Source organism: Sebastes fasciatus, chromosome 19, assembly GCF_043250625.1.
Source record: "Sebastes fasciatus isolate fSebFas1 chromosome 19, fSebFas1.pri, whole genome shotgun sequence".
Classification (NCBI taxonomy): domain Eukaryota; kingdom Metazoa; phylum Chordata; class Actinopteri; order Perciformes; family Sebastidae; genus Sebastes; species Sebastes fasciatus.
Window position 1 is genome coordinate 5787996 of NC_133813.1, and position 121111 is coordinate 5909106.

Sequence of the window (121111 nt, forward strand, 5' to 3'; positions counted from 1 at the left end):
TGAATTTTGAGCAGATTATTTCCAGTGAATATTGCATCAGAGATGATTTTTCATGATATTTTTAGTAACTTTTAATACAAATCTCAGTCTGTATTATGTAGACCTATTTAAAAAAAATTAACAATCAAATACTTAATGGACAAATTCAGTGTTTTCTTCTCCCCGACGCTTGGCCATTGTTCTATCAGCTCTTCGGTTGTTGTAACTGCGTACTTTTCTAATTTTTAAGTTTATATCATAAGTAATAAACCAAGCTTTAAAAATAACATTAATTTAGTTTTTCTTCACATAAATGAATGAAATACTGAGATATATGCCAACTGTATATATTTATTTTTAAAGTTGTGTTCACCCCTTAAGATCAACAATGCCTCGTGACCCCCTGTGAAGCTTTGTAGTGGGGGTCGAGACCCCCAGGTTGGCAATCCGTGAACTAAAACAGGATAATGCTACTTACACATCGATGCCTCAGTATTAACAATCTAAAAAAATCCATCTAATCATGTATTATATAGCACTCTCAGGGGCCATTATTCGTACGTTTTGCTGATTTTCTACCTTCGATTGTTGTGCTTTTACTTGCTCTGAATACTAGCTGAAGGATTTCTAAAAGCGTGCATCTTATGTCAAAATGATATAGGTCAACACTGACGTGCTATCATACTAGTTCCCTCTGTTGTCTGTTTGAAAAGGGCAGCTGACGAGGAATGGAAGAAGACAGCAGCGCTCACTTACATCCGCCACCTCTCCTGTGAATTCCCTTCCTTAATTAGAAGGCTGAAGTTAATTGATTGTTTTGGCTTCCCATTCACGTCAGGAGAGAATAATGTTTACTGTTTAACAGACTTCACTCCAGCTACGCTACTTAAAAGTGAAGTGAGTTCACCCCCATCATCCCTCCTAAACCGCCGAGCCCTCCCCCTTCTCCCTCTTCCCTCACCCAACCTCAAACCACACCCGAGTGAAAATCCATATAACAGCAGAAATTGCAGGGCAAATGCCTTTGAGCCACGCTGATTAAAAGACCCAACAACCCCGTTTCAAAGAGAACGTAAACAATGTTATGAGCACACCGCCTGCAGTGACTCACCCCAGACTGTTATTACATCTACCTTATGAAGCCGCGCGGCGTTTCATCTTCCTGCGGTTTTCAGCAATGAGATAAGCCTGAGATCGCTGAGGTAAGCTAAGTGGCCTTAAAAGCATCCCTAAGCGGTTAATAAGTATGTGCTAATGACCCCCAAACACATCTTATCAACATGAAAGCCTGATAAAGCTGCAGGATATCCAAACGGTGAAGTGCTGTTTTGATTCACAGGCTCGTAAATCGCCAGCTGTCAGAAAGAAATGAGAGTAGGTTTTTCAGGATGGTTGCAACATGCAGGTATTGAGCCATGCAGCTGTTTAACAAAACACACGGGTCCTCTTATCTCCGGCACTTTGTCTGAAGTGAACCTTAGCACAAAGATTGGAAAGAAGAGGAAACAGCTGGCCTGGATCTGTCCAACGGTTAAAAGATGAAGAAAAAAAAAAACACCTACTAGCACGTCTGTAATTAATATGAAAACTTAAACTTTATCAGATTCGTCATATACATACAGGTACATTGACCTCTGCATTTAACCCATCCTGAGCAATGTAGGAGCAGTGAGCTGCTGTAAAGAGCCCAGGGAGCAACTTGGGGTTCGGTGTCTCGCTCAAGGACACTTCGACATGCAGATAGTAGCAAACGTAGGTAGAACGTAGTCGTAGGAACCGCCAACCTTGCGTTTTTTGTACGGATCAAACAAACGAGATATAACGTGGTAGTTAGCGAGAAGGGTTGTGTCAAGAAGGTAGCCTAACCCACGAGTTGGGAAAGTCTTGCGACATAGGTAAGGTTAGGCATTGACCTTGAATAGTTAAGGTTGGGATAGGTCGTCGGGCAGTGAGTCTTGCGAGAGTTTTTGCAAGTGTTTGCCAGATTTCACAATTTGCGGGTTACCCTCTAGACACAAAACCTCAGTTATACTTTCAGCAAGAACGGTAGCACGGACATAAGCTGACGCGGAATCGTGACAAGGAAACATTTGGATCTTTTATATGTGCAGGTTTTCCTCGCGGCAAACCGCCATCCTCAAACTTCTCCATTTTCTCTGCCCTTCTGCATAGTTAGAAAATGTTGGATGTGCACGGACAGGCGAAAACCTGCAGCACGGAACCACCACGAAGGGCCATGTCTGATGGGGCGGTGTCACTTTGGCTGTGCGGCCACTCGTGACCCTCGCGGATGTGGCAATGCTAAGCTAAGCTAACCAGCTGCTGTCTGCAGAGAAAGTGGTATCAATCTTCTCATCTAACTCTAAGCAAGGAAGCGAATAAGCATATCTCCCAAAAAGTCAAACTATTCCTTTAAGTTTAAGTTTGTTGCCTTTAAAAGTGTGTGGAGATCTTCCCAAAGCAGTGGAGAGGAACATGGTGAAGGTCAGTCACGTATTTGTTGCTCCCCAGTGTTCCATTAATTACAGCGCTTTTCTAAATGTCCTCATCTGATGGAAAATCACTTCAGGTGATGTTCAAGCAGTAAATTAGCTTGTGGCTGCAAAGCAACCCAATCAGCGGGGTATCTTTCCTGGGTTAGCCACACATTTCAAGGGATGGGGGTCAGCGGGAGATTATCCGGGGGAGAAGGCTAAAGTAATGACACAAGTGAGAGACAAAAGGCGCAGGCAAAGAATGAAAAAGAAAAGAAGAGAGGAGCCATTGTGCGTTGGAGCAGACCTCCTTAGACTTAATTACCTCTCATCCATTTTCATTCAGCCTTCTCACGATAACGCAGGGGGGGGAAGGGCGCATGCGGTGGAGGATAAACAGGACTAATGAAGTCATGGAGTAAAAAAAACAAACATTTAAAAACATTAAGAGATACAGAAATTTGAGCTTCTGGAAACAAACAGTGAGTCCCAGCTTCTTAACATCACTGCAGCCAGACATCTCTCTGTACGGCACTGCAGGTGAAAGGAAGCTCTGATAAAGGAAGCTTTTTGAGTGATCTGAGCCTCGCGTGGCTCTTTCTTTAGCAGTCCAGCTAGCTGCTGTTTGTTATCTCCTGAGTCTGCCTTGTGGTCCAAGATAAGCAGGCTGTCGGGCTTTTGAAAGGACAGTAAACTTTAAAGTAGATATTTCAAAGCAGGTAACACATTGAGAAGGAAACAGAGATAGATGGAGGTATAGCATCAGAACCTCACAGGACATTTCACATGAAATGGAAAGTTAAAGTTTTGAAAATCTTTGCTTCACAGTCCATTTCAGGACATCTGACAGCGACACACTGGCCCCTGACACGGTCTCCTCGCCTGAGGCGGGTTGGTCCTCAGCTGCCCGTCTGAATGCTGATGTAACTCAGAGGTCAGAGCGAGCACGGCCCAGTGGAGGGCTCTCTCATTTCGAAAACATCCCTGACATGATCACAGTGTCTGTGCGTGTGTGTGTCTGGAATGGTTTAAACCAGCTCCACCCTGCTTGGTATGAATATTTTCTTTGTGGGCGGGCGAAAGCTCAGAAGCTCAGCAGGCTTCTTCAGCTTTGTATCAACCTACCTGCACCTCCACCCAGCTGATGAAATCCTCCGAAATCTCCGGGATATGGTCTGTTTTTTCCGGATCTGTGTGATCTTATTTACTTGCAATCAAATAGAGTGCTACAGGAATGAGTCCTAAAAGCCAGAAATGAGTTAGCATTTTAGCACTTCCGGTTCTCTTCTTTAGTCCGATGCCTGAAATAAGATCTGTGGTTAACACAGGCGGAAGAGATTTAAACGTTTTGTTCTACAATATAAAATTTGTCAATAAATATCCCACATGTGAATTCCGAAAAATTTGTGTCTTAAAAAATGCGGTTGCTAACAAGTGGCTGAATGAGACTGCAAAACTTCCTCACGCCGAGTCGTCCGTCGTTACAGCCTCGTTGTTTGCACTCACGTTCATGTAAAGGTGGTGTAGTTCGTTTATAACCTAACGTTAGCTTTTTACTTCTGGTGATTGCATTTACGCTTCAAAAATAATAAAAGTGTTTTTTGTGAAGATTATGTTGCTGAACAAAAGGTGCAACTATCTTAGTCTATAAAATGTCAGAAAATGGTGAAAAATGTTTTCCCAAAGCCCAAGATGACGTCCTCAAATGTTTTGTTTTGGCCTCAACTCAAAGGTATTCAGTTTACTGTCACAGAGGAGTAAAGAAACCAGAAAATATTCACATTTAAGAAGCTGGAATCAGATCATTTAGACTTTCAATTCTTAAAAAATTACTTAAAACGATTAATCGGTTATGAAAATAGTTGGTGATTAATTTAATAGTTGACAACTAATTGATTAATTGTTGCAGCTCTACAATCTAATGACAAAATATTCCAATAATATGTAATATTTTCGTACCTATACCTAATAATAACTTCCATTTAGAAACAGTATGGTGCTATTCTATATTTTTCTTATATTTTACATTTTTCAATATTATTGCCACTGTTAATGTAAAAAAAAATGAGGTTTTGAGATTAAAGTCAGAATATTTTGATAAAAAAAAAAAAAAGTCGTAATGTTTTTAAAGATTTGCATCCTCAGTAGGAACCAATGAGCTCCGTGCTGAGCTCCACAGGCAGAAAAGGGAAGTCATTAAGGCCCTGTCTACACATATAAAGATATTTTAAAAACTGATATTTTCCTCTACGTTTTGGTCATTCCTCCACCATAAACAGAGTTTGGGTCACAAAAAAGGATATTTTAAAAACGTCTTCTAAGGGGCAGATTTCTAAAAAGTCTGGTTAATTTGTATCGGTGAAGATGTGTAAGACGGCATTTGGGAGACGATGGCGTTCTCTCTTCATTTTGGGCATGCCCATTGTTGCTTTGTGTAATGAGCATGCAGCAGAAACAATAACAAAGATCGCGGACTAATTACTACTTTACATTACCTTAACTTGTTATCTCACTTGTGGTGACACGTAAATATTACGGCGAGTGTGGGAGGAGATATTTTGTAAAATGAAGGTCGTGTGTACAGATTTTTTGTTTGTTTTTTTAACGGAGGGGAAAATATCTGTTTCTAAATATTGAGGATTTGTTTTTTTCTTTATTTGTTTACAGAGAAAGAAGAGAAAAACATGACACCAAACTTAATCATAATGTCCAGGAATGTACTAGTTCTCTCTGCCTTAATGTTATATTTAGTAGTTCATCTTAGTATACATAGTGAATAATGCTTGTACTACTTTTTTTCTACATCTTTTCTAGGTATTTTATTACTTCTAAATCTAGTAGACATGATAAATGACCATCCTGATGCTGACGGTGAAGTGTAGGGACATCTGCAGCTAATTTTTAATTTATCATCTCTGTCTGCATGTGTACATGTGTGTGTGTGTGTGTGTGTGTGTGTGTAAGCGAGTGTGTGTGCGGCTAATGCCGGTGTTGCCAGGCGACGGCGACATGTAGATACATTGTTTTTTCATCACACTCAGCCACACATACAGACTGCCCACACAAAATACTAGACTCTAGTCTGTTCAGCCAAGCTCTGCATAAGCTAACAGCACCCAAAGGATTCACAGTGTTGAAGGGTTGAGCCATCAGTGGTATGTTCTGTGGAGGAGGAGGAGGAGGTGGAGGACGGGGGGGCGGAGATACTTCCTGGCGGACAGGAAATTCAACTTCCTGTCTTGATTAATGGGGGGACTGTTGGATCACACGCAGGGCACAGAGGGGCCTCCCGCACACAGAGCTCCCACATTTCACCTTGAATGTCAACCCTTTTTTTTCTGTGCTGGTTCTCAGCCGGAGAGAAAAAATCATCTCATCTTAAAATAATGTAGATTTTGGTAACTCTTCATTTTACAGGTCTGCAAATTTCCTGGTAATTAGGTGATAATTAGCAAGAAACCTATTTGAAATTTATTTGGAATTACTGCCAAATTAACCCAATATTTACCTCAAAATGTATTGAAAATGTACTTTATTATAAACACTATTTAATAATTATATGCTAAAATAGCATATAATGGTTAAAATAGGGCCCTTAGGCTTGAGAGGCTCTTCATCAGAGGTGGAAAACTAATAGAAGACACTTCTGATCAGGCACAAATCTCACCATTGTGTGACTTATTGTCTACACAAATGTAACTTGGTAGCTGATGTAATGATTTGGGGAGTTTTCTTAAGAAATTTCAAGTAAGTTATTTGCTAATTATTATCTATTTATCAGCAGACATGGAAATAAAACATATCAATTAACTTTGTATTTTTTTCCTGAAAATGTATTAAATAAATTACCAGCTATAGGGAAATAGCGGAATATTATTAAACGTCCCATATTGTAAAAAATTAGATTTTCAGGTCTTTTACATTACAAAGCAGGATTAAGTGCTACATAAATACTATTTAACTATCAAAATGCTCAATAAACGGAAAAATACACACAGCCCGTATTCCGAAATTGTGCGTTTGAAACAAGCCGTTAGGATTTCTGTCCATTTGTGATGTCACAAATATAAAATTTTAGACCATTACACGGTTTTAAACGTAAAACATTCTAAATGTGTCCCAGTTTATTTCCTGTTGCAGTGTATGTGAATAACATCAACTGACAGGAAGTAAACATGGACCCAAACTGTTGCCTAGCAACGCAATTCCATTGGAATTCCATTGGAATTCCGTTGAAATGCAGTAAAACGGAGCGTTTCAGACAGAGGGTAAATGCAGGTATATTCAGGCAGACAGAATGAGGAAAATAAAGATCTTTTTGAACATTGCAGCATGTAAACATGTTCTAGTAGAAACACAAAATACAAGTATTAACCTGAAAATGAGCATGATATGGGACCTTTAAATAATGTTTATAATAAATTTTGAGGTAAATATTGGGGTAATTTGGCAGTAAATCCAAATGAATTTCAAATAGGTTACTTGCTAATTACCACCTAATTACCATGAAATTTGTGGACCTGTAAAATTAAGTGTTATCTAGATTTGTAATAACTCTTAACAACATGTCAGCAAACGTTGTGCTTGTTTACTTCTCAAGCTGCCCCTTCCCCTAGTGCGTATATGGGTGTATTTTGTTAGTGAATGCATGAGGGTCTGGATCTGGTAAAACTGGTGTTTCTCAACCTCGAGTCACCGGTCAGCAGTCTTGTCAGGGCCGAAGAATGTAAACAGTGAACAGACTCCTCAGAGCAGCAGGAATGCAGCGAGTGGCTCTGCAGTCACTCACTAATGGGATGTTAGACTTGTTACAAACCAGGGAACGTGAAGCGCGGGAGGGCGAGCTGGCAAACCACTTTGCGATGCATTTCACTGATGAGAAGTGTGAGAGAGAGAGAGAGAGAGAGAGAGAGAGAGAGAGAGAGAGGAAGTGAGAGGGGAGGCAGGTCAGGGTGGGAGGAGAATAGAGAGAAGTGCTTTTTAAGATTTCATGTTCTCCTCCAGCCCCCACAGTTTGCAGATAAAGGTTGCCGTTGCCAAGGTGACTTGACAGAGAAAGGGAAAGTATCTGGCTGCGTTTCGCCTGTTCTTGTGCAGGAAGCTTAAAAGCCAGAGGCATAGATAAGATGATTTCAGTCCCTCCTCCACAGAACAAAAGCCGTGTACGCATGATATACTGCCTTAAATACCTCAGGACACTTGTATTCACTCCAAAGCTGCCTAAATATGCGAAACATGCAGTAATGAGAAAGCACCCTGTGCTGTGCTGAAGCTGCTTTTCCCTCCCAAAGACAACTCAAATCCACACTGAAGACAACAAATGCTTTACAGTCAAGAGGAAAAAACTCTTATGTTTATTAGCCATGAATTTCACATTGTGAAAAAAATCACATGTACAAAATAATGCCATAAAAAATCGAAATTAAACTCTTACATGACAAAGAAAAAAAAAGATGCACATTGACAGTTTTCTGTCTAATTTACATCATTATGCGAAGCAGGATACTGTGCTCCAATCTGAGCCAGCTGGATTTCCAGATGAAACAGAGGATAAGCGGAGGGCAAGAGTAGAAATGGGAAATGCCACTCTGCAATTAGGTGCAAATTGGAGGGGCATTCATTACTCGCTGTTGCCGGGGAAACTTTGCGTTCAATGGGAAAGAAAATGCTTGTGTCTGATTGGTGGGGCCAGAGGCTCTGTGTCCAGTGGTTGGAGGAGGTCAACATCATGGAGCCCTGAGGGTCTCCACAGAAGTCCAGAAATAGCCAATAAAAGGAACTTTTTTTGTGGCTTCAGGAGCTGAGCAGGAATTTAGAGCTGTTTACCAATTGATCCCCGTGTATTTGATTTATTTCATGAATCCACAAGGAAGGACATTTGAAAAAATATATACATATTCCACCAAAACATTACCTCTTACATTGAAATTCAATGATTTCATTAATATTCAATCGTAAAACGTCAATGTTCAGGTCACTTAGACAGACATACAGACAACGCAGTCTCACAGCAGTTTGTGAAATAGTCACGAAATATTATCTATTTAATTTGTGTATATAGACACAAATTTCCCTTTTTTGTGACGTATTTTTCGTTTGTTTACCTACAAATGTCCAGCAACGACGCACATGTCAATTTCCCCTCCAGACTTTTCAAAATAAAGCTACTTAGTTAGGTTTAGAAATAGAATCAATTGGCTAGGATTAGGCAACAAAAGACTTAGTTAGCTTTAGGAAAAGATCGCAGTTAGGGTTAAAATAACTCCGGAAGTGCTGTAACTCAAGTACGGAAGTTACATTACTTTGTCCGGTGTTTTTTGTCCCACCCATCCACCCCGACCTCCTCCCTACGTGGCATTTGCCGCTCTCTATACTTTCTGGTTCACAATTACGTGGATTACATACAAATTGTTTTCCTGCTGACCATCACGAAAACAAAAGTGAAATTTGTGTCTATGTACATGAATCAATACCTTAAATTTCGTGACTACTTCATGAACTGCTGTGCGACTGGGCTGGACAAAAACACTGATTAGACTTACCAAGTATTTCATATGCAAGTGTTTAAGACATTCTCTCTTTTTGGTCTTTAGGAACTTGCAATGTTTTTTTTCTTCCTTTTTTTATATGTGCATCATTGACACTGTGGTGAAAAGCACTGCGGTGTCTGCCCTTATCAATGCACAGCTTACAGGATTCAACTCTTTCCCAACCTAACGGTGAAGAAGACTGTGGGTTAACACCCTGGAGAGCCAAGTTAGCACATGTGACAGTCCTCCAGCTGTCCCAAGGACAGCTGCAAGGACTGTCGCATTCTTAACCATGTCAGGGTTATTAGGTACTGGGCCGCATACTGCACTGTTCCAGCATCTGTTTTATGGTTCTTGTTTTGTTGGTGCAGTTTGGGCCCCCGACGGGACGATTTAAGACAGCTTCGGACCCAGGTTAGAGCTTATGAAATGATCTTTCAACCACATTCAGTCTTCTTATTTAGGCAGCGACCCTGTGGTCTAAACTGCGTCACACCATCAGTAATCCGAGCCGTTCTTCCTCTCCCCACCCGTACTCTGTGAGAGGTTCACCTCTGTCTCTTTTTAAGTTTAAAGTTCCTCCTGGGAAAGACTGAATTGTGCAAAATGCAGCCCAACTGAGATCAAATAAAACACAACACCTGGCCATGCATGACACAACCCGAAACATACATTCACATCAGAATGCAGGCAGAGAGGAAATAAATAGGATTAAACATATTAACATAACAGAGTTAGCATTGTCATATAAATTAAGACTACATTTGCAGCAAAAAAGAAACTGATTCATTCTCAGTTTAGATTAAGGTGACGAGATTTCTGCGACCACAGAGAGGAGTTCATGCCAGTTTTACTGAATCACTATGAGTGGACATGCTCTTAGAAAGGGTTCAGCTATGACTCAGCAAAGCGAGCAACTGCTTTTATCAGAATAACAGAAGCACAGCCGGTCTTTTACAGCGTTAAGTGTACAGCTGAATGTGACAGTGTTTCCTTCTGAAACACTGAATACCGCCCCTGTGTACAGTGGGTTAGTTAACCGGGCGTTAATGCGTAGCTGCGAAAAAGCAAACATGTAAGGTCGTGACCCCGAGGCACGTCGACCTCCACGCCTACACCACCACCACGCACAGATCCCCCTCCATCCTCCTCAACCTCAGCTGGTGTTGGTCGTCAACACCTCGTGGCTCGCAGTGACAGCAAACTGCCAAAGCCTTCGTAAGAGGAACACTTGAGGGTTTGTTTCTGTGTCAGAGCACGTCTTTGAAAGAAGAAGAAAAAAGGGGTAAAACAAAAGAGCTTATTAGAGGAGAGACGGTGATTTGCTCCTTCATTGTGCCTTGTTATAAATCAGCTATATTCAAACTGTTCTTTAGCACACCAATCATTGCATCCTCCCTCCCTCAATCTTAATAGAACATCCATCATGCTATACATTGCAGCCTCGATGAAAAGAGTATTTTTTTTTCTTATTTTTTTTTATCATAGAGAAAAACATCAATACAGATCCTCACAAGCCTGTCATGACTAAATGAGGGGAAAAATATGCAGGTTGTGTGATATGTTTGCAGTCCTCATATGGCAGCGTGAAAGCCTGATATGCCAGATGTACACAAGGTTGGAGTTTGTGCGTCGTATAACAAGCAGCAGTTTGTTTGGTATGTTTGTACTGGACGGTACGCCTCAGCTTCCTTTCTCGGAAATGAGAGACGACATCATTCCAGTAAAGAGTCCGGCGTCTGTCCAGCTTCTGCGTCTTTTTGCGACATCAAGATGAATGCGGGTGTCTGTACATCACTGCTCGGCGTCTCTTTCAGAGGAAGATGATGTGTGCTTCTTCACAGTTGGAGTCCAGTAGATGATGCGAAACAGGGAAATCTGAGGTGAGAGGAGAAAAGAATAACTCGTTAAATGGAGAAAATAAGACGCCCGAAAGCGAACAACGCTCAACAGGTTTAAAGGTGACTTTAATTATTCAAAGTACAAAGGAAAGTCTAAAAACAGAAAAGAATATAAATCTGAGGCTGAAAGTTCCTGGATCACCTCACAACCTTCTCGAAATTTTAGTTCCCGCTTTCTTAATTTAAATTAAAGAAGTATTGCTAATGCAGCCGCTCTGTATCCAGCTTTTCATCGCCAAAATTTAGCGTAAGTTTGGAGCGTTATTTAACCTCATTCATGACAAGCTAGTATGGCATGGTTGGTTCCAATGGATGCCTTAAGTTTTGTAGTTTCATATGATGCCAGTATCTTCACTCTGGCTTTCAAACTGAGCTAAGTTGCGTTAATGCGTTCCACTGAACTTTGACTTGCCCTACTAATTAGGGCTGTGTATTGGTAAGAATCTGGCGATGCGATACACATCATGATACAGGCGTTACGACTCAATATATTGGGATACTGTAAGCAAGGCAATATATTGCAATTTTTAAAATGGAATTTTCGGAAAACTGTCATAGCATAAAGAACACACCACCATGTGCATAAAATCTGCATATCAACATCAGATACAGTATCGCTAAACATAATATCATGATACTCAATATTTTCGATATTTTCTGACGCCGCTAAGACGAATGGATTTGGTGAATCCACCTCCTCTATTTCCTCAGTACAGCCCTTCGTCAAGCTTCTTATATCACCCTCAGCCTACTACTCTTTTCACATCTGAGTGTGTTTTACTCTCAGAATCTCTCTGACCTTTCCTTTTTTAAAAGCCTTTACTGAATATGTACTTATCTGTACGGCACAGATGGTTACAGGCTTGGCAGCCCTCTGTGTGTCTAATGTGAATGTAATATCAGCAGCTATCTCTGTTTGGACGTGGGTCTTTCACTTGCTGTCGCTGCCAGAGGACGTACATGTGATGAGTGAATAAGTAGACCTTGAAGAGCACGTTCTACCCAGTAGCAATCTGGGTAGGAGAGGAATGTCTCCATTGGATTCCAGTTTGTTTCAAGTTAGCATCAAGGAAGAGTTAAGACATTTAGGGCTAATTCGCTTTCTTGCAGGTTAGATGAGAAGATTGATGCCACTCTCATGTCCGTATACTAAATACAAAGCTGCAGAGACTACGCTAAGCTAGTAAGCTGTTGGCTGTAGCTTCATATTTAGCATACAGACCAATGTATGCTCATGCAACAGTTTGTATGATATCTTACGAAAAGTTATTCCTAATTTTTTGTGCATTTTCCTTTGAATGTCCAGCAACGCATGACACATGTGTCTATTTCCACTTGTTACATGTGTACAGACTTGTCAAAAAAAACTTCCGTCTTTACAGGAAACAACTTGGTTAGGTTTAGGCGACAAAACTCCTTAGTTAGGTTTAGGATAAGATCGACTTGGTTAGGTTTAGGCAACAAAACTACTTAGTTAGGTTTATGAAAAGATCGACTTGGTTAGGTTTAGGCAACATAACTACTTAGTTAGGTTTAGGAAAAGGTTGACTTGGTCAAGTTTAGGCAACAAAACTACTTAGTTAAGTTTAGGAAAAGGTCGACTTGGTTAGGTTTATGAAAAGATCGACTTGATTAGGTTTAGACAACATAACTACTTAGTTAGGTTTAGGAAAAGGTTGACTTGGTCAAGTTTAGGCAACAAAACTACTTAGGTTTAGGAAAATATCGACTTGGTCAGGTATAGGCAACAAAACCACTTAGTTAGGTTTAGGAAAAGCTTGTGATTTGGGTTAAAGTAACACTGGAAGTGGTGTAACTTAAGTATGGAAGTTCCGTGACAAATAATCTATGTTGGCTTCTGGTCCTCTGGACGGAAGTCTGGTATTTTTTGACGCACCCATCCACCCTGACTGAATTGGAGACCAGATGAAGCTAATCAGGTTACTTCAGACCATTTGTTTTGATGCTACATTTAGTCATATATTCTGCAATTTTGGTTATTATAAAATAGGCATATACTGTTGTTTAAAAATTACATTTTCCTGGCCTTAAAGCTGCGTCTATGTTCAGTTCATTATACCATTCTAGCGAACAATAAATGCCTTTATTTGGTTTCTGTTACTTTTTTGTGTGTAAGTACCTTCTAAATATCTAAAATCAACAACAGTCATCCTGAAAAATACTGCACTATTTGATTTTGTCAGTACCTACTAAGCGCTTGCCAACGAGAAAAAAGATATAAAAAATCTAAAAGTTGGAGTTGCTCCCCTGGGAAAAACTGAGAACGAACTTCTTCTTTCTGTCACAGCTACAAGCTCCTTCTGTGAGGTCTAACATACTTCCTTCTCCTTTCATTCCTAAACAGTCAGCCTTCTTTTCCATTCTTCCACATTTCGTCTTTCAGTGAGTTGACTGTCAGTTGCCATGACAGGCAGGGCGCACCAAAAACAAATTCTGTATTAAATTAGCAGCAGGATTATATATCCTTCGCTGAGCACTGTGTTGCCTTGGCTTAGAGATAGTTCAGACCTTCAGTCTAGTCTCTCCTTTTCAGAGATGAGTCACTGAAAAGAAAGGGAATAATAAGTCTTAACAAATATTTCACCCCGTGGAGAGGAGGAACATCACAGCATCGCAGCAGTGAAGCTGCTTCCTGGCATTATCGAATGGGAAACTGTGCTGGACAGCTGGGGAGTCACTCTTACTTCTCTCCTTGGCTTTCTCAGGAGCCGAGGGCCCCCAGCCATTTCAATAAACACAGCAAAATGAAAAGGGACTGCCTGCATGGGTGTGTTGGGTGTAGTGATCGTGTGATGTGATGTGATCGTGAGCCCGCGGCATGCAGAAAGATCAGCTTTGCCTGCTGACTACCCATGCTCCACATGCGTCTGCCTTGTTTATCATCAGAGCAGGGTTGTAATGAGACATAGATGGAGGCAGGAGAGACGACGGGAAATTTTCAGAGCGGGACCACCACCATCAAGGATGATCTGTGTCTGAGGGTGGGGGAGAGCTTGTGTAGCTCTACAACTCTCCCTCCTCACTTCCCCCGCCGCCACTTCTCTCAGTCACCTCCACTTGCGATTCATGATGAATGGTTTCCGACACCGCGTGAGTCGCCGGATTGCCTTCCCTCTCGCCCAGCGTAAAGACCATAACCTCGTCAAAGGAAGGCGACTGAGAGTGGATTAGCCTCGCCGGGGCGTTGCAGCCTGCTGGTGTGTGGCTTGTCTAATTGGCAGACCCCCTTTTTCCTCTTAGAGGGATTTCCCCCACAGGAGCAATAAAAGTATCCTATTCTCTTTCAATTACCCTCTCTGTCCTTCGGCCCATCCCCACAGCCACATAACTCACTTAACTAACGCACACAAGCCCCTATCAATCCCCCCACCCTCCCTCCTCTAGTGCTGCTTCCTCTCTTCTTCTGAGATGACTCCGCTTATCCTGTCAGTATTTCTGAAAATCTCAAAGCTTGAAAGACCCAATAAATGCATATCAGAACCTGATCAATACTGGGTATCACAGATAACGATCATTTTCATAATCTGCAGATTATTTTATCGATTGATCGATTAACCGTTTGCTCTATAAAATGTCAGAAATCAGTGAAAAATGTTTCTCAAGGTCCAAGGTGATGTCTTTAAATGTCTTGTTTTGTCCACAACCAAGAGATATTCACTTTAATATTATGTAAAACAGAGAAAAGCAGGTAATCTCCATATTTTAGAGGCTAAAAACAGCATCTTCTGATATTTTTATATGAAGAAATACTTGAACGAAAAATAAATTACTTTAACGATTAATCGATTATTGAAATAGTTGGCGGTTATTTTTCTGTCGATCGACTAAACGATTTTCCGACTACTCGTTGCAGCTGTAATTGTCAGTATCAGCATATATGTTGACAGATTTGCAAATATAAATTGCAGTACATCGCTGTGTTATAGGTTGCATAATTCCATATTTTTAACCTCTTTGTGTATCTTTGCCAGATTTGAAGGATCACTGCCAAAATGTTTGTGAAGTGTGAAAATGGAATATCAGCCAATATATCGTTAAAGTTTTTATCTGCCTCTAAAATCCCACATTGATTGGGCTGTAATTCATTTACAGACAAATAAATACATGAGTGAATACATTAAACATGCAGCTGAATATCAACGTTTCACAGATGGTTAAAAGACAAGGAGAAGATGCAGCTGTCAAACTCCACTGATTTAGTGTTTCCCTCCCATAAAACTGAAAAAAAAATCTACATCGATGCAGCAGAAATAGAGATTTTATCCCATTCTTCTTCCTTGTCAAATTCTGGCACCTACATTCCCCATAATGCAACTCGACTGCCAACAGTTCGGTTGGACATTTGGGTGTTATGTAGCCTTGAGCTGCTGACCTCATGCAGAGATATGGAGCAGGCTATAGAAATTTAATTAGCTCACTTCTTTCTAACTCCACACCCCCAGTTTTTTTTTCATTTTCAAACTTGTAGTCTTCAGACCCATCTTTATGCAACTTGTTTCACATAATGCAGTAGTACTCCCCAAGTCCTGTAAACAGACAAAGAGAAAGGTCAAACTTACCTCATGGAAAGGGTGTAGGTAGAGGGTTTGGGGCTCAAGCAGGCAGATGTTTCCAGGTGCTGACGAAAGCAGTGGGAATGAGCGAGTATGGCACAGTAGTGATGCTGTTCCAGGAGTCCAACGTGGGGTCATAGCAGTCCAAAGTTTTACACCGCTGTGTGCCAAAGTACCCCCCCACCACGTACAGTTTGTTCCCCGATGCCACGGCCTGGCAGCTCATCCGCTTGGCCGTCACATCGCCCACTTTAGTCCACTGGTAGCTCTCACTGCTGAACTTATAAGCCGAGCATGCTGAGAACTCTGTATCCCCACCCATGACAAAGATCTGGTTTCCCAGTACGGCGGCGGCCGTGTAGCGCCACGGCTGCGGGCAGGACGCGGGCACAGACCATCGGTTCTCCTGCGGATCGTAGCACTGCACCTTGGGCAGCTTGTCGTGGGTGACGCTGGTTCCTCCGAAGGCAAAGAGCTTGAGCTTGACGCTGACCACTGCTGCATTGCTCACACCCTCCCTCAAAGGAGCTACCATGGTCCACTTGTTTGCCACTGGGTCATACTGCTCCACCTGTTTGAGTGATACAGACGGAGAAGCCGGGAGGCAGCCGGTTGCTGCCGTGTGACCTCCCACCACGTAGAGGCAGTGTTTCAGCTCCGCAGAGCCATGGCCAAACCTGGCAATGAGCATGGGCGCCGCCTTCGACCATTCCTCTTGGACGGTGTCGTAGACCCACACATCTTTGGACACACCATTCTCTGAGCCTCTCCCACCAGTGATGTACACCTTACAGCCGATGGCGCAGGCGCTGAACTCCTTCCTGGGGCTGGGTATGTCAGCCTTCGGGATGATCTCTTTGGCTTTCTGGTCCACCAGGTACAACTTGTCGCACATGAAAGTCTGCCCTCCCAGAAGAAATAGGGCATGGCTGGTCTTTCTCGGTCGAGCACACGGGCTGTTGACGACGCCATCGTTCTGCAGGATCTTCAGCTTACAGCGGATGGCTTCATCCACCAGCTCCTTGCTCTTGGGCTGGGCGTTGATCAGCTCTTCTGTCGAAACGTTCTCCATGAGAAAGATGGCGGGCAGCAGGGCCAGACGGACCGTCCTCAGGAGCTCTGGAAGATGGCAGTGCCTCTTTTCCAGGTCATAGTTGATCCAGTTAAGGGCAGCTTCATAAACCAGTCTCTCATCTTCAGTCTCTAGCTCCTCATGTGACAAAAGCTGCACCACCATATCTTTGGGCAGTTGGAGGAAGTCCTCAGTCTTGCAAATGGCGGGGAAGTTGCTGAGGCACATACCCCAGGAGAGCTCTGACAGCTTGGTGCATTGGTGGGCGTCAGACAGCAACAGCATGCCAAGGCAGTTAGACGGGTGAAGGTTTCTCTCTAGGAATTCAGCACAGGCATCCCGGATGTCCTGAAACTCTAGCATGTCCCCAGCCTCCAATAGTGACTCTGCGTTCTCTTCGTTGATGACCACACGTGACGAGTACGCGTAATCCAGCAGGAGCTCTAAAACCTCCGGGTGGATGGAGCCACGGAAGTCGACCTCGCTGGCCTGGCTCTCCCTCAGCCCTCCGCTGAACATGGCCTCAAAGTAGCGACTGCAGGCAGCCAGCACGGCCCGGTGGCAGGGGAAGGAGCGGCTGCCTGCATGAAGCAGGACGTCCGTGAAAAGCTGCTGCTGCCGCAGCGAGTTGAGGTGCATGAGGACACTGTCCGCATAGGAGGACTTGTGGAACAGGTAGATGTTCATCGAGCCAGTGCTGGCCCGGGATTTCCGGTTCTCATGGACACACACGGACATTTTCATTGAATCCTGAAAAAGAAAAGACAAGAAAGATCTCTCTTTAATGCATTTCATATTTAAAGTACATTACATAAAGTTCTACACTGTTTTGCTGAGGAAATGGTAGGTGTTTTTTTAGATTCTTGGTGTTTTTCAGTCTATGAATTCACATCATCTTAAAAGTCCTTTGCTTGAAGTTGCTACCATCATAAAGCTGAGACAGCCATCGGAAGAGGCATTCTCACTGTGACTCAAAGTAAAGACAGTCTAGCAAACAAATCATTTTGAAATTCAATAAAGGGCTGACTTTGATGTGCCAGTAAGACAAAAAGAGAAAGTTAAAAAACGACACATCAATTATATCTGCTGCTGTAGGTGAAGAAGAAGTTGTGAGAAGACCCGAGAGATCATAATAATGAGTTTCCCGTAAAGAGGAGGCAAGCTTTCAGTAATGATGGGAGACTGTTGCTGTCAAGACACAGAGTATAAGGAAAGAAATTAGATCATTAGAGTAAGAGTTTATCTTCTATCCTATCAATCTACATCTAAAGTCTCTGAAGATAAAGTGTTATAGTGGGCCTAACTTTCCTTTTTAAATTGTTTTCTCAGACTGTATAGGCACAGTGTGGTATTGATGCTGAAATATTACATTTTTGCAGCCCTAATATTCATAATTTGATGAACGATGTGCATTTTTTGGTTAGTATTGCAATCCTTCCCAACAGTTAGAGAGACATTAAGCAAGATATCCAGTGATTACAAGTTGCAAAACACCATACGCCTGGGAGTTATGAAGGTCAAGTAGATAACAATTATTGTCTTCTCGCAGAGACTTTTTTTTAGGCTTTTCCACTTTCAACCCCGAGCAGCACTAATCCCCCTCTCTTTTAGAGATACCATGATTTACAAGTAAGAGTCCCTTTGCAGAGCTCTTTAAGAAAAGAGGAAAGAAAGAGACAGCGGGACTCCTTTAAGCCTCTGAGCAATGCACAGAATTTACTCCCCTCCGGAAAGTCACAGCTCCCATCTTCACTGTCCTTGCCCCGTCCTCGCTCAGAGCTCACATTCATTCCACCCAATTTCTAGACGTGTCAAGTGCCTCCCGCACCCTGTTCCCAGAGTCCCTGTCTGACCTGGTAAATCCACAGCTGACTGGCAATGTCAGTCAGTCCACCACTTTGGTCCACTAGACTGAAATATCACAACAAATATTGCTTATTACATTTGGTACAGACATTCATGGTGCCCAGATGATGACGCCTCATAACTCGGTGGCCCTCTGAATTTTCATATAGCGCCATTATTTGGTCAAAATTTCAATTTGTCCAATACTTTGGTTTATGACCAAATACCTAAACTCCCATAAACCTCAGCTGTACTTTGTGTTTAGTGCTAATTAAATAATGTTGGCGTGCTAACACGCTAAACTAAGATGGTAAACATAGTAAACTTTCACTTTCACTCAACTCATTTTGCGCTGACGTTAGCATTTAGCTCAAAGCACCACTGTGGTTAAGTAGGCCGCTTCCTCACAAAGCCACTAACATGGCTGTAGACTCAATGAGTTACCAAAAAAATCTGGTTTAATGTTGACACCAGTGGGCTAACTCTGAATCTGAAAAGTGAAGCCAATGTGAAAGTGCTTTAAAACTGTCATTCTATTTAACAGCCAGCAGGGGGCGACTCCTCTGGTTGCAAAAAAAGACGTCTGATTGTATAAAAGTCTATTATATATGAAATACAGTCACGAGTAAGAACATTACTCATCGCAACTTGATTAAATACAAAACCAACCGCAACCTTGGTTCAACAGGATTTATTGCATTCCAGCGCTGACAAAACTGGCAACCCGTCATCTTGTGGCCTCTGGCTCAGCTTTAATGAGAATACTCTCACCGTTCTTAGCTCTTTCACCTGCACATGTCACCTCCTACACACACTCGCACACACACACAGCACCGATACTGCAGCTCATGTTTTCTAATTGGAAGTTGTAAATGGCTTGATTTGAATAAGTGCCCTCTAAATAGGAGAGGTTTTTGCAGATAATAATTAGCGCGTAAATAAATATAACCTTCAGTAGCTGACAGGCAGATAAACACTTCAATTAGTGGAAAGTATGCAGTATGATAATCTTCTGCTCGTAGGAGGAATCGGGAAAATACATTGATTTAAAAAAAAAAATGAGTCTGCATCACTAAAGGTGTTTTGCATTTCTTCAAACAATAAACAAAGTTGTCCTTGGATGATCGAGCTCACTCATGCATACAGTGAGTGCATGAGAGCTGAAGGAGCGCAGTAAACCAGGTACTTTGCATATTAAAGGGTGAAGCCTGGATTAACAACTAAACCTGCAGGTCTTGAAAACCCTCTGTTCATCTATTTGTAAATGAAATGGAAATGTGTCCTTTGTTACGAGTTTGCTTGTCCTCAACAGCTGTCCAGTAAGGATGTTTTAGTATTTTATGCCAGAATCGAATAAGAACTTGGATGGTTTCAGAGTTTAAAATCATATTTTCTTACATGGACTCTGGTAGATGTTGTATTCCAGTACTCCTTGTTCATAAGATCCAAGACTATTGGCTGTATGTACAGTAATGTGAAAATGATTTGCAAACTACCTCACGTCCCTCTGGGCATTAAACCCGGCACATGTAAACACAGTTTATTGGGGAAATCAGATTACTGCAACTCATATAACTTTAATCTGGTTGTTCACAGTAAACACTGTTATATGTAAAGAGATTCTGACGGTAACAAGCTGCTGTGAAATGCCTGACGACAGAAATTAATCAGCAACCATATGATTGATCATTTTAGTCGACATTCGCTGGTTCCAGCCTCTAAAATGTGAGGCTTTGCTGCTTGTATTAGTCTGTGAATGTAAACTGAATCGATTTTAGACGGTTAGTTGAACTGAAGAAGCAATTTGAAGACGCCACCTTGAGCTTTAGAAAGTTGTGATGGACATGTTTTACTATTTTCTGGCATTTTGTAGACCAATCAATTACTGAATTAATTAATTGTTAGTTGCAACTCAAATAATGTTAATTATAGGGATGTAAATTTTGTGGACCATCAAGGAAAACTTTTTAAAAAGTTAAGATAATGTTGACAACTCCGTCAGTCTGATAGCTGCTCTAAATGAGAGTAAACAAATGTGTGTGTTTTTTAAATCCTCACTACAAGTTTGTAATCTTGCCAGAAGAAAGGTAGTAACTTCCAATATTTTGGCTACATCACTTTGGTTTACTGGTGGTTTTAGAATTGACTTATAATTTACATAACTTTTATGAGGAAAAACAATATTTTTTTCATTAAAACACTTTTGTTTTCACTTGCATTCCACTGATGATAGGTGTTATAATGAAGAGAGTTTATTACATGACTGTTTATTTAGCACCATGAAGGTTATTTGCATTTTCATTGCGGGTGTAACTTCACTGGAACCATCTGATAAAAATGCAGAAGTCTCTTATTTCAGCATAAAGAAAACAATCACTTGGTTGATCGACAGAAAATAGCTTTTCTTTGTCACATATAGTAAGCTGACTACCTTTAGGTTTTGGATTGTTGGTCAGATAAAACAAGCAGTTTGAAGACGTCATCGTGGACTCTGGAAGTTGTTATTGGCATTTTTTCCACAAAGTTTTAACATTTTTAGACTAAAAGAAGGTAATCACTGGATTAATTACTAATTCAATTTAATTGCAGCACTAAAACCAATCAAACTCTGAGGATTTGCTGCTTTCCCTCGTCACATATCATAGTAAACTGACTACTTTTAGGTTTTGGATTGTTGGTCAGATAAAACAAGCCGTTTGAAGACGTCATTGTTGTGGACTCTGGGGAGTTGTGATGGACAGTTTTTCACAAGTTTTAACATTTTTAGACTTAAAAAAATTTAATTACCGTATTAAATGCTAATTAAATTTAGTTTCAGCCCTAAAACCAATCAATTTATAACTATTATCATTATTATTACCTACAATCAGTGCTCATGGTGTTGTATTTGAGTCAGTACATTCACACCAGCGTGCCCTGAGAGGGATATAATATGCCACCACCAACAGCAGCAGCAGCAGAGAGTGAGTGGTGGGCTGGGAGGCTGTGAGAGTTGTCCTCCTCATCCCTTCCACAGAAAAACAGATCCACAGGCACATAACAGGAAAGCGCCTACATGCCACACTCAACAAAGCACACAGTAAAAAAAAAAAGGCATGCACTGCACACATGCTGCCTCTCTCTGGACTCTATATCTGAGGGCTGGCTGGCTGCAGTCTGTTTTAAAATCATTGCCAGGTGTTCACAGTCAACCGTGGACTCAGGAAGAGGGATTGGTGGGGAGAGACTTCAAAAGTAAACAGCAGGCTTTATGTGGGCCAGTTCTGTTCTGTTCTGGTCATCTGCCACCAAAAAAAAATAGAAACAAGATGCAAAACAAGAGGACAACAGCAGCAGCAGTTTATTGATCTGCATGTCTGCATCAATCTTAATCTCAGATTTATAGTCTCACCCCAGATGTCCATAAACATCAGAGTGAGGTGTTTAAAAACCAAAACCCTGCTGACACTTATAGAGAATATATCACCAAGAAGAGCTCACCACACCTGATGTATAACATGTCAAACATCTCGAGCATCAGAATCTGATGCTCAGAATCGTGTTTATTGCCAGGTGTAAGAGGTATACACTAGGAATTTGCTTTGGTTTTGTTGTTGCAAGTTAAACAGTATAATAACAAAAGAATAGATAAAAACGTTAGAATAAAATAAGAATAAAAAAATTGAATTTCTACCAATATACAATATACAAAATAAGCTATAAACATGATATAAACAGATAGCATGCATGGACTAGATGCCGAGGAGAGCACAAAGGACTGGGAGGAGATCTCAGGGAAATAAAGAAATAGGCGCTCAGTAAATTATAGCAATAACAAAATGTATATAACCGAGGAATGACAACAATCTTTTGTCCATTGGTCTGTTTTCTGGTGCGCTTTTTCTGCTTTGGCACCGGAGTGTTCCATCAGCAGGTGATCAGAAAGGCACAATATAACGTTAATGTTAATAATCTATAATAGATGATGTGATGTATTGTTATTTTACCTCTTTGGGTGAAAGCAGGAGTTCAATAGTGTCCGCGGTATCCCTCGAACATGCCGCTTCTGACAGAGCCACGATGCAAGCCTTGCGCTCGGAGAGGAGAACAACTCCTTGGGTTTATCTCCCAAATGCTGGTTGGATGAGGCCGTTTTCCTCAGATGTAACAGCACACTGTGTTGTCTGCAGATAGCGGAGATTATACATGTATATATAAAGGCACACGCTGTAAAAAATAAACTGGCTTTTAATGTCAAAAGGATGAGATGTTTGGAGGCTGCTGCTCGGCTGCTGTGTGACGGTCCTCCTCCTCTTGCGCTCACTGAGTCCTCTCTCACTGGAACCAAGGGGTGTGTTTACACTGAGAGAGGAAGAGGAGGATGAGGAGGGGGGCAGGAAATGAACAGAGAGAGAGAGAGAGAGAGAGAATGCAAAAAGATGTGGAGGTGGAGGACAGTGTCTCCCAAGGCATTTTCCTCCCACACTCATACAAACAAACACATCACAGTCTGATTTCAATTTTTTTAGGTTGGAGTATTTTTTGTGAGTAAAATATTTAAATAAACTACACTGTTAAGAATTCCCCAGTAAAATAACAGTAAAGAACTGGGTTGCCTTTATGTTACTGTAAAATTAACATTATTATACTGTCGCTGAAATTTACAGCTTTGTACTGTTAATGAAAAATACAGTTTGAACTGTTTTTTCTTATTAATTTCACAGTATATATCTAAAATGACAGAAACCATCTTTGGGAAAAATGTATTTGACGTGTTCTCTGACTTTTTAGTTTGGCCCATGTCCCATCCACTAACATGCGGGGGGCGGGCTTTATGACCTATACTGCAGCCAGCCACCAGGGGGTGATGGAGAGGTTTTGGCTTCACTTTTTGGAAGCTGTCATATTGTCCATCTTTATATACAGTCTATGGGTGTACTAGTTATTTTTTAGCAGTGGCGCAAGCACTCAGATCCTTTACTTAAAGGTGCAGTGTGCAGGATTTGCTGGCATCTAGTGGTGTGGTTGCAGATTGCAACCAACTGAGTACCCCTCCATGCACCCCTCTCTTTTCAAGACTAACATGAGCTGCCAAGTGCAAAACTGTGGTAACGCCGTTCACCTCGCTCATAGGCCATCCTTACCATATTAACTAGGGCTGGGTGTCGCTTAAAACATTAGTATACCAATAGAGTACTTCATTCAGTACCCATCATATGAATGGAAGCCATGTGTGTCCCACCTGCGACCGATTAATGATGTTTACTTTGTGGTCATTAGGTTGCCCCTAGTTAAAGCCACTAACGTTATATTATAAAAGTAGAAAATTGCACACTTCTTAGGACAACTTGCATTCAAACATGTGCATATTGTAGGGAGATGCCACCGGTAATGGCGACTTGGTTACTTGCGGTATTTCCCCGGATTCGTCTATACCTATAGTACTGGGTAAAGCTAACACAGTGTTGCATTTGGTAAATCTTGAACCAATTTTTAGAGTGTAACTTTAGGTTTATAGGCTGCATTTGTTATTTTAATTTAGTTTAAAAATATCTGGTAGATTTGAAAGCAGAACATGGGATAGACCCATTGCCACTGTACAGGAGCTTTAGGTTACACTGTTATAGTGAAGTTAGTTAAATGTATTGTTTGTGTTGTGCTTTAACAAACCTCCAGTGATGCATTTAACAACAACGGAGAAGCCCATAATGTTGGACTGACTCACAGCCCACTCACCACTGAATGGACTCAATGTAAATCCTATAGGGTTTATAAAGACATTGTGGTTTTTGGTCGGGGTAGCCGGGAACGGGAAGTCCAATTATACCCCTGGACATGTTGTGTGAGTCACATCTGTGGTCCTCGTTGACGGGACTTTTGGCCGTGACTAAACTCTTCAGTGGACCCTCGAGGCTGTGATGTTATTGTTTTGTTTGTTTTTATGTACTGGAGTTGCGGTGATTAGAGCTGTTACACACTCGCATCTGGTTTCTTTTCCCCATCATCAGACGGAAATGACTCTATTACTGTAGCTTCATATTCAGGATATTACAGCACAGCGTTCCTTAGAGATGTGTATTTAGCTGAGAAGAGAAACTCATTATGGCAGCAAATGTTTCATATGACAGGAGAGACATCTAGTGGACAAAATGTTCCTGGGATCCCTTGTGTCTGGTTGATATTGGCTTTACTTCCTCATTGTTTGGGCTCTCACAAATCAAAAATAACAATAATATATGCAAAAAGTATTTTCTTTAAATATATATTTTTCTTTTCTTCTGACCCTATTAAAACCATCTCTTTGCCAGTTTGCTTACAAGTTTGATGAAGGTGACAAAATATGAAAATTAGCAAAATATTATGCATGCTATGCATGAACAAATATATGTTCCTTTTGTCCTTTTCGCAGATAAAGAAATGAATGTTAAGGTACATAGTGACGTTACTAATGTTTGGTCTAAATCCCCCATTAGACCTCTTAGAAGAAACAGTTTTAACATTTTTAATAAGAGAAATTCAAATACTCATTTTGGATTTGGGATGGGTAGTTTATTTTATTAGTATTTAACAGTTGATTATTCAATATTATGGTGTTTTATTTATCAATTAATTTACTTGTTTGTTTTCAGCAGAGAAATGGCCACAGAGTTGCTGGAAAAAACAAACTGAATTGTTTCATATTTATAGTATATGTAAAGAAAAACATCTTCATGGCAGTAAATGCTCCGTATATATATGACACGAGAGACACCTAGTGGGCAAAATATTCCTGGGACTAATACTGTTTATTAACTCAGTGTGAGCAGATCCACAAAAGACAACATAAGTTTGTAAGTAACTTACCCTCACACATACTTTATATTTCTTTTCATATATATTGTTTTCCCTTTTGATACAAAACAACAATTTGGTAGCTTATTTTCAAATGCATATTTGAATGATCCATATTGTTTAAAACTGTTTTTCTTTCATTTTGAATTCCTCTCTGGGATGCTCTGATCAGCTCCTCTTTATGGTTTCCATAGAAGACAAATTAATATTTACTGGAATAATTTACCTCCGTATTTGTTCTGTCTATATTTGGCTTATTTCAAATGTTTAACTCACAAAGTACATGTGTGTTGTCAGTAATGCTACAACTGACTGACTGTTCTAGTCTGATCTTTGTTCTTATGATGTGTAATTGCTATCCTGAGGTTGTAATTGGGAAGTCTCTTCTGTTATTGAGTAGATTGTTTCTTTTTTCTTGTTGTGTATGTGTTGGGGTTGTGCTTCATATTTATTTATCATATTGTTTTTGTGGGTGTATGTTTGGAAAAGAGATGGTACATTTATCCTGATATCATCCATTTGACTTTGATGTACAACTCATGTTCTTACCTGTGCAGTGGTGGCCTAAACGTTAGGGATGTAATTTGGCAGTAATTCCAAAGAAATTTCAAATAGGTTACTTGATAATTATCACCTAATTACCATGAAATTTGCGGACCTGTAAAAGGAAGTTTTACCAAACTTTGATAGAAACAATTGCTCTTGAAATAGTTGTGCTTATTAGTGACTTTCAAGTGCACACAAGATAGTTACATGTGAATTCAAGGAGCTTTTTATTGATAAGATAATTTCTGATGACCTATATAGAGCATGCAATAGTTTGTAGTGCACACAAAATAGCTTTCCGTTTACAACACTTTGTTGCTCATGTCACTATTATCTATTGCATATATGATCTATTACATCTGAACCAATCCTCACATGACTTTTTAAAAACTGTTGATGTTACATTAAGAATCCATCTGTGGTGAACGATGGGAGATTAAGCCTTGCTGTCCTTCATCTAGCTTTGAAAAGGTCTCTATAGACTGTTGAGATCCAGAAGGGTTTGGTCCAGGGTCTGGTGCATGTCCAGGTTCTCTTCTTTGGCTTGGGCCAGTTTCTCTGGAGGAGGAAACAAAGTCACAGCTGAGTTTCCAAATACATTTCCTGTCTGGAAGTGAAGCCCTCTAATTCTACTCAGTCTTTATGCACAGTCAAATTTTTCATCAAATTTTCGACATATTATACTATGACTTTTTTTCATGAAATTTTTGACATACTATACTATGACTATTTTTCATAAAATTTTCGACATACTTTTTCTTCAAATTTTCGACATACTATACTGTGACTTTTTTTCATAACATTTTCGACATACTATACTATGACTTTTTTAAATGAAATTATCGACATACTTTAAGTGACTTTTCTTTCATCCAATTTTTCGACATACTATTTTAGGACTTTTTTCATGAAATTATCGACATACTATACTGTGCCTTTTTTCATAAAATCTTTCGATATTCTACAAAAAAAGTCATAGTATAATATGTCGAAAAAAGTAATAGTAAAGTATGTTAAAAAAAGTCATATGGTATCTCGAAAGATTCATGAAAAGAAGTCATAGTAAAGTATGTCGAAAATTTCATGAAAAAAAGAAATGGTATAGTATCTCGAAAATTCAATGAAAAAAAAGTCATAGTATAATATGTCGAAAGATTCATGAAAAAAGTCATAGTAAAGTATGTCGAAAATTTCATGAAAAAAAAGTCATAGTATAGTATGTCCAAAAAAGTGGTAAAAAAGTCACAGTATAGGATGTCGGAAAAGTGATAAAAAAAAGTTGGTTTACTATGTCGAAAAGTGGTCAAAAAGTCATAGTATACTATGTCAAAAACAGTCATAGTATAGATTGTCGAAAAATGTGGTAAAAAGGTACAGTATGTCGAAATCGGTCATAGAATAGCATGTCAAAAAAAAAATGGTAAAAAGTAATAGAGTATGTTGAAAACAGTCATAGTTTAGTATGTAAAAAAAAGTCAAAGTACAGCATGTCGAAAAAAGTGGTAAAAGGTCACAGTATAGTATGTCAAAAACAGTGATACAAATTCATAGTACACTGTCGGAAAAGTGGTAAAACATTAATATAGTACGTCAAAAAAAGTGATAAATCCAAAGTATAGTATATAGAAAGAGTCATAGTCTAGTATGTCGAAAAAAGTAATAGTAAAGTATGTTAAAAAAAAGTCATAGTATAGTATGTCGAAAATTTCATGAAAGAAAAGTCATAGTATAGTATTTCAAACTTTTCTGAAAAAAAATCAGAGTATAGTATGTCGAAAAAAGTGATAAAAATTCATAGTACGTTATGTTGGAAAAGTGGTAAAACATTAATAGTATAGTACGTAGAAATAAATCCATAGTATAGTATATAGAAAGGGTCAGAGTCTTAAGACTTTGAGGATGAAAAGTTATCAAAATGATGAGTTTTCACTGAACGACCTGACGGTGGCGTGGCGGCCATTTTGAGCCATTCGCCATGCAACAGGAAGTTGTTGTAACTCAACTGTACATAGTCTGATTTGCCCCAACTTTCTCAGGTATGATAAGGGTCCGGTCCTGATGACATGTACATGGAAAATATACTCATAGCCCCAAGACGTTAGCCGCGCCCCCTTTCATAACTCATGAACTGTTTGTCGTAGAGTCTTCTGGGAGGTGTCATATCACTCAGCAGAGTTCCTGTTTCATTGGTTAAGGTTAGCCCCACCTCCTCACATTAGCCCCGCCCCCTTTCATAACTCATGAACCACATGTCATAGAATCTTGTGGGAGGTGTCCTATCACTCAGCAGAGTTCCTGTTTCATTGGTTAAGGTTAGCCCCGCCCCCTACACATTAGCCCCGTCCCCTTTCATTACTCATGAACCGTTTGTCGTAGACTCTTGTGGGAGGTGTCATATCACTCAGCAGAGTGCCTGGTAAGTTGGTATTGTTATCCCCGCCCCCTACACATTAACCACGCCCCCTTTCCTAACTCGTGAACCGTTTGTCGTAGAGTCTTGTGGCAGGTGTCATGGCGCTCGTCAGAGTTCCGGTTTCACCACGTCGGTCGGCGTCCCGCCAGTACCCTCGACGCGCGAGGAGGGGCGAGGGCCCGTTCATCGCTGCTCGCAGCTTTAATTTTTTTGTTGTTATAATATAATTTTATATAATTTAATATAATGTGCTTTGTCTGTTAAAGGGACTGTTTGTAACTTTTTAAGCGTATAAATGTAGCGGGTCGCCACACATGCGCGTTCGCATATGCGCGCTCGCGTGTGGCCGGAGCCTCGTCTCCGCTGCCTGTTTACCTTCACTCAGACAGAGCGCGCGTGCTCGCGTACTCGCTCCACCTCTACTAGACGTGAACGCGCGCTCACTCCACACTGCAGAAGAGTTAGTTTAGCTCTGAGAATATCTAGTGAATGTCCAGGGGACGTTTGTGCAGAAATAAATGCTGCAGCTCCTCCAGACCAACAGAGGTTTTCCGTGTCTTGTGAATTGACGGGGCTCCTCCACGTGTTACGTTGTCGTCTCGTTACCGACCGGGTGCCGGTGTCTCCCTGCGGTCGGGAGGCGATAACGTAACTCGTTGAGGAGCCCCGCTGCCTGAGCCTGCGCTGAGCAGGAAAAGCCAACACTAGGATCAGCAGTGATTCATGGAGAGACCTTCGTCTGGTCAGCTAACATTACTGCCAAGCAGCTGAAATATAGAGTGATATTGTGCTTTTAGCTGACGTGTGCCGCCTCACTGTTTAGAGCGATGCTCGTTCATGTCTATTTAGAGCGAGCAAGCGCGAGCCCGACGCTGACTTTCGTTGATTTCAAGGCCACAGGTGTCGCTGTTAACAAGCATTTCTGAAAGTTACAAATAGTCCCTTTAAGAAGTGTTTATTGAGTTCATAATACTATGCTTTGATGTTTGTAAATTAGTTCTCTTTATTAAAAAAATAAGAAAAAAAAGGTGCCCACACGGTGCTCAGTGGAGTGAAGAAGAGACAGATAGCGTTGCTGTGCATCAAAGCTTATTTCTGTTACAACTAGGCAACATTATGGTGTGCTGTTTATTATCCATGCACTGCTTATCAACGATAAATAGAAGAAGTAAACAAAAGAGAAAGAAGACAAGACTGGCAGGAGACAGAAAAGTCAAGAGAGCTTTAATACATTTATTACAGAGGGTGGGGGGTGGTGGGGGGTATTCAATTAAGAGAAGACATTAACTCAGTGAACCTGCAGACACACAGCAGTGACTGGGTGAGCAATAACTTAACCCTCTGTACAAAGACTAGTGCTGTGTAACACAGCTACAGGTTACTGAAGGGTGGGTGGATTTGGCACATTGCATTTCTAGAATCTTCCAGCCCCTGATACCACTGTGGAATGGAACAAAACAACAGCAAGCAGGCGGAGAAGAGTTCAGACAGGAAGGAGGAGCAAAGAGGAAGTGAGAGAGGCGCTACAGTGTAGTCATGTCGTTGAGGGCCAAGTCCAGCTCCTCACTGAGAGCCTTGCCCTTCAGCTTCTGAGCATACACTTCATCTGGAGGAGGATAAGGAGGAGGACAAACACACAGATAGAGAGACGAACGACCGAGCAGACAGATGCACAGAAAGGAAATGGAATGAGGCGAAAGGACAGGAAAAAGAAAATTAATCAAAAGTGGTAACCCTCAAACTGAACAACTGATTCAACTGTTATCAAGCCATTGAAAAGGCGTTATGAGTCGCTATAAGCACCATAGATTTGGGTTAATAGGGGCTTACTACGCCTACTACATTGTAAAAGTGAAAGTGAAACTTAAAATCAACATCTTCTAACATGTAAAACTGCATGAAACGTTTCTTTTTGAACACAAACAAAAAAGCTTCTTTAGGTTTAGGAAAAAAACAGTTAGATTCATGCAATAAAACAACAACTTATTTAGGTTTAGGCAACAAAACCACAAACCCATGCATCATCCTTTACCTCCACCCCTTATGGAGTTTCACACTGTCTATACTACAGTGCCTGACTTCTGCTTCTGCTCCTGTTATAATTACTACGGTCACTAGAGGTCGCTGTTGTCTTCTTTTATAGCTTCCTTCAGTGATCTACTAGTGAATAGATGATATTAGTGGGTGTAATAGGCCCCTATTGACCCACATCTATGGTGTTTATAGCACCTGATAATGCCTATTTAATAGCCTGACAACAGTCTACTCGGCTGAACAGAACGACCAACAGTCTCTGGAGTTAATGTCATCACACCAGCTGGTTACTGCAGCTCACCGAGCACAACAGCTACAGCTCATTCAGCCAAATGATGTAAACCCTGATCTCTAGAGACTGGCACACTCAAACTGAACAAGTCATGCAGTGTCATCAATGAATGCTACAACACGTCAGAGACAACAGGATCAGTATCAGGCCATGCCTACACACTTCCTAGATCAGTTGTTAATGTAAATGATCAGTGCATTCAGGTGACCCTCTAGAGGCCGACAAAGCTGAAATTCGATCAGACTCTAAAATGAGTCGTGCGGCTCAAAATTTGGGCCAGAAACGGGTTAAAAATCGTACAGTGCATGCCCAGCTTTAGAGGTGATAAACTGCAGTACACAGCACAGCTGTCCAGCCAGTCATCAATTCAGTTCCAACAGGCAGAACTGGAACTAGCGAAGCTGTTCGTTACTTTAACATTAATCACTGCAGGACAGAGAGCAGACATGTTACACAGGTGAGTGAGTGTTAAATACCTTCCAAATCATCAATGGTCTTCTCCAGCTTGGCCACAGATCTCTCTGCAAACTCGGCACGGGTCTCCGCCTGGGACACAAAACCACAGCACGCCATGTGTCAGCACATGTTGTATGAACACTTCAACCTCACATGGAGGAGTAAGCAACAGAAAGAAAATCTCACCTCTTTCAGTTTGTCACTAAGAACTTTAATTTCTTCTTCGTATTTGTCCTCCTTTTGTGTGTACTGAAATCCAAACATAAAAAGATATTAAAATACATTTACAACTTGCGTATAAGGAGACAGACTTCATGAATATGAGATATTGAATTTCTTTAAGAAAAGCAAGTCGGATAATTATGCATAATTGAGTGTGAAATAGTGAAATGTTAAGACAGCTGACGGGCATTTGAACCTTGCTATTATGTTACTTTAACCTAACTTTAATGCTCCAGTGTATCCTATTCTAAAGGAGATAAGAAAGGAAGCATTGAAGCAGCTTTCCTTAGCATTTAGAGAATTCAAACAGCTCTTATCATGGCTGGTACTGAGATATTTCTGGGTCATTTCACTCCGTTAGGAACCTTCCTAAGCAAAAAAGACTTTTCGACTGCAGCCACAGCTTCATTTGTTCAAAGAACCTTCCTCTGAACTCTTTCTCAGGTCTCTACGTCTCTAATGAGGACTGGATGTGTGCTGTGACTGGCTGGTCTGGCCTGTGGCTGAATGCCCCCTCAGCAGCTCCTACTGTACCTTCTCAGCCTGGGCTTCCAGTGACTTCAAGTTGTTGGTGACATTTTTCAACTCTTCCTCAAGGTCACCCGATTTACTGAGCAAGGTAAGGGAGAGGAAAAGCAAGAGAAGGAAGAAAGAGCAGTGATTTGAAAGGAAGGAAAGCAGAAGAGCTCAAACCCTAACATCGTTTTGAAGGACCACTCCGACATCCTGTCTTACTCAGAGACAGAAGATGGACATCTGTCCTGGAGCTGCTCTGCTTACATCGGACTCTGAGCAAGACAGCGAAAGAGGCCTTTAAGCAAAGTTTTTAAATGGAAAATGCAGACATGGTCGGGTGGAGGATTCCATCCAAAACTAAGATATACTGTAGATTAATCACAAATTAAAAGACAAGTCTGTTGTTATCCTATATTTTTCCAGTAAGTCCCATTTGCAGACTCGAACCAACAACATGGTCTTTGGACTTCCCTTCTCTGTATCAGGATCAGTAATTTCCTAAAACAGATGGCCACTCTAGTTTTTAAAACGTTAGCCAAAGAGAAGCACTATTTTCATCAATACATCCATCCATTATCTGGAACCGCTTATCCCATTCAGACTGATCCTTTTGGTACATTTTACTAGTAAAAGTACTCATTGTGCAGTAAAATGTTCTTATCTATAGTCCTTATCTCAACAAACAACCCACGCAGCATACTGTTGAGAAAAGTTATGATCCAAGGCTGAATATTTACTTATTACCTCCTCAAGTAGATCAAGTCATTGTTGGTTTTGGTCTTTTCATGGGATTTGTTAACAAGAAAAAGAATATAGAACATCAGCAGACTTGTCCTTTACGTGCTAGTGCTAGGGTTAAGTGCTTGAGGCTAAGTGCAGGCTAGACAGGAAACAGAGAGAGGGGTTGAGAGGCTGCAGGTCAGAGGAGCAGAATTAGACCTTAGTGGAGTTCGAACAGTTAAGTACCTCGTCCTCTCCGCACATCATGGACTTCAAATTCTGGTCCATTAGTCTGAGCTCCTCCTCCAGCTCCCTCACTCGCCTGAAGGGGTTAGTCCAGGAGGTCGGGGGTGAGTGGGGGGGGGTCAGTGGGCACGGCAGCCAAAAAACAACAACAAACAGTAACAAGTCTCATACCGCCGGTGCTGAGGCCTGTACTACGAAGAGAGTTCAACATACCCAGAGTATCTTCTCGTTATCTGGTTTAACTAACCCTAACAAGCAAGATCATGCTAAGCGGTCCTACGACGGTGGTTATCAACTCGGTAAATCAGCCCAGGGTTTCTCAATCTGGTCACATGAAAGGGGCGGTGTTTGCACCATCTGACCAATCACAAACATGGACAAGTCTGCTGTCAGCAGAGTGGCACATTTTACAAACCAAGAGCAAATATAATATTAGACAATACGAAGAAGTTAAACACATAATCAGGCTAAAATTAACACAGTTGAAGCTGCCATATACAGGAAGGACAGCTGGCAAAATAAAAATGTCGATGTGTGAATGCGTAAATTGACATTAATTTAACGGCCTGAAAAGTCAGATATAGTGTAATGGATGAGATAATTACACTTCATTATGGCCTTTGACAAAGTTGTGACGTGTGTGACTATTTCAGCCTTTTTTCAGCTGCGTCCCCGACTCCGCCAGTGTGAAACGGACTTGAGAGCGAGTAAAAAAATAAATATAAAAATATAATTCAAAGCGGTAAACACCCAGAGCATACAGTCAGCTGTCCTTCCTGTATTTGTCAGTTTAAACTGTGTTGTTTTTAGCCTGGATTATGACTTTAACTTCTTCGTATTTGTGTAATATTATCATACGATCTGCATACTGAGCTCTGATTGGTCAGTAGGCGGTGCTTTTATACGAGTTGATCTCTTATCTGGAACCCAATCTGCTCCGTAGCAGGTTATGTTTTCAGCATAAGAAGTGAACCACCGTCCCGTCGTAGGACTGAAAACCCTAAAGGGTTAAACCCTGAAGTTACCTCGCTAACCCCAAATTCTGCTTCGTAGTACAGGCCTCTGGTGTATTCAGGCATGCACTACATGAAAACACACAACCAGGTTGGCCTCTATGAGATTAGTGTATTCGTTATGATCACACATGATGCTAGACTACAACAATACTTTGCACTCATGCTGAAATGATTGGGTGAATAATCAATCAATCATAATCATTTGCTGGCTACTTATAGCCCAAATGCTTAAAAAAATATTGAAAAATAATATAAAAGAGTATATTAATCAAAAACAATCACTGATTGCAGTTGTTAAGAGAATCATTATATGAGTCCATGCAGCACTTCCACTACTGTCAACATTACAAACACAACACTGTTGTAAAGTAAGAAACTCATCAATGAACAGTGAATGTGTAAGATCACATGTTGCCATAGTAGCGATCACATGATCACTACTATGGCAGCATGAATAATGTACGGTGGCTCTCGTGTTGGTGTGAGGTGTTGACTTACGCCTCAGCCACCTCAGCGCGCTCCTCTGAACGCTCCAGGTCACCCTCCAGGATCACCAGTTTACGTGCAACCTGCACACAATCAGCACACACACAGAGTTTAAACAGATGATCTGTCATTACACACACTTTTAGCATTTATCCTCACTGGCACTACTCCTGGGTTCTATACTGTACTTATTGTGTGGAGTATGTACCGTATTCAGGGATGGGTCCCAAGTCAAGTCCAAGTCATAAACTCATTACTCGTCCATCACCAAGTATTGTCTTGTGGCCACTGTGTGTGTTGGTATAATGTTGGTTTTGTCTGTGTTTGTGTGTTTAAAAGCATAATAAAAATATTCTTGAAAAAAAAAAATGTGTTTATTACTTTCAGATCATCTTTCTACCATTTGGTGTATTATCCCTGTGACACAGTGACATCATAATATCTGAGCTGAATGTCGCCGTGATAATCTGACATATCATCTGTCGTCAGTCTGCACACGTTTACCTCTGACTTCTTTTTGTTTTTTAATGTCTCTAATGTTCTTTATTTCAGTCACTTTTCCAGTGTGAACATATTGACAACCTGGAGTGTGTAGTAGCAGCTTGTAGTGTGGAACTGGGACACATCTTACTGTATGTTTACGACATCAAACAGTGATTTCCCCACCTCTTCATATTTGCGGTCGGCCTCCTCAGCGATGTGTTTGGCCTCCTTCAGTTGCATCTCCTGGATCTCCATCTTCTCCTCGTCTTTTGACGCCCTGTTCTCTATGACCTTCATTCCTCTGAGTGACGAGAGGAGCAGACAGTCAAAAACAACTCTATACGTGTGTCCATCAATGTTTATATCAAAAACTGTAAAACTTATTAAACCTATCTCCTCCTAAATTTTTTTGCTTTTTTGACACCAAACTTGCGGCATCTTCAGACTGTTCTCCACAAACCATCCAGCCAGATTTATGTATTATCAAAAATTGAGCGCACAGTGCATCAAAACGTTTTAGTGTAAACAGTACTGTACACAGCTACTACAAAGTCTCGCTATATAAAGCCCCAATATTCATGAAAATAAATGACAAAATGTTGAGGTCATGGTAGATGTAGGGTGGTAAATTTCAGAATTTTATCTCAAAAACTGTATTTTTTACAGTATTTTGAATTCTATCCTCATGTCAACCATTGCAGTCAATGGAAATCAAGCATTTTTAATCAGTTTGTCACTTATGGGGCAATCAGTCTTCATAAAAAGGTCAGAGAATAGCGAAATCATCAGCATGTTATTTGTTCCATTCAACCCCTCCGTATTAAGGGGATGCATCGATGTCCCTTTTTCATGTCTAGCCCCCCACCCCCCTTTAGCACCACTGAGTGCAAATTATCTGGTTGGTTTAATCCAGCCGTGCAAACACAAACGGAAATCAATCAAGTGACATGAAGCTCTTCACCTCTCGCTCTCGTCTGCAGCCTTCTCAGCCTCCTCCAGCTTCTGCAGAGCGGTAGCAAGTCTCTCCTGAGCTCTGTCCAACTCCTCCTCCACCAGCTGGATACGCCTGTTCAGAGATGCCACTTCTGCCTCAGCCTGTAGGGACACACACACAAGATATTATCGATAAGAGCCTGAAGTCACATTACAGCCAAAATGATAATGATAACTGCCTATAGAACAGCAGACTAATAATCCATAACTGAATGCATGAATCAAATACTTGCTACCTAAAAAAATGTAATCAATACAACAATTTCTTTCAATCATTTGATCTTTATGTAACTCTTGAAGCATCCAAATGACAAATATATTCATACGGCAGACCTTTATACTCAGTTCAGACTTGGATGTGGTTAATATTAGGGATGCACCGATGCCGATACCAGATCGGATATCGGGCGGATACTGACCCAAATTGCTGGATCGGGTATCGTGACAATATATCGTTTATATACTATATACATTACGTACTTGAATTTTAATTCCTGTTTAAGGTTTACACTTGAATTGTATTTCCTGATAATTTTGAAGATTTTTTACCAAGTTGCTGGTGTACGATTTATTATTTTAATAATAAAGAACAATTAAATACATTTATATCTATGTATTTATTTGTCACATTTACATAAAATAAAATATAGTAACTATAATATATAATATAGCAAAATAAAATATATAAGAAAAAGTAGAAGACAGAAACAAAGACAAATAGTAGCTTGTGAAAACAGGAGCACGGTGAATGGCAACTGTAAAATACTACATCGTAGAACTACATTTGGACATTTCTCAATAAAGGGATGTCATCTCTGGAACACATTACCAACTGAAATCAAATTAATTCCAGATATAAAGTCTTTTACAACAAAGGTTGAGTGCTGTATCCATTTTTAACAAATTGTACTGTACATTACCAGGGTGTATTAGTTTATTGTGGTAGGCTATGTGTATTGTTAGATTCCATATTTGTAGTGTATTGTGGTTTTATCATAGAGAAAGCTGTGTATTTTAATTACACTGTATATGTAAAAGCCCAACTAGGGACAAGAGCTGAAAATTAGCTATAAACTCTCTGTGCAGCACGTTTCATGCCCTGCATATGAACTAATTGAATCATCCCTATCAAATAAAAATGTAAAATAAAACCAGTCCTCTGGGAGCAGTCAAAGGAAAAGAAAAAGAAGTGAGTCCAAAAGCACCAAAGAAGTGAAGACTGTTGCAGAAACAGGTAGATGGTGAGCCAGAACACATTTGTTTGGTTCAAGTTTTGAGTAATATCGACTACAGTGCTACTCAATATCTTTTTCCATCCAATAGTTGCAGTAGAGGATTAGAAAACTCTGAGAATAACATAGCATGTGTCCCTCTATGCCCTGGTATCGATATCTTTGACAGCTTTTTGATGCGCACCCTCTCTCTGCTCTGCCTCTCCATGTCCGCCTCCCCCTGCAGCTGCTCGGCTCGGTCCTCCGCCTCGAAGGCGACCTGCTGCAGAGTCTGGATCTTCCTCCTCACCGCGTCCATAGACGCTAAAGTCGCCATGCTGAGATGCTGAGAAGACTCAACTCTTCTCCCAGGTGTGTCACCACGGATGTATTTATTAAGAGAACGGGGTTTCCGTGGCAACGGTCAGATGTCCGGGGCAACCAACGCGACGGTTCTTCCGGTCGCAATTTCAAAATAAATTATCGATACGCCTGACTTTGTTTTGTTGATAATATTTTTATTTAAGAAAAGAACATTATTCACAGATATTTAACATGGAGCATTTTCACTTTCTCCCACCCCTCCACTGCCTAGACAATATAACCTATAATAACATATCTATACAGAGAATGATGGTACAAAATTTAGTAGCAAGATTTAAAAAAAATATGTATATAACAAATAAATAAATAAAATAAAAAAGCCAGCAAACACAAAATTAATAAAATAAAACATACATACAGATTAATTTAACATTTTGCATAGGAAAAGATGCATATACTGTACATGCTTTGAAATAGAAACAAATTTGTGGATGCTCAACTATATAGGCTTATTTACCATCAGTTATTAACACTATATTCTACTGCAGAGGTCCTGAGCCACCTAGTGGCAAAGATGGACAGCCTTAATAAATGGTGCAGGAGCTACAGTATTTGATAATCTATAGGCTACATGATACATTCGCAGTGGGCTGGAAGATGGTCTGAAAAGATTCATATAACTATCACCAAAAGTGGTTTAGGAGGTGGGAGCAGTCTTCTGTCGACTGGCTGCTGGAAGCATGTGGCTGGTGAGAGATCCCACACCCAGAAGAGTCCATCTAGAGGTTTTTATGGAGACAAAGAAACCTATTAGGGTTGAGCTACCTGCCCAATGAGTTCTATTGTGACATGCATTGTAAACATTGTAAAACAAATTAAGCTATAACACCCATTTGCATGCTCATTTCAATATTCTGTTACCTTGATGATGGGGTCCGGTGTAGCAGTGAAATATAATTGCTTTTATGCATGATAAAACATATCAGAAACGCAACCCCCAAACAGTGCACTTCGTAATATGTAACTTCAAGTACTGCAGCAGTCTGTGCACATGTAGCCTGACGTCACTTAAAGAGAGTCTGACGTTATTAGCTCCAGCGCAGCGAAAATCGTAGATTCAAACGCTTTGAACAGATTGGTGTTTGATTCACAAGTAAATATATGGCGTAATTAAAAGTAATCTTCTTTTAAAAGTTTAACCACAGACTGTCAAACATACATCAACAAAGATAGAAAGCTCGCTAGCTACTTTACCATAGAAGTCAATGGAGCTAAGTTAGCTCCCGTTAGCATGAGCTGAGAATAAGTAGAGATCGTTACGCGATCGTTTGAAGTTCGTAACAATTCAAGTAGCTGGATAGCAAGACATGCTGATTTGCCATCTGTATAGTCTTACAAATGCATATTAGACAATCATTTACTTACATTTGGAGGCGAAATCTGCGCTAACACCTCCTCCTGTTGGCACATGTTCCGCCATGTTTGTTGTTTTCTTCTTCTTCTTCTTCTTCTTCGGTGTTTATTGGCGGTTGGCAAACAACGATTTGGTGCATTACCGCCACCTACTGGTCTGCTGGCGTGTGGAGCTGACTGGCTAGTACTTACAATATTCAAAAACAATAAATACATATTTTTAAAACTCATATATATACATATATACATATATATACACACATATATATACATATATATACACATATATATATATATATATATGTGTATATATATATAATAAGTTATTTTTAAACTCATATTTTTCAATCATTAATTTGTCTAAGGTACTGAAATAATATTATATATATATATGTATACATATATATACGTATATATATACATATATACGTATATATATGTATATATATACGTATATATACATATATATACATATATATCAAATATATATATACATATATATATAATATTATTTCAGTATCTTAGACAAATTAATGATTGAAAAATATGAGTTTAAAAATAATTTATTGTCATATTTATTGACACACATATATATATATATCTATATATATATATACACTCATTTAGTGAGTTCTTTTGTAGAATATCTATTAAATCAAAGTGTACTTGGATTTCTCCCTCATATCTCTCACAATGCAATACTCTTGCTCACAGTAATTACATCTACTTGTATCATGTTTGCCTATTTTTTTTAATAGTGTGCTTTTTAGTCCAGTGTGTCCAAATTTAAGTCTTTATATCACTATGATCCAACCTGACAATGTTTTTGAAATACTGGGACAAAGTCAGTGAGATCATGTTGATTTCATTGAGATTTTCATGAGATTTCATTATCCGGATCAAGTTTTGAAATACCCGGATGTTTTTACAAGCAATGTTAGAGTCACAATATTGATTGAAACACAAGAAGTCAAATGTTACATCTGCCCCCCTACGTGCAGGGCAGATTGTAACAGCATATGGGGGCAGTTGAAACAATAAGATGTATATATACAGCATGCAGGATGTATATTGACTAATTTACTTTCAAACACTGCTTTCACTCTCAACTAATTCATATACAAAACCCCGGATATAAATAAACAGTTCCCTGTGCTGAATTTGGTATTGCTGTTCAGTATATTAATATTCAGTGTGTTATTTAGTTATTGTTATTATAGTTATTTTCTCTTTATCAGGTTTGGTAAAGCTCATTTGACTTATGGTAAAGCAAGCCATGTGGTTTATGAACTCTATGAAATGCTTCATGGCTTTAGAGCATTCAAAGATTATAATATATAAAAATATTATTCAATCACACACCCATAACTATATAAAGCAGCTATTTAACAAGAAAGATAATTGCTCAGACACGGCAGACTGTAAATGGCATCAACTCTCTTGCTGCGTTAACAGTGCAAATATGTAGAACTTGATGTCCTGAGGCTGAGATGTTCGTGTTGGAGTTGGAGTTGGAGTTGGAGTGAGTAAGCAGTGGGAGCATAAACAAATTCATGCATTGCTTCAATTCTTTTCCATCTTTGGTAACATCACCGTAACAGCGCACACAGGAAGGTCCCACTCCTTTCAGGACGAATAAAGTGAGACCTCACCCGTCCCTACATGTACGTCCTTCTGATATTTTGCACTATAATTGGTCAGAAATGCTGTGACTCATAACTCATAACTGTCCAGAATCACTGGCTCTGGTCTTCAAAGCACTTTCTGAGCATAAGCTTAGAGGTAATGTAATATAAACCACTAACATTATACTCACCAAGTCAGCGTAGAAAGTTAAATGAACACTTACAGTAGTAGTTAGGAATGGTGTAAGAGCACTGGTTTGTAGCTACACCAACTGTTTTTTGCTAAACCCCAAAGAAGTTGTAGTTTTATATCCTAAACCTAACTTTTTCTTTGCCTAAACCTAAAGAAGTTGTTGTTTCATTGTCTAAACCTAAAAAAGCCTTTTTGTTTGTGTTCAAAACATGACCTTTCATTCAGTTTTACATGTTAGAACGTGTTGCCTTTACTTTCACTTTCACTTTTACAATGTAGTAGGCATAGTAGGCCCCTAATCACCCGCATCTATGAAGCTTATAGTGACTGATAACGCCTATTTAATGGCCTGATAACAGTCGAATCAGATGGCTGTAGAAAAAGTTGAGCCAGGATCAACTATAGTCCTGGACTGTCCTGTGTTTTTTTTTTGCTCCGCGGTGGCACCACCTTGTATGTCCCTGTTCAGTAGTGTTCAACGTTTTGGAAAAGGGAGAAATACCAGTTCTAGTATACTATAGTACTTCATATGAATATTGGTGTATGATGTACATTATGATATACAGTGTTTTAGCATTCTTTTACTAAACTGTACTTTTATCTTAGCCCACAGTGTGTACTCAAAGGGGCTCCACATGAACGGCAGTACAGCAGCATCTGCACAGGCTGGTGTCAAGCAAGGATTAAAGAAACCAAATCCTCCACGTCAAGCTCCCCAGATTGGTTAGATGGCATTTGCCTCAAGGCGCTGACAAGCTTTATGATATGTTGGTCGAATCTGATACTCCACATGACAGATTTAATACTGCCTCTGCTGGTGCTGTCAGCGGTGAGATGGCTACTCAGCAGCACTTTTTAAATGGAACTACAGATTTGGAGATTTAGCACAACCTGCTTGGAATCGTGCTCCAGAAGGTCAACATTATTTGACATGAGATGTGGGAGTGTAAAGTTTGACTGACAGCTGCTCTGTGCATATTTGAAACACAGAAGGAGCTAAGACTTGACACTGTTGGGTTTATATCACTTGTAATGTCACTGATGGCCTAAATTTACAACTGAGCAGTAATTCAAGTTAAGCAGCCTGGCACTACTTTATTTTACAACACCTGAAGGAATCAGTTTGAGTAGTGATATATGAAACATTGACAGCCCATGTACCCAACAACATGGCCCCTGTGTTACCGTGGAGGGGATCAGATGTGACCGCACTAAGTACAATAGGTTAATGTGGTCTTAATATAGTCGCCTCTCTGCAGTAATGTGACCCATTGCATCAGCTCCCTTCACTCACATCTGTTGCTTTTTTCTCCGCCTGCTCCAGCTTCTCCTGGGCATCCTTCAACGACTCCGAGTATTTGTCGAGCTCATCCTCCACTCCTTTCAGCTTCTTCTGCAGACCAAGCAGCTCCTCCTCCAGCTACAGGCCAAGTAACATACAGTACACATACACAGAAACACGTCAGATAATACAACCATAAAGGACATTGAAATCATTTAGAATAAGAATAACTCTTTTTATACCACTTGCAGCGAGGCCTGCGAGGATAATCGTCTCTGCCCAATATGCAGGATATCTCAACAAACCCTGTCTCCTACAAAATACATTTATATTAGTGCTGCACAATTATGGCCAAAATCATAATCACGATTATTTTGATCAATATTGAGATCATGATTATTTATCTTGATTTTAGGGACAAAATAATTTAATTACAATTTCACATTTAAATATTATAAAAAATATTATCCTTTTACCTGTTATTGTCATCCATAGTAGTTATTTGCATAAAAAACACACAATTCAAATGATTAGGAAAGAAAGTGATTGTATTTTTATTTAACTATTTGCTTTGATTAAAACAAATCTTGGCATTAGTAGTTCTATATACTGTATTATAAGCTCTTTAGGAAGTATATTTCTTCTCTATTATCTATTTTATATTGCTGTGAAAACATCTCCTTCAAACAACTGGAGTTTCTCGCCAAAAAACGTAGATATGAGACTGCTGAAAACCGTCCAGCTTCGACCGGCTGCTGATGACAATGTTTGCCAACCTTAAAAGAGAACTCCATTTATTTATCATTGCACTGTAACACTGTCGGTTTTTAAAAATCGATGCAGCAGAACCAGAGATATTATCTTTTTTTATTCCACATATTCTGCCGCCTAGTTGTCGGACAGTCGGATTGTCCAACAGTATCAAGTAAGAAATGCAATCCAGGCAGCTTTATGTTTCCCTCAAATTTATTTGCAAATCCAAATTACTTGTGTATGAACATCATTTTTTTAGGAGAGACAGTGTTGCTCAACTAACCAGATTCCCACTTCCCTTTCCTTTAGCACCAAGGAATGCTCATTACATAAAGCAACAATGGGCATGCGCAAATTGAGGTGATGATGTTATTATTTACCAAACACACTTGAAAAATCTCTGTTTTAGTGACTTAAAGCTCTGTTTGCATGTAGACGAGAGGCCAAAATGTGTAGAGGAAAATATTTGTTTTCAAAAACATCTGTATACGTGTGGATAAGGCCTTAACATTACAGTTAACAGTAAACATGTCACGTACAAAGTCCAAAAGTTTGCCATTTGCCATTATACATCAGCATTACCCCCCAACCTCATACCAAATCATACATAAATCAAGTCTAACAGACATATTACTTTGAAATTTAATGATTTGGATTAAGTGGACGGAGTCACCGCGACGTGACCCATTGGTTTGTGGACTGCCGTTTTGAAGCCTCGAGTTTGGCATTTTGGCTGTTGCCATCTTGATTTTTGGCCGTCACTATGTTATGTTGTTTTTTGTACAATTGAACACTGACATTTTTAGGCGACCAAAAAGGTTATAATTAACTTTAATACACTGAAAACACACTGTGAAAGATTTAAAGTTGTAGGAAGAAAACCTGGACAACTCCCAGACCGGACAACGCCGTGGTAGTGACCTGTCAATCACAAGGTAGCCACGTCCCAAAGCATCCCCTGCTTTATGGTCTATTTGACTCTAAATGGGACCATAATTTACTAAATGAACATCATGCTGTATTGAAGAAGACTCAAAACTAGCAATTGAGACCATAAACTCATGTTTACAATGTTTACTGAGGTAATAAATCAAGTGAGAAGTAGGCTCATTTTCTCATAGACTTCTATACAATTAGACTTCTTTTAGCAACCAGAGGAGTCGCCCCCTGCTGGCTGTTAGAAAGAATGCAAGTTTAAGGCACTTTGACATTGGCCTCACTTCTCAGATCCGGAGGTTGAAAACTGTTTGGGACTAATAGGCAGACTGTCATCAAATCTGCGGAGCATATTCATGCCATCCCAATAAATCCCTTTTTATCATAATGACCCCATAACAGAAAATATCAATCCAACAAGCAGATTGCTCAGATGAACCCCTTCCATTTTGGACTTCAGGCTCATTTATGACTCATTTGCAAAGATTGTTTCAGCAAGTTGCCATTTGCAACGACAGCTTCGAGAACTATAAAAAGCCAATTGTAAATGACAGTGATGTGGCTCGACCACAATGTCCTTTCTATATCACTTCTGTCAGTCTCTCCCAGCCTGTAGCCATGTAAGGCCTCTCAGTCACAAATAGCCTGGGACAGTCCTGATCCGACAGTCGACATTGTGGCAGCTCCCAAACCAACAGCCTTGACTGTCTTTCTGAGAGGAGCAACAATTCAAAGAAGGTGGGGGTCTTTAGAGGGACCACAGAAATAGACATGCCAGTATCCAATGCTCCTACGCAGATGGAAGTGATTGTGCAGGCATTGTAATGACTACCCGCTAGGATCCCCTGGGAACAAATGCTATGTGGACAGTTACATAGTTGAATAGCTGCTATCTATTCATTGATTGCTAAGTGATCTTGTTAATTACACCGTGGAACTGCACAGGAGAGACTGCAAATCCTCCATAACGATATATGACTGTGTTCTTTATAGCTGAAATAATAAGCACTGGATTTGGCAGCAAATTATGAATGTACTGGATCAGGCTGGTCTCACACACTGTTGGTAGCTATACCTATGAATAGTACTGCATTGTAATTTGTGTATATCCCGCAAAATCAATTTGTGTGTAATTCACTTAATCATGAACCAGGAAGTATAAAGAGAGGTGAGGGAGGAGGTAGAGGTGGATAGGTGAGTCTAAAAATAACGCACTTTCACCCAGGCGTTTGTGTCCCGTGTGAAACCAAAAGTCAACGTTGATTTATTTGTCACGTAACTGACATACTTAGGTAACGCCACTTTCTGGGCTATTTTAAGCTAAACCACTGTCTCTTCCTAAACCTAACTAATTTGTTTTGTTGCCTAAATCTAACTAAGTAGTTTTGTTGCCTAAACCTAACTAAGTAGTTTTGTTGCCTAAACCTAACTAAGTAGTTTTGTTGCCTAAACCTAACTAATTAGTTCTGTTGCCTAAATCTAACTAATTAGTTCTGTTGCCTAAACCTAACTAAGTAATTGTGTTGCCTAAACATAACTATGTAGTTTTGTTGCCTAAACCTAACTAAGTAGTTTGGTTGCCTAAATCAAACTAAGTAGTTTCGTTGCTTAAATCTAACTAAGTAGTTTCGTTGCCTAAACCTAACTAATATGTTTTGTTACCTAAACCTAACTGAGTAGTTTTGTTACCTAGACCTAACCAAGTAGTTTTGTTGCCAAACCCTAACACAGGCAGGACTTTTAATATTGTACTGTGTTGTTTTTCAATCTATCCATTCATAATTACAAGTTCTTAAAACAAAACGTATTTTAAAGCGCCCCAATGAAAACCACATGCTCTTACAGTAACCCCCCAGACAGCTGTACAGCACATGGTGCTACAATAGACACAGTTGATCAGGACATTTGAATTCATTGTCTTGGGAATCATGAGGATTACAGTGCAGCTCTCTGATAGACAGTCCTTTGTTTATGTGTCTGAGCCTTTACGACCCTGTACATATCCATCGCTGTGAGATATGGTGTACTGCAAGGCTCCATATTAGGCCTCATCTTATTTTTATTATACGTGCTTCCACTGGGTCATGTTGTTCTGCTCTTTCTCTTCCTCTTCCTCTCTTAGTTCCCAATTAGACCAATGCTGGCTGGATGCTTGTACCAATGATGATATATTGGCCAGTATTTTTTATTTTTTTTTACATTACACATAACATAAACAAACGTGTGATAAGGATCCCTTAAATTTTATTTCTAGGGGCACCTTGTCGTAAACAAGAAAACACTCTGCAAGCTGCTTGTTGGATTGATATTTTCTGTTATGGGTCACTGAGATAAAATGGGGTTTATTGTGAAGGCATGAATATGCTCCGCAGATTTGATGACAGTCTGCCTATTAGTCCCAAACAGTTGTCAACCTACGGTTCTGAACAATGAAGCCAATGTCAAAGTGCCTTAAACTTGCATTCTTTCTAACAGCCAGCAGGGGGCGACTCCTCTGGTTGTTAAAAGAAGTCTGATTGTAAAGAAGTCTATGAGAAAATGAGCCGACTTCTCACTTGATTTATTACCTCAGTAAACATTGTAAACATGAGTTTATGGTCTCAATCACTAGTTTCAAGTCTTCTTCAATACAGCATGATGTTCATTTAGTAAATTATGGTCCCATTTATAGTCCATAAAGCAGGGGATGCTTCAAGGCGTGGCTACCTTGTGATTGACAGGTCGCTACCACGGCGTTGTCCAGTCTGGGAGTTGTCTGTGTTTTCTTTAACCCTTTCATTGTCATCTTCTTACTGTCCACTAACTATCAAAGTATAAAATGACCCTAAAAAATACTATAATAAAGATACTGGGTGGGACATTTTTCAGCTCTTTGCTGAACAACGTAATATGTAATATGTAACGTACACTGTTTTTACCTCTAAAACATCTACTGGCTACCTGTGCATTTTCAGAAGACATTTAAAGATTTTGTTCCTTTAAAGCAACATTACAGCTATGTATCTTGTGATTAACAGCTGCAATGTGGCCACAAGAGACAACAACGAGCTAATGGTAACAAACAAGTATCTATCTAAAGTTTGCTATCATCACCTAACTTTAGCCAGTATTAAAGCTTCAGTAGGCAGAATGTTTTTGGCATCATTGGGCAAAAAATTCCATAATAACCTTTCAGCATATTGTAATTCAAGTGTTCTGAGAGATAACTAGACTTCTGCACCTCCTCATGGCTCTGTATTCAGGTTTTAAAAAATCTAACCGTGACGGGAGACTTTGACCAATCACAGGTCATTTCACAGAGAGAGCGTTACTATTGGCTGTTCTTTCAATGGAGGCAGCTGTCAATCGCTCACAAACTCTATCAAACGGTCAAACTAGGCAGCGCTGATCAAATATGAATCAATATTCTGTTACTGTAATGCCTATTTCTTGCCTCAAATTTTTTCAGAAGCATCATGTAGTGTACTGTTTAGCTGTAAAATGAGAAAGTTTGCTCCGGCTGGTGGGTAGTGCTTGGTATTTCCTCAACTTGATCTCAACATGTTTGTTGGGTCACAAACTTTCTCATTTTACAGTTAAACAGTACGATACAAAATGTTTCTGAAAACATTTGAGGCCAGAAATAGGCATTACAGTAACCGTAATTTGATCAGCGCTGCCTTGTTTGACCATTTGATCTGAGATTTGAGTGATTGACAGCTGCTCAGAGACAGCAGGCTCCAGCTCAGCTCTGTTTGTTTGTTTTTCTCTCCGGTCTGCGAAATCTTGCAGATACCATTAGGAGCATCACACCGGATATTTTTTTTTTTTTTCATATTACCTGTCTCATGCACTACTATCAGGATATAGTGACTGTTTTATAAAAAAATACTTTTTTTAAAATCATATTTGCTCCATTTCTACCCACTGCTGCTTTAAGTGTTTTATTGCTTTCAGACAGTAGTTAACACTACTCTGATTCAAACTCTTGACAAACTTGACACAGACTTGGTCAACTTTGTTCTTCGCTTGCTTTACATTGGACTTTACCTACTTGTTACATTGAGTTCCCTTTCTATGTTTCTACTCTTGAAACATTGTTTCAGAACGTTCCATTAATAAATGTATCATAATGTACTTTATTTACCGAAATAACTTTTCTCAAAATTCTAGAACTTCTAAGAGACCGCCCGCTGTGATTTCAGGTTGAGGACCAGCTGGTAGCAGCTCCATCTGTCTCTACCTGTAACTCCATCAGTCTGTGTGTACCTGTTTGCATTTGTCCTCTGCTCCCTTCTTGTCCCCCTCAGCTTGCTCTGCCCGGTCGATGGCGTTCTCCTTATCCAGCTTCAGCATCTGCATCTTCTTCTTGATGGCCTCCATGTTTGCTGTGGTTGTCTTCTCTCAGCGGGCAGCGGGAAAAAGTGTCTGTGTGTTTAGTCCGGCAGAGACAAGAGGACAGACAGAGGCACCGGTCTGGGACAGCTAGGGGACGGAGGTGGACAGGAGCGCGCGTGCTGCTTGTCTGAGCGGCTCGGGGAAGAGCTCGAGGATGGAATACCAGCTGCACGAGCCCCTCCACCTTTTTTTTTTCAGCGAGGATCCGCGCGGGGACGATGCCCATATTTAGGCAGCGACAGTTGTCCAGTGTGCGCGTGACGTCTTGTCTTCAGCATGTCTGAATGAATCCCAGTCAGGTGAGTCAGCTCGACCTGAGACACACCAGCTCCACCTGAGACACACCAGCTCCACCTGAGACACACCAGCTCCACCTGAGACACACCAGCTCCACCTGAGACAAACCAGCTCCACCTGAGACACACCAGGACAACCTGAGACACACCAGCACAGGTAACACTCACAGCTCCACCTGAGACACACCAGCACAGGTAACACTCATAGTCCACATCTCTATTTACTGTATTTACTTACCTACTGTACAGTTCTGAGGTAGGCCTACTTGTACTTCACTTGAGTATTTCTATTTGATTCTACTTTCAGCCGACTAGACTGTCGTCTGGCTATTAAATAGGCTTTATCAGTCGCTATAAGCCCCATAGATGTGGGTTAGTAGGGGCCTACTACATCCGCTAGTAGGTTTTATCATCTATTCACATGGTAGATAATTGAAAGAAGGTATAAAAGAACACGACAGCGATCTCTAGCGACCGTAGTTAATATGACAGGAGCAGAAGCGGAAGTCAATAAAAAAAAAACTAAGTAATTCGCCCCTCTGGCGTGAACTTGTGTGAATCTCTGGTATAAACTAGGCTTCATTTCCTGCCCCTGCTTGAGTATTTCTTTCTCTAGCCTTCTCTCACTGAAGGCCCTTTCAGACACAAGGCGAGGACGGCACCAATGTGCTCTGAAACCCGTTATTTCCAATGGCTAGCGCCACGACACGCCGGCTTTGCTGTGATGTGCACGGTGCTGCGAGCAGCTCTCCTCTGCGGGAAAAGAGATTTGGTGTAGCTCTATTGCCATCAGGGTGGAAACAGTCTGGCTTTTACATGCTGTACGGTGCCAGAGACAGGTTGAGATAAGGAAAAGGAAAAAAAAAAAAAGGGGGTGAAAAATTGCCATAAATTGGAAGAAATACTGGAGGATTGTGACCCCGGGAGGAAACCGGGAGAGGGCAATGGAAAAACGGGAGTTTCTCTGGAAAATCGTGAGGGTTGACAAGTATACAGATGACTATTGTACACAATGCACAGAGAAGGGAAGGAACAGTTAATAGGAGCCCAGCAACTTATTTTTTGTCCAAGAGCCCCAAAGGAGGTTCATCCGCCCATGCCTAGCTAAACCTCAATAAGGCTACGTCCAGACTGCAGGCAAAATCTGATTTTGCTTTGTGCATATCTGACTCAGATCTGTTTTTTGGGGTTTTCAGAACAGTGTGAACAACACCAATTACATGGGATCTGATCTTTTCATTCAGATTTGGGCCACTTTTCACATACATGTAGTCCGAAAATCAGATACAGGTCCGATTGTTTGCAATGTGGCCTCAGTCTGAACAGTCATATCGGAATTCATGTAACTTCTACGAGATCAACATTCGTCAAAGCGAAGCCATCTATGTCACGATCCCACCACCAGACTCAGACTCAGCATCCACACACACACACACACCTCCGTACAGAAGTAGCAGCAAAAATCTCCACGTAGCCTCAGCTGCAACAGATACTGTAGGAATAAAAAGTGAAAATCAGACAGTAAAAGAATAACTCTTGGACAGGCTGCATCATGTTTCCTCCACAGTAAGCTATACACGGAGTAGAGTATTGTTGAGGAACCTCTTCCTCTTGTGAACAGGGGTGAGAAGAGTGTCAAACTGTGAAGAAATGGATGTCAACAGTTTCACTGAAAACGGGCTTTATTGAATATAAATCTGTGGTACAGTGCCCATGAGGTGGTGCTGCTGTGATTTAAGTCAAACTGTGAGCAAAAAAAAAAAGGCTTCGTATGATTACAGTCATTTTGATATCCGCTAGCTGTGCCATGTAAAAAGAAAATGTAAAAGAAAATAAAAGACACTTGTGGCGTTCGGGTGCATGTAAATGATGCTCTGATAAATTATTTAAAGGAGTTAAGTGCATCTAGGTTGGTTGGTTTATAAGCACTGATATAATGGGAACACACAGTGAGCCAACATTAGGCTCCTGGTAATGAGAAATAAAGTGTAAGTAATGTCTAACAGGAGCGCATTAGGTAGCCAAAACATCATGTATATACCTCAGACTAGCATCATAGGATGTGACGAGAAAGGGTTAAACATTAATATTGGCACAGATAACATTGTTACTGGAGCGAAACAAATACAGTCAATATGATGTGAAATGTCTGGAAGTTAAATATATGGCTTCATAATCTTTACACAAACACGTATTCTAATCGAATCCAGGCCAAAAACACCGTAGCTGAAACTAAATACCGACACAAAAAACTTTTTACTAAGATAGCGACTTATTGAAAAATTCCTTTTTTTAATACATTTCATAGCTCAGTCTTTAGAAAAATACTGTTTTTTTCCGACTCGGATTTGTTCCGTTGCAAAGTAAATTTTTTAAAATCTAAACTTTAAAACCGCATTTTATGTCATTGTCCTTATTTCAGATTGAAACAGTATGACGAGTAATATCATCACGGTCAATGTGGTCACCACAGACCTCTGCTTCACAACCAACCATCACCGAGACATCGTGTCTCTTCGCCTCGAAACGTGCACGCACACGCAAAAAAAACATCTGCATAGAAAATTTGCATAGATTATGCATGATTTGCATAGACGCCTAAATTGTGCTGGCCTTCATATCTCTAAAATCTAACAGTAAAGTTCTAACGGGGAAGGCGAGCAGAATTTATCGGCAGGATTTAGTTATTTTGGCATGTACACAACAAAGGCCCTGTTCAGACCTGGTACTAACATGCGTCCTCAGTGATGAAGTAGAGGTGTGAACGCACTCAAGACACATTGAAGACGCATTGAGATCGGATCTTTTAGACCACATTCAGAAGTGGTCTGGGTCACATATGACCACATTCTTCAACTGACGTCCCGCTAAGTTCCTCAGGTGAATAGACCGGCAGACGCAGGTGCTTGTCTGCCTCGCAGCATGGAAACGGCCTGTGTGCTCTACTGTATTCTGTCAGTAAAACTGTATTTTATTAAAATATATCTTATCTATAGGCTACATAATATACAGACTATCAGACTAGGCACAAGAAGTGCATTATTATTATCATACTGTTGGAGATGTGTCAGTGTTTTTGTTCCGCTGTTTTGCACAGAGTTGACGCCCGACCGCCCGACCGCCCGCCCGCCCTCTGACGCTCTGTAACCCGCTGTTGCCGGGCAAAGGTAGCGGTGCCGGCGGTACAATAACCTCTTACTTTGATGATAATAAAATGTACCCGAATATGTTGGATATTACTATAGACATTCATGTAATATTACGTCACAGCGTCTGCTGTATTAGCCATGTGTTTACTGCGTGTTTATTTGCATATAGAGAGGGGAAGTCAGATCCGATCACAAGTGGTCACTCATTTGGAGACTCATTGTAATCCCAGGTGTGAATAGATGTATTTAAAGCTGTCCACTTGTGTTCAGATCACTCAGGACTTATGTTAATACCAGGTGTGAACAGGGCCAAAGACATGCGATACAGATAAACGAGAGCCAGATATATTGAAAAGTATATGATCATGTATAATCAAAAGCACAGATACCTTAATAAGGACTTAAGGCATATATATGTCTGTATTATCAAAAATTCATAATCATTGGCATCATTACACGTCTGACGTTAAAAATTAAATACAGAAACTGATTGCTAGTTTGCATCCTGATAGATGACGGTGGACTGGAGCATGAAGCCTCCTCTCCCTACATGGAGCCGGGGGAAGGTCCTGAGCATTCCACGCATCACTGCTGCATTACTGCTGCTCTCGCTCGCTCTCACTGTTCCTGGCCGTCCTCCCGCAGCTCCGAGGGGAGGAACTTGTACTGCTGCTGTCGGATCGTGGCCAGCTTCTTCCTGGCCTCGTCCAGCTCCCTTTCTTTCCGCAGCATCTCCTCCTGAGCGGCGATGATCTGCAACGCAACACAGTCTGTCAGCATACTGAGGGAAACACCAGCTAAATAGGCCCCCTCGCCCTTATGGGTATGTTAGCGGTGTGCATGGGGCTCTAATAAGAGGATCTCTGACTCACCTGAGCGATGCCTCCCACCATCTTACTCTTGACCACCACGGCCTGGTCATCCTGAGCGTCAAACGCTGCTTTCTGTGCTGCCTTCACCAGATTATCAGAGGCTCTCTTCACAGCATTTCCAGCAGCCTGTAAACACACACAGAGGATTGAAAACATGAGTGTTTCATTGTTGACATTGGAAGCAGTTAAACTAACAAAAAAACAAGGAGCTTTTCACAGTTGAAAGTTCCAGAAAAAACTAGTAAGTGGACCTTCATTTTAGGGTGTTTTCCCTTTCAGCCCTCCAAACGAACTCAGAGGGATGAGTCAGCATTTTTTGCACATATGTGATGTGAACACCCCTCTGAAGCGAACCGTACTCAGACCACGGTTCGCTTCAAGTCTGCATTGCAGTTCGCTTAACCTGTACATTGTGAACACAAAGCGCTCTAGGTTCGCTTTAGGGATGTCATGAGAACCGATCTTCTTCGGTACCAAGTCGATGCAAAAATGATTGTACGTGAGGGTACTCGTTTTTCTACAGTACCGCAGAAACCCTACGTACCTTCTAAGCTCGAGACTAATGGCGCCCTGTCCTCAAAAGAAAATGTGTTTGGATTTTGGCGAGAAACTTGAATAAAACAGTTGTTTGAAGGAGATGTTTTTACAGTTTTTACAATATAAAATAGAGACATGTACATTATATGACCACCACTTGAGGAGAGAGAATAGTCTGTATCAATCCTGCTCCCAAATGCTCGTTATGATTGTAATAATTGACGACAAAACACATTAATAATTGCATTGATTGCACAGGCAGGACATCCTAAAACACTGTAAAACACCGGTGGCAGCAACTTGACGAAAGCGCTGCATTTTCCATACGCACCACTCAGATGTTTATGGGCTAAATGAGAAACTATAGCGTGAACAGAACTGAGGCCCCATCAGAGCTGAAGTGGACCAGAGAGAGAACTGAGTCCTTTTTCAAATGAACTGACGAGGTGAACGCAAAAAGAGCCCCTTTTCTGTTGGTCCACTTTAAGAGGACTGAGTTTGGTTTGTTTAAAAAGGACTAGATGTGAAAACACCCTCAGTCTGTGAGGGATTGTGGAAACAGACTCATGCAGACTTGAGACACCAGACACATCAACTGTGCTTCTGGTGAACAGCAACTCCTGGAAAGGGAATGAGAACTTCCAACCAGGGAGGAAACCATAACAGGTTTTTTTTTTCTTCCTTGCTCAGCGCCTGAGAATAACTGTAAAAGGCAACGAGGAGCAGCCCGCTGAACTACACTCAAAGCCAAACATTTGTCTCATTGGGCAGCTCAGCTCTCTCACAAAGAGGAGTTCTCTCCTTTTGCGGCTCCGCAGGCTGAAATCAGACACTGTGAATCCTCCTCTACTGGTTTATCTTTGGCTGGAATGTTACTGTTAGTATGGCCATGACATACAACATCGGCTACAACCTTCATCAGCTGTACTATACACACACACAGAGGCCACACACTAAACTGGGACTGTCACAGCGTCGGAGGAACCACGTGGGGGGCTGATCTTCTAAATATGCTCATCAAGTCCATTGTTAAAATGTTTTAAGTGGAATAAAAATCCATGGACATCCCATCACAGCCCTGAGAGAAAGTTCCTCCAGTATGTTTCCCCCCCTGACCGTCCGTCCACACTTCAGCCGTGTTTTTAGACATTCATCAGTTTAAATCCTCTCAGCTGTCTACATCGGTGACCTCACGGCTCACATTTCACTCACACGTAACGACAGCAAGATGGACAAAGTCATGTCGTTTCTCACGCGTTGATCTTTACACATCGACTTATTGCTTCTTCGCAGGTTACAATCTGGTGTTTGACGATGGGAGAATCCTGTTTATGGGCTGACCCACGTCTACATTGTTATATAACATGTCGTCACATGTGGCCATGTGACCTCTTACATGGTTCTGTTCAGGTTTGATGTACCGGTCTGTCACATGACTCAGCTGTGCAGCGGTAACACAGGAAACACAAAATTGGATATTTGTACAGAAGCAGCGCAAATTTTTCATTTGTTCTGTAGGAAGCGAATAATTGAGGCTGTTTTCTTGTCTGTCTTGGATTATGGTGACGTTATCTGTAGAAACGCCTCTGCCTCCACTCTCCCTTAGATTCAGTTTATCACTCCACCCTGAGATTTATTACCGGTGACAGTTATTCTACTCATCACTTCATCTATTTATAAAGCCCTTAATGGCAACTTCCCGTCATACATCACGTCCTTATTTAATTGGTCCTTTAGTCATTACTCAACCTGTTCAAGTGATCGTCTAAAGCTTGATGTCCCGCGTACAAACACTAAAAATGGGGAAACTGCTTTTGGTGTTAGTGCTGCAAAAACGTAGACAGTTTACACATTAAGATTAAACACATTTATACCTCTAGGTGATTTTAAATCCATGAGTACAAACTACTCTTGAATGCAACTGTTTTTAACATTGTTCTATTGTCGTCTGGCTGATTGCTTCTTGTGATTCGTTAATTATGTTCTGTGTCTATTTATATTTCTTTTGTGTTATTGTACACTCGACATCACTGAAAGTGAGGGCATGCCCTCAATGATACCTCGAGATTTAAATAAAGGTTGAATGAATGAATGATAACTCCCAGGTTGGCTGCTAATTAATATTATTGTAGGTGGTACCAAATAAACTGGTACCTCAGTGTATGAGCCAGGACTTTCCCTGAACCACCTGCCAACAGCCACCTTTCCCTCAGAGACTGGACGTTACTCATCACTCGGAATAATTACAACCTTAAAAAGCACCACGGCAAAGAGTGAAGAGAGCAAATGCTGCTGGTGTAATCATAGATCAGGGCTAATGTTTCCAGTTCTGGTGCCACGGGCGGACTGGTGGATTGTTTCTAGAGCTCCTGTAGACATAAATGTATGGGAATTAGTGTGGTGGCAGCTGCAGGCCCAGAAGAGGAGGAGATAAGCCACTGCTGATTGGATCAGAGAATATGAGATGGCCTGCTCACAGCTAGCATACACACAGCCTTAAATATAGTTTTTTTGGGTGGATGGGGTGACAGGAGATACTTGTAGTTTCTGTCATGTCTTGGGACTGTGCATCAGTTACACATAAAGGTCAAAGCGACCCATCTGTGCTACATTATTTCCATCAGTGAATCAGTGCTTTCAGTGCAGTTTAAGGAGAATTTTTAAAGCAGAACTCCGCTGATTTAAAAGATGAGTTTACTCGTCATGGGAAGTCCATGGGGAGAAAATAATCCTGATGATGTCACAGTGTTGTCATCAGCGCTGACTCAGCTTGGATTTGAGCAGTTTGTAACTCAGGCGTCAGGATAAATCACAAAAGGATTAAAGTCAGAATATAACTTTTTTTAATCTGTCTCTTAAGAGTCCCCAAAACTTTATGGGAAATGCAACAGTAAATCTGTGGAGTAGCCCTTTAAAAGCACTGAAATGCAGCAGCGTGTAAAAGGAAGTCTTACCTGTGCTAAATATAGAGCACACTAATCCTGATGTAGCAGCTGTGCAGATCATGCAGCTCACCTGTAACCCTATAAAGTCGGGCCTATTAATAGACTATCTGACAACGTCAGCTGTCGCAGAATGGCCTAATGTTGTGATGGGACTATTGTTCCCTCAGCAGGTACCATGACACATCTCACTGTGGATTCAGAGGGTTAGGGGGCTAACTTTGGACCCAACACTGGCTTTTTTTTAGTCCTGAGAAAATGGCTCAAGTTCAAACAAACTCCGTTGCCGTTGCCGGTAACTAATGCAGATTCCTTGCCTCTATTTTCCTCATGTTTACTGTGATTAAGTCATATTTCCGGGGGGAGAAGGGAAGAGTCTGCTTATGATGTACTGTACAGAATACTGAGGTACGTTAAATGATGAATACCTCTGCTTTCAGGCTGCTAAATGTTGATAGTAGTCTTTTTAAACCACAAAAATAGTCGGTTTACGATGTCTGTTTTTCTTCAAATGGCCGGTAAGCCTATACATTCATTGAATGTAGTGATGTAAGTGCAATGCATAAAATGTTTTTATTATTTATTCTATTACTATATGAATTTTTATTCTTCGCCTGGTCCTCGTGTGAGTCAGTATGCACGGTGGCCACAAGAGGTGCCAGTTTGCATCTCCGCCCATGGACGGAGTTATTTATTTATTTATTCATTAATTAATTAATTAATTAATTAATTAATTAATTTATTTATTTATTTATTCATTCACTTATCTATTGTCTCTGACATGCTGATGACTGCTGCCGTCTGTGAGTTTGTGTACTGTATGGTCTGGGTAGATTGTTGAAACTGAATTGCCCTTCTGGGATAAATACAGTTGGTTGAATCTGAATCTAAACCAGCAATGTGTCAGTCTGTCTGACCTCTGACCTCTGACCTCTGTCTGTCTGTCTGTGGATCCAAGGGTTGGACGCAGGTCGGAGGCGGTCTGGCTTACTTTGCTACCGAAAAAAATTCAAATCATGCCCAAGTTTAAACATCATTTAACCACCTCGCAGAAAAGAGAGAGAGAGCAAATGAACTGAACTACAGGTGTGAAAGTGACCTCAGACACCAACGAATGCCACCTTCTGCCATTTCCTCTCCCCCTTTGCACTTAAATCAGTTTATAGGGGTGACTGAGCAGAGTAGTAGTTCCAGCACCTACTTCGAGAAAGAAAAAGACCAATGAGTTTCAGCTTGAGGCCTTCATGTTGACCCTGATGACGGCCTCAAGCTGAAACGCGTTGTTCTGTACACTACAAGTGTTTCTGATGACTGAGCTCTCAGTTTCCCCTCTGACAGTTGCGACTTTGTCCTTTATATGGCAGAGAACTAATTTAAGTGTCCTGATGTGCCAGAGTAACAACAGCCCGGTACATTAAACAAACAGAGGTGTGTGTGTGTGTGTGTGTGTGTGTGTGTGTGTGTGTGTGTGTGTGTGTTAACATGCAGTGCTGACCTGGAGCCTCTTCATGGTCTGGGAGTCCTGGTCAGCCTTGACCTTGCAGGCCACCAGCAGCTGAGCTGTGGAGGCTGCCACCTGCTTGGCCGACGAGATGAGCCTCTCCTCGCTGGCCTGTCCCTGCACCGCGGAGTTGGCTGCTTCGCACAGGTTGTTGGTCGCCGCTGCAACCATTCGAGCCTGAGGAGTCAAAGGCATCGCCCGGTAAGGTGTGTTTTAACTAATAACTTTGAAACATTTTTAATTAAACGTTGAGGGTGAAAGACTTACAGCTGAAATCAGCCCATGAGACCACTGTCCATCATCCACCGAGTTGGCTTTGATCGCTCCCACCTGAAAATACAGGAAAACTGGCTCAGAGTCATCAATCTATAAGTGTGTGTGGCCAAAGCATTCAAGGATATCAAAACAGAAAATGCACAGAGGGGATAAGAATGACCGGATGGGCAACTTCAATCTCTGAACCCATCGTCTATCAGTCTGACGACAGATAAGCCTCTGGGGTGAAGGGGTCATTGTTTATCGTCTGATTAGCAACATGAGACTGGAGTTGGAGTTGAGAGGCGACGTGTACGACCGGATGGTTTCACCAGTGGCCAGTTTACAAGCTCATTTTAAACCAATACAAAGCTAAAACATCGTCAGACGATAGCCGCTGGGTTCCCAGATTACATTTCGGCCAATGCGTTCCGCCTCTTTGGTTCTCCACACGGACTGTTTACCTGCATTCAACCAAAGCCTGCTCCAACGTGATTGGTCAGTGCTACAAACGGAAACCTGAACGCTTCCGATAGCAAATTCTTGTCCTGTTGCTACAGCTTCTACATTCATATGCAGAATCTGTTTTTGAGATTATGGCAAATTAAACGGACTCCCAAAATCTCACGTACGTGAAGGGGTCTTCTGCTCGGTTCATCCCTCAAGTAGAAGAAGAATTAGGGTGCTATCACATCAGGGACCCGGGCCCAGATCAGAGTACACTTGTCCCCCAAAGTCCAGGTGTTTGATTAGTGTGAACGCTCCGTACCGTTATAATAAAAGTAATTCTCGATAAATTTTGAGGTAAATATTGGGGTAATTTGGCAGTAATTCCAAAGAAATTTCAAATAGGTTACTTGGTAATTATCACCGAATTACCGATGAAATTTCCAGACCTGTAAAAAGAAGTGTTACCCTTGTTTGCAAGAAAATGACTAGCATTAACAAAAAGTGGTGTAATTTTTTGTAAGATTTTTAAACATCTTTTGCGTGAGCTTTTCCTCTCTATGCAGCAACTGATTAACAGTTCTCCAAGTTTCCTTCAAGGCCCTGACCTCTGTCAGCTTGTTGCTATGTGTGATGGGGTCCTAGCTGTCCAGTTCTAGGCCTGTTCTTGGGTCCCAAACCTTCTCATTTGGAAGGTGTTTCAAAAACAAGTAGTTTTTGGTGGAAAGAAAGATGTGCTCCAAAAATGGGCTAGTAGGTGTTATCATGTTTTGGCTTTTTTGTTTGGGGGAAATGATGATGCACAGCGCAGGAGAAACTCATCCCTCTGTTAACTCTGTGGAGGGCTTAAATGTTGCCTGCAATATAAGTAGATCTCAAAGAATATTCATCCTTCAGTTGGATTCAGACATACCTTCCCTTGAGCCACCAGCTCCCTCTGCGCTGCTGAGGCAGCTTTGACCAGAGCACTGGTGGCAGCTGCGATGGATTTGGCTGCCTCCAGAATCTGCTCCTCAAAGTTCAAGCTCTCATCTGCCTCCTGTTTACAAGAGAAGGAAACCCAACAGTCAATAAACACACTGTGTTACAGGGCTGTGATGATCTGTGGACGATTCATTCAGACAAAAAACACTCCCATCCTTAAAATGGATGGAACAGGGCTGGTCTACAAGCATGGGGGAAATACTTTGAAATGGAGGGGTATTAAAATGCTAACAGGCTCTTTGGGAAAGCCATCATTCATGGTGTGAGGAACTGATAGACGTGCAGCACGCACACACACGCACACACACACACTGTATGTGACCCTGGTGTGAGGTTAACAGGCTCAGTGTGACTGCTGCTGCTCTGTAAAAAGCCCTCTAACCTTGGGTTTGGTCCTGGGCCTCAGCTGCTCCAGTTTCTTGGCAGCTGCTTCAATAGCTGCCGCTGCTCCTAACAGCTCGTTCTCGGCGATGACGGTGGGATCCTCGGGGTCCACCCACTCCGTGCCTAAAACACACACACAAACGACCCATGTTTTACACTCTTTAGTTGAATATTGTTTAATGTATTAATAATAATATGGCTCTCAGTATCAGAATTTATTTTAAAGTTCTGCCTCTTCAAGGTTTTATATCACAGCATTAATATATCATCATCAACTATTGTCTACGTACAGATATAGAGGAGTAATGTCTACCTGTCTACCATATATTTATTTTGTGTTTTTTTTGCTATTTTTTATTCTATTTTCTATTTTTTTTGCCCCCACCCGACTATGGAACCGTCTGCCTGTTGAAATCAGACCTGCTACTTCATTACCATCTTTTCAGTCCCTTCTAAAAACTTTCTTTTATAGGAAAGCATTTTTTAATAATTAATATAATGCTGGCTTTTATCATCCCTCTCTGGCCAATTTATTCTGCTTTTTAAAAAAAAAAAAAATGTATTTCAGTCCCAGATGTTTCTTATTTTTATGATCCCTCTGTTGTTTGTATTTTATTTTTTGCTGTTTTTCTGTTTTTTTTTTGGTTTTTGGTTTTTTTCTGAAAAGCACTTTGTAACCTTGTTTAGAAAAGTGCTATATAAATAAAGTTTATTATTATTAGATTTTTTTCCTGTCTTCTTTTTTATGCAAAGCAATTTGAGCTGCATTCAATGATTGCATTGTGCTATATTATTACTAATATATATATTTTTGTAATTGCTAGTGTGTACTAGTAAGTGAGTCAAGATTTAACAAATAAATGTACAATCCTCACTGAGCTGCATGATTATTAAAACTGAACACACACAGTGGCCTAATTAGCTCAGTTGTGCTACATTTTAGAACAGCACAAGAGAGTGGATTATCCCACATAACTTGGCCAATTAGTAGCGATCAATATTTATATTTATAGGTGCAATATGTTTGCAACAATTTTGATGCAATGTGTTCTTTAAGAGTGCACCCTCCAGTGTATCACAAACACAAAGTCTCTGTGTCAATGATATAATGACACCAGAGGACAAATGCTAGGAAAGGTACTCAAGGCAAATCCAAGAGATCTTTGCACTCCAATCATGCCGTGTCAGCAGGGTTGGGTTCCAATAAGCACTTTCCCTTTTGGATCCTGTTCCAGATTCACTAAGCTCTGAGGCTAATGAACCTCCTAGCCTTGTTCTTTTTTTTTTATTATCCAACAGCAAAGTCTTCTACATGAATGTTTTGTATGTAATGCACAGCATGCAGTACATTATGGATATGCAATGCATCCATAGGTGACTTGCCAAAAGGTCAAATACATAACTTGTCTCGTTTATGAGCTCTATGATAGTGTCAAAGATGGTTTGCTAGAGACAGAAGCACCACTAACTCTAACTCCTGCCTACCTTTTTGTAGTTCAAAGTGATGGTGAAACTGCCTCTCTGATTGTAACAGATATACTTGACATCATATCAATACGTCATACTTCATCAACCTGATATAGTGATTCTAAATCAGGGCCTGTAGTATTTGGTAAAAATAAGGTGTGCAAAGTTACTACGCTATTATTTTAGTGAAAGTGTCATCAGCATTTCATATCTTCTGTTGTTGATCTCATTTTCAGGTTGGATCTACAGGGTGTCTCTGCCAACCACAGGTGATTACAAAACATTCAGTTACTCGCGCAATTGAAGGTTGAACCTTTATAGATTAGAGAAAGGTGTTTGAAGGGATTCACACTTGACAGGTGAATTTGCAATCCTGTGCAATCCTGCACATTAGTCTGGGCGAGTGCTCATCCCACTAAACTCGTCCCTATTTTTCATCTTCAGAAACGAGCATTAAGAATTTTTTAGCTGTGTTCATCAAACTCATTCATCTCAACCTTTGTTTTTCCAGCCCACCATCCTCAGTGTTTATCAAGTTAACCAACTTCAGATTAAAATTGATTAAGGTATGCACTGGAGAGCCAACCTCTCCATCACATTTGTTGTTGTTTATGTAATATCAACTTTTCATATGTGTAAACAAATAATAAAAATAATAATATTAATCACAGCTCTTGCATCTCTCAGAGCCCCTATGGTCGTCCATCGAATGAAGTCGTGAACCTACAGCCGCGCGGGCAGCAGGATTCAGTTGCAGCTGATGTCTCTTAAAGTGGAGCAGAGGGACATCGATCCGCGATATAAAGCTCTAAGGATGGCTTTACCTCCGTTTGACGGATGATGCTGCATTCACGGAATCGCCCTGGGTTCAATGTAATTTGTACTTGACTCTTCAGAGGGGGGGGGATCCCAGAACAGAGCTGTGTGAAACTGTAGAACTCTACGGAGAGCATGTACTAATCCTACTTCAGATTACTGTCAGGGCTCATTTGCATGAAGAGCTCTAAATAAGAACTGATGCGGGGCTATTTAAGACATGTCTTCTGCATGTCGGAACGGCAGTGTGCATTTTGATACTTCCACTGGGGGCATCAAGTCAGAAGTTGGCTTAAAAACAAACTATTGTGATTTCTTACATCAGCAGTATTTCTTAAATGTGCATATAATTATCAAATAATGGTTATAATGCATAAGTAATATAAAGTATAGTATAGTAATATACAGTATAAGTAATTTTCGATAATTCTTTAGGTAGTAATTCCAAAGAAATTTCAAATAGGTTACTTTCTAATTATCACCTAATTACCATGAAATTTGCAGACCGAAACTTGTAAATGTGTTATTATCATGATTCAAGTACATTACTGGTGACAAATGTCTGGTAGAGGTTGGTGTTATCAGCAACATCCAGACCCATTTTGACATTCTGACACCATTAAATGTAGACGGAGACATGAAGAGACACCCCGAAGGAATGTAGTTTTGTTCTGCCGTCATTCTTTTGTTGTGAAGAGGTCGAAGGTTAACATACCTTTCATGGCCTCGGCAGCTTGGATGAGCTCGGTGACGGAGCCCGCCACCCGCTTGGAGTAGTTGGACAACTGTTGCTTCAGATCATGAGAGGGCTTGTGGATGATCTGTGGGTCAGGAGGGGGGAAAAAATCATAACCTTTTTTACATTCGCCTTCTGCAAAACTGATGTTTAACATTTTTCCTTGAAGCAAATCTTGTGCTAAGATAATAAAGGTGTTGAACATTACACTGCACTTTCATATTCCATACCCTTTCATTGAAATGCTTAGAGGACAGGAAAGAAATGTCTACATCTGTGTTTGTATCGTTGCAGCCTAATAACAGGAACAAGTGAAGGCAGCGTGGGGCTGGATCATCCACCTTACCACACTGCATGTTAGGTTTTCCCTTTTATTTGTGATCCATCTGTGTATACGCATATACAGCTTGACACTGAGGAAGAAACTACATTGATGGTGTTGTTCCATTTCACACACATGAATTAGTATTCTCAGAAACACCTCACACATACTTTAGATGGTTTTCTAGAGTGATCTGAGGATGATGTAAAGTGAAAATAAAAAAAACATGGCAGACAGAATTGTATAATAAAACCATTCTTTAGGTTGTTAGCCAATTTCACTGATGTTTTTAAGTCTAAAAATCAATCCATAACATGCATATTAATGTGCATTAATTCCATTTGTCTGATACATTTAATTGTAAAGCGACCGCAGAGAGAACACAAGTTGAAGACTAGCTTGTCTGTTGGTGCTCAGATGTATTTGGGTTTCAGTTTGTGTCCTCAAACTGTCCTAGGTGGACATGCAGTATTCAGGTTGGAGAGCAGTGTGCGACAGGTGCAAGGCATTAACAGGGCTCAGCCCATACCCAGCTCAAGTTAATTCAGATGTGTTGTCATGAGAAGATAGAGGCGAGGACGTAACTGCACAAGAACGCATGCAGCGGGCCAACTAATGCCACTGGCAAAACACATCCACACACACTGCACACCAACCCAACGGATACCCACATGTGCTGAAGGGAACACTGTTAACCTGAGCTCCAGTAATCAAACAATGTCAGACGGTGGGAAACTGGCATGCTTTGTGTTACATTAATGCAAACAACTCTGTGCGTCAAGTCTGTGATGTCATGAGGTTGAAAGGTTAAGAGGCCCCGCTGTGCCGCTGTGTATTCATTTGATGGCAAGACGTCAACAAAAAAAACAAACCGTGTCGCTGAGCAACATGATCAACAGGTCACTTTTCTACAGAGGTCAAGGACTAGAGAGACCGGTTGAGGTCTTGTTCCAACCATCAGAGGGCAGGTCAGGACCACATCTACTCTGTCTAGGAAAAGTACTGTACTCAACTCCCATTCAACTGTTTCCTGATCTTTTATTCTTAATCTTAATCTTCACTTTTTTTGCATCGGTCACCAGATCTAGCACGAACGGTCGTTGATGCCAATTTTCCTAGTGGCCAAACGGTGGTACTACAACTTCTGTGTCCGTCACGTGATGCCATTGGGCCCAAAAATACTTTTCCCCCATAGACTTACATTGGGAAAGAGACGTCTGTAACTCAGCTGATCATTTTTTTCCCCAGTATGAACACTTGAATAGTCCTGATTTAAATCATTAGGTCCTAAAAAGTTGCACTAATGTGATCTGAGTCCAGAGTTAATTCCCTTCCTACGTTCATACGATTGAGCCCCAGACCGAGGCTGGAGCAAGGGCTGGGAGGTGGAGTTAGCAAGCCGTGAAGACGGCGTAACGGCTGTGACCCCCGTACTGCGCCTGCTCTATGGGCCCAATGGATGCGGAAGATCGCCAGAAGATCCGGCTACTTTTCCACTCGGAAGTCGAGCCATTTAGGCTTCATGCGCCACTGAGCAACTTTCATAGGAATGAACGGGACCCCGCCTCCAACGCTGTATCCAGTTCTCTTAATACATCCATGGTAGGGACACCTCATCCTCTGATAAGACCCAAGGAGTAAGGTGGTGTGTAAATGCTACAGTTACTGTGTCAGGTTCCTTCAGTGTGCAGATGACTGCTGCCTTACTGTATATCAAAAAAAGCTGCTTATCCAAGCATCCCCTCCTGTCCACAAGAAGGTCTGACATCTGTTAACATGCTGCTGACGGTACTCTGCAGCATGGTTGTGGTGTATAAAGTATTCAGTGAAGCATTCAACCAATGCAGCAGCACACTTGTGCAGGTCATTCACGTGGCGTACTCACCGGCTTGCACCGACATCAGTGAGCCACAAGTTTAAAAGGAACATTGACAGAGCCATGGGAAAAGGGAAAGAAAAGAGGTCATCAAACACATGACAGCTGATATGAGAGTGACATATAGAGCAGAGGTTTGTAAGCATGCAGCCGTCATGCTGTGAACGCTATCACTGCGAGATCAAAACTCATCTGGAATCAAATGATTTATTTAGTAACTATAAAGGAAATGACAGACACAAGACTGGAAAATTACATTTTAAAAGGCTTTAGCAACTTAGGGTGTTTTCACACTTTCAGCGCTCCGAACGAACTCAGAGCGATTAGTCAGTACCGTAGTCAGAACCGTACTGTGAGTACGGTTCGATTCAAGTCTGCGTTGCGGTTCGTTTAAAGGTAGGGTCGACGATGTTGCACATCGTGTACGCGCTTTGAGTTCAGGCTGGTGCACGCCAAGGTTAGAGTACGAGCAGGGAGGCATCTGATTGGTTCTTTCCAAGCGCACCGCGAGGCAGTGATTGGTAGACATTTATACAGGATTACAGCAGCTACAGATGACGGCTCTTTTCCGGTCCTTTTTCAGAGCTCATAAGTAATGGATCGCTGTCGGGGTGTAAAGACCATTTCAAGCAATATAACAAATAGTGTATACTGGATAACATCGTCAACCCTGCCTTTAAGCTGTGCATTGTTAACACAAAGGGCATTGTGTTTTAGCCCTCTAGAGTTGCCCTAGACAGATCACACACGCTTGCACACTGTGATGCTCGGAAAAACAAAACGGAACCACGGCAGCTAGTAGACGAAGAGTAATTTGGACTGAAGAAGAAACTACTGCACTTCTCCAGATGTGCAACGAAAAACACATTAAACGGCAACTGTCTACAACGAACAGAAACGCTGAAGTTTTCCTCCAATTTTCACTTCATATGAAAGTGAGGGGCTTCATTAGGATAGCACTGCAGTGCCGCGGCAAAGTAAAAAAAAAACTACGTCAAAAGTACTTTTAAAAAAAGCGGGGAATCCGCTGACATAAAAGACACATGCCCCTTTTACGACAAAGTGGAGAGTATTCTGTGTGGAAGCGCCTGTGCCAGCACTAAAAATGTCATTGAAGGTGAAAGCATTGACCAGCAGGGATGAAGGTAGGAACTATAGTGTGAACAGAGAGAAGACTGAAGTGGACCTGAAACAGAACTGAGTCCTCTTTCAAATGAACTGACAATATGAACGCAAATAGAACTGAGTCCCTTTTCTGTTGGTCCATTTTGAGGACCGAGTTTGGTGAATGAATTTATACTGGGATGTATAGCTATTAGCAGCGTTGAGGTGCCACTGAGCAAGGCACCCCGACACTGCTCAAGTGACACTATTCACCAGTTCACAGATACAGACAGCTGTAGTACCGGTGCCGGGCCGTGGTGTTAATGTGTAGAAGTGTTAAAGAGTAGAGCAGGGTGTTGCTGAAAATAAAAACAACAGGATATCAGAAAAAAATCTTATTTGACCGAGCCTATAGTACCGTAGAGGTGGTTCTGTTCGCCCCCTTTAGTCAGTGCTTTTTAAAGCTTCTACTTTAATAGCACGATCACAATGAGCAGCAAATGTGTGCAAGGTCGATAACATAACTCATTTCAAATCCTTTAAACAGCTGTGCCAGTCACAGTGTGGTATGAGGAACACGCCTCTGAGTAGTAATATTGCTGTCTGAGGTGCAGAATGGCAACACACAGAGGATGTGACATGTGTGGAGGGTTCAGGCTCGTCACTGTATTCTGTGTGTTTATTTTTTGTAATCCAATGACCTGCACAATAACCCTCTTTCTGGCTCTATAGTAAAAAAAAAAAACAATGAGTACAATTATGGTTGAAATAAATTATGTATTTCTATAATCTCCTGTTCATTTTGTCTGAGTTTCTGAATGAGGCGCTTTTTTTTGTTCTTTTAATTTCACTTTTCTTCATTGTGGCTACTGCTGTTTATTCTTATAATTCCCTCATTTCAACTGCTTCTACTTATTCCAATGCATGAAAGGTTTTAGGGACTGCTAGGATAAATGGGTAGCACTGTAAACTGCTGATAATACAGTATATGTTAGTGTGTCTTCATGTACGTAGGTAAAGATGTCTTACCACCAGCACATGCTCCAGCAGTCCCAGATACCCAGTAGCACATTCGTTGCCGTAGCGCAGAGCTCTCATCTGGACCTCCTTGCTGACCTCTGGGTGGTAAGCGGCTTGCTGAGAGAGCAGAACAGACAGAAATCAGCATCTGAACCAAACACATGTACACAGTATGTAGATGAGCCAAATATCATCCTTGAATCGTATCGGAACCATAGAAAGTGATACGTATCGTATCGGTGTAAAAAGGTATCGCTACACACCTATTTGATTGGTAAATAATGCCTGTTTACAAATCAGAATTCAGTACTGAAATTATGAACGTTTGTGACCAAAACTGCAAGAGTTACAATCAGTTCGTTAAAGATGGGTGATAAGTAATGATAATCATCCTCTCCTGTGTACCTTGCAGGAGTGCAGCATGTCAGCGATGGCCCGTCTGCTGAGGTTGGCCGTGGCGATGACGTCTTCCTGACGACAAGAATTCCCAGCAGCTACTGCCTTTGCTGTTGCCATGGTGATTCCTTTAGTCATGCGAATGAACTCCTCTGGCGTGGTCGTCGATGGCGGTGGGTCAGAGCTGCTGAACACCTGTGTGTTGAAAACCAGGAAACCGTTAGTGAAATACTTGATGGTTAAAAGAAAAACAAAACAAAGTGAGTTCGATGCTGCAGGATGAGCATTTTGAAATAGGTACTGTAGCTGTTAGCGCACGTTTTTGCAATTTATTTTATTTTATGTGCCAATTTGTATGTGAAAACGAGGTGTTGAAATGGGCCGTGGACAGGATCACACCAGCCAAAACAAAAACAGACGTTCCGGACCGGAATGGAAATTTCAAAGAACATACTGGCTGCAGCATTGTCGTCAGAGAAGCCAGTATTTCAATTTAGCATGTTTCCTTAATCTCTGATGACACATCATGGTCATTTTATGATTTATTACAGTACATATATTACATATTGGCCCTTTAAAGAGTGATTACTCACAGCCAGCTCCTGTCGGATGTGTTCAATTGTGGACTCCAAAGCTCTGGTCCCCTTTGTGGCTTCATCCTCCACCGCCTTCACCGTCTTCAGGAGGGATGTTACGTTGGTCACCATCACCTACAGCAGCCAAGTCAGATCATACAGAATGGCCATAGATTAGATTGTAGGCCGGAAAAAAAGTGCTCACTGATGCATATTACATTGATAACTGTCACAAAGAGATCTTAATTCTCTCCTTAATATACACAGCATTACCAGTGAGAAGTGCATTCAAACAGAGGACATACCACTGAGACAGTACTCTGTGGTTGAAATGTTTGTTTTCCTGACTCCATGTTAACATGCTGTGTGGTTCAATAATATGCAACATACAATATATATATACGGATATAATGAGTGCTCAATCAAAGGTGTCGGTATGCTCCAACCAAAGTGCTTCTCTGATGGTCAAACAGCATCTGAAACCCCCTCCGTGCGCATCCCAACAGTTGCTTGACTTTCCAAAAACCGACAATCACGCCGTCATGCGCACTTCACACAGTGATTGGCCAGCTGTTTTCATTCATACCCGCGTGTGAAGCAGAGTGTTGATGTTGGTGACTTACCTTAGCAGAGCTCTTAAGCTGCAGCATGCTGGGGTCATCGTGAGATTTGCCTGCAGCTGCCTTGGTGGCGCTGATGAGGTTGCCCAGAGCTTTGGCCACATCTTTCACAGCGTTGATCAGGACCACCTGTAGAGTGCAGAACCGGTACTTTAGAGTTTCATTTGATGTCTTCACATAGGACGTGATTGCACCTAGACACATAATGTAGCAGCTGTGTCTCAGTTCGGGTACTGGATATGTGTTGAAAAAGGGGTGTTTTTCAGAGGACTGAAAGCTAGTGGTCTGTGCTTCCCCCCAAATGTGACAGTGTAGGAAATGTCCCTGCATGTTCCGAATGAAGACAGTACGGCCTTCAAGATACAAGACCAGCTCTTCCTTCAACCCCCAGGAATGCTGGCCAACAAGACATCACAGATTTACAACATCCTGCCAACAGCAACAATCGAGATAGAAAGATCCCTTTTCTCCTACATGGCTAAATCAGACCACTGACCCAAACCACCTTTAACCCATAAAGATCTCCTCAGAAACCTACACAAACATCCCTTCTCCACTGGCCATCATAAAGCGCACTAAGCACCCACAGAGACTAGCTGACACCAACTTTAATCCCACTGTGGACTCTGATCTCTACGAAAATGTAGATTGGAGTTGTCCCAGGACAATTAATATAGTGTATTTGTTGTATATGTGTTTGTTTTAGACTTTTATTCCACTGCCTTTAAGCAAGGAGGTGTACCATTGAAACAATTCCATCATCTTTGATGACACTAATGCCATGTTTAGCACCATTCTGTGTGTCACTCAAAACGCTAAAGCTAATATCAAAAATGCTAAATTAGAAACCATGCAATAGCTAAATTGTAACAATCTTGATTAAAAGAACAACAGCATTCACAGCATTGTTCTTACTCTAATGGGTGAAGTATCCACTTTAAGCCATCCAGCTGTTGGCGGGACCTACAGATCTGTTCTACAAAGGGTAATTGTGAATACATACGGCTGACATGTGTTCTTCTATCCGTACCTGGGTCTCTGGGTCTTCCGAACCCAGGCTGGCAGCTCCCAGTTTGACCACATCAGCCAATCTGGTGATGGTGGACACTGAGGACTGGGCAGCCTGGGACAGTTTCTCCTGACTGGCTCCGGCTCCGGACACCAGCAGCTTGGTGTCCTCCACCAGAGCCTTGGCTGTCTTCAGGATGTATTCTCTGCACACAGGAAAGTCACATATTTAATAACAAACTGGTACTGTTCTATCATTACAGATGATATTCTGATTCTCCACATCCACAAATATAGAACAGCATTTAATAGTGAAAACTAGGGATGCACCGATATCGGCTACATACTGACTCAAATAGCTGGATCGGGTATCAGTGACAATGAGGCTGATCTATTCATTTCAATTCTATGTTTATATACTATACACATTATATACTGGAATTTTGATTGAACAGTTTATTCTACTGTAATGATATCTTTTATAGGAGGGTCTCTGTGGTGATTATTACCTGTGGTCAGCGAAGGTCTCTGCGTTCTCTCTGTTCAGACTTCCAGCAGTGGCAAACATGATGGTGGTGTCGAGGTCTGCAATGATTCCAGACACAGCACTGGCTGCTGTGATGCAGGCCTGGGTGCCACGGTTACCTGCCTGCAGGGACGCCAACACAAAGGAGACCTGCGAGAAGAGGACCAATCTGTTACGAGCGGAAGTTGGATGTCTAGCAAAGTTATTTGATTTTTACTAGTAAAGTAAAAAACTGGTTGGTTGTGGTCTGACCTTCTCAGAGACTTTGCGGGCGCTTTCAATCAGCTCTCTCTTGGTGAATGTGTCGCTGGGGCTGCACTGCAGAGCTCCAGCTTTGGTCACCAGACCTGTGCAGCTGAAACCCAGCTCGCCCACCTGCTTCTTAATGTGAGAACCAATCTAGACAAAAAACAAAGAGATTGATCTGAATAACAGCACAAAAACGATTGAAAGTGAGACGTGTGTGTGTGTCTCTCAAAAGACGACATGCTGAGGTACGGTTGCTTTTATTTACTTCGTCGTTCTCTGCTGTCACGGCTGCATATTTGGCCTCATTTGCAAGATTTCCAAACTCATTGGTGAGCTGGTTGGCCAATCCTCCGAGGTCATCAGGGTTGGTGTTAGATTTGGTCACCTGAGGAGAGATGAGAAACCACACCAACAGTTGAGTAATAACAAGTGCATCTATCTATAGATTATAGAAAAAGAAAGTACTTATAATAATATAATGACAACAAACAAATAATAAAACAAACTCGCTACATATTACAGGCCTCAGGACTACTTAGGCCTACTATATAATCATCAAAATGCCTCACCATCTCCTGCACGGTGACAGCTATGGCCTTGGCCGTCTTCACCATGGTGGTCTGGTAGTCTACGAAGGTGCCTTCAGGATCAAGAGCAGGTGAGTCTTCCATTTTATTGATGGCGTCATTGATGGAGTCCACCATGCCGCCCACAGCACCTGCTGCGCTGGCTGCCTCAGCCAGAGTGGCACCCAGGTCGTCGACCGCTTCTTTCATCATCTGCACCGATTCCTCCAGGGCCTCCTGCATGTGTGCTGCCTGGAGAGAGGAAAACACATTTGACCGGGTAAAATATTCAACCAGACTATTAAAACAACTCGGCACCATCCAGCAAATGGAATAGAACAAATTCCAATAAAATAAGATACAAACAATGTCCATATAAAAGAAAGTGGAAACATAAAACATTGGGCTGATGTTAATAAACGATGCATTTTAAGAAGTAACTAATAAAGAGAGGCCTGAACAGAGGGGATCTCATCTATCAGTAACCCTTCTTAGTGGATTTCTAAGGGTTAATGCTATCAAACTGACGATTCACTTGCATGTCATGGATCGCTGAATGTTTCTAACTACGTGCCGTTCATTTAGAGACCACAGGGACAGTCAAGTGACATTAAATACTTGGAAAGAAATTAGGCAACACACTGAGGAAAGAAGAGGCTTTTTGCTGCAGGCTGTGAAGAATATGAGAGATCGTTTTGTAAAAGCTAAAAAAAAAAAGAGTCTGATGGAAAGAGAGGCGACACGAGGGGAAGCACCGAGAGATGGAAAGTAATTTAGACTTGGAGGTAAGGGACAGTAATAATTGCAGTACACAAATGTAACGTTTGGCGGTACGTACGTCGGAGTTTAGTGTTTACTACTGTTGCCAGGCAGACTACTTTCATTTCCGGTATCACTCGTTGACTTCTTGCTTATCCACAGAATATTTGGTTTGTACACCTCCTGGCGTTTCGGAGCATAGTATAAACGCCTCTGTGCATGCTTGTAGTGCGTGAGCCATCTACGGAGGCCCGCGTCACGGTGTCTCGCACGAGTATAAACAAAGCTTAAGATAGAGGAGTGTGCACCGGATTAGCTGTTGAGTCCCTCAGCAGAATGCCAGAAAGCAGTCAGGAAGGATATTTTTAATTTCATTAAAGACTGCAATGGCACTGCAAATATACTTCCTTAAATCTGCTTAGAAATCACACAAAGAAAGATGCCTTCATAATTTACCTGAGACGTTTTACACTACACTGCACCACATTATTGGTCCTGTGTCTTGTTTCACCACCACCCCCCAAGGACCAAGTCTGAAAATGAGGAGGCTGTGTCATTTGGCAGGTTTCTCTACCAGAGGACCAGCTTCAGTACCTTGGGGTTTCCTCCAGCCTCCTTGGCAGTGTAAAGCATCTGCAGGGCCGACTCGGTCAGGGTTTTGGTCTGGTCTAAGACAGCCATCTGCTGTTGGCTGCTGACGATCTTGGACGCTGTGCCAATGGCTGCCATGATGAGGGGCTCGAAGTAGCTGGCCATCTGAGACACCTGATCAAATGTGTGGGGAACAAATTACAAAACAAAACATGATGACAAGTTCCAGAGATTCCAAAATGAAAGGCTTAAACAAGTTTAACCAATGCCATTGTAGCCCCGGCCAGTGTTTAGATGGAGCCGCCGTTGTCCTGTGTTTTACCTTGTGTCCCAGCTGGGAGGCCTCGGAGCGAGCAGCCACTCCGACAGGATCAATCAAGTTACTGATCTCATGGACTGAGGCAGCCATCTGCTCATGGAGAGCCTGCAACATGGACACATATCAGACTCATTAATATACCTTCACTTAAGCACAAATGTATCTTCATTCTAGACGGTTGCCATTACAGTTACAGATGTGACATTACAGAGTTTTGCTTCATCATTTGATTGCCTGAATACACTTCTTCAATTTTTACATATAAATGTAGCATATGGTGACTTCAGGAAACGGCCTGGAAAGGCTCAAGTGACTGACTTTTCAATGCTAAATTAAATGTACATTAATTGAAGTGTTATGCTTAGCTAACATGCAGACCGTGCGTGTGTGTTTACCTCCATGGAGATGTCCTCTCGGGGTGTTAGCTGCTGGCTGATAGCAGCCAGAGAGGCCTGATCAACCTCACGGATGCAGCCGTTCAGCACTTCGATAGCGTCGTCGCATTCTCTCTGGCCAGGAGCCTTTTCTCTGCACGACAACACACGAGATGGAGGGTGGTTATACAGTGATGAGAGGTGGCTGTAATGAGCCAGCACTAACGCAACGGGGCACTTTGACACTCTGATAACACACTTGACAAGAGCTAAGTAGAGTAGCAAATGTTACGGTTACAATTGATATAAAACGTCTGTTGCGATATCATCATAGAAGTCTATATTCATGTAAGAGCCAAGGAGTTCGCTTCCATCCCTGATCATCTCATCCCCTCTAATTAGCTTGAGTGAATGTCTACCTTTACAGTCCACATAACATTAACATCGTTAACACTATTTTCAATACCTGCAGCTGTACAGTAGACCATTTTATTGTGTATCTCATCGTTCCTTATTCTAAAATAAATCTGTAGCAGAAAGAAGGAAGTTGAAACTGCTAAACATGTGGATGTTAGTGAAACATCACAGAGGTGAGCAGATGAGCCCCGACTGTGTGAGAGAAGGTGGGAGGCAGCCCAGCCAGCAGCTGTACCTCATGTTGGTGATGAGTTTCTTGATGGAGTCAGACACAGTCCTGGAGTGTCCGGCCAGCACCGACCACTTGGGGGGGTCTTTGGGGTTGACGGCCAGCGAACGGGCGGTCTGGATCAGGCCGGTCGAGCTCTCCAGCATCGTCTTCGCTGCCGCCACTATGGGCTCCATTGCTGCATGACCCTGAGGAAAAGAAGAACTCGCTAGAGTAAGAGAGCGTCTAGCAGCGATTACAGCTTAACTATCCAGATTCTAAGTAACAGGAGACAAAACTTAATTTTTCTACTCCATGTATATCATAAACCTTTTAATATAATAACGACTCATTGAAATCGGTTGAGAAATGTAGATGTTATAGTGCTTTTTATCCAGAAAAACGGCAGCCCTGTTCACTTGTATAGGGTTACAGGCCAGTCTGGCCCGGTCCGATATGGCGCCCACGTTGACGCATTGCTGCAACGGGCTGAAGCGTCCAATCTAGCGTCTGTCTAAGGCTGATTTTATCTTAATCAGCTAACGTAAGAGAGACAGTGAGCTATCATTGTCAGATCAGGACATACCTCAGGGCTGATCTGAGCAGGAATGCTGGCGAACTCGGGGTTGGAGGCGAAGGCGGTCAGGTTGTCCACAGCTTCTATCAGAGGACCGGTGGCAGCCTTACACTTCTCTCTGTTCTCGTTGTTAAAGGCTCCATCTAAAGCCTGGTGCAGAGGGGTTTTTAGTCATCATTACACTCCTTCACAAAATTACTTGACTACTGTACAAAACAAGGAATTACTATAGTACATTTTCTCTCAATCAAAACAGTAGTATTTGCTTTTCAATTCGTTAATGAGGAATTTGAAAGCCAAACAAACCTTTATGGACTTGACCAGGTTGGCGGTGGTGTTGGCCACCTCTTTGGCTGACTGGACAAACTGCCTCTTGGCAACGGGGTTGGCGGTCTTGGAGGACGCCAGGCGGCAGGCGTTACACAGCGCCGAGGTGTGTTTGGCCACGATGGTGGCTGCAGAGAGCACCTGGGCAGAGAAAAACACATGTATTCAACCACACTCACTAACTAAGATGAAGAAGGACTCATGATGAAAGTGGCCTTTAGTACCTGAGATTGGGTGCAGGCTGGGTCCACCAGGTTCTGGCAGGCCATCTGAATGGACTGATTAGCCCGGGCAAACTGAGCGGGGTCCACCAGGCCCCTCTGACCTGCTGAACTGTTGGGGTCCGATACTCCCACCAGATAGGCAGCCTGGAGACATCACCACATCACTGGTCAGTTTACATTGTGCCTACTCCCTTTGTCTCTGAGCTGATATTACTAAAGCTGGGCATACACAGTACGATTTTAGTTTCTGGCCCGGATTTTGAGCCGCACGACTCATTTTAGAGTCGGACCGAATTTCAGCTTCATCGGAGCTGACCGGTCGTGTTTCTTTTCTATTTCACACGTACAGTGTGATCACTCAGGTTGTGGCTGACGATCGGACCGTACAGTGTGAGCACATAAATCGCGAGCTTTGGCTTTACATCCCAAACTATCTACTTGTACAGTAGGAGTAGGAGTTACACAACAAAATTTCTAAAATCGTACAGTGTATGCCCGGCTCAAGTGGTCTCAGACTACAGCAGCAATGAAGAAACCTTCAGTAACGATTTACCTGTGCAGCTGCTTCAGTCAGACCACACAGAGCTTTGGAGCCACCGCTGACGGAATCACCAAACTCTGGCAGGTTGGAGTTCTTGGCATTGTGGGAAATGCCAGCCATGGACTCACCGAGGACCTGTCAACAGAGAACCAGAGATTAACATGAGAGACACGGTCTAGTTTGGAGAATGTCTTATGAGCAAACTGGGATTAATAATAAATCAGAAGCAAAGCAGTAACTGAAAGAGTAACGCACAAGCATTATAATATTATTAAATTATGAAGAAGTTAAAAACATAATCCAGACAAATAGTAACACAGTTGAAGCTGCCAAATTAATGGATACATTTCAATGCAGCAGAGAAGCACCTATTGTGAGAGAAAGTAAAGTGAATGCAAAGAAAAGCAAAGAAATGAGAGGAGGCTGAGATGAGAAACACATGATGAGTAGACAGTGAAGATGTTCTTACCTTAGAGTTCTCCATGACGCTGTCGATGCAGTCAAAGTACGACAGCTCATTGATGCCTTCTGTCGGGTTCTCCAGCATCCCCCTCACCGACTGCACAAACACACAAAGGAAACACACAATGTATCTGCACATGAATTAAGTCCTTGTCTTATAATCTTCTTTATTAGCAATCAATTCCACAACAGTGTTTTCTGATGGACACACACCACGGGATCAATCACTGCTCATACAGCAGCTTCTTAACGTTCAGCTGGCATATAGAAACCAGTCTCACAGATACAAGCCTGACTTAAACTAGTGATTTTAGAGAGAGAGACTAAAGAGAAAAAGCAGATGAAAGTGTAGAGGAATGTCACCTCCAGCTCTCTGAGAGCGTTGTCACACTCCTTCTGACCAGGAGCCTGCTGAGTGCACATGGTGATGAGCTGGTTGATGCTGTCTGTAACTGCCCTGTGGACACAAAGGCTCAGAGATGTAAAAGACAGTAAGAAAGACAAACAAACAAATAGACAAAGAGACAGAGAGAGCTGGTGTTTTTTACCGAGCTGCAGCAGCCAGCTGGTTCTTGAGGTTGGGCGAGCTTTGGTCAGTGGACAGGGCTTTGGCTGCCAGCAGCAGCTTGCTGGATGACATGGAGATTGTCTTCAGGTTGGACACCACCTGTGTTTGGTCGTCTTTAGACTGGAGGAGAGTAAGGAGGAAAGGAAGTAGGAAAGGGGTGAAATGGTGTACAAGAATCTGGTGGAAAGCATCTTGTCCTTTAACATGGTCACTTGGTACGGAGACCTGAATGTCAAATGTAAAGCCAAATGTTTGGTTTGTATGTTGCCATCAAAATGTAACAATAATATACAAAAAAAAGATTAACTTAAGAGCAGGCGGCCCCCTCTGGTGGAACGATTTAAGCCTGTTTCACCTCTGGCCACAGCCAGCAGCATCACTCATGCTCATCATACTGACCTGGGATGTTCCGGCCATATCAACACCAGCATCCAGGAAGGTGCTGAAGTCCTGTCCAAACTTGCTGGTGGACCTGGCCAGGTCCTGGGTGGTCCCTCTGGACGCCTGGACCACCTCATTGGCTGACTGGTTCAGACCGGCCGCCACCTCGTTGAGCTGAGCCTGAACCTCCTGGAAGCTCCTTCCACTGGACGGGAACTACAGAGGGAGGAGAGGAGGACAACGGTGAGAGAGAGTCCAGGGTAGAGAAGTTGAAATGAACATGTAAGTGGTTGCTATACAGTAGCACCAACATCTGGGAAGTTGTTCTCACAGAATATCATGAAGTCCTATATCATTGTAAAGCTTAGACTATAATCTATCTGTAGGTCACATTGTCATGACACTGAGGTCAAGAGAATTTGACCTTTGACCTTTAATGCTGCAATGGGGCAAATTCTGAATGCCACTGCAAAATGCCCTTATAACTAGCTTCATAATGATCTGATATGCCTATGGATGGTTCCATCATCAAGAGCACAAAAGGAGCTTTAAGATGATATATTACATGAATAACAACAATAACAATATTTGGAACACATGTACAGTTTGCGCGATTCCAGATATGAAGCCATCGCAGAAACGTCTCGGTATAGCAGTTTTGTTATTATATTGTGTGACATAGAAAGAGTCAAAGAAGAAACTATGGGAAAACAACAGGCTTGGTCCACTAATAGGGAGGATGTTCACTATAAAAACACACAAAGCATCCCCCGCCCTCCTCTATTTATACATCAGTAGTAATGCAATCCATCTTCCTTACAGAATTAGACAGCAGAGTCTTGCTGGCTTCGCCCACGGTGCGGATGGCGTTGTCCACATCCCTCTGGCCAGGAAGGCAGTTCACACATCGGTTCAGGGCCTGAGACACCGCCTTAGCCACCTACACAAACACACACACATACACAGTGTTAAATTCCCTGAGTCAAACAAGTTTTGTGTCTCTGCAAGTTGATTTTCATCTTGACTGAGTCATCGTCTTATCACTAATCTGCCAACAGTCTCATGTCACTGCTTGTCAGAACGTCATCTGCGATCATGGACAGCTTAAGTTATCTCTTTTTCTGATCAGACATGGTGTTAAAAGTCGTTAGTTTACCAGCTAGATACAGCACTATAATGAGATGACATTATCCAGAACTATCAGCACACAACTAGAAGAAAGTTACCTGCTAGATTTGAAGAAAAATGGTTGAAAGATATATTGTTAAAATGAAAGTAACGAACATATATTCAAATCAACCACAATGATGGTGCTGAATCTTATGTTCTAGCAAACTTATCAAGGAGTCAGAGGTGTTTAGTTGCACAGTTAAGAACAGGAATCCTTCCACTGGCCCTTGAAGTTAAAAACATCCAGGAGGACAACCGGTTGTGCGAAGTATGCGAGTTAGGAGAAGTTGAAAATGAATCGCATTTTCTTTTGTATTGTTCGTACTATGATGAGTTATAAGCTTCTATTTTAAACGAAATGTTTTGGTGCTCCAATGATGACAAAAGGGAGTGGCTATTTTATTTTAATGCTTATAAATTGGCTACTTTTGTTCTCAAGTTTGGAAAAACAATCAAATTTGTTTAGTATTATTTGTTATTTATACTCTGGTTTCTGCCTTTGTCTTTTCTTTATTTTCTAAATAATGGTGTCTTGTAAGTCTGTTTGGTGCTGGGCATAATATTTATGCATGACACAATAATAAAATGAAATGAAATGAAATGAAATGAAATAAAATAAATAAAATAAATAAAATAAATAAAATAAATAAAATAAATAAAATAAATAAAATAAATAAAATAAATAAAATAAAATTGAATTAAATTCTGCGATGATCTGACCTGGGCCAGCCGCTGCTGACTCTCTGGGTCTCCTGGCTTGGCGATGGCCCTCTTGGTCTCTTCGATCAGGTTGCCTGACTTATCCATGACGTCGTGGGCGCAGTCCAGTATGGCGTTCCTCGCCGCTCGGTCGTCTGTGGTGGCGGCGACGCCTCTGGCGGCCGAGGCCAAGGACTTGAGAGCCTGAGCCACGTCTCTGGCTGCCATGCCTGGAATCAATCGGAGAGAGAGGAGAGGAACTTCAGGGTGTGGTACAGATGAATAGCACATGATGATATATAAATAAATAAGACATTATGAACTAACTAACCACATGATTAAATACAGACAAATTGACATTTGAAGTAATCACACACATTATTAAACCTCAGCTCATTGTTATGACATGTCATTTCATCCTGTTTATAACGGTTTATTGCAGCTAATTTCTTACAGTGATGTGATTGGTTGTCTGCTCATTCAAGCAGCCAATCACATAACTGGCACTGCTCTATTTGTCTTGGTTGACAGAAAAAGACTGAGATAATAAATGGCATTATGAAATAAAAAAAAAGTAGCCTTGTGAAATATTTACAGACCATGGGAAAAAAAAATACAAATAAAAATGACCTGCAATAAACTATTTTGTTATTGTATATTTTGTCTGTATTAATTCATATGCTTATTTTTTCTTAGTTTAATGTTGGATCTCTACATGACAGTCTTTTCAGTTCTTTGTGTAGTCCATTTAACAGGAGATAAAAGTGTATTTAATTGATTTTACAAAAAAACAAAACAGTATTTTATTCTTTCCTATATTCGTATTTGCGGTATTTTTGCAGCAAAACATGATGTATTGTGAACATCTCTGGTCAAAGCAAATGAGTGACGTTTTATTTTCTGTTGCTCTTTCTGTTGAAGCCACCTGTGTAGTTCTCGTTGCCCTGGGTGGCCTCACTCAGCAGCTGAGCCATGGATGAGCTCACAGCCTTGGTGCTGGTACCCAGATCCTGGGAGCATTTCTCAAGCTGAACAACACAGAAACAAACTGTTATTCATACGTCCAGTTCATGACGGGGTAAAGAACTGTGTTAGTGTGCGTCTCACCGTCTCTCCTGGCAGAGGTTTGAGTTTGCCCCCCTCAGCTGAAGCCTTGGCTTCCTGGATTTCCTTCTCCAGACCTCGCACCATTGACAGAGCGTTCTCGATCTCCAATGGACCGCACGCTTCCTGAGCCTGCACACACACACACACGTTGGTTAATAATTTTCTTATTGACAAGATAAAACTTTACAAGTCAAAGCTCACTTCTAGAGAAGAGCAAAACAGTTGAAATCAAATCGATCACTATATCACATTATTACACTGTTTTGTTGAATACTCTATTCCGATTGGTCAGTTACGGCATTCTACGGTCTATTATTTCTTTACAGCAGACCGTTGCTATGGGCGCAGTTCTGATGTCGGACTCTGGAGGACCATTTTTGTGTCAAATTATTGATTTCTTCAGTAAGTAGCCGTGTAATAAGCGGGATAATGTACAGCTAGCGGGTCATTGTTGTGAAATAAACCCCTTCAGGACGATGAGAGACCCCACCGCACCCTGTCGGGGTTTATTTCACAACAGTGACCGGCTCGCTGTATATTATCCCTCACTTATCATTCATCTTAAGGTCAATAATTGTCTCTGAGGTAAAAAGAAAAATCTCGTCATATACAGACAGTTGGCCTTTCTCCACAGGGGAAAAAACACTGGTTTGACCTGAAATCATAATGCGGTTTGGCATAGGACTGCACCTACAGTTTGTGCAAATTTTGGTTTATTTTCATGCATGGAAAGGCAGATTTCCTATGAGGAGGAGGAAGAGGAAGAGGAGGAAGAACATTGACAAAAACAAGAGGGACCGGCAGCCCCTAATAAGGCAGACTGTAGATGTGCAGTACCTTCTGGGAGGTGGTACGGAGCTCAGCCAGAGCGCTGGCCAGGTTCTTAGCACACTGGCCGAGCTGCATAGCTGAGGCTTGGTCACCGATGTTGGGAACTGTGGCCTTGGAGGCTGTAACCATCTTGGCACCAGGCTGGTAGAGGAGAGGAGAGGAAGAGATCAAGATTAACTCCGACAGTATCAGAGCGCTGGATGGACAGAGAACATACTGATGCTTCAGCTATTATAGAGCCTTACCAGGAGGGGGTCGCATACACCTTATGTTTGTCCTAAAGGTACAACTAGAGGTCAGGAGAAACAGAGCTTAACCCATTAATGGCAAGTGGCCTCATTACTTTTTCAGCTCTTCACTTTTTTGATTCAAGGTTATCTAAGAACACTATAAAAATAAACTTTGAGTGTTGGGTAATCCATCATAATAGATAACCTGTAAGCATTTTTGTCAATATTTCAGAGTTGCATTATGTATCAGAACAGACGTCATAACCTGAATAACCACAAAACAATAACAAACCTTCTGTCTGTGGCTATATTTATCACTTCTGTACTGTACCGTTCTGTCAATGCACGCTCTGTTCTGTTAAGCTGGGTGTACACTGTCGTGTGGCTCAAAATTTGGGCCAGAAACAGGCTAAAATGGTACAGTGTATGCCCAGCTTTAGAGGTCTGTTGCCCTGTTACTCTACTGCTACTACTACTATAGACATTTCTACTGTATTGGAGGAATCTACATGTGTTCCCTCTGTTCACTGAGTGAATGAAGCTACTGGAGTGGTGTGACAGTCACCTGCAGGAAGTTCTGGCTGGCACTGATGAGGGCCAGCTGAGCGCTGGGGCTGTCAGGCTGAGACTGGCTGCCTCGGACCCCCTGAACCAGCTGAGGGATCTGCTCTGCCACCACCTGCAGACACACATATAGTCATATAGTCAGAATGCCATTCAATGACTGTATTGTAATCCTGAGTAGCAGATCAATCAAATCACTGACTGATTGATCTCTAAACTGGATGGCTTTTATCATTTCTGTTGGACTTGAAAGGATGCAAACAAAAGATGTGAAAGGATAATAAACAGAGAGTGAGAGAACACAAAAGAGAAAATGAAAAGATGATATATTGAAGACCAAGCCACTCTGTGTATAAGTGTCATGTGTGCAGTGTGCTGAGATGAGCACGCAGCGAGCACGTTTACCTTGCAGCTCTGGACGAGCTGCTGCTGGGCAGCCGTGTTCCTGTTGGAGGAGGCGGCGTGCTGGGCAGCAGCGATGGTCTGAGTGGCAGCTGCTGCTGCCTGTTTGGCTGCATGCTGACAAGAAAACAGACATGAGCATGAACTTAAACGCTGCTTGTATATGACTAACAATAAATATGATTTGCAGTTACATAACTGATTAAAGTATCTGGCACTACATTAGCAGCTGATATCAGCTAGTTAGCAGTTATTAGTCAGAGGTCAGAGCAGCTCTAACAGTTCGTTGCTCCGCCTCCTTCCTTTTTTACCTCCAGCTTGTTGACCAGACGTTTCTTGATAGCGTTCTGGGCGGCAGCGTTGGTGGCCATGCGGAGACCTTCGGCAGCCTCTCGCAACTTCTGCTGCTGCTCCTCACTGTCAGGGTTTGCTGCTGCACCCTGGGGGTGAAACACACACAGATCACACACATTGAATAACTAAGGCTAATTGTGTATTAAGCGCAGACATAATGAAAGAGGAAGGGAAAAGGCAGACCTTAGCAGCCTCCACCATCTTAGCGGTGGCATCTGCCAGCAGCTTGGCGGCTGACAGCAGCTTGCGTGAGTTCTCCAGGTCGGTCTCTCCTTCTGCATCCATCTTGATGGCGTTGACCAGATCAGACGTGGCCTGGGCGAGGATACGAGCCTGACGAACCATCTCACCTGGTGGGTTAAACAATAAAAGTGTTTGCTCGATCCAACAACATAGTGAGCAGTTTTGACTAGGCAAAATGACGTTGCCGATATCTCTAATGAATATCCTGTCTAGCTTACTTACTTCACTCTATCTTAAATGTTAAAACGGCTCACCATATGTGTCAGTCTCAAGCAAATAAGTAAGAGAGAGATGGATGGCACCATGTTGATGCCCAGCTGTGCGATCTGCGTGAGCCCTGGGGTCACCTACCAGCATCTCCCATCGAGCTGAAGATGTTCTCGGTGACATCCAGGATCCGGTCGGTGGCTTCTCCATGGCGTCCGATAGGATGGCCTCCGCTGGCGTACTGTTTGATGTGCTGAAGAAGCTCATTGAGAGCATGAGTGACACCCGTGGCGGCCACTCCCACCTGTTTCAGGAGGCCCTCGTCGCCGGTGGCCCCCTGCGACGCATCCACGCAGCCTTCTACGGATTTGGCTACCAGCTTGCCCGCCTCAATCAGCTGCTCCTGGCACACCGGGGAGCTGATGGTTGGAGCCACCACCTTGACAAGTGATAAAAAAAGATCTTAGGCTGCGTTCACATTAAAAAAAGTGCTCGTCAGCAGCCACAGTCCGGATATATCTCAGGTAGACGACTCACCCTGGTGCAGGCCACCAGCTGGGATGTTGACAGAGCGCACTGAGTGGCTGCAGCAATGACCCGGTTCTGCTGGGCTGAGTCCTCGGTCTTCTGAGCCACGTTCTTAGCTTTAAGCACCAGGGCTGCTGCGGCGTTGGCCACAGCCTTAGCCAAATGCATCAGCATGTCCTGCCAACAGCAAACACACACAGCAGTTAGCATTACTAAGCACTGACCACTCATTACTCACAGGAGAAGATTATTAATGATAGAATTATAAAGATTTGAGTGCTTGGAATTACGTTAATTATTAAAGACATTATTCATCGTACATAATTGAAATCTGAAATGATTAATAAATCTAGTGATATGGCCCGGAAGAGAAATTAAAACTATTGAATTGATTAAAAACTACGGTTGGTTGATTGAATCAAACTTGATTAGGCTTTATCTCTTCAATGCTGCCTCCAGTGAGAGTGGAAAGGTTCCACATTGGTGTGGATTGGATTGCCACTCTGACCTCATGCACTACTGTCAGGATATAGTGATTGTTTTATACAATTAACTTTTCTTAAATCACATTTCTACCCACTGCAGCTTTAAGGAGTAAAGGAGAATTAAAGATAACCTCCAACGCCTCTCCCTAACTGGCTACCTACCTCCTGTATAAACTCTCCCTGGAGTCATCTCATAGCTATTTGGATTTGAATAGAATTATGATTGACACAGATTCAATTATGATTTTGTTTGACTGGATTACATACTACTAGATTGTTTTGATTGGCCTTTTAGCATGAAGCATTTGTCTTAAGGACACATTTGTTACCAGCGTTTGACAATAAGAGACTCTCCTTCTGGCACCCCTGAAAGATCCTTTACCTCGAAACTGTCAAATATAGACATGAAACAGTTTAATAATACAACCAAACATGGATGTTCTTATGTTAACGTTCTCATTCTTGTGGTGTGAAGTACGTTGGTTTAAAAAGGTTACTTTATACTTGACTCTTCAAAAGTCATTTTAAATGAATGAAAATAATATAACGGGGCTACAGGCCGACCTAAGACAGAATAGCAAAGTTAACATTTATATTGTAGCTGCTGTGCAGCTGTGGGTCGGGACGGGCATTTTGAGAAGGAAGAAGAAGGAGGAAGAAGAGGATGAGGAAGAAGAACAGGAGACGAAGAAGTAGAAAAAGAAGACGGAGAAAAAGAAGACAAAGAAGAAGATGAAGAAGACGAAGACGAAGAAAACAAACAAGACAAAAAAGAAGAAGACAAAAAAGACAAAGAACAAGAACAAGAAAAAGACGAAGAAGACGAAGACAAAGAAGACGAAGAAGACAAAGACAAAAAAGAAGACGAAAAAGAAGAAGACGAAGAAGAAGACGAAGAAGAAGAAGACGAAGAAGAGGAAGAGGAACAGAAAGAAGAAGAAGAAGAAGAAGAAGAAGATTTACAAAAACAATGAACAACATAGCTGCCCGTTCTACCATTACTAGGAGACAGTTCTGAGTCCTGTAGGCTGGAAGTTGTCTTCTGTTTTTACAAATGTTTTTTGAATGAGGCCCAGTAACATTACAATCATCGTCACTATAACTACAAAACGACTACAGTGTTTCCCATGAAGGCTTTTCTTTGCAGTGCTACACAGCAAGAACACAGTTACATGAATCCAAGCAGAGAGGGACACACCTGGAACTGTGGATCAGTGTCGGTCTCTCCTATGTGAGACAGCAGCTCTCCGCTGGCCTGGCCAACGTTTCCTGCAGCCTGCAGCAGGATCTGACGAGGCTACAACCAAAACATATTACGGACACAGAGTCAAACAACAAAGAGTAAAATGATGCATGACATCTCTCCGTGTCCCTTTTAGTCGGGCTGTGTACCTCAGTGTTTGCAGGCTGGGCGGTCTTCAGCATGTCGGAGACGGCACCGGCCAGGTTCTTGGCGGCACCCAGCAGCTGCTGCCCGTTTCCTCCTTCGTCCTCCATGAGTGCTGCCAGCAGTTTGACACCCTTTGACATTTCTGTCAGGTTGGAGGAGATTGTGGTCACGGCACAGCCCACCGCTGTGTAGTCCGTCTCCGCTGGGTCACCTGAGGACAGGTAGGCGTAGATAAAGAACTGTATTAACTCTCCTGCACAGACAGTATGTTAATCAGCATCGTTATTAGGACAATTACAAGTGATTGCAGATAAAACAGCAACAATAAACTAGACAAATAAATTAATAAACAAAGTCCCTCAAGTCCCTGAGGGTTCAGGGTTTAAGGCCTTAGGGGGGACTTTGGGATTGGGCCGTAACGTGTGTCATCAGATCATTAAAGACTAATTGAAATGCAGCGTTTCACTGCCCTCTCTGGTTGAACGTGTCCAGTCTGTTTGTACTTATCAGTGATGACATCGTGCGCTGACACACCCTAACACACAAAGTGCCATTTAAGCTGACCAACATGTTTTCTCTTGGGAACCACCATCACTGGTTATGACACATACTGGAAGCAATAAGGAGGGAGTGTGTGGTGAAGCACAGTGTTTCTACCTGCAGTGAGGTTGACCATGGAGGCGGTGCCTGCTGTGATGGCATCCACCTGGGAATGGATCTCATGTTTGGACTCATCCATCTTGTTTTTGCGCCAGGCTTGGGATGCCTAGAAAAAGAAAATTCCTCTGGTCACAAAGACCTAGATGTAGATCTCATAATCATATTAGCACTCAAACCAAATCCACTAGAACCCAGAATAAAGGAAATCTCACAGCGTCTGTTCCCAGTGGGGGCAGGGTATCAAAGTCATCCAGAGAGGCCTGGGCAGCCTGGACAGCCGACATGCTGCAGTTGATGGTTCCAGTCAGGGCTTGCTGTGCTGAAGTCTGTGGACACACAAAACCACCAATGGGTTAGTACTTTCTGACTTCTCTACCCCGTCTGTAGCCCATGGGTTCATACTGAGAATGTTTTTTTAAAACCACTATGATTCAGTTTTTTAAAGCTAAAATTCCAGCAGGGTGTAACTTGGCTCTCTGTACTTTCAAATGGTTTCATGAGGTATTTGTAAACTTGTTATATCCGAGTTCTTTTCAGTACATTGAGTTCAATTCTGCCAGTTAAAACCTTAAGTGATATTTGTGTTACCAGTGGAGGCATGTGTCCTCGGTGCATCTGTCCACTGGTGATGTGCTGCTTGGCCTGAGGCATGGAGCCCATCTGGAAGCTCTCTGGACCTCCAGCTCCTGAGCGCATGATGGCCGGCAGGGCCACTGAGCCGGTCTCCACCTTGCCCACCCTGTTGAACTGCTGCTGCAGCACTGTGGACCTGGAGTGAAGTAAGATAGAAATGGGAAAATGCTAAATACGGGGATTCCTCCAGGAAATTGGAAAGCAGAGTATCAGTAACACAAATACAGTACACTTACTTTTTGGGTGACACAGAGTCTTCCAGCATGGTTGACTCTTCATCTCCCTCCAGGCCAAAGTGGTCTTTGCTCTTTTTCTGTCAAAAGACATTTAAGACATCAGTGGTGACCACACTGGACCAGACTAAGATCCCCCTTCACACCTGGCATTAAAAATGCGTCTCTTATCCAGATTGCATCTAGATGTGATTTAACCTGATTACATTTACACCTGCTATTAACATGTGTCCACATTTAGATCCACTGCCTCAGCTGTCCATGATTTTATTAGTATATACCTTAAACTAATACATGTCACCATTGTACTATACAATGTTGGTCCCATAATAATGCTGACTGTTACCTTTTTGAGGATGATGTCGATGTAACCGGCAATAAGCTGAGCTATCTGCTCTCCCTCAGTGGTCTGCACAGAGTAGTAACCATCCTGATAGTCTCCAAAGTCCTGAAAGCAGAAAAACATCCACCTCAGATTCAAAGATTAACACATGCAGGGGGACTCCCCCGCCCCGTCGTTCATGACCAACAACATTCCTGTTGACATCTTTGTCTTGGGGGCCGGGCAGCATAGAAAGCTGAAACACAAGGATTTTAAATATGCCCTCCAAGCACCTGCATGACCGCACATGTTGATCCACTCAGTTAAAGTTACGACAGGGATCACAGCGTGCATATCATGCCTCAACACCGCCAAAGGGTGCTGTACTGGGACGATGGGAAAGCAGCACAAGGGTGAGTCCAGACACGCTGCAAGGGAATCTCATTTCAGGTGCTCACATCCATCTTGTCTTTGTTACCATACTTTGTGAGTGTTGCGATACAGTTAACCTTCCCTCGGGGCAGCAGCTCAGGCTCAGTGACACGAGGAACTCACCAGGGTGAAGCTCTTGGGTGAGGCAGCCCAGCGTTTGATGTTGGTCAGGTTCCACTCCTGGATCACCTCCTTGGTCTTCTCGTCCACCCTCATCACGCACTCCTTGGTGATACCCAGCAGACGAGGCACAAGTTTGTTCTTGCCCTTCATTTTCTCCTGCAGGAGGTTTAAGGAAACTGTTAGAATGTCCTTACTGGAATAAATAAACCAGCAATGTTAATACATTTGAATTTCCAATACAAACATTTTGCTGCATGCCTACAATACACGCCTTGCTAACTTCAAATCACATTATCCATGACCTGAAACTTGTGTACAATTCACTATTGATTTCAGGAAGAAATGTCTACATATGGAAAACCATTTTAACATTTAATAGCTAGACAGGTTATTCATTAGATATATCTGCAACATCATTTTGCGTGGTCAAAACTCTAATTCGAGATATCCATAATTCTATTTCAAATGGGCAAAACTCTAATTTTAGATATCCGTAATTACATTTTGACTAATACGATTCAAACTACTTTTGCCATTCATGTGTTTGGGGTTTCTCATTACGGATATCCACAATTCAGTTGCGGATACTGTATCAACTTCTGCACATAACCTGCTGTGATGTCGACTGCTTCCGAGTTCAATCAATGACAGCCTGTTTCCACTTCTCTGATATGACATGTTGAGTGACAGCTTTTTTTCTCACCTTGACCAGAAAGAATGACACTCCGTAGGTTTGCAGAGACCTGGCCAGCTTCACATAGCTGACTTTGGCCTCGATCTCTGTCATGTTCTGACAGTTTTTGTGTGCCTGCAGAGACAAGAGAGAAACCATCAGAGGGAGTAGATCGACTCGGTGTTAGCAAACCCAAATAGAAGCCCTCATGGACATGTGTGATGCTGCTTAAACGTTTATGTTGTCGTGCATATAACAGTATATCCTGTTTTTAATCAGAAGGTTAAGTCATTGCTTAACATGAGATTAAGATAGAGTGTTGCAATACCACTCCCACATCTCTGCTCACTGCTGATGGTTTGAAACGCAATACTGTGACTTTCAGTTTTAATATTGGAAGCTACACCTAAAACAGAGTGCATCTTCAAGCTACAAAACTAAATGATCCTCATCACAGCCATAGGTAGTCTTGATGAATAAGCAGGACAGTGGAATCAGAAGAGACAGGATCCTGGTCCTCCACAGAGTCCAGGTCTTACCTGGAAGATCTTTTTCTCTCCTTTGTGCTTGATGTACTCTTTGGGAAGGAACTCCTTTAAGCTGAGGAGGAAAAGAGTTCAACTAGAATCAAACCGAGACCATTTCAAGAAGCCTTCTCAAAACACAGCTGTCAAATAATAATAATAATGGATGGAACAAAAAGAAAGGAGTGAATATGTGAATATATGAAGGAAGCGCTCACTCTAAGAATCCAGGCTTGTGTTTGGTCTCGTTGTGGTCGCCGAACTGAATCTGACACTGATAGCCGGCAAACTCGCAGGCCTTATCGAAGGAGACTGGATGAGATCCGTTCAGGATGTCATCACGGGCCTGTCAGGAGAACAAGTGAAAACAACTTGTATGATAACAGTTCCAAAAACAACGTAACTATTACAACCAGCTAGCCATGCAGAACAGAAGATTGTGATTGGCTGGAGGGAGTGCATTACTTTTTAAAGACCCTTTAATGAGGAAAATTACAGTCTTTCCAGGAGAAAAAGGGAAAGTGATTTTCCTTGCTTGCTGGCACGCTGCAGAGACATTTCCAAGATGTGTGTGTGTGAGTAGTTTGTGTACCTGAACATAGAGCAGGTTGAGCTGGACGGGGTCTCTGGAGTCCACGTTCTGGTCCGAGTAGAAGAACTTCCTCCTCAGCAGCAACATCTCCGTCTCCTCCACACCCTGTTCCCTCAACGTCCTGCCGTGGTCCAACCAGTTCACTGAGGAAAATATCAAACACAGTTCATCATTTGACCTCTGCTAAACTACAGGCCATGAAGTGAGTGTGAGTGTGGGGGGCTTGTGTTTGTCATACACTCATCGTCCGTGTGGAGCTTCTGCTTCAGCTTCTCCATCTTCTTGTCGTCTCTCAGCAGAGTCTTGTCTCTTTTCAGGGTGCCTGTGGTCTCCTCCTTTTTCTCCTCTAGGATGTCTCGCACAAGTGAGTACTCGTCATAGTTTGTGATGCCTGACACACAAACAGATTCAGGTTACTATATTTACTTTCAGTTTCACCCCAGCGAGTACAAGTGAGGATTCAATTACAAACAGGCATCAACCAGCTGTGACAATATGTCTTGTCCTGGAGGTGATGTACTGATGGACGGACGAACACAATGACATCAGGGCTGACATTATTTCACCCAAACACTTCAGAGAGTTGTCCAGGTGTTGTGTGAGCTGTGTGTGTGTGTGGCAGAGCTGACCTATTCTAGCACAGATGGTCATGAGCATGTCGCTGACAATCTTGGAGTCGTCCACCATGACTGTCTTCACGGTGCCATCCAGCATGCGGATCTTCAGAGGCCTCTGCTTCTTCTTATACTCCAGAGTGTCCTGACACACACAGAGGAGACAAGTCAGGAGTTACTACATGCCACTATAATCTGAAACAAACCAGAACTGAGTCTGATATTCACAGAAGCACATTCTTCAAATCTCCTTTAAACAAGACATTGTTGGTCTTAGGGTCCTATCTTCATGTCGGCACAGCAACCAGCACAAGCAGCGCAAAATAAATTTGGTATTTTACTGTAGGAACAGGTGTTAGGTTCATTCATATGAGGCAGTGCAAAGGCAGGTGTTGGTATTTTGGAGGAGAATGAGTCATTTTCAACGGAAGCCGGTGACATGAAGCCACAAACCATGGATGTATTAAGAGAACTGGATACAGCGTTGGAGGCGGGGTCCCGTTCATTTCTATGAAAGTTGCTCAATGACGCATGATGCCAAAATGACTCGACTTCCAACTGGAAAAGTACCAGGATTTTCCAGGGATCTTACGCATCCATTGGGCCCATGGAGCAGGCGCAGTAGCGTCCGCTCGGTGACAGGGTCACAGCCATCATGCTGTCATCACGGCTTGCCAACTCCGCCTCCCAGCCCTCGCCCCAGCCTCGGTCTGGGTCTCATTCACATGAACGGACACAGAAGTTGTAGTACCGCCGTTTTGGCCACTATGAAAATGGCATCAACGACCGGCGCTCCCCCCGGGGGCTTGCTACAAACTGACGCCCGACACTTGACGCGCTACAAATAAAATTAGGCTGGTCTCAACTTTTTCAGCGCTCCAATGACACAGTGAAGCATCAACCAATCATATGTTTTTGTTTCACTCTGTTCCGTTCCATCTAAAAAAAGGATGCACTTCAACGGCGACTCGTCGACAATGTCAATTTTTTTATTTATTTTTTTAATATTAAATCACATGTTAACAACACCAGCTGCTACAGGATAACCACACACACATCAGACTGGTCGGTCATAACGCAGGAGACATCAGATTACTGGTGATTACCACTTGTGGTTTGTACAAGACCGCCCTTTTGCCATAGCAGACACTGACACTGAGCACATTTCACCATCCTTCCATGTACTCTCTGTATGGGAGGCTGTTGTGTGCTAAAAGTGAAGTATTTGTAGCATTTAGTGGTGTGCAGAATGACTCACCCCATTCCTCAACATGTAGTAGTCCAGGGCCTTTCCTGCCTCCAGCCAGATGCCTTTCTTTGGGTCTTCATCAGACAGAAACAGCCCATAGTCATTGGCTGCAGAAAGGAAACACAAATACTGAGTGAGTCACTGGAAGTGTGTTTCTTGGCATACATTCACATGTGGATATTCAGCCACTATATTGAGCTATTATTGTCTCAAGCACTTGCGTTGGAGGGAACTTTTAAAATATGTGCATTAGCTTCCCTGTCCATGTTAACTAGGTCAGTGGGTCTCTGGATGATCAACGCCTGTTTCAACACATACATCTGCTCCAAACATATCAGGTTACACACTTCAAAATGCCACCACTGGGAGAAATGGACCAATTCATATGTTGAAACAAGCCAAAGTCAGAGACACTGGCTTCAACTCTTTCTAAATGTAAAATGACTCACATGATGATTAAGTAACACAGAGAGAAAGAGCTGCTGTTGAAATAGCTTATGTAATAAGACATAACTCCGCATGTATCTGTGGAGCAGAGGGCTATTCTCAGTTTACTGCCACATTTTCAGCTGCAGCTCTTCTGCAGAGCCTGTAATCAACTAGACAAAGGTAGCACGGCTACAATTCATCTGCTTTTAGACATTCGTCTCCCTGGTCCCACAGTTGCTTTATGCTGATTTTGCACTTTAGTATCGTAGACACTATTTTGGACTACAGACAATTTGTGAAGTCGATTTTTGTTGATGTTATTTACAGACAGAACTCACGCTGGCCGAGCTGTGCCTCAGGAACTCTCTCCCTGATGATCCGGCAGGCGTCGTACACCATGGTGGAGGGCTCAAACTGCATGGTCTTCACCACGTTCCCCACACCGATCTTTAGGGACAGAGCCACCATGATTGCTGCTCTGCACCTCCACCCAACTCACACCTGCATGATGGACAATAAAGCAGTTGGTCAAGACAAATCAATCGTACACAAATGTAGCCCATACATATGGCAATATCACATACACTGTGTCAACCTCAACAGTTCTGACCCAACCCAAACTCTTCAAAGAAGAGGAACTGTACAGGCCGACATAATCTCATTGGTTCTAGTTGGTGAATCGATCTTCAAAACGAAACTTAGGTATTGGTAGTATCGATATTTTCGGATCGATCCTCCCACCCCTACCTGACGCAGTGCATTTCTTTTTTTTTAAAGTTATTTTTTTGGGGGCATTTTCCATTTTTATTGAGAGGACAGTGGATAGAGTCTTGGAAAGGGGGGAGAGAGAGAGAGTGGATGCGGAAAGGGCCACAGGCCGGATTCGAACCCGGGCCGCCGCGGTCAGGACCAAGCCTTGTTACATGGGCGCCCGCTCTACCAACTGAGCTAACCCAGGCGCCCATGCAGTGCATTTCTAAACTATGTTCTTACATTTCTCAGTACAGCGTGTGAAGTTTAAAATGAGGAACACAAGTTATATTTACATGCACACAAGACACCAGAAGACCGTGAGAAACCCAGTTCAGACAGGAAACTGAGTTACACTACATGTTTATATCATCTACAAGCTGATTACTGGAAAAAACCTGACTTCTATGTTGTAGCAGTACTCCCATAAAATATATTACAAACTATGGCTGACGAGTCCCACGTTGTGTAAACCTGCTGCTGCTGATGGAAATGAGGATGATAAGAGCTGAACCAGTAAACAAAGTAAGACACTAAAAAGCAGCCGATTAGACTGTTATCAGGCTGTCAAATAGGCGTTATCAGTCGCTATAAGCCTCATAGATGTGGGTCAATAGGGGCCTACTACACCAACTAGTAGGTTTTTATCATCTATTCACATGGTAGGTCACCGAAAGAAGGTATAAAAGAATATGATAGCGACCTCTAGCAACCGTAGTAATTATGACAGGAGACACAAAACACATGGTTTTGACCCAGGAGACCAGAGTACCGGAGTTCACAACCCGCGTGAAACCAACAATGTGTAGTTGTCCTTGCGTTCATAGTTATTTTAACCTAAAACATGGTGTTTTTCCTTCAACTTAACCAAAAGAAGTTGTAGTTTTATTGCCTAAACCTAAAGTTTACAACCTGTTAGAATGTGTTGCTTTTAAGTTTCACTTTTACAACGTAGTAGACGTAGTAGGCCCCAACTGACCGACATCTATGGTGCTTATAGAGACTGATAACACCTATTTAATGTCCTGATAACAGTCGAATTGGGTGTAAAAAGACAGCAATTGCAGCAACAAGTGGCCTCATTTTGGGAGCAAACTCCTGGAGGGACTGATGAGTGAGGGAGTGTATTTTAGGGATCCTTTAATTCACAAAGCGAGTTTCTTATTAAAGCTGTTTGGAGATGACATCTCAACCACAGAGTGACAGCGTGGAGTGAGGGAACAGGATGGCATGTGTTGGCATCAGAGCGCAGAGGAATTGAATGTCACAACACAGACGCTCCGACACCGACAGCCTCACATCCTGCCGACACTGTATCACTAGCAGTTCTTTTTCTGGCTTCCTCCTTGTTGACAGGCGGATGTACTGTAGCTGGAGGGGGATCACATCTCAGGATACAGCTATCAAAATGAATGCTGGGTATTGTAGTAATATCATAGACATATATGAAACTCAACCTCTGCATTTGACCCATCCTTAGGAGCAGTGGGGTGCCGTAAAGCGCCCGGGGAGCAACTTGAGGTTCGTTTCATAGACATATATACATAGACGCCGCATTGACTCCAGGATTGTACGTCAACATGGGCGCCATATTGGACCTGGCAAGACTGGCCTGTAACCCTATACAAGTGAAAGGGGGCGCTGTCGTTTTTCTGGATAAAAAGCATAAAAACCCTAGTTATCAAACTGTTAAATAAGCGTTATCAGTCACTATAAGCACCATAGATGTGGGTCAGTAGGGGCCTACTACGCCTACTACGTTGTAAAAGTGAAAGTGAAACTTAAAAGCATGAATGAAACATCATTTTTTGAACACAAACACAAAGGCTTCTTTAGGTTTAGGCAACAAAACTACAATTTCTTTAGGTTTAGGCAAAAAGAAAACAGTTATGTTTAAGGAAAAACATTGTGTTTTGGGTTAAAATAACTACAAAAACAAAGACTACTACACATTGTTGGTTTCACACGGGATGCAAAGTCCGGTCTCCTGGGTGAAAACCCTGTGTTTTGTGTCCCATCCATCACTATCCACTTTAGTGTATTCAACATAGAAAGAAGGTGAGTGAAGTAAATACCTGATGAAGCAGTGTTTTAGTGACAGCCCCCCTGCCCAGTCAGATGATGAACTCTGGGTTGTTTCTCTCTGGCTGAAGAAAAGGAAACAGAGCAGGTTACATTTGGAGTCAGCCAACAGTTTTTGCTGACATGACACATGCTCTTACATTTTTGTGAACAATCAAAACACAATAATCAGACCCTCCAGCAATTTGGGATCTTTCAGGTTTTCAAGCAAATTCAACCGTATTATTTGCAAGAAATAACAATATGTTTCCTCACATCATTTCTGTAAAAAATGATCACTGTTCCTAAGCCTGTCAGGATAACTACTTTTGTTAGGTAGGAAACTTCACTTTTTGAACACAGACAAACAGGCTTCTTAGGTTTAGGCAACAAAACTACAACGTTTTCAGGTTAAGGCAACAAAACTATAACTTCTTTAGGTTTAGGCAACAAAACTACAACGTTTTCAGGTTAAGGCAACAAAACTATAACTTCTTTAGGTTTAGGCAAAAAAAAACTATAACTTCTTTAGGTTTAGGCAAAAAAAACTATAACTTCTTTAGGTTTAGGCAAAAAAAACTAAAACTTCTTTAGGTTTAGGCGACAAATCTACAACTTCTTTAGGTTGAGGCAACAAAACTATAAATTCTTTAGGTTTAGGCAAAAAAAACTACAACTTCTTTAGGTTTAGGCAACAAAACTACAATTTCTTCCGGTTTGGACAAAAGAAAAAAAACACTGAGTGTTAACAGTTAAGTTTAGGAAAAAACAATGTGTTTTGGGTTAAAATAACTACGAACACAAAGACAACTACACATTGTTGTTTTCACACGGGAAGTGAAATCCGGTCTCCTGGGTGAAAACTCGGTGTTTTGGGCGCCTGAGTTTCGCTTCTGCTCCTGTCATAATTACTACAGTCTTTTATACCTTCTTTCAGTGATCTACCACGTGAATAGATAATAAAACCTACTAGTGGGTGTAGTAGGCCCCTAATGACCCACATCTATGGGGTTTATAGCGACTGATAACGCCTATTTAATAGCCTGACAACAGTCTAATCGGCTGGTTCTTTGCTGCAGAAAACACTCCACTTCAGAACCTCCTGTTACAAGCCAAAGTTATATGATGTCAGTATTGTACTGGCTGACTCTGGCTTTCTCTGCAGCAACATGTTTGAACGCACTTCAGGCCTCAGGCTGTAACATGCACAGCTCGCAACATGCTGACACTCAACAGAGCTTCTAGCATCAGTCAGCGATGAAGAAACATCTTCACTCGGGTGGGGGGGGGGGAGGGGGGTTCAGTGTCAGGGGCTTCATCTCCAGGCACACTTGGATCTTCCTTCACTCTGGTTCAACAGGGTTCTTGTGAGATCCCCACTCACATCTACTGATGTCATTTCCTGTTTTAAAAAGCCTTTCGATGCCATAAAAGGGCATTTGAGCTATCTGTATGCTCCCAGCTATGATTCAGCTGGGAGCAGCGTATCCTGTCTGCAGGGAATAGGAGGACAGTATAAGAGGTCTGTATGTTATAGTGGTCATCTTCAACATTATTATTTAAAAAAACAAAAACATTCACGACCGAAAGCCAAGACTACCTCACCCCTTTACTCTTCCAGCTGGATTGGTATCAAGACAAAGGCTGAGAGAAAGGCTGGAGACTTCAGAAAATGTATACTGTGAATGCTTCCCACTCCACCCTGTCTTAAAAGAGGAAGTGCTGAGTCACAACAGTAATTACTGAGCAATGAGGAAGAGTGCACTATGTCCACAGCAGCCAATCACAATCAGTTTGGCAGGAAAACACCACAAAACACTTGTGAGGCTGAGTATTGAGGAAAAGCATGAATCAAAGTATTTTGTATTTTAATATGAAACTGTTAACCCTCTGAGACCCACAATAGACAGGTTTTTGTCTTTTTTAGGGAGGTATAGGGGGTCTTTAGAGGGAGATAGCAGGTCAACAGTAGATCTCACATAGAAGTGGTGTACATCAACTAAAAGCTGGGAACCTGAAGATTAATTTGAGAAGCTGCTCAGCACTGTGTGTCAAAATGTTCTAGTCATAAATCTTTAATAAACATGATTAGTTTATTCATTATCTAAAATTAATTGTGAAAGTGTGTACATTATGATGATAGAAGTATATGATGGTCATCCCCATGCTCACTTATGTCTCATAAGTTGTTGCAGCAATTTTTGGTTTGAGACCATTTGTGATACAATTTGGAGCTAAATTTAACAATTTTTTCCACTCGAGAATTGATCAAAATGACCAATAATCCCTCCAAAATACCACATTAAGACACCAAGACTTTGAGGAACACCATAGAAAAAGCCATGCTGTGATTTGGGATCAAAAACTTTTGACACATTTGGAGATTTCTGCAAGAATTGCATTTTTCGGCAATTGGATGGCGAGCACTTCTGTTGTGTAAACTGCTCAGAAAGCCATCCATCCTCTGAATGCTCTAGGTCTCTAATTTGTGGCTGTAAAGTTTCATGAGGATGTGATTATCCTAGAGGTCACCACAGGTCATTTTATACAGTGAGTTTTTCCTTGCCAAAACTTAACCCAACTTTGGAGCATTAATCATCCTGATACCAATATAATCTTCAGGTTTTCAAGTTTCATGTGATAGGAGTATCTTCACTGCAGCTCTAAAACTCAACCTGCTACAGCCTCTGAAAGAGAGTAAAGTCGGTCGGGACCGTCTGACTGCTAGGGTTTCTTGACCCGTTACCAGATCTCAGCAATGACCCTGGTGAGTACAAGACATGGACAAAAAGAAGACTGAAGTTGTAATAAACTGGAACTGAGCTATTATTAATGTTGGTAAGTGCACCTGTGCTATTGCTGCTATATGACAGGTCAAAATGTGCTCAGTAACAAGGGCCTACATATACATTAAGCATCAAGTATTGGCTCCTAGCGTTTAGCTGACTTCACTTCCCGTCAGTCCGGTTCAGACTTCCAGTATAAAGTGACAGCAGTTAACTGTCATCCTGTCCTGCCAGCAGTCAGATACTCTATCTCATGTCCTTCAGTCCAGACGGTCTGTCTCGATGTGCAGTGAAATATTACAATAACTTCTTATCTTAATATGCCAGAACAACACATTGCTCTCTGGGGCTGATGCGTGCAGCGTGTGATACAGTCTCTATTATCCACCACAGCATGAAGCGACAGTACAGTACCCGCATGTGTTGACATTGTCTTCATCTTTAGAAAGATATGAGAAAATAATCAAAAAGAAGCTCTTCAGCATTCAAATGTTGATTCAGAATTTGAATGTCAACTTTATGAAGCCTCAAAGCTTCCGACTATTCATTACAGCCCAAGAAAAAGATAAAAGAACACCCGTCTTCTCCTTTTCACTAAAAGAGTAGAAGTGTTGCCAGTGTAGGAGTTTAGCAGAAGCTAAACAAGCTGTGGTGAAAAAAAGTTGACCACGAGTTCACAGTGCTGCAGAGTTCACACAATGCTTTGCAACCAGTGAGTTTGACTATTTCTGTTCCCAGCGCACTCAAACATCCTGTGTGATGGTGGCCTTCAGCAGATGTTTTGGCTTCACTTTCGGGTATAAATTTTATCTATATAACCAATGTGTTTATGATTAAATTAAGAGCATAAAATGGTTTATCTTGCTCTTAATGTTGCTAATTTTGCTCTCAAAGTGCACCAGATTGAAGCATTTAACTTTAAAATGTAGCTAACAAAGGGGATAGGGTGAATATTCATGTATTTTCTCATATTGCAATATATATAGCAGACATTTTTTTTTGCAATGTCAGTTTTTTCCAACATCGTGCAGCCCTAAATTTAGATTAACAGGAATATAGCACAGCATGGAAGTGAAACCAGTGCTCTGTTTATTTTAATGTGAAAGTGCAGTAATAAAAATACGCTGTCGCTAAAATCTAAGAATAATCGTGATCTCAATACTGATCAAAATAATTGTGATTATCATTTTGGCTATGATCGTGCAGACATACTTATGTGGTGTCAGATTTTTTTTTAGATTTTTACGTTCCAATATGTGCACTGCTGCTGCTGCTGCTGCTGCTGCTGCTGCTGCAGCAGCTGGCCCAGATACATGTACAGACTGTTTAATTATGAATAGAGGAAGCTGTAACAATACTTCTATTTGAAAATAACATTTGGTCAGTCAGTCATCTTCCACATTGGCACCACTCTGCTGCCAAAAGAAATCTTTTCACAGATGTGTCAAAGCAGAGTACACACAGTTGCAGCTCCTGAAAATAAATAAAGACTGTTTGATGAAGGTGGGACAATGAGGAAGTAACCTGACCCGCCAGATGGTTTGTTACACCGAACCATCGAAGAGGTGGCAGGTGGTTGGATGAACTGCCGAAGCCAGGTAACACCGGTGGTGTCACAAGTTTATTAACCGGTGGGATAATTTCCTCACCGTCACGTCCCTACTGGCCGAGCGATATCAGGGGCAGAGGTGTGTGTTTTCAGAAGAGCATGCTCTTATTTATTCATTTCTATCTCCTCCCCCTCATCTCATAAAGTGGGCGAGGGAGGTGAGTGGAAGCCAACAGTCCTTTATTCATGTACTGCAGAGAGATATAAAGTATTTGGATATACGAAGCATCAGATTTAAATCCTTCTTGTGACTGAACCGCGGTCAAATATGCCGTTTCCGTCGGAAACGCGTCACATTACAGATGTTTCTCCACATCAGTTCTTTACATTAAAAGACTGCCGAGCCGCCGCTTTCTGTTTCCTCAAAGGCAGAGCTCATCTCTTCTGTCCAACTATCCGACTTGTGATACCAAAACAACATCATGTGGTGTGTTTAGCTAACTCGACCAACCCCGCTGTGCCTATTTCGGGAAGGAGGCTGACTGTCCATTTCCTAAAGACCGCTACATTATGTAGCAACAGCTCAGTTTCTGTGTTGAGGTTGGTTGATAGTATTCTATCCTACAATGTCACTTAAACAGTATATTGAAGTTTCTACGGCAGTCAGTGTTTATGTAGTCTATATTGCTAAATCCTAGCAGGGGATTATGGGCATTCATTGGAGTAGCATGTTGGGAAAACGAGAACTTCAGGAAACACACATCCCTGCACTCAAGTTATTTTGATAATCACCAGCTGAACACGTACAGAGGTTAAAGTTTGTACTGGCCAGTTGTATGAGTAGCTCTGTGTCATCAGACAGACACAGACTTACGGTATATGTCCCCGCATTATCTCGTCCACTCACCAGTTTCCTGAGGTAGGATATATATAAACCCTCTGAGACCCACAATAGACCAGTTTATGTCTTTTTTAGGGGGGTTCAGGTTTTTTTTAGGGGGAGATAGCAGGTCAACAGTAGATGTCACATAGAAGTGGTGTACATCATATGAAAGCTGGGAACCTAAAGATTAATTTGAGATGCAGCTCAGTACTGTGTGTCAAGTTGTTCTAGTCGTAAATCAGAAATAAACATGCATTAATTAATTAATTAATTACTTAAAATGAATTGTAAAAGTGTATAAGGGTTTAGAACATTATGATCAGAGTATATGATTTCCATTCCCATGCTATATTAACCATTTCTTTCCACTGGAGAATTGATAAAAATGATCAATAATCCCTCCAAAATACCACATTAACCCATCAAGACCTTGAGGAACACCACAGAAAAAAACATGCTGTGATTTGGTATCAAAAACTTTTGACATTTGGAGATTTCTGCAAGAACTGCATTTTTCGGCGATTGGATGGCGAGCACTCCTGTTGTGGACACTGCTCAGAAACCCCCTTATTGTCAATCTAGCTAGGAAAGCCATCCATCCTCTGCATGAAAAAAAACTGCATCTCACACAATCTGTGAAATTACACGTGCAGCCACAATGACTGAGATTTATAAAACAGAATATGGCATACGTGCGGCTTTATAAATAAGAATGCGTACACACACAGGTTTAGTCTGAAATCTACACACAGGTCTCATGCATCTGGCCAAAGGTCTTCCGGTATCCTTTAAATTAGGTACTACTGCTAGGCTACATATTTAGCTGGCCAACATGAACAGCGACCAGACTCTATAGCTGCTCTGCTGCCTCCAGCCCTGCAGAGGAATTCAACTGTGCATTCCTCTGGAATACCAGCATCAGAGCATAGAGACAGAGGGAAGAGAGAAGAGAGGCTTTATTCAGCCTTACAGTGTGTCACTGGCAGCCAACACAAGAACTAAATGCAGCCAATCCCAGCGGAGTAGAGGAATGTGAAGACGAAGAAATCTCTTCTCAGATCTCATCTACAATTTGAGACCATTTTCAACTCCAAGGAAGTCAACTACAAACAAGGTTGTTTGGAAAATACATTATATATGCCATTTCCTGTATTTATTTACATGTAATTAACCCCCTGAAACCCACACCACCCCGACTGACTTTAATGTCTTTCAGAGGCTCTAGTAGGTTCAGTTCTAGAGCTACAGATATCATGTGAAACTAGAAAACATAAAGAATCCTTTGGTACCAACCATGTCATGCTAACTTGTTTGGAAAGAGGCTAAATATCTCTCCCAATTTGGCCTAAATTTTAGCGAGGAAACACTGGCATGGCCATTTTCAAAGGGGTCCCTTGACCTCTGACCTCCAGATATGTGAATGAAAATGGGTTCTATGGGTACCCACGAGTCTCCCCTTTACAGTCATGCCCACTTTATGATAATCACATGCAGTTTTTTTTCATGCAGTATAAATGTGTTATTTTCACCTATTCTAAAATAATGTGTTTGAATATTTCTACATACTGGGGTCCCTAAACAGTCTTGGAGTTACATAAATTGGGTATCACTGTAAAGATGAGACTCTTGTGGATCCAATGAGCCCAACTGTATTCATGTGTGATGATGTTAGTCCCCATAGTAGACATTTCATTGTAGCGAGACCATTTTTTTAAATTTTACCTCTGTATAAAATGACCTGTGGTGACCTCTAGGATAATCACATCCTCATGAAACTTTAAAGCCACAAACTAGAGACCTAGAGCATTCAGAGGATGGATTTTCTAGCTAGATTGACAACAAGGGGGTTTCTGAGCAATTTACACAACAGAAGTGCTCGCCATCTAATCACCGATTAATGCAATTCTTGCAGAAATCTCGAAATGTCAAAAGTTTTTGAAACCAAATCACAGCATGGCTTTTTCTATGGTGTTCCTCAAGGTCTTGGTGTCTTAATGTGGTATTTTGGAGGGATTATTGATCATTTTTATCAATTCTCCAGTGGTAAAAAATGGTTAAATTTAGCACCAAATCTGTGTGACAAATGGTATCAACCCAAAAATTGCCGCACTTGAACTTGACACTCAGTGCTGAGCAGCATCTCAAATTAATCTTCAGGTTCTCAGCTTTCAGATGATGTACACCACTTCTATGTGACATCTACTGTTGACCTGCTATCTCCCCCTAAATACTTCCTGTACCCCCCTAAAAAAAGACAAAAACGGGTCTATTGTGGGTTTCAGAGGGTTAATGAAACACTGACATGAAATTGGTTATTGTACTTTATATAGCATTTCTTAGTCTTTCAATAAACTGCCAGGAGAGTGGGTTTCTTTCCTCCATCTTTGACAGAAGTGCCAGCTCAGTGCCAGGCTGCAAAGACACACCTTGCTGAGTGATGCCTAACAAAGTTCTGCAGAAAAGCTTGTGCAGAGCTTCGGCAGAGCCGCAGAGATGGTTTGCGGAGCTCGCAGGGAGCTGCAGAGATAAACCGTGCACCTCCTGAAAAATGGGAGTACGCTCCAGGCACTGCGGACGCCGCAGAAGTTTGATTGGACATCAGAGCAATGGAGTTGTGTTGGGCCAAACTATACGGAACTATTGAATCACGCCTATCAAATAAATCAAAGACCACCTCACGTAGCATTTGAAAACTCGGGAACTAGCGGAAGTATACTAGTGATTACGTCCATTTTTCAAAATAAGGTGTTAACAAAGGGAACTATATATACAGCATAAATCTATGGAAATAAGAAGTTACTTCACCAGAAGTATAAAACATTACATGTCCCTTATAAGTTAAAAAGAAAATACCACTAATTTGTGAGGGAATGTCTTTATTCTTTGATTTTTGGGTTGCTGGAAAAACAAATGTATAAATAATGCCTGACAATGACTTCAGGACATCTCTGACTACATACATGCTGAAAATAAAACATTTTTACTGTATTCATTTAGACATTTTCCAAAGTAAAAGTCCCTTGAAGTGTATGATTCAACTTTTTCCCATGGTAAATTAACAAAAATTCCCAAATTCATCAAAATGAATCCCCAGGATTTAAGTGCACATATCGTCTCACAACATCTCTGTGAGTAAAATAATCAGTTCAAGGATCAAAACCACTGAATCTAATTTCTCCAAACAACCCTTAACTGCTTCATAAAGAGCTGCTGTGCGAGCTGCTTTAATCCCAGGAGAGTTCTCACTGGTCTGACTGAACTCGCCAGGCATCAGACACAAGCTTAAGTCTAAAACAAATCATTTCTTGTGCTGGAGGAGTGGCAGCACATGTTGTCTTGACCAAATATGGCTGAGTGAAAACACTACAGTCCGGTCTCTGCAGCACGCTGGAATGAAAAGCAGGTTTCCTTAACGGGTGTGAGGCTGGGCCGTGACACAACACACTGACATCTATCCAACACAGCTCTCACTCTATAGGCTGCTGGATATTTGTGTCGCTGATTAGGAGTCTGGTTTCTAAAGCTGTTCAGCCTCCTGGTCCGACTGAATGAAACACTCATTTCAGGCCGTTCTTTACATTCCCAGTATTCACTTCAAACCTGATTGCAGCTGTTTTGAGTTGCAGGAAAAGTTCAGCCTGACTGTCAAACACGACTAAATAATTATTCAACATATTCCAATATGTTTGTCGTTGATGAGACAATGTGCTATTTGATAAGTTCTTAACAGTTTGTGCAGCAGGGGGAGCTATAGAAGACCACTGAGGTCATTGAAATGAAGGGGTTCCTGCCATTGGGAGAACGAATGTGCTCAGCAAACCGCAGTCTGTGATTTGGACTGTGTTTGACCTGACTGTGTCCAAAATCATTCTCTCATTCACTACTCCCCAGTCACCAGTAAGTGTAGGGGTACTGGTGAGTTGGACTGGCGTGACCGGAGGAGCACTGAGCGCGCTGCAGGTTGATCAATACAGAATTCCTGAGAGCCTTATTCCATAATATTCTGAATTGTCACCTGCCGCCTGAATTTAGTGTTTTCTTAAACATAAATAATAAAATTGTTCTACCGCTGACACTGTATTTAACTGAGGAGGAGGAGCGCTCTTGTTGCGTCCCTGTGTGTGTAACAAGCAGGGTGTACGCGTGTTGTGAACCTGCCTGTGTAGATGCATCTTACTATTTGAATAATGCACCCTTTAAATAGCAGGAAAGTAGACCAGGTTTGTTGTGTCAATGGTGCGATCGCTTTCTGCAGCCTCAAGATAGCAAAGCTCCAACAAAGCGCCTGACCACACCTCATTTTAAGATGCCCATGGGCTCACAGATGGGCGCAAGTACATTTGCTACTTACACAACGTGGGCGCTGGGCGTGAAAATGACAACTGCGTCATGGTACGTTACGCTACGCTACGAGAATGCATTGCAAGGCTGCTTACAAAGACAATGAATGGGAGGCGTGGAAAGGACGGAGCCTGTGGACACGTACTTTCAGTCTGAAACTAGCAATGACAGTTGCGCTGCTATGTGCCTATCATGTAAGATAGATACAAATGAGGCTATATGTGGTGTATATACATATATACAGTAGGGCTGGGACGATACACCTATCTCCCGATTTGATACTATCATGATATTTGGGTGCCGATTGTTGCGATTTTTAAGTATTGCTCTTCGTTATTACGATTTATTGTTGTTATTTTTTTAACACTAGACCATGGGAAAAAAAGTTGAATCATATACTTAGGGACTTTTACTTTGGAAAATATCTAAATGAATACAGTAAGAATGTTTGATTTCCAGCAACCCCAAAAATCAAAGAATAAAGACATTTCCCTCACAAATTAGTGGTATGTTCTTTTTAATTTATAAAAGGGACATGGAATTTTTTCTACTTCTGGTGAATATAATCCAATCAATTGTATTTCCATATAAGTATTATACAGATTGCAGTTAAAGCTGAAGTAGGCGAGATTGGAGCAAATATGATTTTAAAAAGTTATTTTCATAAAACGGTCGCTATATCCTGACAGTAGTACATGAAACAGGTAACCTGAAAAAAAACATGTGCCTCTGTGTCCTCTGGTGCTCCTAACAGCATCTGCAAGATTTCACAGACCGGAAGAAAACAAGCAGTAAGAGCTGATGTGAGGTCTGCTGTCCAGCTGCTGTCTATGAGAGCCGGCTGTAAATCACTCGCAAACTCCGACCAAACGGTCAAACTAGGCAGCGCTGATCAAATATGAATCAATATTATGTTACGTTAATGCCTATTTCTCTCCTCAGATGTTTTCAGAATCATCTTGTAGTGCACGGTTTAGCTGTAAAATGAGAAAGTTTGTGACGCGGCCGCCATTGTGAAATTTGGTGAAGGAACGCCAAGTTCCAGTCACATGACCGGAGCACAGCCAATAGGAACGCTCTCTCTCAATGAACTGACCTGTGATTGGTCAAAGTCTCCCGTCAGGGGCTAGATTTTTTAAAACCGGAAAACAGAGCCATTAGGAGGTGCAGAAGTCTCTCACAACACTTGAATTACAATATGCTGAAAGGTTATTATGGAATTTTTGCCCAATGATGCCAAAAATATACTGCCTACTGCTATTTTAAGGTGCTAGGATAGACATAGTGATGAATAACAGTTAAGTATAAGTTGCATACTGATGAAATATTCTATAAAAAATGTTGTATAAAAGTATTATAAAGAATAAATTATCATGCAGTCCAAACTGCTATGAGGCCTCACAGAACCCTCCCGTACCAGGCTCACTGAGGTTTTTTGGCATGTTTTCAAAAACTAAACCTGCCTCATATAGTACTACTACTGACACGAGTTTACGGCTCTCAAAGTAAGCAAACATGTCTCCATGCAAATTCCTCGGCCCTGTCGCACACCACATCACAGTGGTGTAAGAATTTACACCCGGAGGCTACATTTTCTTTTCTTGCTTGTCTGCTATATAACACGCCCAGCAGCAGCAGCTCCAGCTTTGTTAAACCAGAACTAAAAAACAAATGATAGCAGGTCAACAGGTCAGCTTGTTTGAAACACTGATTACAATTAGAAGCTGTAATGTCTATACCAGGGGTCTGCAACCTGCGGCTCTGGAGCTCTCGAGACTTGAGTTTTTTTGTTTACATTTTCATTTTTATTTCTCATTGTCTATGGTACGTATTATGAGAATAAAGTCATAATATTATAAAGTAGTAATTTTACGTGTTTTTTTACGTAAAGTTATGACTTTTTTCTCGTAAAGTTATGACTTTATTCTCGTGAAGTTATGACTTTATTCTCGTAATATTACGACTTTTTTCTCGTTAACTTCTGACTTTATTCTCATAATATTACGACTTTTTTCTCGTAAAGTTCTGACTTTATTCTCATAATATTACGACTTTTTTTCTCGTAAACTTCTGACTTTATTCTCATAATATTACAACTTTTTTTCTCTTAAACTTCTGACTTTTTTCATCTTAATATTATGACTTTATTCTGAAAATCTCAGCTTTCTTTTCCCTCAATGTGGCCCTAATACTCACACAATACATTTGCACTTGGGCCCTCACTGCATTAGACTTATATACTATATACTTAGACTATAAACTGTCATCACAATGCTCAAATGTTTTTGTCTAAAATGTCTCTTTTGATAGTAAAGCTTGCTGACCCCTGGTCTATACTTGTAGGTCAGTACAGTGTTAGAGGTTAGAGGTGCTCCTTTAAAAATAGGGAACTTTGACAGAGCAACATCATTGTGCCAGAAATACCAAAACGCCCTGACTTCTTCTTCTTCTACGGAAACTCTCCTGCATGTTTCTTGATGGTGCTATGTGCTAGCCAGCCTACAGGACCTTCAGTCTGTCTGTCTGTCTGTCGCTTGTAATGTATCGTTTCCTCTCTCTGTCGGTCATCGAACGTTATGTTGCAACATTGTTGCTTCTCTCTTCATTACCAGGCCTCTCTGTCTTGCTGCCAAAGGGACTTTTAGTTACTTTTCTCTCGCTTCCACATCGAGTCTCTTCTGCTGACGTCAAGGACTTTCTTCTTCCTCGACTGACTGACTGGTGGAAACTTTTCAAACTGTTTCATAAAACAATAACTGACCTGCTGAGTGTGTGAATCCTTCTCCCTCCAACGGCCCAACCAGGAATAGTTGAAGGTAGTTAGACCTTGTTTTCGGTTATTCCACAACAACACTTACTGTTTTAGTTAAAAAAGAAGGGGGAAAGTCAGATAGCGACTTGTTTCTGGGCTCCCCTCCCTATCCGCTCTCTTTCTCGGCAGAGCTGCTGCTGCTGCTGCTTTAACTCCACCCTGGTGGGGCGGTGGCGCACTTCTCTCTCTGTGGAGGTCTGACTTACTGTACTGCTGGCTGCTCTGAGCCACTACTGGCACTATAAGACAATATGTAATAATATGATATATTCAAACAACAGTTAAAGCTTCTTCTTTTTTGGCATCATTGGGCAAAAATTCCATAATAACTGTTCAACATATTGTAATTCAAGTGTTCTGTGAAAAAACTAGACTTCTGCGCCTCAAGAGAATTTGACCAATCACAGGTCATTTCAGAGAGAGAGAGAGAGAGATTGTTCCTATTGGCTGTGCTCCAGCTGGTGGGCTGTGCTTGGTATTTCCTCAACTGATCTCAATATCACAAACGATCTCATTTTTACAGCTAAAAAAAATAAATAAATAAATAAGTCTGAGACATAGGTTTTATGAGAAAAAAAGTAATATTATGAGAATAAAGTCATACGTTTACGAGAAAAGAAGTTGTAATATTCTGAGAATAAAGTCAGAAGTTTACGAGAAAAAAGGCGTAATATTATGAGAATAAAGTCAGAAGTTTACAAGGATAAAGTTGTAATATTATGAGAATAAAGTCATACATTTAAGAGAAAAAAGTCGTAGTATTATGAGAATAAAGTCATAATATTATAAAGTAGTAATTTTACGTGTTATTTTAGAGGGGAAATAGAGCAGCGTGCCGCCTGCGTGAAAGTGGAGCATCTTGTGAAGTTATGCTTTAGTATAAGTTTCACAAATAACAAAATACTTAATCTTTTATCAAAACAGCTCCACATTATCATCAGTATCAGGACCTGGAAAAGATTGTGCAAGAAACTGTGTTTATTCGGAAGAAAGAACAACACGGACCTGATGGGGTAATTGCCTCTTTTGTGGAGGAGAAAATTACTTTTTTTCTCGTAGAGTTCTGACTTTATTCTCGTAATATTATAACATTTTCTCGTAAAGTTCTGACTTTATTCTCGGAATATTAGGACTTTTTTTCTTGAAATAGTCTGACTTTATTTTCATTAAATTACGACTTTATTCTCGAAATCTCCAAATTTTTTCCCATCAATGTGGCCCTAATACTACATTGTAAAACAGTACACTACAAGATGATTCTGAAAACATTTGAGGTGAGAAATAGGCATTACAGTAACAGAATATTGATTCTTTTTTGATCAGCGCTGCCTAGTTTAACTGTTTGGTTGGCGTTCGTGAGTTATTGACAGCTGCTCAGAGACGGCAAGGCTCCAGCTCGACTCTGATTGGTTGTTATCCTCCGGTCTGTCAAATCTTGCAGATGCCATTAGGAGCACCGGAGGACACAGAGGAACATGATTTTTTTTTAAAGATTATCTGTCTCATGCACTACTGTCAGGATATAGTGACTGTTAAAATAACTTTAATAACTTTTTTTTAATATTTGCTCAATTTCTACCCCCTGCAGCTTTAAGTACTCTGATGATACAACTGGAAGTGCAGTGAGGGGGGCACTAGGACCATGAAGAGGCATTAGCCAATCAGGTGAGTGCAGCAGGTGTGAAGACTGCAGGCTGCCTCCACACCTTCACACCCACACACTATGGTGCGTGGGTGTGGGTATGGTGCTCTCTATAATGGTGAGAAGACTGTTGCTCTGGTAACCAAACCTGTGGGTGCAAACTAGCTATTTAATAAAACTCTGTTAATTGAAGCCACTGTGTCCTAGTTCAACTATTATTTAGGTTGCTTAACTGAGAATAAAGTCTCTTCTACAGTCATGATGATCTGTGGATTCTAGAAACTTTGACCCGTCTTCTTCTCTTAATCCCAAAGGATCTTATGTAACCACTGGGGATCCTGCTGAACGGCACCACAAGTTAAGAGTGTCCTCTCCAGAGAAGGCTCAGGGCCGATGGACTTGAAGAGGTCACCAGTGTGTTCACACGGCCCTGAGTGCATGAGGGCACATCACATGTTACCTGGGTAGTTTACAGTAGTAAATGTGTGGGTGGTAAGGTGAAGTCTCTTCTGCAAAATACACAATAGTTTCTTTCTTTTCATGTGGGTTTGTTTATAATTTCCTCTATAATCTTCTGGCTTTGGCCATGGGGGGGGATGATGTTGCAAGTAAGCGATATGGTTGTGTGTCTCATTGTTAATTATTTGGAAACTGAACATATCATAGGAACACAATTACTTCAAACTCAGTAGTATGCAAAGACATGACAGTGGCAAAACATGGATTACAATTAAAGCCATAAAAATAATCCTCCACACACCACGCAAGTTGTGTCCATTTATTTATACACACTGTCTGGATACAATTCATCTGATGAGACATCCATTCATTCATATATATCTACATAAATAATCCTAGTTTGTACTGTGCATTACCATCAACATGGGTAGAGATCACATGACCTCTGAGTCGAGCAGAAACATCTGCAGGAACACAGACGTAGTGTTCCAGTCAGTGTATTTGTGATGCTCCAGAGGAACCACCTCTTGACTTACTGTACAATTAAGAACCGATATCTGTACATTATTAGAAGAAAAGCGTTGCATGCTTATTGTAAGGCTTTTCATGTCAACCTTGACATCAACTGACTCCTCTGATCCCTGATCTGTGTGCAGCTCTTTGGAGCCAGTGCAACCATCAACACTAGTTTAGTTTAAGGCTGATGCTTTCTCTGAGCTCCATCTCTTTTCAACATTTGGTTTCTTGTTGCTGACAGAAAAAATAATAATCATAAATCAATGATAAACAGGAAAAATAACAATTTGAGACACAGAGAACAAAACAAGAATTTACTGACAGAAGATATTCTTGAAGTTGCATTTCAGTCTCCTGACCGAGAACTTAATAAATTACAGCCCTTTGACATTAAGGCTTTTAGTGTGAATGAAACACAGCAGCTGTTAGTGTTTGACTGGTGTCTCTCCTTATTCCACCAACTGTTTGATATAGTGTCTACCCTTGAAGGTGCAATCTGACTGAGTGAGCAGCTCTGTATATCAGCTGGAGATGCTGCCTCAACTATCCATCAACCTCCTCTGCTCTCCGTTTGGTCCGTGAACCCGGAGCAAATATTCGTAGGAGCCTATAAGATGCCTCGCTGCTCAGCATCTAGTCAGTTCATACAGGAATGAAACACACAGACCAAACAGTTGTTTTTAGAGGTAGTGAGTCAACGTCAGGGTCATTCTGCATTACACACAGAGGTGTTTAATATTCAGTCTGGCCTCACTGATATAAATGCAGTGAACAAAATATTAGAAACATCAGCAGCAACACACAGCACCACTTAAACTGATGGGACCTTGATGGAGGTTGGATTTAATGGAGGGCTGCTGCTGCAGATGTGGACATTTACAGTGTTAACTTAACCGTTGTGCCTCACTTTAAAAACTCTGATGTCCTTAAGAGGACAAAAATGTCTGCATCAAAAAACTGCCATCAAATTATATTAATATTATTCTCCACTTTTAAGTTCAATCTTTTAACCATCATCAGTCCTGATGACCATAACTACCAAATATTCAGTATTTTAACCCTTTTAATGTTTGTTTACATAATGCCACTGTATAAAATATGTATATTTTCTCTATATTAATTTCTCTGGGGGATTTATTATATTTTAATTCACAGTATGTCAATGATTGGCAACAACATTGATTTGGATGCATTTTTATTTTTTGTGCAGTATCAGATTAAAAAAGAAAACTTGTTATCTTGGAGAGCAAGAATGTCCCCTTCCTAAAACTGCTATAAAAATACTATATATATTATTATTTTGCACTTTCACTGAGTTACATTGTTTTTTAACCACAGTCTAGGATATGTCAATGATTAGCAACAACATTGATTTGGATGCATTGCATCAAACACATAACATAGCAGCGATGCCTCTAGTGGACACCAGGAGAACAGCATGTTTCTGCCCCTACAGGGCAAACATGAGAACATGAGGCTCAATCTGGTGGTAAACAGTCCAATGTTGAAGCCGGGGCTGTCGAATAAAGAATGCATGATTTATGCTGTATAATTGTCCTGGGATCAAACATGGTAGTTTTAATGAGGAAATTTTTGTCCTCGAGAGCAGCGTTGGTATTTTTCAACCTGGATTTCAGAAGTGGTCGTCCCTATTAGTCAGTTAGACACAAACACATGAGAAAATAAAAGAGTCCATGTTGAAAACTACCAAAGTTCCCCTTTAAGGGTCTGTATTTTGGCTCATATGTTTATTATAGACTTATTATAGGAGTTGAGGTTGAACTTCAAAATATTTATGCCATATGCATTAACACACCCAACATGATTGAAAAATAAAAAAAGCCCAAAATGTCCCTGGTGATGCACAAGGGTTAAGTTGGGTAGACTTCTTGAACATTGCTATATTATACACAGCTCCCCATCTACTCATTGTATGTTTCCCAACATCATTCTTTTATGTTGTACCGTTGCTACTAAAAAAAGCCATATTTTGCCGATTGCACTTTAGGATGACACCGGTGCAACGTTTTTCGTTTTAGAAAAGTCTAAACCCACTGATGTTGTGGCTGCACTGTGTTCTACTTACTGGGCAACATTAGACATTAAGATGCAGCATGACTACTGCAGTCCATCATGTTGTAATGACAACATGTTTGGGTACATTCTCCACTATGATGAGCGGTTACTGTACATGTAGTGGTGGTGACACAAAGACTTGTGGCGTTGCAAAGTGGTGTGGAAAAACATTGGGCTGCGACTGATAATCGCATTCAATCTAATTAATCATCTAGTCTGTTAGTGAAAATGTAAAAAAAAAAAAGCCAATTTCTTCACCCTTGAGACAGTGAAACCCCAGAAAGTTTGGATTTTTGCTTGATAAAATTATCAATCAAATCATCGATCAATCAACTATTTGTTAAAATAGTTACAAAGTATTTTATAACACATGTGTCCTCAAGCGGTTTCTTTATATATAAGGTGAAGTAAAGCTGACGTAGAACAGCAGCAGCCACTCACTCAACGGGTTTAGACGTCTCATGGCAATAAAAGGCAAATAGAAAAACTAAAATGACAGTTCTGCATGAGGATCATCACCCCCTAGTGTGGGGTGGTTGACATCTTCTGTGTGGATGAATGTTTCCTACAGGTCGACATGTTGACTACGTCAGCTCAGCTACAGTAGTCAGTTTAAAGTGAGACTCCACCCGGTTAGTAGAGAGGGAGATTCTGGGTGGAGCAGCATGATGAACCTGTAGAGCCCTGTAGAAAAACTGACCACATCCTTTCATAGAAAACTGAGGTATTGAACACAAACAGCCGAGTTGGGGGGTGCAAGCTCACGCGCTGGGTTGCCGCGGTGGTGGCAGCAGCACTACTGTATTTTATACATTAACACAGTCGAGGCCCCTCAGTCACATTAATTATGTCCATTCCCTCTTCCTGTCACTGGCTGCCAGCTGCCAGGAGGAAGTCTGCTTATCAGCGACAATCCATGCAAACATCTGCCTGTGCTTCTCCCAAATATAAACTGTCCAGTTTTTTGCACGAATGCAAAAAGGAAATATGTACAAATGTTAACATTGAAATAAAGGATTGGTAAAACAAATGATTATTGTGATCAGTCTGTGGTCAAATATGGAGTTGACTGTCTGACAGGGGCATGATGGGAAGGCTGCAGGCAGTTGAGTAGTGTCTACAGCTGTCCACGGGTCTTTAATGACACGCTGCTCCAACCTAATTTAGTTGAATGTAGAATGATTTGGAAGGCGACACCGGCGTCTCTTACTAGCCTCCCTGACCTCTAGTGTTGTCTAGTTCTTACAGTTTCCAGACTGCTGGACCTCGACGCCTCTCAGAGGTAAGCTGAGCGCTCTCAGTTGCTGACTACAGCCTCGGGGCCGGCGGCGGCTGCGGGGATGCGAGGCATCTTCTTGGCTGGACTGGGGATGTGCTGGAAACAGAAAGCATCAGAAAATTAACTGGTGGTTCATAGAGCACTGAATGAGTTAAAATTAGGGTCAAATACATTTCTGATGTGCTGCTCCGTTATGAGCAGACATTCAGTATAATGTACATTTCCACAGTCGTGTCATGTTGCTCTCAGCTCCTCTTCTCTAACACAAAGACTGGGTTTATTTAGTAACATTAGCAGTCACTTCTACTTTGCTGTCACTGAGTCACCGTCAGTGAAACTCATCACCTCCGTCCTACAGAAGTGTCACATTAAAAGCCTTCTGGCAGCTCAAAGGGTATGATCACTCCTCTTTCTTGCAAGCTTTTAATTTGAAACAGCAGCAGGAAGTATTGACTTTCATTCATCAGTAACTTTAAGGGGAACACAAATGATTTCCCACATCAGAAACTTTGTCCTAACGTTTATTCGTCCTGTACCTCGGTGGCGGTGCTGTTGCGAACAACTTCCGGCTCTGCTGGCAGGTCATTGTCCAGAGATCTTCGGGCGTATTCCCTGCGGTGTTTGTCATCCACTCGTGTCAGGTACCATGTCCCCGGGAACAGATCCTCCACTGAGCCTCGAGGGACGTAGCTGGCTGCACGGACACATTGAAAAACAAAAATGGGATCAGAGATGCAGGATTCTTAATATTAAGCATGGATGCACCGATCCGACTTTTTCAGTCCCGATACCGATAGCAATACCTGGGCTTTGGGTATCGGCCGATACGGAGTACCGATCTGATACCAGTGTTTAATTAGTAAGCTGTATGCCTCACTGTGTGGAAGTGACTGGACTTCAATAGGCAACAAGTTTTTGGCATCATTGGGCAAAAATTCCATAATAACCTTTCAGCATATTGCAATTCAAGTGTTCTGAGAGAAAACTAAACCAAGTCAAAGGTCTCCCTCTGAATCAGACAGGAGCAGCAGTTACGGCGGGGTCATACCTAAGTGATGCGTATCCTCTCTCAGCTTCATGTTCTCAGAGAAGACAGCAGGCGAGACCTTGATCCTGGAGTCGAGTCTGACCTTCAGGTCACTCAGGCTGGACACAAGTTTGTCCAGACCGGATCCTGGAACAAACAGTCAACAAATCACATGTAAGAACACACCTTCCCTTTGTTTCTACAATTATATTATATTATATTATATAATATAAGGGCTGTCAATCGATTTTCGAATCAATTATTTTTTTGCATTTATTTTTAAATGTATTTATCCAGTATAAAATGTATGTACTTATTTCTGCATGATTTTGCCTTTCCCCTTATCTTTTCCCCCAAACTTATTTATTTCTGTATTATTTTCTTTATACATTTCTGCTTCATTATGCAAATGATAGCTTTAAAACTGAGCCCGCTACAACCTAAAAATCGCAAGTTGCGTTAAAGAAATTAGTGCCGTTATAACTAATTTAGGTTAACGCGTTAACTTTGACAGCCCTATATACTATACTAGACTATACGTTCTAATCTCATCCACATCACTCAACTGAACTGAACCGAGGCCGACTTACCGGGTGTGTGGTCCTGTGTGACTCTGAGAGAATACAGAGTAGCAGCAAATCCCGAACCATAGGAGAAAACCCCGATCCTCTGTCCTGCTATCTGTGACGATGTGTGTCTGCAACACAGATGCAACAAACATTCTCCTTACATACGACAACACCATCACTAATTCAATCAGCCGTGCCAGGATCTTTGAGAGGACTAAGTTCACAGTGACTTTGCTTAACAATGCACTCGAGATGATGATTAAATACAGTTGATGGATGAAAGAAAGTCAGGCACTGAGACATACTGTGCAATGACTGATGCCAGGCAGCCGTAGACAGAGGGGGTGTACATGTTTCCATTCTGGTTGGAGATCAGCAGTGAGGGCTTGGTCTTCTCCTCAAACAGATCTGCGCTGGCCTTCATAAAGGCCTTCTCCACATCCCGGTCAAAGTAGGTCTCTTCTGGTCGCACATCTCTGGAATTCAAACACACCCAAATGATCAGCAACGGAATCACCAAAGTGTTTCTTCCTGTTGTCATTAATGAAGAGCTGATCTTTGTAGAGTGACATCTACGGTTATTTGAGGCCATATTACAGTTATATATACTATATAATATACTACATTATATTATATTTACAGCAACAAGTCTACTCTTTTTAGTGCTTTATACAAGAGGATTGTTTTAGAAGACCCTGTCTCCTGCCCAGCTGCTTTATTCAAAGTGTACCTGAAGGCATCGAGGCCTGCGAAGGGTCCCGTGTCAGTGTTGGGGCTGGGGTCGCTCAGAAAGTCATTCAGCATCAGTCTCGCCAACGACTTCTGCACCAGCTTGCAATACGGAGAATGGAAGACGAGATGGCCAAAGTCGTCCAAGTTGAAACGCTTCTCTGAACCGTCTGTCAAGAAGAAGACGAATGATTAGACTCCTCTTTACCTTTTGCCTGCTTGTAACACACTGGATTCCAATCCAGTGACACAGTTGGAAAGAGCAATGAGAACACTTTTCACCCAAATACCAACACTTGCTCTGCTTTATCTCTTAAACCCCTTTCGTCTTGTTGCACCTCCCCTCCCACGTCTGCACCGTGCACACTGCGCTAGCTAGGTACAAAATACGGTAACACTTCATTTTACGGGTCAGCAAATTTCAGAGTAGAGTTGGAAACGTTCATAACGTGTCTTTAATAGCCTCATGTTCTTTACTGTACGTGTTGACACATCAGGTTAAAGGCTCATCTCATTAAACTACTTTATGTTCAGTGAACTTAGGGTCAACTTCTTAGCACCGCAAGCAGGTAACGTCCTAAACCCTCTTAACTAATCAGGCCATTATCACACCAGTCCCTCCACATGCAGAAAGGTACTCTGACTATCACATACAACAGGTAAAGAAGAAGTTACAGTCAACTGTAATAATACAACTGCTCTTATTATGTAGCAGTATGATGGTTTTCCTGCTGGAACGTTAGATCTGTATTTGTAGGTGTTCAGATGTATGATCTTTAACATGGAGCAGTAATAAAATTGAATGAGTTACTAATGACGATTTCCACCGCATGGTAAGGCTTGGATTAACTCAATTTTGGTACCACGTACTTTTCTCAATTTCGTTTTCCACTGAAGACACAGTAGTAGCTATGAACGCAGAATTCTTAGCTGTTCGTCACAGACAACCAAACAAACCTGCAATTGATGGTAGCTTGGCTATTTAAAAATGGCGAGTTTGTGCAGGATCTCTGATACCTCTGCACCTCTTGGGCTTGCGGTGTTGTACTTTTTCTAACTGTAAAAACTATATAAAACAAGCCTACATGGAACACTTAAATGGGGATCAGTCTATATGGACCATAAACAACAGTTTGAACCCACCTCTTTGCCACTGTGCGTGGATCTTGTTGCGATACACGGAGTAGCAGCGGTCCAAGGCACTCAGGTAGCACTCTATCGACAGCTTGCCGTCCACCACGGGATACTCTGACATCAGGTCTGGCTTGTAGAAGTCGTATGCATGCTGCATGTGGGTTCCTCGCAAACCTGCACAACAGATCAATTCAGCTCCTTCGATATGTAGTACTCCTATGTATGTATGACTGCACTATCTGCACTCCCATCTTTGTCTAGTAATCAGTAAACAGTTGCATGATGGGATTAGCTAAATAACAGTGGGGTCTTGTTGTAACAAATTGTGCACAACAAACAGTTCCTTAACTGACCTCGTTCAAAGGCCAGAGGAGCATTGGGCCCGACCAGCATGGCCACAGCACCGGCCCCTCCCGTAGGCCGGGCACTTCCTGTGGCGTAGACAGCAATGTCGCCCGCTACAACCAAAGCATAACGCCCTGCAGAAAGGAAACATGAGGAGAAGGGAAAAGCAGATTTTTATTAACCCATTGTATAGGAGTGTAACAAGTCATTTGTTGCAACGATTACGGCTGCTTAAATGCATCGATCTGCTAAAATGGTGTAATCTGATCAGTCAGGCTTTAGCAGTAATCACTACGAAACTCTTCATAATGATGCAACTGAATGAAAACTTCTACACTTCTGATATTTTATAGACTAAACAATTGAGCCATGAGTGGAAAACAAACTCTGTAATACCGAAAACACATCAATATTAACACAAGTTTGTTCCCTCACCATCCCATGAGCTGGACTCCACCCAGTTGACAGCATTGAAGAGTGCAGCTGTGCCTCCGTAGCAGGCGTTTGTGGTGTCAATGCCCTCCACATCTGTATTGCCAGAGTCCTCAAACAGCTGCATGATGACCGTCTTGACAGACTTGGACTTGTCGATGATGGTCTCAGTGCCGACCTCCAATCGACCCACGCTGTCATAGGACAGACCGTTCTTCTCCATCAACCTCTGGACGACCGTCAGGCACAAAGAGTTGATGTCCTCGCGGTCTGAGCAGAAGCCCATGCGAGCTTGGCCCAGGCCCACGGTGTATTTACCAGCTGCCACGCCATCTAACTGCTCAAGCTCGGCCTGGTCAACATACTGGGACGGGAAGTACAGTTCCAAGGCAATGATACCCACATCTTTGGGCCATGGTCCCAAGCAACTGATTGGGGCTGATCCTGGCATCCTGAATGGGATGAGAAGAGGTTTCATGTCAGCATATTAATCTGATACATTGGTAGTGTCGGAATACTACAACTTTGAAAAGTTTTCAGTAATTAACCAGGCTCAATCAATCAACCAAAGCTACATGTGCACAGCCCACAGCTTCCAAAACGTTAACAACTGTAATAACATTGTTAAGTAGGTCAAAGTGCATCCTGCTTACTCTGTTTGAATAATACCAGCCAATACTTACATCCATCCAGAGTGTAATTTTTTAAAATTTTTATTTTGGCCATTATTAGATAGTGTCAGTGATAGAGGTATTGTTCATTTTAATGCTTATTTATTCTATCCTTTTTAGTGCACTTACGGGAGCTGGGAGAAACAATATTTTGTTTCCTTCTGTGTATGCAAATACTCAGTGAAATGACAATAAAGTCAATCTTGAATCTTGATAGTTGTGAAAGGGGGAAAGAGAGGGGATGACATGCTGCAAAGGGCAACGTCCTGTAATAATCTTGCACATGTTGAAATTTGCACATCTACATTTGAACATTTACTACCTCAATTTTTTTTTTATTAAAGAACAAAACATTGTAACTTGCACACTTATAACTAATGTATATAGTATCTTGCACAGATTGCTAATGTATATAGTATGTTACTGCACACTTGCTAATGTATATAGAGGGTTATCCTATGTTTATAATTTAGATTTTTTATGATAGTTGTAGTAGTCAGGGATATTTATAGTGTATTCCAGTATTCTAGGATATATTTCTCTAGTGTTGACATGTACATTTTATGTACTGTTACTATGCATTGTCTGTATAAACTGCTGCAGTAACAATAACTTCCCAATTTGAGATCAATAGGAGTACATCTATCTATCTATCTATCTATCCATCCATGTATCCATCTATCTATCTATCTATCCATCCATGTATCCATCTATCTATCCATCCATCTATCTATCTATCTATCAATCAATCTATGGACTCAGCCTCAGGTAACCTTAGACACCAGTGTTGTTCCACTGTTAGCTTAGAGATCTCACAGCTAATGCTATTTAGCTAGGTTACAAGGTTACTGAGCAGCTAGCATGTCAGCTAAGATCATTGCACTACTTAATAGAAAGTCACTTATTGCCATATTATTATTGTATCTGCTTTACTTGACCTTTAAACACCAACCAAACGAACTACAACGCCGGTTGCGTTGCACACACACCACTAGCTAAGGTTACCAAAGAAGCTAACTACCTAGAAAAGCCATCAGAAGGAGCTTATCTGAACTAACGGCATTTAATGTTATGTCAAAACATGTGACAGCTAGCGAGCATTTATCTTATATTGAAGATGCCACGTACCTAAACAGCTACATAAAGCTGCAGTGTTGTTGTTGAGAGAGCAGATAAGAGAGAGGAGAGGAGAGCTAACTGGGTGAAAGGGCAACGACGGGATTTCCTGGAACTTTAATTCTGTAACCCGTTAGACTCTATCACACTGAATAGATTAGAAATAGAGAATAGAAAGCTTTATTGTCATCCTATTAAATACAACGAGATTCACAGTTGCCACTTCTGGTCTGTGCTTTTAAAACAAATACTTGACAAAGACTAAACGAGGCAGATAAAACATAACAGGTAAAACACACACAGTTATGAAGAAAATAAAACAGGTAAAGTAGATGTAATAAATATAAACAGAAGTGTTACACGAGAGGAATAAAATATAAAAATAGATGTAATGTAAACAGAGATAATTTACACTTGTAAAATAGGTAGGGTAGATGTAATAAATAAATAGAAACAGAAGTGTTACACTAGAGGTATAAAATATAAAATATATGTAATGTAAACAGAGATAACTGCACTTGTAAGATAGGTAGAGTAGATGTAATAAAGAAAATGTGATGGAACACTTATGAAACAATGACTGGTTTGTTACTTAAATGAATGTGACAATGGTTTTCATTTAGTTGATTAAAATTCCCTATGGCAGGACACAGGAATTTGCTGGGTCATAATACAGAGGAACAAGCATATTATTATTATACATATAATTATTATATATTTTTAAAAGATTTTAAAACATATTTGACTATGATTGAAAACTTACAACTAAAAAACTTAATGTTTTAACCTTTACAGTATTTAATCAAATTATAATATTTTTGTAGATTGTTTTTATGCTACTTCTTTTTGGTTTTATTTACAGAAAAAACGTATAATATAAAAATATATCATACTAATAAAATTTGATATATTACTCCACTTTTAACAATCCCAGTTTTTTGGCAGATGAAATTTACATAATTAATTTGATTAATGTCTTTGCAAAATGTTATATACATAAAATAATATGGCTTTAAACAATACCCTGATTTTATACTTTAAGGATACTGATTTTAAAGCATGATGATGCCAGCCAGTTAAGATTGTTTTGTCACACAGAAGGGGACACTTATGAAAGAATAGACTGGTTTGTTACCTAAAAGAATGTGACAATAGTTTTCATTTAGTTGATTAAAAATCACTATGGTAGGACACTGGAATTTGCTGGGTCATAATACAGAGAAACAGCATGATGATGCCAGCCAGTTAAGATTGTTACCCGGACACATATAACTGACGGACCAGAAATTAGCATCCCGAGCTAACAGGCTAATATCATCTAAAAACACGAATTAAACGCATTCAAAATTAGATTTTCTTGTGTGTCGTCTTTGGGATTAAGTTTATGAATTAGCAGACCTCACCTGTGTGTGTGAAGTTAACTCCAGAGATGATGAGAGTTGAAACCGTTACTCCAGTCAGTCCAGTCTGTGTGACGGCCACCGGCACAACTAGTGTATTTATATATGACGACAGCAGCACCTGGAGCTAACCGACCAATCACAGCTCAGAGATATCATGCGGCCGCAGATTTCTGACCAATCAGAATAGAGCATTCACAACCACGCGCCAAAGGCCGTATCTGCTTGGCCAATGGGGTGAGTTGTACGATGTCTGGTGAGAGAGAAGGAGCCAATCAGATTGCGAGAGTAAGTCCTGGCGCGGTGGACAGAGTGGGGCAGCGTTTCAAGATCAGAGCAGCGTGTCCATGGCAACATGTCATCCATTCATGCAGTCAGTGGGACATGCTTCCTGCCTTTTTATACTATGTGCAAACTTTTATGGGAAAAATAAGCCCAATAAAAATTAAATAATCTGTTTTTTTCTTAAGGATTTAATGTTTTGAGCTTTCCAGTATTTAATAAAATTATAATATTTTTGTAGATTGTTTTTATGCTACTTCTTTTTGGTTTTATTTACAGAAAAAACTTCTCAAAACATTTTGAAAAACATATTATGCTAATGAAGTTTGAGATATTACACACTTTTAATAATCCCAGTTTTTTGGCAGATGAAATTTACATAATTTTCATTGACTAAGCTACTGGAGTTACCCTGCACTATACTCATTTTTAACAGTCTCTTCTGCACTTTTTAATAGTTTTGTATCACAGTTGTTACCCTGCATTATATTCAGTTTTAACAGTTTTCTTCATCTCCTTGTGTTTTTATATCTGGTATATTTTTTTGAACTTTGTACTTTGCACTACTAACTTTTTTACTGCCTTTTTACTAACATGTTTTGCACTATGGAACTGGGATGCTGGAAACTTGAATTTCCCTCGGGATCAATAAAGTTGGTATCTATCTATCTATCTATCTATCTATCTATCTAATTCATTTGATTAATATTTTAGCAAAATATTACATAAAATGATATGGCTTAAAACAATACCCTCACTTTATATTTTTTAAAAGATACTGATTTTAAAACATATTTGACTATGTTTGAAAACTTAAAACTCAAAAATTCTAAATTGGAAAAAACTATTAGATTGTTTAGATATTTAAAATGTATTACAATTGCTTAACAGACCCAGATTGATTTGTTTTTATTCATCTTTTCCTTTTCCTTATATTTTATTTTTATACTGTAAAATATATTTGCAGAATTCTTTGTAATGAAAAATCGGAATATGTTTTTATAACTATTGAACTTTTGAATTAAGGTATGAAAAAAAAAATACCATGTTCATATAATTTCCGGTGATGACCGTCAGCGCTCGGGTATTACTAATACTGTGAATGTAAGTGTAAATGTAGCAATACTCAAGTAAGTTTAAGTACCTCAAATTTATACTTAAGTACAGAACTTGAATATATTATTTTGTATTATAGAAAAATAAAATAAAGGTCTGTAACCCTCCTGCACTCACACATATTAGTTTTCCACTTCATACATAACTTTGTCTTAACGTAGTTGACTTTGACCTTTGTCCCATTCCACATGCATAAGATAACATCTTCTGTTACATACATCATAGGTTATTTATATTTGTCAGTGCATTAGATTCCATTTGTAGCGTGCACATGTAGTTAACAAGTTACATAGAGGTCCACTGAAACTAAACTTTCAAACTAAA

At 41.4% G+C, this 121111-nt stretch overlaps 4 protein-coding genes across 13 annotated transcripts; all 4 read right to left on the minus strand.

Annotated features, from left to right (window-relative positions):
• Nucleotides 1-10431: 10431 nt before the first annotated feature.
• enc1 (ectodermal-neural cortex 1) lies at nt 10432-22701 on the minus strand. The gene is made up of 3 exons (XM_074617016.1): nt 22362-22701; nt 15465-17280; nt 10432-10861 (listed from the first exon to the last, which is right to left on the minus strand). Exon 2 carries the CDS (start codon nt 17272-17274, stop codon nt 15499-15501), a length of 1776 nt encoding a protein of 591 aa, XP_074473117.1. The 5' UTR covers nt 17275-17280; nt 22362-22701; the 3' UTR covers nt 10432-10861; nt 15465-15498.
• A 3240-nt stretch (nt 22702-25941) lies between these two features.
• On the minus strand, nt 25942-47888 carry tpm2 (tropomyosin 2 (beta)). Of its 8 annotated transcripts, none has more exons than XM_074618386.1 (9): nt 47594-47888; nt 41669-41794; nt 35577-35710; nt 34799-34916; nt 34145-34215; nt 32631-32706; nt 31113-31175; nt 30947-31016; nt 25942-26289 (listed from the first exon to the last, which is right to left on the minus strand). In XM_074618386.1, exons 1-9 carry the CDS (start codon nt 47705-47707, stop codon nt 26207-26209), a joined length of 855 nt encoding a protein of 284 aa, XP_074474487.1. In that variant the 5' UTR covers nt 47708-47888; the 3' UTR covers nt 25942-26206. The 8 variants fall into 8 exon arrangements, with proteins under 8 accessions (XP_074474487.1, XP_074474489.1, XP_074474493.1 ...); XM_074618388.1 differs by lacking the exon at nt 32631-32706 and adding an exon at nt 31683-31758 and having other exon boundaries at nt 47594-47887; XM_074618389.1 differs by lacking the exons at nt 25942-26289; nt 32631-32706 and adding exons at nt 29343-29750; nt 31683-31758 and having other exon boundaries at nt 47594-47887.
• A 1794-nt stretch (nt 47889-49682) lies between these two features.
• Nucleotides 49683-106129, minus strand: tln1 (talin 1). Of its 2 annotated transcripts, XM_074618371.1 has the most exons (58): nt 105944-106129; nt 93638-93709; nt 91151-91313; nt 90393-90490; nt 89150-89279; nt 88759-88911; nt 88521-88663; nt 88147-88274; nt 87944-88004; nt 87435-87539; nt 86732-86887; nt 86201-86302; nt 85858-85934; nt 85577-85757; nt 85201-85314; nt 84986-85094; nt 84331-84539; nt 84137-84235; nt 83268-83327; nt 82463-82630; nt 82070-82364; nt 81659-81825; nt 81433-81561; nt 81125-81238; nt 80721-80834; nt 79932-80066; nt 79095-79223; nt 78913-79015; nt 78009-78217; nt 76939-77058; nt 76137-76334; nt 75718-75857; nt 75533-75626; nt 75177-75266; nt 74720-74842; nt 74167-74310; nt 73922-74083; nt 73625-73765; nt 73066-73247; nt 72435-72567; nt 72043-72144; nt 71724-71894; nt 70374-70622; nt 70070-70189; nt 69808-69954; nt 69539-69705; nt 69052-69235; nt 68025-68150; nt 67420-67536; nt 66836-67021; nt 66440-66547; nt 62088-62193; nt 59088-59212; nt 58635-58760; nt 57287-57349; nt 57014-57196; nt 52040-52165; nt 49683-51920 (listed from the first exon to the last, which is right to left on the minus strand). In XM_074618371.1, exons 3-58 carry the CDS (start codon nt 91278-91280, stop codon nt 51786-51788), a joined length of 7686 nt encoding a protein of 2561 aa, XP_074474472.1. In that variant the 5' UTR covers nt 91281-91313; nt 93638-93709; nt 105944-106129; the 3' UTR covers nt 49683-51785. The 2 variants fall into 2 exon arrangements, with proteins under 2 accessions (XP_074474472.1, XP_074474473.1); XM_074618372.1 differs by lacking the exon at nt 83268-83327.
• A 3660-nt stretch (nt 106130-109789) lies between these two features.
• hmgcs1 (3-hydroxy-3-methylglutaryl-CoA synthase 1 (soluble)) lies at nt 109790-119508 on the minus strand. Of its 2 annotated transcripts, none has more exons than XM_074618383.1 (10): nt 119393-119508; nt 116206-116654; nt 115779-115904; nt 115435-115599; nt 114293-114461; nt 113868-114038; nt 113584-113690; nt 113015-113140; nt 112503-112660; nt 109790-112062 (listed from the first exon to the last, which is right to left on the minus strand). In XM_074618383.1, the coding sequence occupies exons 2-10, from the start codon at nt 116651-116653 to the stop codon at nt 111985-111987; spliced, it is 1548 nt and encodes a 515-aa protein (XP_074474484.1). In that variant the 5' UTR covers nt 116654; nt 119393-119508; the 3' UTR covers nt 109790-111984. The 2 variants fall into 2 exon arrangements, with proteins under 2 accessions (XP_074474484.1, XP_074474485.1); XM_074618384.1 differs by lacking the exon at nt 119393-119508 and adding an exon at nt 118002-118114.
• Nucleotides 119509-121111: the final 1603 nt, after the last annotated feature.

Coding starts and splice junctions, on each gene's coding strand:
- enc1 (XM_074617016.1), bottom strand. CDS start 17,274: ATGAAAATGTCCGTGTGTGTCCATGAGAACCGGAAATCCCGGGCCAGC.
- tpm2 (XM_074618386.1), bottom strand. CDS start 47,707: ATGGAGGCCATCAAGAAGAAGATGCAGATGCTGAAGCTGGATAAGGAG. Junction 34,917..35,576: donor GCTGCAGACGAGAGCGAGAG/GTGAAGAGCTTC, acceptor CTCGTCACTCAG/AGGAATGAAGGTCATAGAGA. Junction 34,216..34,798: donor CCGACCGCAAATATGAAGAG/GTGGGGAAATCA, acceptor GATTGTGTGCAG/GTTGCACGTAAACTGGTGAT.
- tln1 (XM_074618371.1), bottom strand. CDS start 91,280: ATGGTGGCTCTGTCCCTAAAGATCGGTGTGGGGAACGTGGTGAAGACC. Junction 79,016..79,094: donor AACCTCTGCCAGGAGAGACG/GTGAGACGCACA, acceptor TGTGTTGTTCAG/CTTGAGAAATGCTCCCAGGA. Junction 62,194..66,439: donor TGCTGGAGCATGTGCTGGTG/GTAAGACATCTT, acceptor CCTGACCCACAG/ATCATCCACAAGCCCTCTCA.
- hmgcs1 (XM_074618383.1), bottom strand. CDS start 116,653: ATGCCAGGATCAGCCCCAATCAGTTGCTTGGGACCATGGCCCAAAGAT. Junction 115,905..116,205: donor GGAGTCCAGCTCATGGGATG/GTGAGGGAACAA, acceptor TCCTTTCTGCAG/GGCGTTATGCTTTGGTTGTA. Junction 112,063..112,502: donor GCAACAGCACCGCCACCGAG/GTACAGGACGAA, acceptor TTCTGTTTCCAG/CACATCCCCAGTCCAGCCAA.